Here is a 133,476-nt window from a genome sequence, read left to right as displayed (position 1 = left end):
GGTAGCTGGAGACCAGAGGAGTCAGGTTCACACAGGGACTTACTTCAAACACATTCTCCAGGGATCTGATGAAGATCAAGAACTCCACATTTTGAGAATTCTTCATCATGTAGTGGGAGCTCAAGTCTTGAATTGTAAAGTCGACTTACATTAGATTGTGGAGGGATGAACATACCTTAGATTTTGTTTGTTTGTTTTAGAATCTACCCACGGTTAAGGTTACTGGACAGAACACTAAGGACCATTCTTCCTTTAAAGTGGCTTGTGGTTTGGGGGATGGAATTCCTTGGAGTTAATTAATGATGTGATTACTTAACTGCTTACAAGGTAGATAATGGCGCCAATAAATTGGATAGTTGGCAGCCAATCTTCCACATTGAGGCTTGAACACAGACGGCCCACAGGTAAAGGGTATGTGGGAGATAAATAGCCAGATACTGCAAACCACTGTGTGTGTGTGTGTGTGTGTGTGTGTGTGTGTGTGTGTGTGCGTGCGCGCGCGCGCGCGCTGAGGCTTAAACCCAGGGCTTGGGCACTGGCCCTTCAACTTTTTCACTCGAAGTTAGCACTTTACTGCTTGAGTCACAGGTCCACTTCTAATCTCTTGGTTAGAGATAAGAGTTGTATAAGCTTTCATGCCCAGGTTGGCTTTAAGCCTTTGGAGTAGCTAGGATTATGAGCCACCGGTGCCTGGCTGGACATCTTTCTATTGATGAGAGGTAGCATTACCAGAGTGGTGCACAGTTCAGCACTCATGCTGGCCTTCTCCCTCTACCTAGAGAAGTCACCACTACCCTGTCCCACATGTCTGGGTTTCCTCTGGGACAGGCATGTGATCACTATGAAAGCTGGGGCCTCAAATCAATTGGAACATATTTACATTCTGCCATTTGTCAAGAACTTTTATGACTCTACTAACGTTACCTTAAAAAAATGTCTAAGTAGAAGCCAGGTCCTGGTGGTTCATGCTTGTAATCTTAGCTACTCAGGAGGCTGAAATCTGAAGATCATAGTTCGAAGCCAGCCAGGGCAGGAAAGTCTGTGAGACTCTTATCTCCATTAAAACTACTAAAAAAAAAAAAAAAAAAAAAGCCAGAAGTGGAGCTGTGGCTCAAGTGGTAGAATGTTAGCCTTAAGGCAAAAGAAGTTCAGGGACAGTGCCCAGGCCCTGAATTCAAGCCTCAGATAGGCACAAAAAAATAAATAAATAAAATAAAAAAGAGAAAGAAAAAAGAAAAAAAGTCTGACTAGTATCTATCTATCTATCTATCTATCTATCTATCTATCTATCTATCTATCTACCTACCTACCTACCTACCTATTTTCTATCTAAGTCTGCCTAGCCTTTTAGAACAAACAGAGAATGAATGGGGATGGTTTACCAGAGCATGTACATACTAATATCTCTTTAAATTGTGCTTGTACAGGATTGCGTGCATTGTTGATTCACAGGTTCATTGCTTCAACTGAGCACAAGCTTTTATGATTTTCTGATTTTATTTCACCCAGTTCTAGGTCATGACAACCTGACTTTTGAAGTTTCAAATTAAGGCAATCTCCTTGTATCCTGGGTTGACTATGAAAGGTTTTCTGCTGGAACAAACTGCCATTTGATGAGATTGAGGTTGTCCTATCTTACCCATGGTGCGAGAATCTTCAGCAAGGACTCATTCGGGGGCCAACTGAGGACGCTGGCCCAGTGTGGCTCTTTACAGAGAGGAATTCTATGTTCCAAATTGAGAAAATTGTGCCCAAGCCTTCACAAATCAAGGGTGAGGCAGCAATTGCAAAAGGTCAGACCTGTGTCAAGTCTCAGGCTGGATTAACAACTCTTCCTCCCTTTGCCTTTTCTGGTCACATCTCTGGTCACATCACATGCACTCTTTTGTTTCCTGCTTTAATCCACACCTGATTTTCTGTTGGGGAATCATAACTCTAGATGGATTTAACTATGTTTGGAAAGCACGGTGGCTGTGGGCTTAACAGTTTCTTTTTCACTCTGTCTGCCTTACTATAAAAATGTTTTGAAGAGAGAGAGATCAGAGAACTATTCTATGGCTGGGTTGCAGTTAATTCCTAACTTCCTGTTAGCTAACAAAGGGGGTTCTTGTGTCGCAGTCGGCAGTATAATAAAGGAACCACTAGGGGGTGCCCAAGCCCTCAGAATAGTCCACATCTCTTAAATGATAAAGGTAGCTGAGATGCCTGCCCCTCTGAAGGCGGCCTTTAACTCCACCAGGATCTGGAATGTTCTGCAAGGCTTTCATGGAGTCCATTAATGGTTGGACAGTGGAGTGTTCTGCTGGTGTTTAGAGGGGAAGTTAGGGAAGGGTGTTGATAAGGGAGAGGAAAGAGGAAAGAGAAAAGGAAGGAAGAGAGGAAAATGGAAGGACAGAAGAAAAGAGAAATGGGGGGAAAAAGATGGACAGTGGGAGGGAATGCAAATACAGGATTGGGAAGCCCCACAGATATTGGAAGATGGCATTTCTGTGGACTGTGTGGTATGGCAGGGTGCAGAAAAAGAGCTAAGACTTCTCTAGGCAATGCTGGATTTGGTCCAAGTCCCAGGACATCCTGGGCTTCCCCGGGGGTCTTGGAAGACCCCTCTACCTACTTACAGCCTTTGACTGTTTTGTATTTTAGAGTCACACTTTGCCTGAATAAACATCCTTCTGGAAAACAAAGATCCACTCTAGTGTCAGAGTCTCCCAGTGGAAACATCGACAAAGATACAGAATGTGGGTTTGCTAATCACTTCCGCCCACCTTTAGAATCAACGGGGGCCCCAAGATGATGGGAAAGGAAGAAAGCTTTCCCCATTTTTTTTTTTTTTTTTTTTTTTGCCGGTCATGGGGCCTGAACTCTGGGTCTGGGCGCTGTCTCTCAGCTCTTCAGCTCAAGGCTAGCGCTCTACCACTGGAGCCACAGCACCACTTCTGGCTTTTTCTGTTTGTGTGGTGCTGAGGAATCGAACCCAGGGCCTCATGCTTGCAAGGCATGCACTCTACCGCTGAGCTACCTTCCCAGCCCAAGCTTTCCCCATTTTGGAAATGTGTCAGACTAATAATGGTTGTTAACGTTTACAGAGCTCTCCCTGTGTTTTGGGTATAACTATAAACATCTATAAAGTCAGATATCTAATATGTAAAAGAGGACCCAGATGAAGTAAGAGGATGTGTGGAGAGATGGGGAGAATGAGGAAGGGTGTGCCATCCATCAAGAAGCATTGTACTCACAAATGGACAGAATAGGGCTGGGAAGGTGGCTCAGTGGTAGAGCGCTTGCCTTGCATGCCTGAGGCCCTGGGTTCGATTCCTCAGCACCACATAAGCAAAAAGAAAAAAGCCGGAAGTGGTGCTGTGGCTCAAGTGGTAGAGCGCTAGCCTTGAGCTGAAGAGCTGAGGGACAGTGCCCAGGCCCAGAGTCCAGGCTCCACGACCAGACCCCAAAAAACAAAAACAAAAACAAAAAAACCCCAAATGGACAGAATACGTACTAGGTAAAATTAAGTAATTAATTCATTTTAAAGAGTCAAATATCACTGAAGGCTCAAAGTAATCTGAGGAAGCATTTACCTGAAAGAGACTAGCTCATCCAAAAAGAAATACCAACTGACAAGTGGAAAATCTAGAATATTTTGTTCTTGCAGGGAGGGGACTGTAGCTCAATGGTAGACCACAGGCTTCACTTGTACAAAGGTCCTAGATTTGACCCCCAGCACCATGAAAACAAATACATTTTCTCGCTGTTACTTTAAGATATCTTGGTGATACTTCAACATATGAAAAAGTCCCACCGAGCATTTTCTACTGTCTTAGAAACTAATTTCTTCGATTATTGCTTTCTCCATCTGGTAACAAGTGTGAGGTTTTAGTTTACAAAGAAAAAAGTGTCTCAACTCAGTGAAGACTTCTGCCCACCCACACCTGCCCTCTACTGCTGGCCAGCATTTCCCTTCCCCTGCAGGCTCTCAGGGGCATCTGCAGATGGGTTCCAGTAAGTGAGGAGCAATGGTTAGGGAAAACTATGGGATCAAAATGATATTCTCATGTTAAGGAGAACAGAAGATGGGCTCCAAGGAAATTTCAGGTTCCAGATGGATTCTCATGTCTGGGTCTTGTTTCCTCCCTTGCTTTACAGTGCAACAAAAGCCAGTGCCAGGCTCTGCCAGGGTTTATTTGGCCAATGTCACCTAAGAATGCAGAGGAGTGATTTGTGGTGGGAGGGGTGTGTTAACTGCGCCCAAACTGCTATCCAGTATCTCGAATGTAACCCTCTTCCTGCAGGGTTGAAAAAGGAGCTGGGCCTCTTGGAAAGTTGGCTTTTCCTTTACAGAAGCCTTCCAATTTCTTGGTTGCAGCTGGCCAGGCTCATGAAGCAGGCAGGATGCCCTGGGAAAGAAAAGGGGCTTCCCTGTCAAACAGGCTGATGGATACTGGGAGAGCCAGAGCCTTCCTAGGAAGGCCTCTTCTTCCTGGGCTCCAGGACTTGGGGATAGGGGAGGCCACAGAGCTTCTAGCTATATCCAAGACTACTGAATCCCTGGGGGGACTGAAGTCTCCTGGAAGAGCCTTATTGTGTGGTGTGTGTGTGTGTGTGTGTGTGTGTGTGTGTGTGTGTGTGTGTGTGTGTGTGTGTGCCCATTCACGTGTGCTGGGATTGGAGCCAGGATCTGGTACATGCTAGGCAAGTACTACCACTGAGCTAAACCCTCATCCCTCATCCAACATAAAGAGTGCAAAGTTCTTAAATACTTCATCCTTCCCAACAAGCATCTATTGTGTGGCAGACACAACGCTTTCCACTAAGGATCCAATTGTTTCTTTGGAAGTCATTAGATGGCATAAGGAGCTGTTGGTGCTTACCCACAGTCTCACCGCTCTCCAAAGAGCTTTTGGCTTAGGCTCAGTGCTTGTATGGGGGGGAGGAGGGGAACCTTACTTTTGTGACTTTTAAACCAATGCCTTGAGTTTATAACGGACAGTTTGATTTGTGCTGAATCAATGAAAGTGGAGGTTTGTGAGAAAAGGAACTTGCACTTGGGATGTTTTTCCTCAGTGATTGGGGGATGTGTTCTCATCAGCGAGCGGGAGTCTCAGCAGCTGTGAAAGAAGTTGGACAGGAGGGAGGGGCCAAAGACTGGATCCCAGCACCTTAGCTTCTGGGTGGAGGCTGTCTGAGCCCCAGCAGGGGGATGCTCAGCAGCCGCTGCCTGCCCACAGCCTCCCTTACTGCTACAGATTTATCTCTCCAAACCACGGCCTCTCCATCTGTTCTACCCTCTAATTACAAATGCAAAAAAAAGTGGCTAATTTGCAATGGCACCATAAAAAAGGGAAATAGAAATGATTTAAGGCTGCTTCTTGCTATGCTGGTCATGTTTTATGCACTCCAGTCTGAGGGAAATTTCTCACTCTCTCTGGGCTGAGCAAGTTTCTTTCTATAGTTTCTTCCTATCTCTATCCATGATCTGGACCCACTGAGGGGAGAATTCTAGGAGGATGGCCCAGAGATGATGTCCTCAATATACTTCAGATCTAAAGAAGTCAGCCACTGGTGGTTAGAGGTCAAAGCCAGGGCCTTACATGATCTCTAGATTATTTTAATTCCTTGAAGAAAAAAAAAGGATCTGGACACAGAACCATGATCACAATAAATTTATCTCCTTTTGAAACCATTTTAAAATTAAATTTGTTTTTTAATGGATACATAAAATAAGTGCATATGTATGGAGTATCGTGGAGGTGTTTGAATAGGTGCATGTGTATGGGGTATCGTGGAGGTGTTTGAATATATGTACCCATTGTGGAATGCTTAAAATTAAATGCAACATTTCTTTCTCCTAAAGCATTTATCGTTTTTCTTATGGTTAAGCAAACTTAAAAACCCAGGTGCTGGTGGTTCACACCTGTAATCCTAGTTACTCAGGACGCTGAGATCTGAGGATCTTGGTTTGAAGAAAGCCCTGGCAGGCAAGTCTATAAGACTCATATCTCCAAGTAAGCAGCAAAAAGCAGAACGTGATGGTGTGGCTCAAGTGGTAAAGGATTAGCCTTGAGCAAAAATGCTTAGAAACAGCATCCAGGTCTTGAATTCAAGCCCCATTACAGGCACAAACAAGAAGGAAGGAAGGAAGGAAGGAGGAAAAAAACCCTTTCTTCTAGCTTCCTGCACCTATAGTCTGTTACTGTTATCTGTAGTCAGCTAATTATTCAGTATCATGCCAAGCTTCTTGTTTCTCTCCATAACTTGGTACCCACTCACCAACATCTCCACATCCCTCCCTCCCCTCTAAATTATTTTCTTTTCAACTGTGCCAGTGATGAAATGATGAGAGTTCAAGATGGGCTACCCTGAAATATGGGACACTGGCACATTCAATACTTGAAGCTTAAGGAATCTGAAAAAAATTAACAAGATCAAAGAGTTTTCCTTGACTTTCTCCTACCCATCTTATCTCATAAAATATCGGAAAGATTCTCTGAGCTTCCTCTGAACTTGAGGGTTCTGAGATTTCCACATGAGCTGTGTTTTCCCTATATTGAGAGGAAAGCAGCATCCTGTCTCTGAAGATTAGAACCCAGAGGAGAATTGGGACAAATGGGCCTTGCTATGTCCCCTACCTCACTACTACCTGTGCAGATGCATTTTGACTATTCATTACCCATCAGGTCTAGCATACAAATATACTGGCTGGTCATTTCTTCAGGTTCTTTTCCTATGACATCTTTCATGTCATAAAATTTATGTAGAGTTTTTCCTGCCTTTCTTGTTAATCTGTTGTTACAGGGTCCTCAGCCATGAACCTAGAATGGAGAAGAGTATTTTTCTTGTTACAAATCCTCACAAATAGGCAATGTACATATACCTGAAAGCCAGATTTGTGAATTTGCATCCTACCTTTCCTTTTTCTCCTCATCTGCTTTCCATCTCTAACTATGGTGGACCTTAAAAATCACCTGGAGCAGCAGCATTATGAGATAGAACTAAGACAGACAGCCTTGGGGTCTAGCTCTCTCCAGCTTAGCCACCTTGGGTTTATATCGGTGCGGAGAAAGTTGAAGCCTTCCTGAATTTCACCTCTTTTAGTGTGGGTGAGATTGCCTACCTGGTCACCAAAACTGTCCCTCGGATCCCTATGTCGCAATGGTTAACCAAGCAAGAATTTATTGTAGAATGATCTACTCTCAGATTCAATCTTTATTCTACAGGTGAGGAACCAAGGCCAGACAGGCGACTGGCTCATATCTTGACCAGGTCCGGGCAGTGAGACTTAAGCCTGGCCTCACATCTGGCCTGAGTCATCTTTATATGGAGTAGACCATATGTAATCTCTTGGTATCCAGTACAGCATTGGTTCCAAAGGAAGGCCACACAAAAAATAAAATAGAAAAGAAAGAAAGAAAGAAAGAAAGAAAGAAAGAAAGAAAGAAAGAAAGAAAGAAAGAAAGAAAGAAAGCGAGAGAGAGAAAGAGAGAGAGAGAGAGAGAGAGAAAGAAAAGAAAAGAAAAGAGGAAGACACTTTTCTTGTTTTTGGTGGAGCTGGCTTGGTCCTGATATCCCTTTCCCCAATATTGCCACGCTTGTTTTGTTCTGAATCCACACTGCTAGGAACTTATTGAACACTTTGGCCAATCATTTGCTTCTCTGGGCTTAAATTTTCCCATGGAAAAGAAGGTTGACAAGATGGTCTTTAGTTCTTAAAGCTATATTATTGGTGGTGTGTGTGGGGGTGGGGTGGCGTGTGTGTGTGACACAAGAAAAGAAGGTTTGCCTGGCATGTGCAAGGCCCCAAGTCTCATACCAGCACCACAAAAAATTAATAATTGAAAATTCAATTGCTATAATGTTATTGAATATAATTGGGTTGACAAAGTTCATCTTACTAACTTTAGGCTTGAAACATTCATTAGCTCAGATGATCCATAGCCTTAAAGTGCTCTACTAAATTAATATGTAAAAGTTCTTTCTGAAAAAAATTTGTAAATAAATGGAAAATTCATATGGGTGAGTCCAAATATGCCTTCAGGGGTTGAGCATTAGAAGTAAAACTTACATTTAATGAATCTGTGTGCCTCTTCTCCTGTTATTCTATCTTTGGTCCAGGGATCCCAAACATGAGCCTAACAATGAGAAAGAAACTTGCATTTCTCTTAGTTTTTTTTTTTCTGTCTGGGCACACACACTTCAGGACCCTAGTGAAAAGATCTTCCTAAGCTGTAAGTGACACAGGAAAGAAAATAAGCAGTTTGCTTTTGACGCAGAAAGTCTCAGTCAGAACAACTCCAAGAGCATGTGCTCTGGTTAATCTGATACAACTAATTCAGCTCAAGAGGATTTGAAAAATGACTTTAAAAATAGACTGTATCCCTATTGAAACCATCTTCATTTCCTGTTTCTCTTGCTCTGGGGAGCAAAGCTTTTGGAATTCTGACTTCACATTTTCATAACACCTCAGTGAACTGGAGGAGTGTTTCTGGGTAATTAGCATGCAAATGTGCATTTCAATGCAAGATCATAGACAAGCTTTCAACTCTCCTGCTGAGGAATTGATTTTGTTAGAGGGCCTGAGGAGGTGTGTTTTTTTCATTTAGACATGCTTGTGTGACTATGAACACATAGAATAAATTCTATCTAGGTAGCAATTGATAAGGAACCACACGTGAAATGAGGTATGAGTAGAAATCTCTGAGTCCTCATTGGCCTGTAAAAGCTGGCTGGAAGATAAGGTGTGTCAGAGAATATTAACATGAAACCATTTGGTTTTTTTTACCTAAATGTGTCTGAAGAAGTGTTTCAAAGTTTCAGTGGTTACCCTAAAGATAGCTGAATAAGAGTGGTACAGTGAGTCCTATAAAATTAACTTTATTACTTCAACACATGGCTCACTTAAAAATAAGGTACTAAGCATTTGTTCTTTCTCTTCTAATATTAAAGAAGGGCTTGCTTAAGTAACATTGGGAAGGATGACTTTCTAGTCTCTGCAGTGAATAGTTTTTCTTGGTGCGCCTAAAATTATCTTCAGTTCCCCTAACTTCAGAGGTTTTTTTTTGTTGTTGTTGTTTTTCCCAGTCATGGGGCTTGAACTCAGGGCCTGGGCAATGTCCTTGAGCTCTTTGGCTCAAGGCAAGCACTCTACCACTTTGAACCACAGCTCTAGTTCTGGTTTTCTGGTGGTTGACTGGAGATAAAGAGTCTCACCAGGACTTTTCTGCCCTGGCTAGCTTCCAACTGTGATCCTTAGATCAGCCTTCTGAGTAGTTAGGATTATAGGTGTGAGCCACCAGCGTTGTGCTGATTGTTTCATTTTTATTTCCTTATTTTTGTTGAGATGGTCTTACTATACATTCTAAACTGACCTCAAACAAAACAATCCTCCTGCTTTTGCCTCCCAAGTGCCGTTTTGTAGGTGTGCACCTACAATCCTTTTCTGAGGGATTGGGGTAACATCTTTTGTAGTGTCTGACGAAGCCCCAAGTCGGGAGGCATGTTGGTGAGTTTGAAGCTGTGGGACCACTTTGGGCAAAGAAAAGGAGTTACTTGAAATGCGAGCTGTCTGTCTTTTGGGTAAAGAAAAGCTGCACTGGGAGATGGTGAGTGACTGTGGAGTTTTGGATGTCCATCAAGTGGGTGTCTTGATGGGAGCTTAGGGTAAAAGTGAACCGTTTATCCAGCTCTGCATCCGGGTCTACAGACCCATCATTAAGAACCCTTGAAGGGACCTTATGTTCACAGTGGCAGCCCCCCTTGGCCATGGAGCTAGGGGTGGTTATTAGGTGCTTCTTCATCTATCTGTGTGTATCTGTCTATATATCTTTGGGAGTCCTAAAGCCTCTTTTACTTTTTGAAGTTTGCCATTCTGGAGGTCAGAAGGGAGTGAGGCTCATCCGCAGGAGTGTTCAGGATGGAACTTCCCCTCTTTATGGCTTTCTAGCCCTCCTTTGGGGGTCACCTGCCTTCTGTAGGGGTGCATGAACCCCAGCCAGATGGAATCAGAAGTATCTTCTTCCCAGGAAGGAAGCCTTCCCTTTGGGGTCAGTCTGCTCAGATAGCCACCTCTGTTCCTCATTGCCACGTCCCAGGGCTGTGGTGCCTGCTTTCCCTTCTAGCTGCCCTGGATGGTGGTACCTGTCTTTGGCATGTTGATTTATGGACCTATTTGGTATTGGGTAATTGCTCACCAATATCCTATTCATCATCTGGCTTGTCGTAGGCTGTGGTTACTATTCCACAGAGCCAAGACCTTTGAGAAAGGAGCAGTGACTCCAATCCCCAGAGGAGGGGTACCCATGATGTAAGGCGCCCAAGTTCTTCTCTCAGCAGTCTGCTCTTCCCTTCTCAGCTTTCCTCTGAGGGAATCAGCCAGCAATGGATCATAGTGTGACTACAGGACACACGAGGATCACAGGGGTCCCCAAATACCCTTGCTAAGGGATTGCCTATGTTTTCTCCTCCAGTTAGAATTAAAATCTGCATATTCAATAGGCCATTAACTTTTTTAGAAGTAGAGTGGAACGAAATACATCAAACATACATATTTGGGCCTAAGATTGTACCCCAGTGGTCAAACGCCTGCCTAGCATGGGGGAGGGCCCGTGTTCCATTCCCAGCTCCGCAGCAAAACAAAGACAAGAAGCAACAGAAATCTGTGGTTGATTAAAAAAAATCCTTCCTTCTTTGCTGTATTTTTTGTTTTGTTTTGTTTTTTTTGTTTTTGTTTTTTTTGTCAGTCATGGGGCTTGAACTCTAGGCCTGGGCGCTGTCTCTCAGCTCTTTAGCTCAAGGCTAGCTCTCTACCACTTGAACCATAGTACAACTTCCAGCTGTATTTTTTTGTATTGTCGATAATGAGGATGTATAATGTCTATAATAAAGAGGTTTCATTGTTATTCTAGCTTTGTTTTATTTTTGAGACCATATCTGGCTACATAACCCAGGCTGACCTTGGGCTTGAGATCCTTCCACTTCAGCCTTCTGAGTGCTGATGTTTGCCTCCATGCCCAGGTAATAATAAACGTGCAGCTCTAGTAAACAAAGAACCTGTTTTATATACATTTATTAGTATTGGCTTTGTAATTGGAGAGGAAGTCATTAGGCTTCAAGGTTTTTGTATTTCAAATAGCAGATGGGAGTTTATCCTTCTAAAACAGTGGCCTTGGAGTTGATGGGCAGTGGAGAGTAGGCTTTGATATGTGTGAGGAGGTGTTGGGGTGCAAAGGTTGGGAGAAGAGGCTGAAGGTTGAGTTGGAGAATCAGTTGGAACCCAGCCCATACCAGGGGTTGATTTAGAATGTTCCTGATGGCTACTACAAACCTGAATCTCTTCCCCCAGTAATGCATTAATTCCTAAAATGTCCAGCTGCCGGAGATCAACAAACCCAGGCTCTTCCCAGCACTCCTTTGCCCTGGACTTCCAGGGTTCAGGTCCTGAATTCTACCCCATCAGGCCTTGATCTTGAGAGGAGAAAAGGAAACTAGAGACAGACACTGCTCCTGACACTGAACTATTAGAACTGGTTTTTCTTTCAAGAGCAAAGAACTTTAAAAAAATATATCATACTATCAGAAACTATTTGGGCAGATTTTCCAGCTTTTGTTTTTAAATGCAAATGTTCCAAGTATAGGAAAAAAAAATAAAATATTTTTCTTCTATCAACCTCTCTTAGGATCATTGGCTGAGGTCTTGCTTGTGGAATTTCTTTCCTCTGAGTATGGAAGTCTCCGGCTGTAAATTACTTTCACGTGCCTGCGCTAATTACCATGGACTAACAACTTATATCTGTAATTTATGAGAAGAATGAATGACATTGTCCTTGGCAAGAGAGAGGTATGGAGATTATTCCTTGTGCAAATTGCACATCTATTTCCCAAGAATAAGGTAACATACCTATAAGTACTAGTCCTTAAAGGGACACTATCTTAAGGTATTCAAGGCCTGCAGACTTTAGAGATTTAAATATTCCAATATGATAAGCACATAAAGATGAGGAGGTAGCTAATCAATTCATCTGTCTCCTCTTCAGCAAACTATGAAACAGGAATGATGAACAGTTTAAAGCTGATGGCCTCTTAGAAGGCAGGTCACTCTATATAACATGGCTCTCAACTTCTCCTGTGATGTTTCATTGTCTTTTTGGTAGGAGAAAAACAAAGGAGGAGGCAACAATGCTTGATAAGAAATGTATTACCTTGCTCATGTAACCGTAACCCCTCTGTACAGTATTTTCACAATAAAAAACTTATTAAAAATAAAAATAGAAATAAGCATTTTTTAAAAGGCCAGATTTCAATTTTTTAAATCATCAAAGAGCAACCCCATGTCTAATATAGACGTGAAAACATTAATCCAAGTAGAGAGATTTTGCAAGTAAACCTAACCAGAGGAAATAATTTGAGGCTGACACAATCCAGAATATTCTGTGGTGCCTAGTAATAAATTTGAGTACTTGGTTCCTGAAATCTCTTGTCTGCCTATAAACAGAATTGCCCTCCCCTACCCCAGGAGAACTCAAAAACCCTTCCCCAGGAGCAACCTGGGAAGACTGACTCATCATAAGAGACTACAAAAAAGCTGAGCACGGGGGCCTCACGCTTGTAATCTAAGGAGGCTGAGATCTGAGGATTGCAAAACCATGCCAGGCAGGAAATGGCAGGATACTCTTATCTCTAACTAACCACCAAAAAGCCAGAAGTAAAGCTGTAGCTCAAGTGGTAGAGCGCTAGCCTTGAGTTAGGGATGGCACCCAGTCCCCAAGTTTAAGCCCCAGAATTAGCACACGATTAGCACACATACATGCGTGCACACACATACACTCTAATAAAAAACAAGAGAGCGGGGAGGGAGGGGATAGTAGGAAAAAAACAAAGGTGGGGGTAACAATGCCGGACAAAAAATGTACTCATTACCTTACTGATTTAACTGTAACCTCTCTGTACAGCATCTTTACAAGAAAATAAAATTAATCAACAACAACAAACAACAAGAAGGCTGGGGGTGAGGTTCCCAGTGGCTGCATTGCCCCTACCCACTGACTAGTCCTGCCCATATTTTCAAGAACTGGGAAGAGCATGGAAATAGCTCTCTTATTTTTTTTCTTTTACAACTATGCCAATAATTTGCTGGTGAGTTCAAAGCTAGCCCTCAAAGGTCTCAGATGGTCAGTCTTAAGAGATTTATCCAGGCCTTCCTCATTTCTTGGATTCCTTTTTGTGGGATTTTGGATTTGTGAGTATATTCTCTGAATGCCTCAGGTCGACATCTGAATGAGCGGCTGAGGCTTAGGACACTCATTTTGTAGGGGATTTGAGTGAAAAGGGAATGGCTAGTTATCCTATGCATTCAATGATTTTAATTCATCAGTGTTGGCATAGCTTGTCATGGCTGACGGGTGTGAGGAGGGCTTCGCGGATGCTAACCTGGGGAAGTATTGGTAAAACCAGCTAGCAGGGGCTTCATATCATCACTTCTGAGTGAAGCTCTGAAATCCATTCTTATTCCTTCAGAGCTGGGGGCTCAAACACAGAGCCTTGCATGTGTGAAATGCATGCTGTACCTCTGAGCAACACACCAGCCCTTTTAGCTTTTATTATTGTCTTACTTAGATAAGGACATTACTAACAAAATAAGGAAAGTTTCCCGATCTCATTCAATGGCTAGCTTTTTCCTCTCATCCTAATTCATAAGGGAGTTACTAATTATATAAAAAGGAATACAAACTAGGCTTTCTATCCTGTGAGGGTCTAAGGGACCAGCCTGGTTATCTCTCTGTCCCTTTCTTATTTGTATTAATAAAATGAGACTTTAAAAAACTCCTTTTCTAGAAAGCTAAATAAAGGAAATCACAGAGTTAGAAAATTGTGTGTACAGATAATGACTGACAGTCAAATGAGTCAGGAGATAAATGACTTGATAATACAAATATGAATGCATTTGTCTGGGTTCTTTGGGGTTTTACTAAAAGTAAAAGACGATGAAAACAAAGGGAAAGCTAGGCTATTTCGAAGAAAGGAAGCTATAAATAAACTAATTGGACGATCACTTGATTTGTGTGTCAGATATGTAAGTACTTAGGGAGAGTGCTGTTTGTTTCAGCTGTTCTCATCAGTATGATTAATGACTCCTTAAGAGTGCTTGATTCCATTTGTATGCCAGCTGTTCCTGTGCAAAACCAGCCAGGACTTTCTCAGTCTCATCTGTCTGTCTTCAGGGGTTGGGAGAGCAGCTACCTATGAGCTGTTAATAGGGTGGAGGTAGAGTGTCCCTCACCATCCCATGTGTTCACATTTGACTACCATCTTGGAGTGCTTTGGGGAAGTGATCAACCCTGCAGGAGATAGAGCCTAGTAACAGGAAGTTAGGTCATTGTGATGTGCCTGGAAGAGGCTACTGGGACCCTAGTTTCTCCTTCTTTCCCTTTTTTTTTTTTTTTTTGGTTGGTTGTGGGGCTTGAACTCTGGGCCTGGGCACTGTCCCTCAGCTCTTCAGTTCAAGGCTAGCGCTCTACCACTTGAACCACAGTCCCCCTTCCAGCTTTTTCTGCTTATGTGGTGCTAAGGAATCGAACCCAGGGCCTCATGCATGCAAGGCAAGCACTCTACCACTGAGCTACCTTCCCAGTCCCTCCCTCTTTTCTTTCTTTTTCTTTCTTTCTTTCTTTTCTTTTCTTTTTTGCTGGTCCCGTGGCTTGAACTCAAGGCCTAGACACTAGAACTTTACCACTTAAGTCACAGCTCCACTCGTGGCTTTTTGTAGTTAACTGGAAAGAATCTCATGGATTCTTCTGCCCTGGCTGGCTTTGAACCTCGATCTTCAGATCTCAGCCACCTGAGTAGCCAGGGTTGCGTGTGTGAGCCACTAGTGCTCACCTGCTTTCAGACATTTTAAAGGGAACAACTTTGCTTCACAATGCATGATGTCCTGCCACTGTTCAGGCCCAAAGTGACAGGACCTGCTTATATAGACTGAACCCTCAGAAACTGTGAATCGAAACAAACCTTTCCTCCTAAAAGTTGATGACAATCAGGTATATGGCCATAGTGATAGAAGGCTGGAAAATAAATTGTTGAATCTCATTCTGCTCGTTCCTTTGAGGTCAGACCCAGATACTTGTACTTGTACTACATTGCAGTGTAGCTACTTTGGAGGTTGCTTAGTAGGGGCTTGGAGAAATGGGGCCTGCTCCTTTCTGAGTCCTGGGTAAAAAAAACACCCCAAAAAACAAAAAAAAAATGAAGCCAGGCAGTGGTGGCTTACATCTGTAATGCTAGCTACTCAGAGACTGAGATATGAGAATGGCAGTTTGAAGCTAGCTGGGGAAGGATAGTCCATGAGATTCAGATTTCCAGTAAACTACCAAAAATTCCCAAAATGGAGCTGTGGCTCAAGTGCTAGAGTGCTAGCCTTGACCAAAAGAAGTTCAGGGATAGTGCCCAGGTCCTGAGTTCAAGCCCCAGGACTGGCACACACACAAAATTTCTTAAACTAATACAGATCCCTATTGCTTTGTTGAAAGGTTAACAAGAACATAAGTCATCTTAACAAATAGTACTTTGAAAGAGTGTAGGTGAGTCACAAAACCAAGACAATCTCTACCTACTGAGTAGTAGACTAAATCATAAAACATAGGAAATAATGCTATTCCCTTCCTCCTCTCTTCCTCCCTGGGAATGGAGCTCCAGGGCCTCATGCAGGCTAGAAAATTGCTCTACCACTGAGTTACATCCCCAGTCTCAATTCTACAATTGGGTTATCTATGGAAAGGCAAGGTATTGAACTCATGTATGTGAACTCAAGGTGTGAACTCATGTCCAATGGGAAATAATTTCAAACACAACTTCAGACACAAACTTCCTAATCAGTAAGAATTCCTCGATTTTCACATCAAGTTGAAAAGTAACTGTGCGATCATCCATACCCTCCACCCTTAACAGGAAAGGAAATCAATCAGAGATTAAGTGATTTTCTTTCCCATCAAACTCTTTCTTCCCAAAGTATCCAAGTGGAAACAAAACTAATTAAAACCCCATTTTAGCCCTTAAGATCAGCTAACACTTATAGTCAACAAATACAGTTCAAGTATCCATGCCAGACCGGAAATACTTCCCACTTCCTGGAGGTGAGGGAATTATCAAATAATGAGCAGATGTCAAATGCTAACTATTGGTATTAAAGAAAAATAAAATTGAGACAACAGTTCAACACAAAGGCCAACTGTCCATACACAGTCAGGTAACAAAACAAAACTCATCCTGATTTCCCTAAAACGTTAACCCTAAACATAATGAAACACAAATGTTTTTCTTTTTCTTTATCATCATTGCTCAGGACCATTGGGATAGCTATGGAGACCACTGCTACAGTCTTGCCATGGAAGAGAGAGACTGGGCCCCCCTATGAATACAGCATGAGCTGGCAGAGACTTATATCCAAAGATCAGGCAGAATCCATGGATGAAAAGTTACTAAGCAGAAGCATTATGCTTAGGGGTTTGGGGTAATTGATTAGAGCCCTTGGTGAGGGCAGGCTAGGAGGGGATCCTACATCTATCCTGGGGTGGTGAAGGATGAGGATCACAGATATTGAAGATGTAGATTCATCTCAAAGTGACTTAGTGGTGCTCTTTGCTAAAACTGAACTTTAAAAAGAAAGCACACAGCTGGCAGAAGCAGAAGATCCAGAAGCCTGACTGCAATTTGGCCAAGCAAATAATCTTTGTCATTAGGATTGAATGAAAATAAACCAATCAGCTGCAGGCAAATCAGCTCAATGCAGCTGCTACCCTGTAAAAAGAATATAAGATAGCCAATCATGGGAAATATTAAAAAAATAGTTCCTCCTTCATAAACTGTGTGTGTATGACTGCCATAAAATTGGGATCTTGAGGACTCCCAGTTTTCTTTTTGTTTTGTTTTATGGGTTTTTGTGGCCCTGGAGATTGAACCTGGAGTCTTTAGTGTACTAAGCACATGCTTTACCACTGAGCTACACCTCCAGCTTATCAACTGGTCTCCATTTATGCATGATAAACTCTTAAAATTCTAACTTGATTTGATTGTGGAGACTTGGTTTAGCACTGAATGTGTACTGTCAAATACACTCCAGAGCAAAGTTGTGAAATAACTACTATTATTGCCCACCCATTTTAGAGATGTAACAGTGACACTTTTTCTAAAGAAAAACTAAGAATGACAGAAGCAAGACTCAACTCCACATCTATGTGACTGAAAAGACTTCATGTTCTTAACTGCTATGTAAATGGAAATGTGCATCAAGAAAGTATCAGACTTGGGCTCATACCTATAATCCTTGCTAGTCAGGAGGCTGAGATCTGAGGATCACTGTTTGAGGGTAGAGAGGGCAGAAGAATGAAGTTGACTGACAGTGTAAGGCCCCCAAGGGAAAAAAAATATCAGTTTCAGGCAGTAATCATGAAACATGCCAAACAAGTGCCAAGACATGATTGTAAGCAATCATCAGTAGAGCAGGGGGTACCTAAGAACTAAAGGAAGAAGCTAAGGCTTAATTTGAACTTGGATGCAAACTTGTAGACAAAAAGATTTAGCAGAAAGATACAGTAGGAGGTTATTAAGGATACCCTCCATACTTTCTCCCAAATATGCCTTTGGAAAGTAATCTCAGCTATTTGGGAGGTTGAGACAGGAGGATTGAAATTTCAAGGCCAATTTAGGCAAATGTAATATCAAGATCCTGTCTCAAAACAAAATAAAAGCAAAAGGACTGAAGAAATAACTCAAAGGGTAGACAGCTTGCCTTGCATGCAAGGCTGTGGGTTCAATCCCCAGCATCACAAAATAAAACAACAACAGTGCCTTTGCTAAGCTTAGACTCCTTCTATAATACCACCTTATGCATTTTCAGTGTCTTCCTGGTTCATTTGTCCGAAGGCTACTTGGGACCAGTACGCAGGTTGGGGCTGCTGGCTTTGCTGTGCATCCTGAAGTCCTTTGTCTCCAACTCATGCCAGCAGCCATAAAACTGGAAGTTAGCTTGAAAGTAGCATAACATCTTAGCCCAAGTACCCAGAAGATAGGTCAGGTGTCAAATTCATCATCTTTCTTACTGAACAATAGGGTGTCTGAATTTGGCACCTATTGAAGAAATATCAAGTAGGTCCAACTCACACACAGAGAAGCTATGACAAAATGCCTGGAGCTGGGAGAGAGGGTTGGGACTTCCTTGGTCACTTAGCTGAGATGTCCAGAGACTGAGTTAAGTGAAGTCCTTTGCAGATCCATAACTCCACAATGCACTAAAGAGAGGGCCAATAAATTATGAGCCAAGAGCGGAAGTCGACCCATGTCTGTTTTCCTGATATAGTCTGATTGTCCAGGGGTTAGCTGTGGCTTTGCTGACACTGTCATAGCCAATGGGTAGAATTGCACGTCCACATACTGATCTTACTTCATCCTTGCAGCGCTGTTATGAGACCTACAAGCTGCAGACCAAACCTCTGAAGCTCAGCCAGGTTTTGCCTGAAAATGCCGCCGCTTGCTAGCTGGCTGATAGATAAATGAAAGGACGTAAATTACTAAGCCTCTCTATGCCTCTATCTTCTCTCTTCTTACCTGTGGGTTACATCAGAGGTTCTAGAAAAGTTAGAACTGTACAGAATAGTCTCTGGCAGGCAATATGCAAATGTTTGCTATTATTTATTACCACTTTCTGGAGGCATGAACTGAGGGACAGAAAGGTTAAGCCATTTTTTTTCAAAGTCACACAGCTAGTAAAGAGGAAAAGCAATATTTAAGCTCTGATTCTAATGACTGGGTTTTTTTTTTTTACTATGCTTATTATATTACTTCTCAAGAATAAAGGCTTACTAATTTAGAAATGGAATCACTATAACAAAAGTTAACTTTTCCAATAATATTGTGTGTGTGTGTGTGTGTGTGTGTGTGTAAGTCAGTACTGGGACTTGAATTCAGAGTCTAGGTGCTGAATTTGAACAATGCTTTTACCTTTACAATTGTGATGCATGGTTTAATTATTGGCTGATCTACAGATCTCCTTAGTGTGTGAAATCCTAGGAGCTTTATCTGAATTTGCTTAATTAATATAGTCACATCCGATATTTTGATGATGGTCCTTGGAAGTGAAGTCCACATGTATTATTAAACTAATATCTCTGGCATTAAATTTTAAAAAGCCTAAGCCAGTGATCTATATAATGCTCAAGTAATTTTAAACAAAGAATTATCCCTTTAAATACTAAAAAATACTAAACCCTGAGAAGGTTTAGTATTGGTATACCCTGAATAGCCAAGAATAGCAGTATTTTCCATCCAGACATTAGTAAGTTTTCAGGTGAGTTTTAAAACAAATCCTATGTGGAGTGCAGACTTCTCTGGTTGGTTCTAAAATTTGCCCCCTCCCCCACTGCTGTTCATCCATCCATATCTCTGGCAGGAAGAGTAGGTCAATGTCTTGCTGAGACACAAGTGACAAGAATTTTGCCTCAATAGAAAGAAAAGGTCAATATCCATTTGATTTTACATATTGCTTTGAGCTTCTAGAAAAGCATTTTTCATGGATAACAATGCATTATGAACATTTCTTTGGCAGGGGAATATAACACTTGAAATCGGATGTGTTCTTACCAAACTCCTGGCTCCCTATGCCAAAACCTGCTCAGAGGCTGAAAGCTTGGACAAAGGGCTCTATTTCAGTGTTCATCTCCTGACTTAATGAACAGCTATTTCTGAAGTTATTGATGAAATGTTTTGATCCCAAGTGAAACTCTAGTTTTTTATTCTGGCAGAGCAACAACCAGATAGATAGAGTTATATCATTTTAGTATAAATACTGATATAGTTATGTATATATATATATAGTTATGTAGTTATGTTATATATAGTTATGTAGTTATGGCTGTTTATAGTTATATATAGTCATACATAAATATATATGTATATGTGCATGTATATATATGAAACTATATATATTATATATACATACACACATATACATATCTATATGGTTTCAAAATATCCCAAGGGTTTGAGATTTTAAGCTCCAGTCAGGTCTGTGACTCAAATCTCTGTGTTTCTAGATATGACTCCCATAGTGTATAGATCTAGCCTTAACCAAGTAACATGTTTCTGATGGAAGTGCATGTCCTGAACAGAATCCTCAGAACTTTTCTCTCCTACTGCAATGATCATGGAAGTCTTATATCCAGGAAACACAGCTACAACTTGGAGAGATTTTGTCTTAGTCTGTTCTTGGTGGTATTTAAATTGTTCATAGCATATGATCTGGTGGCTGAAAAGTCTACAAATGGAGAAGGCTTTTGTCATAACATGGTATGTGGTATGGCAGGTATGTGTGTGTGTGTGTGTGTGTGTGTGTGTGAGAGAGAGAGAGAGAGAGAGAGAGAGGGAGGGAGGGAGGGAGGGAGGGAGGGAGGGAGGGAGGGAGGGAGGGAGGGAGAGGGAGAGACACATACACACAGAGACACAGAGACACAGAGAAAAACAGCCACATAGTGAGTGAAGAAGCGAGGGGAGCAGGCCAGACATGTTCTTTAATATTAATCTGTTCTTGGTGAAACCAAACCACTCCTGGGAGATCTGATTGTACCAGGCCAACATTAATGTCTTCATGGGGGTGGGTAATGACTCAATCCACTCCCACTGGACCCCACCTCCTAAAGATTGCACCCCTTCTCAATTCTATTCCATTAGGGACCATGCTTCCTTGCACACAAATATTGTTTTCTTTTTAGTTGGTACCATAAAAGTGATATATAGAAGGAGTTACCATAAAGAGTACGTTTCTTTTTGGACAATGTCATCCCTTCCTTCATTTCCCCCCACCCCCAACTATCCCCTTCTGTCCCCATCCACAAGCTGTACAGTTCATTTTCAATGTAGTTTGTACTACCACTGCTGCATTTGTTCACCTGATGTCCATCCACTTTTGTGCCACCCCTTCCCCCACTAAAAAGATGGGAAAATGAACAAACAATAAAAAAAAAAACAAAAAAAACCCTCTCATTACCATTTACTGGGGTTTATTTTGATAAATATTTTATATGATCTGAGACACAGAGGCATTGTGCCTTTGTGATCCTCCCTAAGAGACTGCACACAAAACTTGGGAGCCATACCATATCCAAGCCATAGCAGGCTTCTAGAAACCTGGGGCCTTGAATAACTGTGTGGAGCAGAGCTCTTTCTCTTGATTTGTGTTTGACATGTCGTATGATAATCTTTTAGCTTACTATGATATGTTACCACTATAGAAATGTATAGGGTAAACTTGCTTAATTCTTAGGTTTATTACATGTGATTTTGACCAAGTGTGATCAAAAATATTTTTTTTAATCAAAGGAAGCTTCAATAACAAAAAACGGTAAATTCCCATGTATGCATTGCATTTCATACACAGTTAACACAGAGAAACAGTCAGCGCTGCATTTATCATCAGCTATGTTTAAATCACTGTGTGACCTGCTGTTTCCCTGCCCTTAATTTTGTGGGAAAAAATTCAGTCTGTTTCTTCCCAAAGCAATAGTTTCCAAAAAAGCAATATAAAAGTTTACTGTAATCTTCTCAAGCCCAAAAGGATGCACAATGTGTTTGCTCAATAGAAGTGAAGAAGGGAATATGTTTGATGTGGCCAGTCTTTAGCAGAAGTTGGGTGATGTCACAGGAAAACTGAATTAAGAACCCTCAGCACAGTGCTGAACTCTATGCATCCTACATATTCGCAGATTTTCTTCAGCTGCAGTCTCCTTGGCACCATATGCCCATGGATATCAAGGGCCTGTTGTAAGTGTTGGTGTCTATTTTCCAAGTAGATTGTCTTTTTCTTAGTGCTTTATATAAGGATATTTTTTTGAAATGAACATTTAGTCTGTTATATTCTTAGTCTTTTTTCCTTCCAATCTTTTCTTTCCAGGGTTACTTTGAACTTATTTTGAACAACGTTATTTAAGAACTTAAGGTTTACCTAGTTAAACTTGCAATCTATGTTCCTTCTTAATTTCTTTTTGGCAGTACTTGGGTTTGAACTCAGGATCATGTGCTTCCTAGGCATGCTATCACTTCTCCAGATATCATATGTGTTCTTTTATGGCTCCCGTTTTGTTTTTTTTTTTCTGTCATTCATGGAAAGTGCCTCCATTGCTAAGATTATTTTTTTCTCCAACACCATTTATTAAGTAGGCAAGCTACTACTTTCCTATTGGACAAAACATCCAGTTTTATAATACTAAGTCCCAGATAGATAAAATAGATTGCAGATGGGTAATAGAACGATATCTAGTCTTAATTTCTCTATTTTTAGGCCTGTACCATACTGTTTTATATTGCTTTTCAATACATAGTCTGAAATATAATAGAGGCATTTATCTACATTATTCCATTTGTATTTTCTGTCTATTTGTAGGTCCAGGATTCTAGTGGAAATTATGCAACTTGTGCATATTAATGTGGACAGACTGGGGAGCTCTGTACTGCTGAATTCACCATCAGAACATGCAGAATCCCTTCAGTTATTGAGACCCTCATTAAAATTTCATTGTTCATGCATACTTTTTGTTAAATTTATTTAAAGTTGTTTCACAGTCTTTAATATGTTCCCTTCTCTTCCTTCTTCTTCTTACCTCCCCCCCACCTTTCTTTCTTTGTCACTGAGCTTTTGTGCTCAAGGCTAGCACTCTGCCACTTGAGCCACAGCTCTACTTCCAGCTTGATAGTTACCTGGAGATAAGAGTCTCACAGACTTTCTTGCCTGGGTTGGCTTTGAACTATAATCCTGAAATCTCAGCCTCCTGCGTAGCTAGGATTACAGGCATGAGCCAACAGCACCCAGCTGTGTTTTCTTTCCTTTTTTTTTTTTTTTTTTGGTCAGTTGTGGGGCTTTAACTCTGGTCCTGGGCACTGTCCTTGAGTTCTTCAATTCAAGGCTAGTGCTCTACTACTTGAGACACAGCCCCACGTCTGGTTTTCTGGTGATTTATTGGAGATAAGAGTCTCATGGGGACTTTCCTGCCCAGGCTGGCTTTGAACCCTAATCCTCAGATCTCAGCCTTTTGAATAACTAGGATTACAGAAGTAAGCCACTGGTGATCAGCACATTTTCTTTTTATAATTAGTTGATTATTAACTTTATGGCTCTACCTTTTTCATTTAATGGCTCTACTCTTTTCCAAAGACCCACCTGCCCATCTGACAATACAATTTAAACTATTCCTCTTAGTAATTATCTAGAGCCCAGCAGGAGAGAGAGAGAGAGAGAGAGAGAGAGAGAGAGAGAGAGAGAGAGAGAGAGAGAGAGAGAGAGAGAGAGAGAGAGAGAGAGAGAGAGAGAGAGAGAGAGAGAGAGAGAGAGAGGAGAGAGAGAGGAGAGAGAGAGAACACGCACAGAATTATCTCCAAAATGCAAAAAATAAGTAAAAAAAGTTTCCACAGCATGCACAGGATTAAAAAATTGGTACCTATCTGGGTGGCTCTGAATGGCACCTCTACATAATTCTTCCTGGATGTTAGACAATTATCCTATGGAAATTCCTGTCAACATTTACCAAAAGGTTGGTTTATTATTTCTTTCTCAATATTACATTTCACTAACTATGAAGAGCCCAAAAGGAATCCTTCTGGTCTTTGATCCTTCTGAGAAACTGCTCTGGGCTTTTATCTAGTGGACCCCAGGATATATTATAGAGCACATAACATTTTTCTCTGAATGAGAGAGTTGACTCCAATGTTCTTTTAATACTGAGCCTTGATCTCCAGGTCTTGTGCTTTCTCTCAGTTTTTCCTGCTCTACCACTGGAGTCATGCCTCTGATTCTCACTCCTCACTATATTAATGGGTGCCTTCTGAATGCTAAATTCATTTCTGACCTTGAACTTTTTTTCCTACATTTACTCTTGTTGTTCATCTCCAGAGTCTCAGAGACTCTAGCTTCAATTAACTAGCAAAAAGCTGGAGGTAGAGACACAGCTTGAGTGGTAAAGCACCAGCAGCAAGCAATAAATTACACCATACACATACACGATACACACACACACACACACACACACACACACACACACACACACACACACACACACACGTTTATTTAACCAAGTGTTCCTGATGAATGACGAACAACAGTGAGAAGTTCACAGTCACCCCGTCCTGGCATCAGTACTGTGTACCTTCAGAGGTAACTCCTAGGTGACAGATGAGCCCCTTAGGGACCAGGGGTCTGTGCTGGCTAGGGCCATAAGAGCATGTGTGAAGGATATCTCAGTATAAGATGCTCTGAAATAGGACCTTGAACTCTTACCTCAATCCTGAAATCAAGCACACACCATTGTCCAATCTGAGTTTCTACACTGAACATTCCCAATACTTTTATTGAAAGAATAAACACAACCAGTGAACGTCTTAGGAAGAAATGTCTACAGCACGATTCTTGTTGGAGCCACTCTTGTGTGGGCTTAGCTAGTTTAAATAAATTGGTAAATATCAGCCTCTCTGCTCTGTTGCTTCATCAATGATCCTGGATGGAACATGAGATCCACAATATACAAGTCTGGGCTGGGGAGGATCCCCGTCACTCCCTTTCGGGACTCATTAAGCAGCTTTACTTCATTCCATGCCCGACCATACTCTCCTCGAACGAGAGAGCAGCCAACACCAATTTTGTCAGCCAGAGCCTGTGGGAGAAACGAGAGATCCACAATTGACAGTCATAATGGAAGAAAGACCCCGGGCTGGATTCTCACCTTGGATGAAGATGAAATACAAATCTCATGCAAAGACCTATTGAGACAGGGTGCTGAAAATGTGGAATACTGTGGGGAACTGATGAAACATGACAAGTCCCTGGTCCCCAAGATGTGTAACCCCAGTCTCTGTGGGGGACCCACCAGGAAGTGACACTTTCTGGGCATATACTCTGTTCTCTGTCAGCCCAAGATGGATCAGGTAGCCAGAGGAAGACTGTTCTTTCTACTTGGTCTCAGCTCCAGTGTGTACATCCATCTTCCCCAGATGAGGACTGTTCTGTGCATGTGCACTGGGATTGGATGAATGGATCAAATGGGAGGGACTTATTTCCAGTTTCTCCCTTCTGTGTCACATAGACCCAGCTGTCGGGCAGGAGAAGCTGAGCTGTGATTGACAACTCCCTCTTGGGCTGCTGGCTGCCACCTCACCAGAGGTTGCTCATGTCCCTTGGATTTGTCTCTTCTAATTATCCTCATTTTTTTTTAATTTGGAGGTTGTTTTATTTTTTTTAATGTATACTTAGAGCAATTTGGATTTCTCTCAGCCATTCCATAGTGAATAACAGAGCTGGGTCAGACTGCCCAGGGTTAAATTTCAGCTCAGATCTGAGAGTCACACATCAGCAGTGACTCCACCTGTCTGGCTTCCCTTCCTTCCTCTGTGACAAATGAGGACCGCAATACCTTTGTCCCTGGTGCTTCTGAGGAGGAAGGGGACTGAGCAAGTACTCATAGTGTCAGCAGGCTAGGATGACTGAGTTAATTTAGTAACCTCGACATTAATTTCTTGATCATTTAATGCAATTCTTGCACAGAACTGTTTGGGGAAGACCCAGGTGATCAAGCATAGCTGTCATTTTCAACATTTTACATTCTAGCTAAGTCAAGTGTGTAGTCAACTCCAACGCAAACACTATTGGCTCTCACAGTCCAGTCTGGACACGGAGACCCACATTTACAATATATAACTAAATACTTCTTTATTATCCATCATTTATTTATATATACATATACATATATAAATGTGTATATATGTGTGTGCATGTGTATACATATATTTATTCAGAAGACATTTTCCAAAATAAAAATGTATTCTCTGTAAAAAGCACTTCAAATAATAGAAACCATAGAGATTTCTTAGTTTATGTTGCAAAGCTGAGATTAGATGCATTTCCAAGGTTATCTGTCTTGAGTCTCAGAGTATAACCTCAGAGTTACCTCAGCGTCTGAGTGTGTAACCTCCTCAGCTAGTGTGAGATCATTGTCTCTGAGAGGAGAGGAACAGAAATAGGGAAAGCTATTGAGGAAAATTGGGAAAAAGGGTCTAGGACACAGAGTAGGAGAACACACATCTTCACCTAAGTCTAGACACCTTGCATCTGCTTCTATGTTCTGCAGCCTGGGTGGGTATAAGAGTGTAAGGTCAGGCAAATGACTGGCCTGGGTTAGTGGCAAGGCAGTGGGGGCTGAAAGATGGGTGAGTGGGCAGGGAGGGAAATTAATAAATCATCAAGACTTTGGACCATTTATCTAAGCTGCCTAGCTCCATCTCTGGCTGACCTTAGGTAAACTATTTTTCCCCAAGTATTGCCTTTCTTGTCTTTAAAGCAATGATAGTTACTTCAATTTTGAAATTCTTCACAATGATGTATATCAGCTGCCTGGCATGTGGCTCAAAATGACAGTTAACACCAGCTGCAAATGGTTCATGCCTATAATCTTGGCTATTCAGGAAGCTGAGATGTGAGGATCATGGGCAAAAAAGTCTGTGAGACTCTTAGCTCTAATTAGCCATCAAGAAGCCAGAAATAGAGCTGTGGCTCAAGTGGTAGGGTGCCAGCCTTGAAAGAAAAAGCTAAAGGACCATGCCCAAGGACTTGAGTTCAAGCCCCAGTACTGAAGCCCCCCACACACATATGCATACACTACAAATGGTTATCACTACTAATGGTTATCATAATTGGAGTCACAATAGTTATTGTAGATATGGCAAAAGACTTCTATTTTCTCTTTATTTATTGCAGACTTAAGCATGTTTAGATTTTGAAAGAGGAGGAAGAATTAAAAACTCCAAGAAATTAGGAAAAGCATTTGGATTATAAATAAAATTGCCTTGGAACTGGAGGTAAGATACACATGGATGCAATGAAGTTTATAGATATTTGGGAGATGGTAGGAATTTCAGACATTCAATCAGTAGGTTACAAAATGGTCTCGCAGCTCCTGTTGTATGCCAGACCTTGGATATAGATGCAAATACACGAATAATGTCTGAGTCTGGAATAAGGGCAGAGTCTGGAAAATCCTCCTGTTCTTCTCATGAAAGTTCTTGTCCTACGCCTGGGTAGCCACCAACTCCCTTTGCTTATGGCTCCTAACTTTCTCTCTCTGTCTTTCTGTCTGGCTTGCTTGCTTGCTCTAACTTCATCCCCTCTTCCATATCTGTGCCTCATGCTATTAGGATTTGGATCTTAGAGGTCCTCTACAGGCTCATGAATTGAGTCTCCAGCTGGTAGTGCTACTTTGGGAAATTCAAGAAACTTTAGGAGGTGGGTGCCTAGCTGGTAGAAGTAGGCTCTGAGGCAGGTCCTTGGGGGTTATATCCTGATAGGCCCCTTCTGTATGCCCTCCCCCTTTCTGCTTCTTGTCTGCCATGGGGGTGAGCAGTTTTGTTCCATCATGCCCTCTGCTGTGATGTGCTGCCTCACTGAGGCCTAGAAACACTGCAGCAAACTGTCCATGGATTATCACCTCTGTCCCTCTTCCCTTAAAGTGGTTTTCTAAGAAGCCAGGCATGGCAGTTCCATGCCTGTAATTCCAGCACTTTGGAGTCTGAGGTAAGAGGATCATGAGTTTGAGGGCAGCCTGAGATACATAGAAAGACTCTGCCTCAGTCCTCCAACCTCCACAGAAAAGCAGGGACATTTTTCTCAGATAGTTTGCTGTAGCTATGAAAATTCTGATGCACCCAGCTTCAGTACAGGTGACATACATTTATTTTTTCTGCAACCACTTCTAATTGGTCTTACCTCTAGTCTTAGCCTTGCTTAAATCGAGTCCCTCTCTTGCCTAAATAGATTTTTTTAAGTCATGTCTATTAGCAATTTTCAGTGGTTCTCTTAGATTTCAGGACAAAGAGCAAACTCACATGGTGTTTGATGGTCAGCTTTAGGCCTCATCTACCTCCCTCCCTCCCCACTTTTGGGATACAGGTAACCAACTCCACATTCCTCCATAAACCACTGACTCTTACATAAAGATATTTGCTATGTTTAGAATGTTTTTGTTTTTCCTCTTTATCAGATATAGTCATGAGTCCAGGCTAACCTTGAACTCTTAAACTTGCTATGTGATCTAGGCTGCCTTGAACAAAAAAAATCCTCTGATCTCAGCTTCCTGACTTCAGTGTTTATAAGCATGTTCTACCATCCCTGGTGACCAGGAATTTCCTTTTCCCTTTCCTGGCATTTTGGAAAATGTCTGGCTTAGGAACCTCCTGAATTTGGGGGCTCTTGTTTTAGTAACTGTAAAATTTCTAGGACTTATAACAGAAGCTTTGGCCTATATTAAGTATGTGACAATTAATCTTGATTGTCAATTGGATTGGATTGAGAGATGCCTAGGAGATTAGTATAGCATATTTCTTGTTGAGTCGCTAAGAACATTTCTGGAGGGAATTAACTACAGGGGTGGGAGGCTCCACCCCATATGTAGGTGGCACCTTCCAAGTTGGGGACCTGATAGACTAACAGGGCAAGGAGGAGGAAGCCAAGAAGCATGGCCATTCCACGGTCATTCTCTTGCTCTCTCTGCTTCCTGGCCACCATGAGGTCAACAGCCTCCACCACACATTTGTACCCTTGTGATGTTCTGCCTCACCTCAGGCTAAAAACTGTGGAGCAAGGAACCATGGATTGAAGACTCTGGAACCAGGAAGAAAAAAATAATCCTTCTTGCATGAAGTTATTGTCTCAGGTATTTGGTCACAAGGTGTATGATAAAAGTTGTAGGTGTGTGTATGTATATAATCTATGTGTATATGTATGTATATATACATACACCCAAATATATGTGTATTTATGTACATGTGTCCATATACGATCACATACAGGTCAAAATATAAGGAAGTCTAAATATTAGGATTGATATTATCCAGTTAAATGTTAGCAACTAGCTCACTTTGATATTGATCTACAAAACATTTTAACCTAATGTCAATCAGACAAAAGAAAAAAGAAAAACCTTAGATACCTTGAAAAGCAAAGCTCGATGGCAGAAGTTTCCTTTTTTGATATATCCAATTGGTAAAACATTGGATTTAAGTTGAAATTTCAGCTCGCTTATGTGAAGTTCCCAGCTGAAATCATGTAGTCTTTCTTTTGGAATCCTACCACCCATTTTCTCTGCCACATACCTGAGTCAATTGTATGGAGATTTAAAAAATCAGTATAAAGTTGCAATAACATTATATGTACAATTATATGCATAAAAGTTAATTATTTGCTTTGCTTTAAAAAATATATTTACAAGGCTCCGCCCGCCCGCCGGCGCATGGCCTTCGCGAGAAGAGGCTCGGTACTTGGGGTTTGACGCTGTTTTTGCAGAGTGCCTTTCCATTATGTTGGCTTTGGCTATGCTGCACTGGTTGCGACTGGTGGCATCGTGGGCTACGCGAAAGCAGGTAGTGTGCCGTCCCTGGTTGCTGGACTCTTCTTTGGGGGCTTAGCAGGCCTTGGTGCTTACCAGTTGTCTCAGGATCCCAGGAATGTGTGGGTTTTTCTAGCTATGTAGCTAGAATGCGATTCTACAACTCCGGGAAATTCATGCCTGCAGGGTTAATCGCAGGTGCCAGTTTGCTGATGGTGGCCAAACTTGGAATTAACATGTTGAGTAAACCCCATCCGTAATAATCACATCCCAGCTTGGTTGGCCTCAGGAAGAATTGAAACTGTCGAAACTTCCACTGTTTTCAATGTACTAGGAGAAGGAAGTGCAGCACACCTATTCTGACATTTTACCTTATAAGCAGAACACAGAAAGAAATTACACTGACCCTAGTGGTGAAGAAGTGGGCATTGACCTCTGCAGCCCTTCATGGGGGCAGGCATCTGAACCCCAAAGTTTGAGGATGCCTCATGAGATTCTTATATGTTTCATCTGTTATGTTGTCCTATTTTCTGTATCAGCAGATAAAAATCTTGGGGTAGAATGAGATGTGTCTGCACACTGGGGGCACTAAAGCAGCACAGGCTGCTCAGGACAAGTGAAAACAAATCTCACGTGAGGTTAATGATGTATATTCTCTTGAGGCTCATCTAGAGCACAGCCCTGCTTTGGTTAAAATAGCAATGGAAATAAAGTTTACCATGACAATGTAAAAAAAATATATTTACAATAAGCACATTAACATTAGGATTACAATCTTCAAACCATTACCTGTACATAAACTGAAATTCTAGCAATTTTATGCAATGCAAAGAAGGAAATGAATATAATCTCCTAATATTTATAACAAGATGTAATTCCATACCACACCAAATGTTCATGGAGTTTTAAATTTTTATCTTAATGTTAATTAAAAAAATTTTTTGTTTGAATTTTTTTGGTGGCATTAGGATTTAGACTCAGAAAACTTGCACTTGCTAAGCTGGTATTATACCATTTGAGTCTTGCTTTCATCTTGGCTTTTCTGCTGGCTATTTTGGAGATAGAATCTCATGGGCTTTTCTGCCTGGGCTAGCTTCTAACCAAGATCCTCCAGATCTCGGCCTCTTGAGTAGCTAGGTTTACAGACATGAACCAGCAGCAGTAGTTTTAACTGTTTTAATTGAGATCCAAGGCATTAAAGTAAAAAAGACAGAAAATTCCCCATTAGACTCATTGACATTTTTTAGTTTTTCTTTGAAAAAAAAGTTTTTAGAGAAAGCTATGAGACCACAAAATTCTGCAATCAGGGTAGAAAAGAAGAGAGGAAGAGACCAAAGGGGAGAATTCATAGCAAATGGGTGATACAATTATGATACTTTGTGATTTTCTTGTAATAGTAAGCATTCTCTGAAGAAAGCAGTGAACACACTTTCAAAACCTCTGTCAACTAAAAACACATCTCCCAAAAAATTCAGTCATCTAAGGCCAGTATATTTTTGAATAAAGGAAAAATTGTGAGCTAAAGGAAGGCATCTCCTTTAGTTTATCATCATTTATCTGCTAGAGGGGGAAGAGTAATGGTAAAGAAACAAAGAGAAAGGGATGAAGGGGAAAGCTCAGAAGTACCATGTAGGACCATGAGCCAACAGGACATTAATGAATGCCAAGAACCAAGGGCCGCAGACTACACGTCTGCACTTGAACTTGTGGGCTCAGGTTAAAAGAAGACCAACTGAGAGCAGTGGAAAGCATTTCCCTTAGGAACAAACGGTGAGGGAAATGTTTGGAGGGGCTGAGTCAGAGTTCTTCCGAGCCATCAAGGACATCAGGGCAACGTGGGGTGCCAAAAATCTGTTCTCTTTCCATCTTGCCTGTCAAGAAGTCAGTGATCTGGCAGTGACACTTATGGTTGTCATATCCAGGTTTGACAACCGCTCCTCACTTCTCCTTGGAGTAGATACAAGCTCCCATGGAGACGGCAGCTGTTGTACAAGCCAGCAGCTCTGCTGGAGGTTAGTGTCAGGACCGACCTCCAGGGATCCCTGACCCCTCACAGTTTCCCAGTCACTGTGGACACTGGGTCAACAGGACAGAGTCCTGTCCTGCCAAAGCACCTGACCCTCAGGATCCTTACCCCCCCCCACTTCAAGACAACAAGCAGAACAAACTATCAGACATACATGTAACAGAAAAGCAGGCGGTGGCTAATTGTATTCAAGATAACATATGTGTTAGTTAGTCTACAGATAATTGATAGTAGGATTCTTTTAGATTCTGGGCACTTCATATACCTAAAGAATGATTCCATTTTCAAACACTGATTCCTGCACAACGTCTTCAAGATCACACCAAAAGGTATTTTTAATGGATTAGCTAAAAATGACAGTGTCCTTTTTGTTTTTGTTTTAGCTTTTTTGCGGGGGGTGGTTGTTGGTCTTGGGGCCTGAACTCTGGGCCTGGGTGCCATCCTTGAGCTCTTCAGCTGAAGGCTAGCATGCTACCACTTGAGCCACAGCACTATTTCCAGCTTTTTTCTGCTTTTGTAGTGCTGAGGAATCAAAACTTGGGCCTCATGCATGCAAGGCAAGCACTCTACCACTGAGCCATCTTCCTAGCCAGTGACAGTGTCCTGTAAGTCACCCCTAGGCTCTACCTTGGATTCTTCACAGAAACTTAACATAGAAATTGAGAATTATTTAAATTCATTTCCACGTCAGAGCTAGCATGCCTTGAACTTCAGTTTTATTTTGGTGGGTTTATTTACATTGGCTACAAGAAAAAGAAAATCCACTGACATCACACCATGGGACATTTAAGCTGTATGTCTACCAAGAGAACTTACTTGGCGAGCACTTCGATCTGTTCTTTAATATTGGTTATGGGCAGGATCGACTTGGTGACCTCGTACACATACACACAGAAGTCAGGGTCATGGGGAGGGTACCATTCTTTTTCAGGGATGCCTTCTCCAGCCAGTTTGGGGACTGCATTAATATCTTCCTCCTCTTTCACTTTCTCCTCTTCTTTTTTCCCTCTGCCTTTCCTTTGAGAGTCAATTACAACAGTTAGAATCACATCGTCTGGGAATCAAATCAACAAATACTAATTGATGCTCTGTGCATCACTGGAATGAAATGTTTTCTGCCTTAAGAACCATACAACACACAGGTTTGAAATGTCCATTTATTGACTGATCATTATACTGGAAAAGTTAATTTGGAAGAGAATATAATGAGATTTACAGCTATTACAAAGAACATGTACTAGACTTCTACATGTTGTATACTAAAGTGGTTGCCACATATAGTAAATATCTACTGAGATGGAAATACAAAAAGAAAAAAGAAAAAAAGAAACCATTTGCCTCCTCACAGAATCTAAGCAGTAGACTTGTTTCCAGTTGGGACCTGAATTTATTCTTCAATGGAATTAATATAGGGTTGAACAAAACCAGGATGGCATATTTCTATACAACAGGAAAGGCTCATCCAAGATTGATTGAAGCATACTTAACAAAGATAGTTATTAACTTAGTCAGAAGTAAAGATATTATTTGTTATGAATTGAAAATTCCAGGCTTTGAGAATTACTAGTCACCATGTGGATATTTGTGTATCAAATATGGAAATAACCTTTATCCAGTGGAAAAGATACGTTCAAAGGTTGCAATTTCTTGTCTGGAAGGATATTACCCAGTTTCCTACATAATTCAGCAATAGTTTCTCAATGTTGCTTCAACAGGATATAAAAATACCTTGAGCCTCAAATGGAACCAATAGTAACATCTCACTGGTTTTCCCTCATCAATTAACGAGTTGAACAACAACAACAAAAAAAAACCCCCAGTAATATGAGTTCTTTATTCCAAGAAATGCACAGTACCCAGGTCTCCTGTTGAGCATGATTATAATACAGGAAACAGGAGAGGAAATGTCTAATAGTTATTTGGGAACCCTGGAAAGTAAATAGCTACAGGAAGATCAGAAGAGACAAAAGCCATGAATTTCTACTGAACTGATAGTTTTTCTTCTACTGTTCCCTGTTCTGGACTGCTCTAAGGGATCCAGTAACTCCATAAATGCAAAGCCCCTGCTCTTTTTTGCCTTTTCTTATTCTTCTCCAGGTTTGTAACAGCAGTGAAATGGGGATCGTGTGACCGAGGAGGCAATGGGGACACCAGGATCCCCTGAAGCTAAGCCTGCTGTTCAAGTCTATCAGCCATCAAGTCGTTTGTCTGTAGACATGACTGCAGCCATGGCAGAGTATAGCAGAGCAAGGTAAATGAAGGTTTTTGGCTATAGGACCCAAAGGAAAGCTCCAAAACCCCACAAGACAAGACAGCAAAGAGCTCAGGAGAACAACTCCACGGAAGTGTTCTCGATTTCCTAGGCATAAGCCAGATCTGTGCATATGTAGTCTGAGCCCTCGCTTCTCAAGCAGCCTACATGGAGACTCTGAGCACTGAACTATGGGACAGATGATCACCCAAGTCTCCAACTGGTTGGTGTGCACTCTGGGCTGATCCAAAGAACACAGCAAGAACTTTAAGAAAATGGAGTCACAGCCCATGGAAGACTGGAGGGAGTTTAAAACTTGAACCCACTAGGCCAATTAGCTGCTAAAACTGGAGGAGGCTGAGGTGCTGGGAGTCCAGGCAATTTGGTGGACTCCAGCATGGGTTGAGAGGCTGCCCTGTGACACACCTATTTTTCTACCCTAGACCTAGTTCCCTAGCTCTTGGGCATGATGGGAGAAGTTTCCAGAACAGGCTAGAATGGGGCTTTAAATGGGTGGAGTTACAAGGTGGCAGCAGGGTTTCTAGGTCCTGAACACGGGCAATGCAGTTCAGCCAGCTTGTGCGGCTTGGTCTCACTTCTATATTTCAATTCTTCCAGCAGAGTTTTGTCACTTTGTATCTAGTGACGTCACAATAAACACAAGTTCACGATGAGAAGAGACTGCCTCCTTGCCCAAATATTAAGCACTTTTTTCTTATACAGATGATCGTCTTGACATTTGACTTTTGGGCGTCAGATATGGTTTACACATTTTGGTTCTGGTCATAAGGTCAGACAAATGCAGGGAATGATGGTGAGGAGATATTTCAGTATGACTCAGAGATGACCCACGCCTGTTTCTGACAGACATTTGGAGTTATTCAAGATTTGGGAGAATAAATGAAAATAACTGAGGTATGGGTAAAAAAGAGACTTTGTGGGGAGCTATTTTTAAAGCGGAAATGTTTTTAGAAGTTCTTTATCGTGGGGATCAAAATTACTGAAAGGCAGAAACATTAAAACATATGTTGTAAGTATCTAAAAGACTTCAGAGATGAGGGGACTGGAAGAAAGATATGAAAAAGGAAGCAAAAATGATATATATTTAAGTGTGTGTGATCAATTCATGTGTAATTGACTTCATATTATAAAAACTAGTCTGAATGCCAAGGACAGCATACACTACATGAATACATCTAGTATGCATTTCTTTTCATCTTTTCTTTTTAGGTCTGAGACTAGAACTGGGTACACCTCACACTTTTGCTCTACCAACTGAGCCATGCCTCCAACCCCTAGTGTGCATTTCTTATAAGAAATTTTGTGGGGGCTGGGAAGGTCGCTCAGTGGTAGAGCGCTTGCCTTGCATGCATGAGGCCCTGGGTTCGATTCCTCAGCACCACATAAGCAAAAAGAAAAAAACTGGACGTGGCGCTGTGGCTCAAGTGGTAGAGCACTAGCCTTGAGCTGAAGAGCTGAGGGACAGTGCCCAGGCCCAGAGTTCAGGCCCCACGACAGGACCCCCCCCCAAAAAAATTCGTGTATATGTATTTGTGTGGATGTGTGTGTGTGCACATGCACGCGCTATAGGGTTTAAACTTAGGGCTTCACACTTGCTGAGCTTGCTTGCTTGACTGACACTCTACCACTTGAACCAGGCCTCTATCCTGCTATTTTGTTGGTTATTTTGAAAATAGAGTTTCCTGGATTTTTCTGCCTGGGCTGGCTTGGAACCTCAATCCTCTGGGTCTCACCATCCTAAGTAGCTAATTACAAGTATAAGCTACCAGCTTCACAACTGGAGAAAAGTCTTTATGAGAAAAAGCTTTAGGAGGAAGTAGACATGCTGGTTTTAGTAATGCCTAAGGAGGTAAGGAACAGGTCAGTGGATCAACAGGAATTAAGTTAATCGACTCTCCCACGTGTCTTCATGAAAAATGAGTTTGACTAGGACTAGAGACATGAGTAACCTATCCAGAGTCAGAAGAAATACCCTGGGTACATTTGAAAGACAGGGACAAAAATAAAGGTACTTTCCAAGACTTCCTGGATATCATGCCTCATTCAGCACAGCAATTTCATAAAACTTGTTCTCTCTTCCACAGAGCTATATCACAACCCACAGCCTGAGAGATAGGCAGTTTTGAACTGGGAAATTTGCCATTTCCCTTGGTAGAACACTTTGCTGAGCTTGTGTGAGGCCCTAGGGCCATTTCCAACACCACCAAACAAAAGCCATCTCTCCTTTTTTACCAGCCCAGCTTGTAGTTAGAACTTGGCATAATTATAAGTAGGAGGAGTCAACATGTCTTACCTCACTCCTTTCTCCTTGCCCCCACTTTTGGAAACAACAGTATTTCGTCCTGAAGGAGGTTCTGACTTCTCTTCTGAGGGAGAGCCAAATCCAGTACTAAAACGAGAACTATGCATATATATTGTCATTTAACAGAAACACTTCCAAACACACAGAAAAACACAACTTGTTACATGGGCAAGTATCATTGATAACACCTTTTATAATTATATTTTTTTATCACTTATCATTTATGACACCTTTTAATTGCCATTAGGATTCGATTCTTTTCAGCCTTCGCAAGCACAAGGAGCGAGGCTTAGCTATGGCCATAGAAACTAAATCTACCCAGAGCACTAAGGCCTCTGGCTTGACATCACTGTACAGTTACAGCACCCAGATTTCCTGTCTCCTCTTCTAGAAGTCCTTGCTACAGCAAGGATTAGTGACAAAATCTAAAAATCTATTTTTTTGTCCCATTCCCAGCTTCGGGGGAAAAGCCATTTGAATATAAAAATTTTTCTTAAAATTTTTTTTACCTGGCCTTTTCTTTACTTGCTCTTCTTAGGGAAGATGAGGAAGAAATACTTCGTCCATAACCGACATCTGATGATTTGTCTTCCATGGATGGAGGGGGAGAGCTAAAATTTTACACATGTGAAATTTTGCACATATAAAATATATCAAAACTGGCTGGATCTTACACATTACTTTCTGAAAGTCATATTTGGATGAGACATTTCAAGTGATATACTTATTCAAACCCAGAAAGGAGAAAGACAAAAGCATTTCATACCAGTCATATGAATGTGTATACATAATATACAGTCATTTTATTTTATTTTATTTTATTTTGGGTCTGGTCGTGGGGCCTGAACTCTGGGCCTGAGCGCTGTCCCTCAGCTCTTCAGCTCAAGGCTAGCGCTCTACCACTTGAGCCACAGCACCACTTTCGGCTTTTTTCTTTTTGCTTATGTGGTGCTGAGGAATCAAACCCAGGGCCTCAGACATGCAAGGCAAGTGCTCTACCACTGAGCCACCTTCCCAGCCCTATACAGTCATTTTAAAGAATGTTGAAGCTTTCATTTTTCTCCGTCTTTGTGCCAGTACTGGGGGGGCTTGAACTCAGGGTTTCATGCTCTTGCTTGGCTTTTTCACTCAAGGCCAGCACTCTACCACTTGAGCCACACCTCCAGTTCCAATTTTTTCCTAGTTAATTGGAGATTAAGAGTCTCTCAGATTTGTCTGCCTGGGCTGGCTTCAAACTGAGATTGTCAAAATCTCTAAGTAGCTAGGATTATAAATATGAGCCAATGACATGATATAAAGCTTTACTTTTTCTCATCTATTTACTTATTTCAAAGAAATGTTGGGTGGGTAATTACATTCTAGCATACCAGGAGATTTGTAAACATAATCCCTCTTGATTTGCTCCTGTCTAGTCAGAAGACAGGACCCCTGACTTTTGAAGCCTGCTGGAAATTGACTGGCAATATGGCATGGAAGGAAAGGGCAGAGAGCTGTTTAGATTATTTGGTGCTGTTCCTTGTTAGGTTCTGTGTTGATGGACCAGAGTTTATCTTTATGGTGGTGGTGAATACAAAAAAAAAAGAAGAATACCAGGTATCTTTACACATTTACACACACAAAAAAGTCCTTTCCTTCATCCCCTTATTCTCACAAAAGACTCACGCATCAGATTTGCTGTTGACTAACAGGACAGCACGTAGGTCATTCGGCTCCTGCATGCACAGCTCCTTCAGTGGCAGAAGTCTTGAGCCAGCATTGCTCTGTAAGATGATTTTGAGAACTGAAAAGTAATTTCTCTGCATGTGTCTTATTTTTTAAAATTATTTTTATTATAAAAATACTGTACAGAGGGGTTACAGTTACTTGAATAAGATAATGAGTACATTTCCTATCGAGTGTTGTTATCTCCTCCTTTGTTTTTCCCTCCCCATAACCTCACCTCCCCCCCCCACCCAAAGTTGTAACGTTTGTTTTCAACATGCTGTCTTGTACATCTCATTGTTACAATGGCTCAACCTGTATCCTTATTTCAGCATTTTGTTATTTCCCTTCCCCTCCCCAAATTAGAAAATTAGTATATACAAGATTCAAGGCACCAGAATCTAATAAGTGAAAACAGGGGTTAAACCATGAGGGAAGAACATACAAAATAAACAAAAAAAATCACATGGTACATTATAAGTACATTAAAAACAATAGCAAGAAAGATAAAACCACTTGTGTCTCTATCTTGGGGGTCATTTTACTTAGCATCATCTTATATGGTCATATGTACCTAGCTTTTGACCTTTTCTGCTTGTCCTAGACATATATTAGTTACTGCAAATAAGGAAAACTATGAGACCTATGTTTCTTTGGGCCTGGCTTACTTCACTTAATATAATTTTTTCCAAGTCTTTCCATTTCCTAGCAAATGGAGCAGTGTCATTCTTTCTGATGAGGCATAGAATTCCATTGTGTGTGTGTGTGTGTGTGTGTGTGTGTGTGTGTGTGTGTGTGTGTGTGTGTGTGTGTGTGTGTATGTATATGTAACTCACATTCATCTACTGAGGGGCATCTGGGTTGGTTCCATATTTTAGCTATGTTGAATAATGCTACCTCATAGTTGTGTTGGTAGCTTTAGTATGGCCTTGTTTGTGATCGTTTGGGTAAATGCTCAAAAGTAGGATTGCTGGGTCATAGGGGAGCTCTATGTGGGGTCTTTTGAGGAACCTCCATACTGCTTTCCAAAGTGGTTGAACAAGTTTATACTCCCACCAACAATGCAGCAGGATTCCCTTTTGGCCACATCCCCTCCAGCATCTGTTGTTATTAAATTTCTTGATTCTAGCCTTTCTGACTGGGGTGAGGTGGAATCTCAATGTTGTATTGATTTGCACTTTTTTTATGGCTAGAGAAGTTGAGCATTTCTTCATGTGTCTATTGGTCATTCTTATTTCCTCTTCAGAGAAGTTTCTCTTTAAGTCTTTAGCCCATTTTTTTATTGGGCAGTTGTTTCTTTGAGGATTTGTTGTTGGGGGATTTAATTTTTTGAGTTCCAAGTATATTTTAGATATGAGACCCTTGTCTGTTGTATGGCTAGTCAAGATCTTCTCTCAGTCCTTGGGCTTTCTATTGGCCTTGCTCGCTATGTCCTTTGCCATACAGAAGCTCTGCAATCCCATTTGCCCAACCGTTCTTTGATTTGTGTTTCTAGGTCTTTATTAAGAAAATTGTGGCCTGTGCCAAGGAGCCCTAGAGTTTCTCCTATTCCTTCCTGTAATGTTTTCAGGGTGTGTGCTTTGACTTCAAGGTCTTTGATCCATTTGGAGGTGATTCTGGTTCAGGGTGATATATAAGGAACTAGCTTTAGTTTTCTATAGGAGTTTAACCAATTTTGCCAACTGCGTGTTTCTTATGTTTAACATAAACTCTGATAGAACATAATTTGATAGAGTGTTTGAAGATTCTTAATTCTCTTGTCTGCCACTTGAACTTTTGGCTTTTTGTGTCATGGATTTTTGCAGCCCAGGCTGGCTTAGAAGTGTGATCTGAGATCTTCAGATCTCAGCCTCCTGAGTAGCTAGGATTGCATGCATGAGCCACCAGTGCCCAGTCAAGTCTTAATTCATTGTGCACACACTATCCATATAATACAAGTGTAAATCTGAAGTTTATGGACATTTTTCCCCTTCAGCAGGATACAACCTCCAGCTCCTATTTACTGCCTCAGCTGTTTCAGACCATGTGTTAATTTACAAACCCATCTGTATACCTCGCTTGACTGTCACAAAGTAACCAAGTAATGAAACCACTGACTAAGAGTTGTGGGTACCTAAAGATAGCTAGACAAAGCTAGCCAAGGAGAAGATGGCTGCCTGGATGAACTTCTGAGATGTCTTTCCCATCAAATGACTAGAGATCCCTTTCTAAGCCAAAACACATGTCTTGCAACATTGAGGACAAGGAAAAGGGAATTCCAGCAGATCTAGGAGATCTGATGGTGCTCTCACAGAGTTACCATCACCAACTCTTTTGTTCTTTGGGATTTTACTTTCCTCTTTTCCCCTGTGCAACTTTCTCCTGACTTAGGGAGCTCTTGGCATTCCTAAAAAACAATTTTTTTATGTTACTAGGATTTGAACTCAGGGCCTTAAGGAGGTGTGGTACCACTTTGACCCCCCACCCCAACCCTCTTGCTTTTCATTTTTCAGATAGGGGCTGGTACTCCAGAACTGGGGCTTCCCATTTGGTCAGCTTTCTTGCTCACCAGATTCTCTACCACTTGAGCCATACCTGCAGCTTTCTGCTAATTGGAGATGAAGTGTCTCAGACTTTTCTGCTCTGGCTAGGTTTGTGTCAAGATCCTTGTATCTCTATTTCTTGAGTAGCTAGGATTATAGTTGTGTGCCACTGGCACCTAGTTACAAGTTGTTTCTTTTGGAGATAGGAATACCCCATTTTTGGGGGTGGGGGCTGGGAGTGACCTCAAACTGCAATCCTACCTCTATCTCAAATTTTAAAGACTGCTAGTTTCCCAGGTTTGCCTAGAATTAGATTTTTGGAGTTTAAACTCCCCCAAATAAAAAAAATTGCTTTTGTTTTCTAATAAAGAATTCCAACTTAAGGAGCTACATCAAACATTCTTAAGGATTTAAAGTGTTTATTTCTGATTTCTCATTTTTCACTTCTTGTTTCAACAACATATTGCCTTGATCAATGAACTAATATTCTTTTAAACCTTAAAATCTAGTATATTTTTCCACATCTTAAAATCCAGTATTATAACTTATTTTAAGCTCTAGAAGGAATAGAGTTCCAAACTTAAACAGCTCCTTTTACGTCTTTGTGTGTTGTGTGTGATGCTGGAAATAAAACCCAGCACCTTGAACATGCCGGGTAGAAACCTACAACTGAGTCACATACAGTATAACCTCTTTCATATTACCTAAAACTTGCAATTGGCGTTTGCAAGTAGACTTTAAGTGCAAGCAAACATAATTCTAGTTAAAACTACAAAAATGTAGAAGTTGACAACCAGAGTTATAGAGACGGCATTTTTTCACATGACTGTCTGTAAAAAATATATATAAATTACACTTGGTGCTTATAAATGGTAATGTAATAGCATCATGATTAAAGGGAAAAAACCATCAAACACAACTGAGCTGCACACAAATGGTGCCACTTACCTGACCACAGTCATAGAACCCATCACCAATTATGTTATTTGATGACAAATGGCCCGTCCGGCTGTATTTCAGAGGAAGGTTGTTGTTAAGCAGTTTGTTATAAGCTGCCTCACTGAATTTATTTTTTCGACTTATTGATAGATTAATTTCTTCAAGGATATCTAAAGCCCTGTCAATAAAAGCAAAAAGCATTATTTCCTTTCTATAAGCAGTCCAACATCAAATTCCCATTTATATACTTAGACTCTTGAATGAAGAATTGAGACAGAAAGCTCTCCCACCCACCCACCCCCCAACCTTTTAGAGAAAAGCAATCCTGACAGAATTATGAAGACAAATCTATCCTTCTTGAGAATGATATGCCAGGCAGTAATTCATATTCAAACAGCGGTGGAGAATACTGCTATGGTTTGGATGAGTGTTCATCAAAGGGCCACGTGTTATAGGCTGGTCCACAGTTTGTAGCACTATTGGGAGGTAAGGGAGCTACCAAAAGGTCTGGCAAAGTGGGAGGAAGCTGCATCATTGGGGAGCATGCTCTTGATGAGACATTGGGACCCCAGCTCCCAATTTCTCTGCTTATTAGCCACTGTATGGTGAGCTTACTCTCATTCCTAGCCAACTGTGGTCTGAAAGCCTAAACCTGTGAGCCCAAATACCCCCTCTTTATGAGTGAATTTAGCAGCAGTGGAAAGCTGACTAATACTGACACTTCTAGGGAAGAAAAAGTCCTTGTCCATTTAAAGCAGTAGTATTGGACCTAGTATTTTAGCTAACAGGATACTATCTCCAAAGCATAAAAAATGCTTGGAATTAATAGAGTGAGCCTGCCTAGGGAACCTTAATACCCTATTTTCTGCTATATTAAAGGCAACTAAACTCATCTGTTGTAAGCAAAGAGGGATTGGATGAGGTTAAATACTGAAGTCTAATGAAAAGGTCTGTGTGGGGGAGAAAAATAGAGGCAATCGTCTTGGCTCACTTATTTTAGCCTTGCATCTGAGAGATGAGGCAGATTGTGCTTGGTGAAAGCAGAGGAAAACAAAAGGAAAACATTTTATCAAGGGAAGAAGCAGAAAAGGCAAAAATTGGTGGTTGCAAAAAGGTCAGGGATGGCGCCCTCAAGTGGTCAAGAAAGGAAGGACACATGACCTCCTGGTGGCTTAGAGCTAACAAAGGTCCTGTGCTGGGAACCCTCAGGGTGCTTGGTAGCTAGTGGGACCCTTCTTGGGCCTGAACACTGTGTCTCTCCACGGTCTTCTCTCTGTCTGAGCCAGAAGCTGGACATCATGCACTCACCCAAGCCTGCATAGCTCAAGAGATATTGGCTCATCGCTGGCACAGACCATCACAGCCCAGCTGGCGTGCTTCCGGACGTCATCTTTCTTAGAGTACAGGAGCTGTACCAAGGGCTCCAAGCCACCAGAATTTCTTAACTAAAAGCAAGAAGCCAAAATGTCATGTATTAATAGCATTCAGTATAGCTAAGTATAGTGGTGCACATGGATAATCCCAGTACTTGAAAAATCAAGGCAGGAGGATTTTGAGTTTGAGGCTATATATATATATATATATATATATATAGAGAGAGAGAGAGAGAGAGAGAGAGAGAGAGAGAGAGTTTGAGGCTATATATATACATATATATGTATATATATATCAGAATATATATATATGTGTATATTAGTATTGCTAAAAGCCCAGGGACTGAGGCTGTAGCTTAATGTTAGGGTGCTGGCCTGGCATGTGTGAGACCCTGGGTTACATCTGTAGCTCCAGGGTGGGGATATCAAAATGAATATTTTAAAAAAGTCTCACTACTTGATATAAGGTTTCAACTATGCAAAAATGTGTTAGATTGACTGTTTATATTTAGATCGGAGTTCAGAGGGAAAACATCGATTGCAGGCAGGAGCCCAGAGTGTCCTTTGAAGTGAAGATGACTTCAGAGAAGAGCCTTCAGAAGCAGCTTGTCAGGATTTCATCATCTGCTTTGAATCTCAGATCTCAAGGCTCATCAATAGCTAGAATTATAGGTGTGAGCCACTGGCACCCACTGAATGACACTTAAAAAAAAAAAAGTCCTGTGTTTCCAATGTCTAGCACAGTGCCTGGAACACAACAGTTGGTGTCTTAGCTATTTGAATGGATGTGTGTCAGTGAACTGTGTCTGTGTAACACGGAAAGGAAGTATAACAGATAAAAGTCATCAGAGACAGAAAGTGGGGGCGGGAGGGGAGGAGAATGGTAGTCTCCAGTCCAGAGCCTAGAGTATTACAATACGCTTTCTGCACAGAGACAGAGCCCTCAGTCTGCCCTAATCTGCCACGAAGCAAACTCTGATTCTATCACCTAATTTCTCGCCAGCTCTCACCAGGATCCGCGCCTCTGCGTCGCAGGCGATGGCAGCCACGGTGAACGCGGCTTTGCTCTGCACCTTCGTGTTGGTGGAGCTCAGCGGGCCCACCATGGCCTGCATGATCGCGTGGCCCTGGATCACCCCGCGCAGGGGCTCTTGCATTGCCAGGTTTGTTAAGACCGTGGCTGCGTTGGCGATGGCGCCGTCTCGTTTGCACGTCAGGATGTTTATTAACGGATCGATAGCGTCGGCTTCTGCAGTAGCACTGAGGAAAATGAACATCATTGATTTGTCTCCGTGCAAGAGATCAACTGAAGACGGTCCATCCACCCTTCCCATGGCATCTCACTTTTTCTTGCTCTGCGGAGAGGGGCCTTCACTGGCCTTTGCTCCCTGCAACTGAGTTCAGACTACGAAGGAGCACAAACGCACCTTGAGCGATGCATTAATCTGTCTACAGGATGAAGCCGGAACTGAATGCTAGTTCTGGGGGGGGGGGGGGGGGTGGATTTCAGGTGCTGAAATTAATTAATTCAGTTAATCTTTTTTTTCTAATAGTTTCGGGTTCTAGAGAAATATTTGACTGCTGCACTCAAGAGGCTTTAACTTTTAAAATTTAACTTTTAAAATTCATTGAGGCATATAAAAGTAGGGAAATTTTAATCAAAGAAAATCTATTATACTATTATTGTTAGGGAAAAACCAAACCTTAAAAAGGAATAAGGGAGCCAGGAGAAATTCGTGTGTTCAGGACAGGGAAAGTATTGAGTATGTAAATTTTGCTTTTACAAACTAAACATCAGAGACAAGATTGATAATTTTGGTAATGCACCTATTCAATCAACTTTTCTCTCTCTCATTATAAAGACTACTGTTATCCATTATCTTAACATGGTTTTCATGGTTAGAATGCCTAAATCTCATTTTCAAAACAAGGCATGTTTCTGATGGTCCTTGTTTTTTACTCATTCATAAAACTTACAAAATAGTTTTAAAAATGTATTTGGATGTGTGAGGATAACTTAATTAGGTTCTTCAATATCTAGTGTTACTTTAAATAGATGTTCAAACGGCAAGAAAAGCTTAAACAAGATCTACCTGGTTTCCTCTAGGAAGATGCTAAATTGTGCTAGCAGTTGTAATCAGGACAATGAAACAACAGATTGCAATCACACAAACGTCTCTTTAAGTTAGTTTTTGACACATTTTCTTTTCATTTAGTATCATAAATAATAACCTAAATGGAAGGGGCCAAGTAAGGCTATTTGATTGCCTAGCCCCTGTCTCCTGAAGCACTTGAGCACTGTCACTTAAGTTTATGACTGTGAAGGGGGACTGGAAGTCAGGACAATTGTCCATCTGGGTAGCCTGGGTGAAAAGAGTTTGGGTCGTGGGCAAACCAGCCCAGAAGGAAACAGAGTAAGAGGGACTGGACAGGGATGACATAAGTGGTGGCAGCTGTGGATGAGGAGTTTGGCAGTGTTAAGCCAGGGTTGGGGCCGGCCCCTGGGTTAAGTAAATCACTCAAGCATTGAATGCATCTTACTGACTACCAAGGCAAAGGCAATGTCCAAGTTCCATTCTTAACTCTTTCTCCAGTACTTGGTGTTCCATTAATCCTTCTCCTGTATCTCCTTTTTTTTTTTTCTGGGCAGATGTTAGAAGGCCCTGAATCCCATTACAAAAGCCAAGAGCTAGCATTTAATGTCCTTTCTTAGGGACAAACATTCAAGAGATAATTTTATGACTAATTCTCTTTCCTGATTAATGTGCTTATTTGGCTTTATAAGAAAGAAAAAATAGAGGTTCTGTTCTGTTTATTAGAAATGTCTCATATTTTTGCTTACATAGTTTTTTTTTAAACAATTGAAACACTGAGTTTTTATAAACAGGATAAAAAGCCTGAAAGATTTTTCTTTTCTGCTTGGGTTGAACCTGCTAGGTTCATGCTTTACTGCTAAATCATATCCATAGTCCCTGGAATTTTAAGCTCTGTATATTTTCTAATTGCTATATACTTAATGTCTTTTGAAAAAAAATTCCCTTGAGTTACTTTTCAGGCACCTAATCCAATCAGTCCATCAAATCAAGGGCTCTCTCTTTATATATATATAGTATCATCATGTATTGGCTAATATGCATGATTCCTTTGAGAACTAGTGTTTTTTTTTAACATCTTGGAGGGTTAGTAAAGAACATACAATGGAGAGATTTCAACTGCATGTATGATAAAAGCCAGAAGTACTTAAATGCATACCAACAAATTCTTAAGGGCTCTATTGAAAATGAAGTAACTAAGAAACTGGGTAGAGACACAGGAACCTTCATGAGGTGTGTCTGAGCCCTTAAGTCTTTCTGCTCTGACTTCGTTTTCTTTCATGAAGGCATATTTTGCACCAGTCCATATATCTTTCCCCTCTGCTTTTTATGGAGAGACTCAAAGGGAAGTACATAAAATTCTAGCTGTTTAAAAAGCTAAGGATTCTAGTCCCACAGTGGAAGATGTCTTTTACTGCGCTGAACATAAAAACCGGTGCAGAAAGACAAAGCATGCACACACAGCTGGGTGAAAAAGCCTGCATTCTACGAACGCATCTCATTTGCTACGTGCAGCTCTCTGCTTAAGTCTAAGAGGAATAATGAAATTAATTCTGGTGGGAAATCTATTCTTATCTGAAAAGAAACGAATTTCATTTATAGAAATGGAGTGCAGGATTTGTACTTAAAAAAAAAAGCTGCATTCATTTTCTTTCAAACCCAAGACATTGTTTTATTTTTTACTGACGTTAAGAACACATGCTGAGAGCTGTCATATTTTTCTAAAAAATTCTGGTTGCCTAACTAGTATGACCTTATCCAAATGAATGGAACAGAAGACAAAAAAACTGCTTTGTTACAAAATCCAGAATTATGGGACCATATTGTCATCATAAAAATTAAAAAATATTTTCTGATATTTGCTATCACTAGCCCCTATACAGTTGGGAGTTTAATGGAGGAAAAGTTTAAACTGAAAAAAAAGCCCAAAGTAAAACACACACACACACACACACACACACACACACACACACACACACACACACACACAGGGATGTCTGCAAATATCTGTTTCTTTCATGTGATGTGTATAAACAAAGGTGATGTCTGACATGTCACATGCATCCAAGCTATTCCAAGTCCCGATTACTTTCCTCCTCCCTTTGTTTCCCAAATCTCTCTCCTGTCTCTAGCATTCTCCAAAGTCCAAGTCAACATGTTCTCTTATGGGTTGACATAAATATAGGTGATTCCTGACTTGCAATTTGAGTTCAGATACCCTCCTCCCCACTAGCTTTGCAATACACATTTAATTAAAAGCCCTATTTGAATATTTGAATTTGGATTTTCTACCAGGCTAGTAATATGCTATGTGTAGGCACAAATGCTCAGTATCAGAGAAAGGTAATGATTTTAAAAGGATCTTACACAGAAGTAGATTTAATACAAGACTCTTTGATCTGTCATGGAACTCCCCAACACCCACATTGAGAGAACGTTCTCAGGATAGGTGTTATGGAGACATCTGATGATACAATTAGTGTCTATTGGTGGCTTGCTGTTACGCACTGGTGTCTGGATGGATGTCCCCTTTGCTCTACCCTCCCCTGTCCATCTTGCCCACCCGCCAGTAGTGGTTCACCTCAGCCACCCCTTCCTCTGTAACATGGGTCCTGACCATCAATGCCAGGGTCACCCAGTCCCTCTTGTGCTGTGTCCACCCCTGATACTTCCTCCTTAGAAGCAACATGGAAGTCTTCCTTAAGCTCCAGTTCTATGAAGATGAGTGAGAAGAGTTTTGCATGTGCTGAAGAGTGAGGAGGGAGAGAATTTCACTCAATTTTCATCTAGGAAAAAGGTTAGTATACAACCAAGTTGAGATCTTTCATCACAAAAGGCCTCTGCTCTTCACATTGGTTCATTTCCCCCACCCCTACCCTCAAGGCTCCTCCAATGCAACCGAGCTAACCATTAGATGGGAATTCAAGAAATGTAATTTGGCACGTAAGACAAAACTCTATGATTCAGGAGGGACATTTCTGATTTGTCTGTAGGAAGCTATTGACTCTGAGGGTATGGTTGGCTGACAGCATTTGGTTCCTCTTGGAACTGGATCTTTTCGATGGTGTGAGGTTCCTATGGAACTCCTCTGTCGAAGCTGGTTATAGGAATCCAGGGTGACCTTGGGAAGTTTGGAAATCTGTTTAGCAGAGCCCACATACAGGGTAATGTGTGGGACCCGATGGAACAGATGGTGATTTTGGCAATAAGAACCTTGTTTGTTAACAAGTGATTACAACCATTCGCACCAGCATGACTTTTCATATGTCTCCCTGAGTCCTGTCATATCGAGGAAGACATATTGGTGGCAGGCACGCCGTGAGTGGGTCAGGGACGGCACATGTGCAGCCTGGACTGAGAGTTGAGGGTGGCAGGGCTAAGCTGTCCGGGCTGATAGGCAGTCTGCCCAGGCGATGGTGGACTCTGGCCATTCTGATGAGCCGGTTATCAAGTTATCTCCTGATTATCCCAACCAGGCTGAGGATGCTGGGAACAGGACTCCTGACTTGTTCCAGCCAGTATTTCAACAAAGGTAATGATCCAAGAAGCAAGTATGTGCATTTAATTGATGAATTTCAGATTCCCAAATAGTGGGCCAATTCTACCCCCCCCCAACCCCCAATCCCTCCACCCTGCACCTGCAGGCCCACAGCTAGAAAATGCTGGAATATTCACACCCAAACTCTGAATAGATAAAAACAAACAAACAAACAAACAAAACCACTAGCCAAGAGAATTTTCTCCCCTTAAATAGTATAAAGGGAGTTTTCATGACACAGGGAGAGAATTTCAGTAGATTGCAGGCAAAAGCTTACAATGAAGGGGTTTAAAGTAAGCATTACAGAAAAAAAGCTAGCCACAGATACAATTTTGCCAAGAGCAAAATAAGCAAACTGAAAACACAAATACTAAGAAAGATGTGAAGCCAAATTGTTTCTATCATGCTTGGTGGTTCTCAGTAGGTATGATTTCTCTAGTGTTCTCTGGAGTTACAGCTGTCCTGACTTTCTCACAAAGAACTACATAATTTCAGAGTCGGGTGTGTGCTAACCCAGCACTTCCACGAACAGTGTGTGTGTGGTGTGTGTGTGTGTGTGTGTGTGTGTGTGTGTGTGTGTGTGTTACTGATGTGGAGGCTGTCAGTCAAATTCTGGGGGACATCAAATGCAATTTTCTCCCATGTTGTGATGCTCAGCCTTCATTGACCTATCTATTCACAGTGTTCCACTTCCCTAAAGCCTGAACTTGAATCTAGAATCTAGAACATCCAACAGTAATTAACTACTTGTCATCCGGAAAGAACAGCTCTCTTCATTTGGCATGGCTACCTTCTCCCTCATAAAAGATAGGCACAGCTCTGGTTCAAGGTGTTAGGATATTTCTATCAACAGTTTTTCTTTTTTTTTTTTTGTTGGTTGTGGAGCTTGAGCTCAGGGCCTGGGTGTGGTCCCTGAGCTTTGTGGCTCAAGGCTAGCGCACTACCACTCTGAGCCACAGCCCTACTTCTGGTTTTCTAGTAGTTAAATAGAGAGAAGAGTCTCATGGCTCTTCCTGCCCAGGCTGGCTTTGAACCATGATCCTCAGGTCTCAGCCTCCTGAGTAGCTAGGATTATAGACACGAGCCATCAGTGCCTGGCCTGGAAGTACCTTCTGCAACTGCCGTGTCACACGGTCTCGCTCACTCCAGTGTAAGCATGCAGACAGACAGCAGCTTCCTGGAACCTTGTTCCCTTCCCTGCTGTGTCCTCCAGACAGCTAGGGCAGAACCTGGCACAGAAAGCAGCCCTCCAATGTGTTGAAATGATTGGAGGAGAACCCCAAGTTCATAGGTGAATGTTGTGACAAAAATGAGAAAAGTCTGCTGGGCACCAGTGGCTCATGCCTGTAATCCTAGCTACTCAGGAAGCTGAGATCTGAGAATCACGGTTCAAAGCCGGCCCAGGTAGGAAAGTCTGTGACACTCTTATCTCCAATTAATCACCAGATAACCAAAAGTGGAGCTGGGTCTCAAAGTAGGAGAGCACTAGCCTTGAGCAAAGAGAGCTCAGGGACAGTATCCGGGGCCCTGAGTTCAAGCCCTATGACTTATATAAAAAAAAAAAAGAGAGAGAGAGAAAGTCATTGCATAGGATCCCCTCCACCCATTGGTAGGAGCTGAGCAAGCGTCTAACATCGTGCAAGGGTAATAATGGAGATATATAAAATAAAGTGGACATTCTAGACTTCTTTCACTGTTTCATAGCTGAGAACATTTTCGACTAAACCTTGCTCATGATGCATGGTACTCTGACATTGAATCCTTCCTCTCTCATACTCATCATTTCTTTTCTTTTGTTAGGTCTGGAACAAGGACTTGAACTTGGTACCTACTGCTTTTGCTCATTGGTTGGTGTTCCACCAACTAAGCCATGCTGTGACCCCTTATCATGTCTTTAGGCATGAAAAAGTGTGACTTGTTTTTAAAAAGCAAATTCCCCCCTCCCAAGTCACAGAGAGCCAGGAGAAGAGGAATGAGAGAAATACAGAAGGGAGCCAGAATCTGGCGGCTCATGCCTATAATCCTAGCAATTTAGGAGTCTGAGATCTGAGATTATGGTTCAGAACCAGTCTAGCCAGAAAACTCTGTGAGACTCTTCAATTTACCAGGCAAAAAGCCAGATGTGTAGCTGTGGTTCAAGTGCTAGAGCACTAGCCTTGAGTGGAAAATGCTCAAGGACAAGCCCAGGCCCTGAGTTCAAGTCCCAGCACTGACTAAAAAGAAGGGAGGTCAAGGGAACAACAAAAAAATGGAGGAGAGAAAAAAAAAAATGGAGGAGAGGAACTGAAGGAAGCACAGGATGTGCCAATGTGCAGCAACCCATGGGGTTCTAAAAGCAGAGGGAAAGTTCTGGAAGGGAAGGTTCTAGGGGGGGAAGGTTAGAGCAGTTTTGGGCCTCGGAAGTACTGAGCAGGAAGTACTGAGCAAGACCTGAGAAGGAATGCCCACCCCAGCAAGCAGCCTGGGGATGTGCAGGGCTGACTGCCCCAGTGTGTGTCCATCCTATTTCTGGGAACCTTGAGTCTGATACAGACTGTGTCTCAGTCTCCTTATGTGAAAAATGGATATGGCAACCATCAGCCATGACCACCTCCCTGGAAAGACGGCTGTAGTATTTAAGAAGATATCATTGCTTGCCCCATAGGTCTCAACATCATGCTTGAAAATTCATGAACCACTAGGTGAGAGATTTTTATCTGGTCATGGGGGAAAATGTATTTCACAATTACATGTACATAGAAGATTTTCATTCTTAGATTACTTTTCAGCTAGACACCAGCAGGGTGGAGCTAGAACATTTCCTCAGGGATGCTATCCAAATCTTTCCATTTACTAGGTAATTAATGAGTACTAAGGATCATTCCTGACCGAAGACAAACCAGAGGAATGATCTGAAATCAAATAGGTGAGAGTCAAAGCCAGGCACTGATGGTTTACTCCTATAATACTACCTGCTTAGGAGACTGAGATCTGAAGATTGGAGTTCAAAGCTAGCCTAGGCAGAAAAGTCCATGAGAATCTTATCTCCAATTAACCACCAGTGGCTCAAGTGGTAGAGTTCCAGTTTTGTTTGAAAGAGCTAAGATATACCACACAGGCCCTGAGTTCAAGCCCTAGTCCAGCAGAAAAAAAAAGGAATAGAAAAGAAAAAAAAAGGATGTATATATATATGAATCAGGCAATATAAAGATATCCAAGCTGTTTGATAATTTCCTCTGACAATCCTCTGATGGATATTAAACCTGAGAGTCCCGGCAACTTTAAAATGGTGTTATGCAAATATCAGCCCCTGTTCTGTAGGTAATAAAAGCAGCATGGATAATTTTCTAATTGAACGTTTTATGAGATTTACTAAGCCTCACAAAACCGGTAGCTAATCAAATTCAAACTGTTTGTCAAGGTCGGCTAGGCATCAGCAGACGCCAAATGGGGATGTGGAATTGAGTGGTTTTATTGCAAAATTCAGCTTTTCATTCTAACCTGTTTTTCAAATCCGGTATGATTTGTATCCAGTCTGATATAATCAATGCAATAACAACTCTGGGCGTGAATCTGGTCCGAGGAGCATGGATTGAAAAGTATCCAGTGAACAAACTTGAGCAGCCAGAATGCAAGAGTCACTCAGAAGTTTGGCATGAAGACATTTATTACATTGCTAGGACTCTTTTTTTTTTTTTCATTTTCCTTCCTTCCTTTCTTCCACCCTCTCCCTCCCGACCTTCCTCCCTCACTTTCTTCTCTCTTCTCCCTCTCTCTCTCTCCCTCTCCCACTCTGTCTCTTTGTCTCTGTTTCTCTCTCTGTCTCTCTGTCTCTGTCTGTCTGTCTGTCTCTCTGTCTCTGTCTGTCTGTCTCTCTCTCTGCCAGTCCTAGGGCTTGAATTCAGGGCCGCTAGGCACTGTCCTTGAGCTTTGTTGCTCCAGGCTAGTGCTCTACTACTTGAGCCACAGCACCACTTGTGGCTTTTTCTGAGTGGTTTATTGGAGGTAAGAGTCTGTCTCATGGACTTTTCTGTCCCAGTTGGCTTTGAACCACAAAATCTCCAGATTTCCGCCTCCTGAGTGGTTAGGATGGCAGCTATGAGCCCACCAGTGCACTTAAAGTGTATAATAACGCTAATTTCTTTGATAGATCTTTAATAAGAAATTAACAGGGTTGGACTCAGTCTTCATACCAAACCGAGCCTTCTAAAATGAGTCCAGCTAATATTGCAAGAGCCGCTCCTGGTCTGCATGCTGATGGGGAGGACCTAGACGTTTGTAACAATGTTCCATACAAAAGAATCGGAAGACAGGACGATCCCCTTCTGGAACACAGAAGAATGTGGGGCAAAATGTATATCTCGAGCAGCTGCTAGCGCTGAGATTTCCTGGGAGTGTACGCTGCTCTTGTATGTTCTATTGATCCCATGTGGCGACCCAGCAAGGTGACAAGTCGCCACTGGCTCAACCCAGGGGCGGCACTACCAAAGGGGACAACACATGTACACCTCGGTTACACGCCTGCTGTTTGCGGGCAGAACAGGCATCTCTTTTAAAGCATCACAAAGGAAAGCCTTCCCAGATCGCCATAGTTGGCTAATGTTTCAAAACTGTGATTTTAGGCTCACCGGAGCGTGGGTTTAGTTAAACGTATGCTTTCCGTGAAAATGCACCGCTTTTTTTTTTTTTGCCCCTCCCCCAAGGCCCTTTTCCTGAATGGCCACTAGGGGTCAGTATAAAGACACGGTTCCCTTACTGTGGGCCAAGGGGAATGGCAACTCCGAAAATGGTTTATTATTATTTTTTCCTTATGAACAAAACAAAACAAAAGAAAAGAAAGCGAAGGAAAAACAACCGTGACAAAGACAATAACAATACAGCTTTACACTGGGACCGAACTACACCTCAAGTTAAGTGAGTCTGCATCTTCCATTGATTATGTCTATGGCCAATGTTTCCTTAAATAAGTGATCTTGTGATTTAGAATACATATTCGAAGTACATCTGCGTGCATTGGCCAGCAAGGAGAATGTAGGTAGGACAGGGGGTTAGGGTTTATTTTTTCAAAGGATGGAGAGAGCACATGTCTAATCTCCACTTGTAACTAGCACTGTCTTGTGCAAAGGGATGTTCTGGTAACTTTGAGATATTTTGTGGGTTCTCCTTGCCTTCAAAATGACCATCATTATGGTCACTACAAAGGGGAAATGCCAAAGATATTGTAATTAGTCTAAGACCTAAAAATTAAAATGTTGAAGCAAATAAATATACAAGAATATGACCTGCTTTCCCCCTTGCTTTATTTAGGGGAGTGAAAATGTACATAGTGATATAAGGCAAGCACTCGTCTACTTAAGCAAGGCCACTGTCACGCAACACAGTATTGGCTGTTCTATATTGGAGCACTAGGTAAGGCAGTGACTTTTGAAATATGACATAAGATGGTGTATGTGCGATACAATTTTTTTTCTCTATAAACACTATGGCTTTCTTAGGCATATTATTCCAAGATTAATCCTAGACATCAAAAAGCATTTAGTTGGTTCTTCCTTTTTGTAATAATAAGGAGAACTTTAATATGATGGGTCATCCATAGATGCTGAGGACACTCATACAATTAAAAGATATTCAGAGGTACCCCAGGCGCTGAAATGCACATAGAACTTTAGGGGTTCCTTTGCGGTGTACTCCTTACTCATCATTTCCTTTGTGTGGCCCCACCACAGGTCACACAATAGCAGGACTGTCCCTGGAGAAGAGTTCTTTGTCTCTGCTATTGTGGAGGCTTGGCAGTGGCCCAGCAATCGATCAATTACTTTTATTTTGAAGTAACCACTATGTATGCTACTGTGGAGAATGGTCTTAGGTCACTACTGTTGTGGGCAGTCAAGAAGAAATAAAATAAATAAGTAATTAATTAGAAAAACAACAAGAAAATGGAGCTAAAAGGTTCTTAAATATTGAGAAATTGCCCCATCCTGCATGGAGTGAGCATGAAGAACCAGGGTTAGGCCAAGTAACCCATGGCATTATGCAGAGAGTAGGTCTTGATTATGTATTTATGATAGCAAAACCATTGCATTTTTGAGTTACTTTATCTATAGGTTATTAATTTGATTGGAGTTACTAGTCTTTATATTTTTATTTCATTGCATTACTTATTTGCTAAAATACTTTTTATTTCCTTATCTTGTCAGTAGTTTACCAATGGCCAAATTGAGTTAGTATTGGTAAAGGAAAAGGAAACATATTGAATTCTTTTCATTCTGGGGATAACTTTAATTCTGGTCAGAACCAACAGATGGCAGTGAAGTTATAAATTAACCATTTCCAATAGTCTCATTCTGTGCAGGTCAGCCATCAGCAATTCTTAGTATTTGCATAAAAATGTAAAAATTTTTGATACGGTTCATAAAACATGAAATTTGGTAGAAAATAGTCTGTTTCAAAAACAAACAGCTTCTTGCCTCAAAAAACTATTTAGAGACTATGAATTTTCAAACAAAGTAGCAGTATACCCAGGAAAGGGTACCTGTCCCAATTAACTAACTCAATTTTCACATCTAAAATTTGCTATTGCTTCTTGTTTTCTATTGTTACCTCTTTTTGTAGCTGGAGCTGTTTTAGCCTCCTCATTTATCTCAGTAACAATATTCTCTCCTTTCACCACAATCTAAGCTGTTCTTGCTCTTTCCTCTGCTGCCTTCAAAAAGGTCTTTTATTCTTATTCATTGCTGTTTGTGTTTTTACCCACGTACCCTTATTCTGAGGATAAAGAATAGAAAGAATGAATAGAAGGCTCTTACAGGTGAGCCACTGTGCATCCCACTGTTGGCTTCTACTATCTAAGTTATGCAAAATAAACAAAACAACACTGATGATTGTTTTAAGTTAGGTGGCAGAGGGTTTAGGCTTTGCTTGAAGTAGACTTCCTATAAGCTTGCTTTCTCTCAGATGCCTGCCGTGGTTTCCATACCAACAGAAATGGTTGATTCCTTCAGGGGTGCTGGTGGTGGAGATGGACAATAATAATAACCAATGTGGCAGGTGAGTTATGTAGTATATTAGAAAATAAGGGCAGCGAGGAGAATTGGAACCGTGTGTGTGTGTGTGTGTGTGTGTGTGTGTGTTGCAATCTGAAACACTGTGGTCAAGGTAGGACTCTTTGAGGGCAGTGAATATAAAAGACCTTAGACCTCAAGTACAAAATACTGCTGGCAGTTGAATGTAATTGCCGAACATTCTCAGCAGAACATTCTCTGTGGCCTATTTTTATTTTCATCTCATTTTCCTCCACAATATTAGCTTATTTGTTAGCAAAAAGAGTTGCTGGGTGTTAGTAATTGTGTGAACTACAATCTCCTATACTACAATCACATATGCATACAACCCAGACACCTGGGACTTGCCCATATCCAGAGCACACACTCGGGGGCGGGGTGGCCGAGGAGGAGCTAAAAGAAGGGATTGGACCAGAACTTTCCAAGGTAGGGAGTTACAAGCTCAGGCAACCACACCCACAAGAAATAGCAAAAGTTCACGACTGGCAGCCTGCCCACGGGGGCCCACAAAACTGATTGCAAGCCCCAAGGGACTGCTCCCCACAAAATGTACTCAGTGAGTGAAGGAGAAGTGGCCCCAAGTTTTCTAGGGGGCTAAAAACATCACTACATGTGGAGTGACAGCCACAGTCCACCTCTGCAGAGATTAACAGCAGGATGTATGGTCAACCAGAGGACTGGGGGTGGGTGGGCGGGGGGGGGGGGGGGGGGAGGAGGATTTTGAAAGATTTTCGTTCAGATTCATTACCAATCATTAATCATTGAAGGAGATCAAATCTCAGGAGAGAGGCCGGAATCTCTGGAGCACTGAGTCAAGGCTCACAGATTGTTAAAGACAAGCTGGGGAGAAACCATTTTTCCATTAGATAAACAGGTTATATATAGGCTTTGCTGTGATTTTTCTGTGTTGTTTTGCTTTAGGAATGAATGCAATAAGGCTGGCAGGAAGATAGACAATGTGGCTCTGCTGGGTTCAGGTTAGAGAATCTTTTCAACCTTGCTTTTCAGCATTTGGTGTGCACATAGCACCTAGAACGCTACCAATTTCTTTCTGGTCTCAAAAACAAAAGCAAAATAGAAGAGCTGGAAGCCTGTATCAAGTGGTAGTAAGCTCAAGGCCCTGTGTTCAACCCTTCACCCCTTCAACAGAAACCAAGTATCCTTTACTTAATATTTTAATTTTAAATATTTGTAGCTCTAAAAATTGAAAGTCAAAACTATATAGATCTCAAGGACATGGAGAAAGAACCTCTTACTGAATACAAATGAGATAAAAAGAAAAGGTTTAAGAAGAATGCATACTATAAAGTCAATAAGAGGTTTGAAAACCTGCTATTAACATTTTACAATAAAGGTAAATGATAAAAAGTAAAGTGGGTTGTGGGAGAGATCTAGTCCTAATTCTATGTTGATTCAATGCAGATTACTGTAAACTTGTTAATTCAATTGAAACAGAAAAATCTGAAGGCAGCCCCTTTAGAAATTATTTACCATTTTCTAATAGTCTGATTTTTATACAAAACTGTGAAGTGAGGGTAGCCAGATAACACACATCAAATCAAGACAACTATAGACTCTGATAGTCTAGGAAGTATTTTAGATGATGTGGTAATCTAAATGCATTAGAAACAGAAGTTCTTTTGTTAAGAGTTTTTTCCCCCCCTGTGGTATGACTTTGCTGAGAGGAAAAAAAAATCACTGCAAATGCTATTTTAAAATTGCTACTTCCTCTGTCTCCATATTCTAGAAGTTGTGTGCTTTTCTTAATTTAGGAAATTAATGCATCAAAGATTGTAGCTGATGCAGGAACACAGTTTTGTTTTAATACTTCAGCATCTCTGCTATGTTTTCATTAGGCATTGTTAGATTTTTAGTCATTCCACTGAGGTCTCATAAAATATTTGTGTGGGAGTAGAAAGAGGGAAAGAAAGGTTGGGAACAGATTAAGTATGTGAAGGGGAGAAGAGGAGGGTTCAAATTAGAAAAGGGTAGTTTAGCCACAGTAACTCAAAACAACAAAAAATAAGTTAACTCACATACCAAGTGAGATGTGGGAAAGGCCTGGAATGATTATAGTCAAAACTTGACTTCAAGAATTTCTTGTTTTGTAAAACAACCTATATTCCGTTGGAGGACAGAACACGGTTGCTGTCTGACAGACATAGAACTGTCATTCTCCTATCTCTGTCTCCTGAGGAGTGATAGGCATGTGTCATTGTAGGGTCCACTTTAGCTATTTAATAGATGAATGCACCCCAAAAAGTTAGGTACATTTGCAAAGTCTTGGCTTCATTTGTTGGAAGACTGTTTGAATGATTTATTTTAAGTAGCTGTACAAAGGGGTTTCAAGTCAGATTATGAGTTCAATACATCCTGATATCGGCCCTTCCAAAGATTTTTTTTTTAAGTAGGTTTGATTCACATGAGGAAGGAAGTGGTTATAAACATGAAAGTCAGGTGTGTGCCCAGCTTTTTTCTGCATGATCTTTGCCTAGTTCTTTTAGCTGAATCTTTTTTAAAAGTTTCGATATTTTTCCAATGTTTACATTTTTCAAAATGGATCATTTCATTTTTTCTAGATTTGTGAAATGCTTCTATAATGTCTGTAATAATATTTCCAGCATGATCCACTTTTCCCTGTACTAGCAACTCCTATAAAAAATTAGCCTGAGCCAGGTACACTGGTGGCTGTCATGCCTGTAATAAATCCTGGCTACTTGGGAGGCTGAGATCTGAGGATTGAGATTTGAAGTCAACACAGGCAGCAAAGTCAGGGAGACTCTTATCTCCAATTAATCATACAAAGAGCTGGAAGTAGTGCTGTGGCTCAAGTGATAGAGTGCTATCCTTGAGCAAAAGGAGCTCGAGGACAGTACCTAGGGCCAGAGTTCAAGCCCCAGCACCCTGGGGGGAAGGTAGCCTGAATCACATGGCTTAACTATTTCCTCAACAAACTGAGAAACAGTGACAGATTTTGTAATATCATCAGGAAACCTAGTGGTTCTAACCTCATAAGAGATCCTAAAAATAAACCAAGAGAGTTTCCTATTTTTTTTCCACAGTCCATCCTAAAAGCCAAACATAACACAGTCAGTGGGTGTCTGTTGGCCTGTGCACGTCCCAGGACAGGCTAGACTGCACTTACTTGGCATTGGCAGGATGATTAGTCGTCAAGTTTGCCAGGGCCAGGGCTGCCGCCTCCCTCACTTCCTCATTGTCACTCTTGAGCAACTGAACTAATTGTGGAATCCCTAGAGACAAAAGGAAAAAAAGATGAAGGTGAAGATGCCTGGGCACTCTGGAAAACGGCCAATCCTTCACCCCCCTTACCCTCACCCATATGTAATTCTCAAAACCTCCTTGGTAGCTTGCGTACCCTGAGTACTGAAAAAGTCCTTGCTGCTGGAATTCTCGCTCATGGCTGAAATGGCTTGAGAGGCAGCGATTTTAGTTCCATCACTTTCCGAGCCTAGAAGGGTTACCAGGCTCTTCTCAACTTCTTGTTCATGAAAAAGTTTTCTATTTTCAGCTTTCATAAACCAAAAAGGGAAAACAAAAAACAAACAAACAAAAAACAACAACTTCAGAATCTGGCTGTAAAAACGGCATTACAAATTCTTCCTGACCCATCCAAAGTATGACAGGAATACAGACTATCCGGTTAGTGCTGAAGTATGAACTAAACAGCAGGCGTAGTATGTAACCTTTAGAAGACAGAGATAATACAAAATGAGTCATAGATGTTGCAATTCTCTTCTCCCCTTATGGGAGGTTATTTTGATACTATGCGGAAGAAAATTCCATATGAAAGAAGAGGCAAATTTTCAGATTTCTTCTGCAAGAAACACCATTTAACACTAGACATATGCAGACCCAATGCACTGTGTCCATACAGGGTCTCCACTCACAAAAAAACTAAAACCTGTTGACTTGATGGTAAAGGTGAATACAAAACCAGGCGTTGAAGCCTACTGTGGCCCAGCTTCAGGACTTCAACAATTCTGGAGAGGATCTGGGAGAAGAAAGTAGGAATGGATTATGGAGTTACATCTATCCATCTATCTACTATCTATCTACTATCATCTATCTATCTATCTGTCTATCTGACTATCTATCTTACAATCATAACAAAAATGATGACAATCACAAGAAATTGCCATAATTGATCTATTAAAAAACTAAATTAGGATTCTGTTTATATCATGATATTCACGAAATTCTATCACTAAAACTACCTTGTAAGACACTACATTTGAAACTATAGTGGTTTTTTTTGTTGTTGTTGTTTTCTTTTTGCTGGTCATGGAGCCTGGCGCTGTCTCTCAGCTCTTCAGCTCAAGGCTAGTGCTCTACCACTTGAGCCACAGCACCACTTCTGACTCTTTCTGCTTATGTGGTACTGAGGAATCGAACCCAGGGCCCCATGCATGTAAGGCAAGCACTCTACCACTGAGCCACCTTCCCAGCCCCTACAGTGGGTTTGTTTTTGTTGTTGTTGATTGGTTATGTTTCTGTGATGCCAAGGATCAAGTCCAGGGCTAGGCAAACACTCTTCTACCACTGAGCTCCACCCCTAGCTTGAAAGCAAACATTTCAAATGTTCTGTCTCCTTAGCATTTTTTCTCCTCTTGATTTAGTTGTTTTTAAACGACAATCTCATTGCTACACTAAAGTAAATGTTTAAATTACAGCACCAAAACCTATTTTTTGTCTGAACTCTAAATTTTAAAAACTTGTGTCCTAGTTAATTCGAAATATTTCTAACTTTTATGTTTGTAAATAAGTTTATACCAAATTTAGTTTTAACATCAAAAAAGGTACCACACACCAGTGTGAGAACTAACAGCATTATACATTGGTTATTTTCAGATCCTTCAAAATACTGTCAGATCTGATTCTCCACTAACTGCCTTTGTAAATTTTATAACTTAACCTTGATAAAGTCAATTTTCATGGTTAAAATAGCATTGCAGCAGGGTGGGTATTCTGAGGATGGTGATCATAATTTAGATTACAACTTCAACTGTGGAGCCAAGTGATTGCTTATTCATGTTTTAATCAAGTTAATTTCTTCCAGAAATATTTTTGCAGAAACTAACAGCAACTAAGTTGCTATTTTAAATGTCACAAGACCCATTGCAACAATGAGATGTACAAGTCGTTATGTCGAAAACGAACTTTACAACTTTGGGGGGAGGGGGAGTGGGGAGGATTCGGGGGGGGGCAGGGGGAGGATGGGAAGGGATGGGAAGGGGAAACAAAGGAGGAGGCTACAATGCTTGATAAGAAATGTACTCATTATCTTGCCCATGTAATTGTAACCCCTCTGTACAATATTTTCACAATAAAAAAATTCAAAAAAAAATCAACCATACAGTGAAAAAAAAAATGTCACAAGAATTCTTGTGGCCCAGCAAAGTGTCTTTCTCCTATAAGCAGTCTATTCTGAGATCTGAGGATCAAGGATCAAGAAACTCTTTATTTCTAGTGAACTATCAAAAAGCCAGACATAGAGGTATGGCTCAAGTGGTTAGAGCCTCAGCCTTAAGTGGTAAGGCTAGACAAAAGCTTAAGGACCTGAGTGTAAGCCATAGTACTAGCCTGAAAAAAAATTCTCTTTAATAATTCTCCAAAAGCCATTCTTTTTTTTTTGTCTGTGGAACTTAAACTTGGGGCCTACATGCTGTCCCTGAGCTTTTGTGCTAGCACTCTATGACTTTGAGTCACAGCTCCACTTCTGGTTTGTGTGTGTGTGTGTGTGTGTGTGTGTGTGTGTGTGTGTGTGTGTGTGTGTGTGTGATTGGAGTCTTGTGGACTTTCTGGCCTGGGCTGGCTTCAAACTGTGATCCTCAGATCTCAGCCTTGTGAGTAGCTAGGATTACAGGTGTGAGCCATCAGCACCTGGCAAGCTCTTCCTTTTTACAGAGCAGTGTGGCAGTCAGATGATGCCAGATTTATAAATACTTGCTGGCCTTTGTTCATGGGTTACAGACATGTCCTCCCCAGGCTATAACCAACAATGGCTAAGCTCCTATCATTGCTGTTGATCTCCCTGTGACTTGTGAGCCCATCCTTCTAGTCCCTGGCATGGTGATGACTTCCAAATTAAAACTCATGCAGGTTAGAAGTGTATTTGACAATGATAAAGCTGCAGTTAACACACAAATCTTTAGCATGTAGCTCCTAGCATGTCTTAAAGAAGATGTAATGAAGCTGTAATCCTTACTAGTTTTCACCAAAAAAAATTTTTCACAAAATTTCCTAGAGCCTAAAAAATATTCAAGAGCCTTGATGTTTGCACAGAATATCTCAATAGCGCATGCTTAGCGTGGATTTTTGTTGTTGGGGTGGAGGGAGGCAGGAAATATGGGCCAAGAAGCAATAGTAATTAATTTGAAAAGACTGACATTGGAGTATGTAATTGTTGCAGTAACAGTATACGTGCAATTATTGGAAAGATTTTTTTAAAAAATAAATAAATACTGTGGGCAATTAGTTTCTCAACCCTGCTGGGAGTGTTCTCAAAATCCAGCTGTGTTCACCAGCCTTCAAGAGTGCTGACTGCAGCGGGGCTATAACAGATTTAAGAGATGAATTAACATCTTAACCAAGTACTTTTTACATGGAGAAGTAAAGTATTTGTGCTTTAATTATGCAGATAATAAAGATGCTGTTGATTGAGGAATGGCCTTTAACAATAGCACTCACTCAGTCTCATGAAAGGGGGAAAAAACAACCGTGAGGTTTTGCTGCTGCTAGGAGTAAATCCATGTGTAATCATGCTTTTCTTTGCCCATTTTCAGAGGTAGCTATTGTGCCACCTTTGCTCCTGCTGAGATGTTAATGCCAGTTCATAAACCACCCTGCAACGTGGTAATTAACACCTTCCTCCTACTGGTACCCTGTCAAAAACATCCTGATCCTGACTCTCCAGGCAGGGATGAGATGGGAGGCTGTTAAAATGTTCTTCGCTACAAACCAAACCTTAAGAAATGCAGAAAAGTGTGTGTGTGTGTGTGTGTGTGTGTGTGTGTGTGTGTGTGTGTGTGTGTGTGTGTGTGTGTGTGTGTGTTTCAGCAGTGTTTTGGACATATAATGACAATGCCAACCCTCTTGCTCAAAAAATTCTTCTAATAGAAAGTAAGAAGAATTTTGTAAATATTTGTCCTGACCTCCTTATGGGGTTTTCTAAACTTTGTGGGAAAAAAAAATTTGCTTGAAATTTGTACTCATTTACTTCCAAAACAGAAAAAAAAATTAAGTGATAACACTGTTAATCCTTGTTAAGTGTTCAGGATTACCATCCCAACTCATATAAAATGTCTTATGTCTAGTTAGCTGGCAGATACAAGTCAAGATGGGCCAAAAATGAACATGAAAACACAGACAAGAAATACAGGCAGAATCTGGAAAGAAGACAGTCTAGAACCAGGCAGGAGGAAGAGGTGACTTGTAGATTCTAAACAGAGTAAGCCAGTAAACCCTAGAAAAGAAGAAGAGCAAAAGAGAAAGTTATGTCATCTCCAGTGCTAGCTTCTGGGTACCAGCTCTGCCCCAATACTGTTTTGTTGTTCTGTCTTGTGGGCAGTTCTGCCACAAAAGTTAAGGCTAATGTGAGAAACTTGAAACGAAGAACACTTTGCATAACTTCCCATCTCAAGTGGGTTCATTCATTTAGGACTTAGGCAGGTATGTGTACAGAGAGAATGCTTGAATATTTATAAAAATCATTTATCTTTCTAGAGGCTTCTAGAATCAAGCTCGTGGTAATTTTGCTTATATGCAGAATCTCAATGGAGACTGTTGGGGAAAGGGGGAAAGAAGATGGTAACATATGTATGTGTGCTTGTAAATATTATAGCAGTACACCGTAAATATGTATTCTATGCCTAAATACATAAAACATATATGCAGCATGTGTGAAAACAGCACTATGAAATGCACCAAAAACAAAGAGGGGCTAGTGGGGAGGTGGTTAAGAAAGAACAATATTGAAGGGGTAAATTTGATCAAAGTACATTAAATGCATGTTGTAAATGTCACAGTGTACCCCCTTTGTACCATTAATTTATGCTAATAAAAATCAGGTTTGCAGATCAGATACCACGTGAGCACCCAGTGAATTTGAGGATCCATCTGACATAGGCTTCCAGTGTTTTTACAGCCAGTAAAGGTGGACTCCATTTAGGAAGGAAGCAGACTAAACTAGAAAGAATGTAGGAAGGTTATAAAAGGATGGAGGAAGCTCAAAAAAATGTAGGCCTTTGGCTGGGAAAAAAACTCAATGGTAGAACACTCATCTGACACCCTGATTCACACACACACACACACACACAATTTTTTTTTAAAAAGATTTTAAGTGATAGTTAAAACCTGAAAGACAATGGTAAAGGAGTTATATAGGCAGGTAGCTGATTGAGAAATCTCCTTGGTAATGGAGTTTTGATTAGACCATGGAAGAAGTTCACTTCTGTGCTGGGTTTTCTGGGTGTCCCATAGTGACAGAGTCCCTGCACAAGTCTTTTGTTGAATTATAGTAGGAATTGATGATGGCCTGGTAGGAAACTGGTGGCATATATAAAGCAGAATAGGCTGTGCTATGTTAAACCATGTAAAATTATATTTGAATTGCTATGGGCCAGAAAGTTATTGATACCTTGATACATAATGGAATTAAAACTTTTGATTTGTTTCCCACCCTCTTTAAGTTGAAGACCATGGATATTAATAGGATAAACTAGGATGTTCAAAATCTGAATCTAGACTATACAGAAAAAAATAAATATAAGATTGTAGTGTAGCATAAATGATATGCTCCAGAGCACAAGGGAGACTGAGCAAGAACAAATAGCTAACACCAATAGTTGTATGATTGTTTGAAACAAAAGAATTTCTAATGCCAAGTGAGGCAATCTGGATTTGATCCTGTTTGTTCTAGAGTCTAAGTTCTTTGGAGACAAATGGATCCAGGAGATGAATGGGCTTCGGGACATCCATAAGCCTCTCAAGATTACACATGTAAATTTGGGCAAGACAAGACTCTCAAATTCAAAACTCCCCAAAAGTAGAGCTTGGGTAATGGCGTTGGAGGTGCTTGGAAAATGTCAGAGATAACAGGCAGAAATTCCTAAAACATGTTCAAATTAGATAAAGATTGGATATTTGTGAGCAGATAAGCAAGCGAGAGGAGAATTAGTCATAAGTGAGATTTCCTAGGAAGATTTTAAAAAGATGGATGACAGAAAGATAAGTGTAAAATGGAAATGAAAAGCAAAGAAGAGGAAGTTGGTAAGGATGAGGGGTTGGTTTGACAATTAGAAGAAAGGGAAAAGAGAATCATGTAATTGAAATAAAAAAGCGATAATTTTTTTCTTTCCATTATATAAAATCTCTTCTCTCCCTTTTCCTTCCCCTTCCCTCCCCTCCCTTCTCCTCTCCTCTTCTCTCCTCCCCTCTCCCTCCTCTCCTCTCCTCTCCTCTCCTCTCATCTCCTCTCCTCTCCTCTCCTCTCCTCTCCTCTCCTCTCCTCTCTTCTCTTCTCTTCTCTTCTCTTCTCTTCTCTTCTCTTCTCTTCTCTTCTCTTCTCTTTTTAATTTTGGTGATACTGAGAGTTGAACTTAGGGACTCAAACTTTTGAGCCATTCCCCTAGCCCTTTGTGCTTTAGTTATTTTTCAAATAGAGCTGGCCTGGACCATGATACTCATATTCACATTTCCCATGTAGCTGCCATGATAGATATATGCCACTTTGCCCAGATTTTTCTTGGCAGAGATAGGAGCTCATGAGCTTTTGCCAAGGCTGGCCTCATGGGATTATGAGTAGCTAGGATTTTAAATTTGAACCACTGCACCTGGCTCCAGTCTCTATTTTAAAAATACAGTTTATGATACTTATCCACACATTTCAAGAGAGTATTTTAGATAAAAGAAAGTCTTGAAGAGGTAGGAGAGGATGAACAAACAAGGATCCTGGAGTCTGGCAAAGTCCTGGTGAAAGGGAGCATGATATGCTGACAAACGGCACAGATGAACTCAATGCAGATTTTGTCATTAGGTTCTAAAATATAGACGGAGGAGACACGACTTAAAACTGGAATGCAGTTATTTTAGAACATGAAGAAGTGGAGTCAGAAAGTAGTGAGTGCCAGAAAGAGCTACAAGTTGCTCTGCTTGAATTACTTTGTGCTACAAATTGAAAGTGGGTTTCCAACAAATGATGCTGGGGAAATTAGAAAATTAGAGATCTCTGTGCGAAAGCATGAAGGTATACATTTCCCTCAGATCATATGCACAAGTTAACTCAAAGTAGATCAAAGACCTGCATGCAAGAGGGGGAAGCGTAAAAGCCTTTGGATAGGAGAAAGACCTTGTCACCCTGGATTTGGTAATGAGTTCTCAGATATAAAACCAAAAGCACAGGCAATAAAATAAGAGAAATGAATGAGCCAGCCACTCTGGCAGAATCTACTCAGTGCCGTCCATGTCTATCCATTACACCTTTCTTCAGCTCTCAGTTAGCTAGGAATACTGGGTTCTTGGGGGAGGGGGGCTGACCAGTTCCATTTGGCAGATTACTATATAGACACTTTTTCCAGTACTAAAATCCTCCCAGTAGTTCTACCTGTTATCCTAGCTACTTAGGAGGATGAGATCTGAGGATCACGGTTCAAAGCCAGCCTGGGTAGGAAAGTCTGTGAGATGCTTATCTCCTATTGAACAGCAAAAATCCAGAAGCAGAGCTATGGTTCAAGTGGGAGGGTGCCAACCTTGAGTTAAAAAAAAAAAAGCTTAGGGACAGTGCCTAGGCCCTGATTTGAAGCACCAAGTACACACACACACATACACACGCACACACACACACACACACACACACACACACACACACACACACACACACACACACACACAAATAAAATCTTAACTTCACAGCCTGTCCATAGATTGGCACTGATAATCTAACTCATGAGGTGCCCTGCTGCTGACCTCATTAAAATGTAGTCTTGAAGAAATCCAGTATGGCTGGAAGAAATGTCTCCTACAACTTACCCACAGACAAATGTACAGACGTGAGAAGGTATGTTTAGACTATACATCACTTAAAAGAGTCAAAGATGTCATCATTTCTAAGAGTAGTATGCAGAAGGGGAAAAATAAAATCACATTTTTCATTAAATAAAATACTCCAAATATACATAAATTAAAACTGTGATTACAGCCCAAGTACTGAGGATGAAATTAATCTCCTCTATTTTACAGATTTATGTCAACCTGGCTTGTCACTGAAACAAAAACCACATTATGTATATACTATGAGCAAATTATTTTTCCTAGATCTATTACATAGTACTCCCAGACTCCAGCTGCAACTTGAAATTACCTTATACATGTCAGTTTATAAGGCTTGCTGGAGACAGTGTTTTCAGGATCACAACAATATCATCCCGAAGCCAGGAGGAGTACCCATCTTTAAATCTAATTTAGGAGGGAACTGTTTGAAAACTGCGAGATGATAATAAGATAATGGGGCATTTACTGTATCTCTCCATCTCTAACTCCTCACCAGTGAGATGTGTTTTGGTTTGCCATCGTGGGTCTCCTGCTAGGCTCTAATGGTGACCGAGAAGCATTATCAGTATTAAAGATGAAGTCTAGTGAGGGGAGAATAGCAGGGGTTCTATAAAGTTGAGACGTACAATCGTAAGCTGCTTTGGTGATAGCTTTGGCTGCATTCTTCTGAATGTCGGGAATGGTGGAGCTTTCTGCAAATGACAGGAGTTTTCTCAGCATCCCGGTCTGGTGCAAGAGCAGCATCGTGTCCATATCCTCCAGGCAGTTGGCAATGACTGCCAGGGCTTCTACATGAAGGTCGCTCCATTCCTGACAACAACGAAGACACACTCTGCCTTAAAAAGTGATATGAAAACAAAGGAACTCGTCCTGAACTTCATTACCGGAGGAAGTGAGGTCTAAACAGAATTTTGTTACAAGGCACAGGTGGCTCAAGCCTGTGAGCCTAGCTTAGGAGGCTGAGATCTGAGGATCACCATTCAAAGCCAGCCTGGGCAGCCATGAAACTCCTATCTCCAATTAGCCACCAAAAGGTTGGAAGTGGAGCTGTGGCTTAAGTGGCAGAGTGCTAGCCTTGAGCACAAAAGCTCAGGGTCAATGTATAGGCTCCATTCAAGCCTGAGAACCTACATGTACATGCTTTCTCTCTGTCTCTCTCTCTGTCTCTCTCTGTTTCTCTGTCTCTCTCTCTCTCACACACAAACACACAGGACAAGACAAAACAAAACAATATCATGCAAGAAAACATGGCCATATATAGAAAACGTGAATTTACAAATCTGATGATTAATGGATCCCAGGCAGGACACACAGGTTCTGCTGCTTCTATGCAGAGCAGATATACAGAAAGCTAAAGATAACAAGCAGATTTCAAAGGGAGCCCAAGGGAAACACTGCATTCTGGGAAGCAATGTCCTAATTAGTGGCTGAAATGTTACCAAACATAATGTCATTCAGAACAAGAAGCAACATGCTAAACGGAAATACATACATACATACATATACACGCACATCTATTAATCAGTAGTTTTGTTATTAAGCGAATATATGGTTTCCAAATTTAAAGCAAAAGGAGATTCTTCCAGAAAAGTTAAAAATGTGAGAATTTATGCCAGCATATTAAGTGAAATGCTTCTAGTTGAAGGGAAATGACTCAGTGGACCATGTAGATGTACAGGAAGGAACAAATGTGTGAACAGATATAAAAAAAACTCTGACACATAGACACTACACACAGAGATATGTAAATTTTTTTGTCCTTGTTTTTTTTGTTTTGTTTTGTTTTTGACAGTGCTGGGGTTTGAACTAAAAGCCATCTGCCATTGCTCAGCAGGTAGTCTACCCCTTGAGCCACACCTCCGGCCATTTTTGCTCTAGTTATTTTTGAGATAGTGTCTTGCTTTTTTGCCTCGGTGGCCTGGACAGTGATCCTGCTATTAATGCTTTCCATCTAGCTAGGATAACAGACACTGAAACCATTCTTTTTCTGTCTGATGGATGCTCAAGAATTTTTTGGCCTGGGCTTGCCTCAAACCACCATCTACATCCTGCGTAGCTAGAATTACAAGTGTGAGCAACTGTCATCTGGCTTCTGGTTTTCTTTAAAAGATAGATGATATAGGACTGTTAAAAGTCATCGTTACATGGTGCTGTTGGATGTATAATGAACAACAGCAACACTTAGAATGGGAAAAGTAAGTAAAACATATTGTTACAAGTATCCAGTGTTTTACTTGCAGTCATTCACTGTTATTCTAAGTAGATCTAATTATTTGTCTTAATTATGGTATGTTTAAGTAAGTTTAAGCAACCACCAGAGCAACAACTAAGTAGGAAGAGACACAGAAAGGAAGCCCAATGGAGAAATACAATGTTAAAACAAATCAACATGACAGAAGGCCAGAAGGAACCATGTAATAAAACCACACAAGCTGAAACACAGTAACAAATGGCCCACCAAAACACAAACAAATCAATAAGTCATTATATGAAAATCAAGGGGAAACTCTAACTCAGTAGGCAACTGGATATTATATGTTCCACAGGTAAAACTGAGCAAAAAATCGTGTTCTGTACCAAAGGCAAACTTTGTTAAAGTTAACTATTTGTATTCATGCACTGAAAATTGTATTTATGTTGCTTTTTAGTTGTTCATTACTATTATCTAGAAACAAAATCTTTTTTTCTGTATTGGAATTGCATCCTGTGACCTGGATAGATCTACTTACCAGTTCTAATAGACTTTTTGGATTTTCTGTATACACAGTCAAATAATCTGTGAATACATGTGGCTTCATTTACTCCTTGTTTATTTTTTATTATTTTTGAGACAAAATTTTGCCACATAGACCAGGCTATCCTTGGATTCTCCAGTCTTCCTGCCCCAGTTTATGAGTGCTGGGATTACAGGCATGCACTGCCGTGCTCAGACTGTTGGTCTTTTATACTTTTCTTTGTCCTGACCTTGTTGCCCTGGTAATGATCTCTAGACACTGAAGAGTTGATGGTCGCAAATCTGTAGGTTTTGTGCCCCATCTTAGGTGAGGGTAGTGAAAGACCCTTTTATACTTCACTATTATTTGAAATTTTTCAACTAAAATGCATGTATGAACTTTGAAAAATATACTTTTTACATATTTCCTGGCTCTGTAACATAGTAATATTTTTTAATCGGTTAGTCTCATTTTTCTCATGTATAAAATGGGGTCAGTATGCAATAATTTTATGTGGTATGTGTGAGGTTATAATTATTCTCCTTTTATAGGAAAAAAATCAGCAAACTCCTTATTTATTTATTTATTTTTGTTGGTCATGGGGCTTGAACTCTGGGCCTGGGCACTGTCCCTCAGCTCTTCAGCTCGAGGCTAGCACTTTACCACTTGAGCCACAGTGCCACTTCTGACCAAACTCTTAAGAGTCAGAAACTTAATGCAAAACATGCAGGTAATTCCCATCACAAAATGGATGCTGTTCCTTTTTATTTTTTTTAAAAAAAATTGGCACTGAAGTTTGAAAACCCAGGATCTTATGTTTGCTAGACAGGAATTCTGCCACTTAAGCCACACCCAACAGCTTTTTGCTTTTAGTTAATTTTTCAGATAGGGTTTCATGCTTTTTGCCCTGAACTGGACTTAGCTGGGATAGGTGGGATAGCAGGTATGCAGCACACTGGTTTACTTGTTGAGAGAAAGTCTCATTAACTTTTTGCCTGAGCTAGTCTCAAATTTTGATCTTCCTGATCTCCACCTCCTGAGTAGCAGGCCTTCTAGGCAGGAGCCACTGTACCTGGTCAGATTTAATCTCAGTTAGTAACTATTAGAATGGAAGCAGTGGATATGTGTTCTATGTATTGGCATGTCACTCTGGAGGGAGGGCAGGGGACAGTCAAAAGCTATCCGAATCATTCTAGAACCATTCTGTGCTATTCAGGAAGTGCTAGGTTGATTTTCCAAGTGGGAAATACGAGGAGAAGGCATACAGATTCTTGAAATGTGAAACTGATTCCTAAACAACGTAGGAGGAAATTTAGCTCTAATATTTCTCAAAATGTTTAGAAAGGAAATTACTCTGTTTATCTCATCCTAGGGAAAATAATGACAGAGAAAGATTAAAAAATTAATTCTAGGTGCTTCAGGAAATCTAGAATGTTCTAATCCAGGAAGTTGTTGTTATTATTATTATTATTAATTTAAAATGACCTCTATAGTTAGCTTGATTTAATCAAATTAGTACATTTTATGAAACACTAAATGAATGATATGGTTATTCTTTATAATAAAAATTTATTCATACTCTGCCAATTTAGGAGATGTATTTCTTAGAGAGGCTTGAATGAACACCCAAGTACCTTCGTTTCTAGGATCTTGAGAAGATGATCGAACACTTGATTTTCTCTGAGCATTACCCGGGATTCTTTATCATTTGTAATAACACCAAAGGTTTTGAGAGCCAACAGCTGAATGACTGGATACTCTGATTTCAGGAGTTCCATCATAGGAGGGATGGCATTTAGTTCCTGCAGTAGAGTTCGACATTGAAAATCCTGCCACAAAATACACATGATCACATCAGTAAGTTCTGTAGCAAAATACAGGCTCATGAACTGAGAAGTTCTATTTGGGGAGGGGGGGGCAATGGGCACAGAACATTGTAAGTCATGATTTTCTCATCTTTTATCCCTGATTTTCTTGTCTTTCAAATAAAGGGAAGTGTACTCTGAATTGACGACACCAAAATACTCTGTCAACAACAGGAAACAAACAAGATCAATGACTTTTATGGTATCTATTGCTTATTATTCAGTAAATTGTTATTCTAAACAGCATCACCATAAAATCTATGCATAATAAAATTCTTTTCACATTCAAATGTACTGTTTCCAATAGTAATTGATAAGGCATGGATGCTAGCATTGCATTTTGTCTTCAAATGGACTGTCTATGAGATTTTTGTGTGTCTAAGCAGTGTTTATGCTGTGTGGCCAATTTGTAGCAGGGCTAGCCCAGGTGTGTGGCCTTTGCTGAAGATATCTGTCTTCATGTATGGGTCACTACATTCTGGACAAGTTGTTTTATATATGAAAACAGCATTTGTGAGAGGTAGCAGCTCTAGTGAACAGAAGGGAAAACAGAAAAGCCATGAAAAGCCACCCCAATTCCGACTATTAAATTATATTTTTCATCAAAATCTGATCAATATAACAGTGGTAAAGGCAGAAAAGCTCCCACTATTAGCTCCACCTTCCCCCCCCCACGCCAACATTTCTCCTTCAACTGGCCTTGAATATTTAGTTTAACAACTGGAGATAACTTTATGAGCTGAATTTTATGCCCCATACTTCAGAATATGGCCTTATTTAGAAACAGTCAACAATCATTACAAATGTAATGAAGTAAGGCAAGATCAGTCTGGTCTAGCCTTTAATGACATCCTTATAAGCCTGATGTTTTTATAAAAGATGACAAAGAGGGAGGTTGGAGTGTTCCACCTATAAGCCAAGGACCTCCAAGAATTGCTAGTCACCATGGGTAAAGATGAGAAGTTCTATCTACTCTGGGAAAAGAGTATGACCCTACTAATACCTTGATTTTGAACCTCCTCCCCTCCCCTCACCCCACCCTTAACAGTAGTACTAATGATCTTGTTCCTTGCTAGTTGTTCTGTTAGTAAGAATTGTGGAGGTCTTGCTTTTCATTTCAGCTTGGTTTATAAATAGGACAGTAAAGCTGAAAAGAATCTTGAAATAAAAAACAAAAGCACATGTATAGGAATCAAATTTAAAGCTGTTCCATGAGGTAAAGACTCATCCAGAGAAAGCAGAAAGGAGCTGAGCTTCTTCTTCAGAATGGCTCTTTAAGCCCAGCCAAGATGCATTCTAATATATTCTGTGGTGGTTAGTTCTGAGTGTCAATTTGACTGGATTGAAAAGCACCCAGGAGCTTAGTAAAGCAAGCTGCAGGGTGTGTCTGTGAAGCTTTTCTACAGATTAACTAAGTGGGAGAGATCTACCTTAAGTACAGTGATACACTCTGTGGCTAAATAAAAGGGGAATAGAAGAAAGCCCTGAGCACAAGTATTCACTTTCTCTCTGTTTCCTGGCTGCCATGATATGAGCTGCTCTCCTCCACCATGCTGTACCTGCCATGACCGGCTGTACCTCCTCAGAAACCAGGAGCCAAAATAAATCCTTCCTTCCTTCCTTAGTCGTTCTGCCAGACATTTTGTCACAGCAACAAAACGTCTAACACTGGCAAGGAAGCTTGTGAGCCTATCTGTGCCCCTGTCTAGATACCTGGACTCTCAATTAACCCTCTTCCTCTCCCTCACTTTTTGCTTTAATAGCTCTCTTCCATTTTTTTACTGAAAGCTATTTAAAATGACATTTTGTGTTTTCAGTTGATGCAAAGCTTATGAAATGTTGTGATCATTGTTGAGGGTGTGATCAGGAAATCAGTAGAGAAGGCAATTAAAATGTCAGGACACTGACCTGGGAGGGATGGAGCTGTGGGTGTCAGGGGAGGTGAGGGAGGGAAAGGAAAACAGCCCAGTGGGGTAGCATCTCACTATGGGGAACAATGCATTCTGTCTGGCACACTCAGCTTACTAGGTTTTCACCAGCAGTAAATGCAGTCCGAAGCCTTGGTGTATAGAACAAGTCACATATTCTCTTCAATGCACTTAGATTAGCAGGGTTAGATCAACAGGTCACTTCCTAGGTTTGACATCCATCTTAGATTTCTATTTCTCGAAGCATACTGTATCTTGACTAATCCCACTTGAATCTGCATACCACCTTATTCTTTTAAAATAGATATGTATTCCTTAAATAATTCTTTTGTGAGAAATAATTACTTAATATTTGAAGATTGAAAGGTATCTAAATTATATTATTATTATTGGTGATAAGTATTTAGAGTACTGAGAAGTGATGATACAAAACTGTTGAGTTAATTTTTGTGTGTGTGTGCCAGTCTTGGTGCTTGAACTCAAGGCCTGAACACTGTCCCTGAGCTTTTATGCTCAAAGCTAGCACTCTACCATTTAAGCCTCAGCTCTACTTAAGAGCTTTTTGGTGGTTAACTGAAGATGAGAGTCTTATGGCCTTTCCTACCCAAACTGGTTCTGAAGTGCCATCCTCAGGTACCAGCCTCCTGAGTAGCCAGGATTACAGGCATAAAGCACAAGTGTCTGGCTCTTACTTTTAAATGGAAAAAAAATTTTTTTCTGGTGTGAATCTTGGATGCTCAGGGTCTGGGTGCTGTTCCTGAGCTTCTTTTGCTCATTGTTAGCAGTCTACCACTTGAGCCACAGCATCACTTCCATCTTTTTCTGAGTAGTTTTTGGAGATAATTGCCACACAGCCTTTCCTGACAAAGCTGGCTTTGAATCAAACCGTGATTCTCAGATCTCAGCCTACTAAGTAGGCATGAGCCACCAGTGCCTGGCAAAACAAGTAAATTCTGTGACTAGAATTTTCAGTGTTGAGGACTGAGACCAGGGCCTCCTAAGCTAAGCAAGCATTCTACTGTTAAGCTACATCGCTAGTAATTAAACACTTTTTAGAAGCCAGTCTTACCTGTATCAAGTTGTAAATGCATTCAATAGAATTCTTCTTCACATCAGGGTCTGGGCTACTCAGCAGTCTAATGAGTGGTTCTAAGCCACCATTTTCAAAAATTTGTGCTTTACCTGTATACTCTACAGACATGTTTGCTAGACAGAGGCTAGCAAACTCATGGATAACAATTTCTTCTGTACATAAAAACATAAATACCAATATGTTAGATGCATATTCAACTTATTCAAATCTTGCTTATAGCCTACCTTTTCTTTTTTGTTTTTGGTGCCAGTCCTGAGGCTTGATCTAAGGGTGTGGTCCCTGAGCTTTTGTGACCAAGGCTAGCACCCTACCAATTGTGCCACAGCTCCACTTTTGGCTTTTTAGTACTTGCTTGGAGATAAGAGTCTCACAGACTTTCCTGCCCAGGCTGGCTTTGAGCTGTAATCCTCAGATTCTCATAGTTAGCATTATTAATGTGAGCCACCAATGACCGGCTAGCTCACCTTTTTTTCATATGTCAATATGTAGCTGTGGTTTGCAAGACTTTAATGACAGTTCACAATTGGTAACTCATAAACTTTTCAATATGTACTTTAAGAAGTGTACAAAGTAACCATTTGCATTTTTGAAATTGAGGTTAGGATGTAAAGTTACCTTCTGGAGCAAGCTGGGCAATGACAGAATTCATGATATCTAACTCCCTTAACAGTTTCTTGATGTCACCTATAAAGGAAGAAACAGAATACTGATGTTCAATCAAAATAATAATGATGTGAGACCCTGTCTTAAAATAACAACAACAATAAAAACTAAAGCAAAAAAAAAGGAGGGGTGGGAAATTTCATTTAAGTGGTAGTAAGTACAAAGCCTTGAGTTTAAATCCCAGCACTACAAAAAAAAATACACTCTCTACTGATTAAGAAACAATATTCAGGGCCTTTCAAAGGTTCTGGTGAATTGAACAACACACATCCTCTGGAAGTGAGTGTTTTTCTAATGTGAATCCAGGCTGCGTTACTCAGAACAATTTTTGTGATAACTATAGCCAGGTTTTTTTTTTATAGGCTTGTTAAAAACTCTTATATGCACATTCCCTATCTGCTGTACACTCTCCACTCTCACATCCTTCAGATCTCCACTGAGGGGAATAATACTTGGGCTCTGTGAATTGGGATCCTGCTGTCTCCCTGACTGATCGCTGCCACAGTTAGAGGCCACACCTTATCTACTGTGGTCAAGTGATACCATGTCTTGGGCAGCCAAACAAGCCTAAGGATTGCAGAGGATTTCGGGTTGTGAAATTTTCTTCTCATTGTCAATTTTGCCCAAATGGCAAGTGATATTTGCGAACACCCTTCACTAGGTCTCTCCTCTCCTCTGAACCATATCCTTACAGCTGAATGGATGATTCCAGTTCACTGGCAACTCTGTAAACTGGTGACCCAATTGATTGGTTTGTTCTTCTACTTTTTGACACCAGATTGTTCATAGAAGCTTTCTTTTCTTAAGGTTAAATCAGCAAAACAGAACAAGCAAACTGCTGTTTTCACCACTTTCAAGACAGTATTGATCTCTGTCCCCTCTTTTTACATTCTTTGCAGTGGCAACTGAATTGGAACTCTGACTTATTGAACCAGAGAGCCAGAATTTCATTTCCTGAATGATATCCCCATCATCTGTTTTAATTGCATTCTTATTCGCAAGTTTTGGTGCATAATTCTGACTTGTCTAATTTATTCTTGACCTTGAATATATGCTTCCATTCCAATTTTTGCTAACATATAATACTCTTCAGATACCTGGAGGAACATAATATGGGCTTCTTCCAAAACTACCTTTCATGTGGGTTTTGACATGGGTCCCTTATATGTTGTTTCATTGAACTAAATACCCACTGGCAGGAGGAAGATGTCAATATAGTTTCATTTTGGTTAAAAAAAAAAAGTAGATTTAACAAAGCAACTTAAATGCCTCTCCTGAAAGACCTCAGCTTGACACAGTCATATAGATCATTCTAGAGGGGGGCGGGGAGTGTAGGAAGAAAAAACAAGAGTATCTGCAATGGTAAAAGGGAGAGATGCCTCTCCTAGGAATTCTTGTAGCACCTGGCATGCTATTGGAACCACCACGAACAAAGTGGTTTCCTTGACTACATGAAAACCACGTGAAGATTTGAATTTCTGAAGAAGCATCAAGTTATTGGGGGGGAGGGGGGAGAGGAGGCTGCTCAGCAATGATGAATTAATTATGCAGCTGCCAGAGGTGCCTTCATTTGCATGTTAGTCTGGAGACACAACTTTTCATTTCCATCCAATGACCAATTGCTCATTTTCATCCTGAGTTTTCACGGACATGTATGCAAAGTGGAGTTGTAGCTGTTAATGTGTTGACTCTATTAAGAAGCGGAGAACTTCCCAAGCAATTAGGATCCACATCAGCAAATACTCCCAATAGAAAGCAGTCAAGTTAAATAATGGTTTGATGTTTTCATTCAATTCGTGGAATCAAAAGAAAGCCTTTCATCATAGCATCACCATTCATCATCCCACATGTATTCACCATGTCATACCACCATTAATCATACCGGAGAGCCATGTAGCCATTGAAGATTCAAAGGCAGCAGCGCTCTCCCCATTGGTTAAGCTTTGCAGATGCAGATGTGGCTCCTCCTCAGAGCACTGATCAAACCCAGCCAATCAGGATGGCATGGGGCAGATGGGTAGATGGATGGATGGATACAGATTAAATGAACAAACACAGATAAGAAAAAAAGTCATGGAGCCTACATTACATTAGAACATGTGCATCACGCAGCATGCAGAGAAAATGAGAAAGGTAGGGAAGCAGGGGAAAGAATCTCTGCTTGTGGTTTGCTGAGACTACGGTCAGAAGGGGAAAATTATGAGGATTTTAGCCACATACCCTGACAGGCTGAGTTTCATGGACTGAATTCAGTCAACAGTTGTCATTTAAGTTTTTATTACGTTACAGAGGCTTTTGATGGGCTGGCTCACAAACTACCATTATGACACAGGAAATGATTTACACCTGTCAAAATGCATCCTGTTCACAAGTCAGAAACAACCTTTATTGGAGTGCATGGTTTTAGCCAAACAGATATTCTAATAGATGTGATAACATATTTTAACTAATATTATCACACCATACTATCAAATATATAAAAACCATTGAAGCAAGTAAGGAGTAACTATGTACATTTAAAATTTATCTTTTACAGGCAATAGTTTGTAGTTTCAAAAAATCCATTTATCAAAGTTTGGCACCTTTGGCTCGGCCTGTGACCCTAGTTGCTTGGGAGATGGGAAAGAGAGAGGGGCTGGACATAGTGGCCTGCACTGAAACCCCACAATGACTGCAAGCCTGCATAGGCATGTTGGGCTCAGCCATGGGCCTCAAAAGGGATCACAACACCACCCTAAACATAACTAGTGAAAACCAAGGGTACAGATATGGCTCAATAGTATCACTCCACCCTAACAGCCCTGAAACTCTGTGTTCAAACCCCAGTGCTGCCCACCAAAAAATCTTCCAGAACTCTGGTCTTTACTATGAAATATATGTGATGGATATTTTACATGTAGGCAGGTAAATTACATCATAGTAATTTATAATGTAATTATACTGTAGAAAAAATTAAGTTTAAGGGATAATGACTGCTCTCCCAGTTGGAGGAGCTTTAAAAAAATACATTTGACTTCAACAACTTTGGGAGGTATTTGTATGTGTATTAACACATATTTTTGAATTTAAAAAATCCTTAAAAAGGAAATTATAAAGCCGGGCACTGGTGGTTCACACCTGTAATCCTAGCTACTCAGGAGGCTAAGGTCTGAGGATCGTGGTTCAAAGCCAGCACAGGAAGGGAAAGTCAGTGAGACTCATTGCCAATTAATAACAGAAAAAAACAGAAGTGGTGCTGAGAGAGAGAGAGAGAGAGAGAGAGAGAGAGAGAGAGAGAGAGAGAGAGAGAGAGAGAGAGAGAGAGAGAAAGAAAGAAAAAAAGAAAGAAAGAAAGGAAAGGAAGGAAGGAAAGGAAGGAAGGAAGGAAGGAAGGAAGGAAGGAAGGAAGGAAGGAAGGAAGGAAGGAAGAGAAAGAAAGGAAGGAAGGGAGAGAAAGAAAGGAAGGAAGGGAGAGAGAGAGAAAGAGAGAAAGGAAGGAAGAAGGAAGGAAGGAAGGAAAGAAGGAAGGAAGGGAGAGAGAGAAAGAAAGGAAGGAAGGGAGAGAGAGAAAGAGAGAAAGAAAGAAAAAGAAAGAGAAAGAGAGAAAGAAAGAGAAAGAAAGAAAGGAAGGAAGGAAGGAAGGAAGGAAGGAAGGAAGGAAAGAAGGAAAGGAAGGAAAGAAGGAAGAAAGAAAGAAAAGGAAATTATGATTTGTTGCATTTAACTTTTTGTGTTAGTATCAGTTTAAATAAATCCCTTAAAGTTAAATTTACAGGGGTAAAGCATTTATTTTATTGTTGTTGTTGTTTTTGTTGTTAAAGTGGTACTTACTGTTCGAAGCTAAGATTCCAAATATCATGGTAGCATTTCTTCTCACAATTTTGTCCTCATGGGTGAGGAGTTTGGTTAAGGGTTCCACAGCTCCAAGTTCAAGAAGGGCGGCTTTATTCTCCTCACCTGACATCACAGATAAAACCACACACACATACCATCAATGCCGTGAGCAATGTTCTTGGTACCATTCCAATTTCTATTGGCCATTTGCTCTCCTTTTATTTTTTTTTTGAATGAGCATAGAAGTTCATTAGCATCAATCCTTAAAAGCAACACACTAGAAACCAAATGTAATTGTTTTGCCTTACTAGTTTACTTTTCTGTAATAATATTAGGATGATTTTTCTGTAATATATTAGGAAGAATTTTCTGTAATAATATTAGGAATAAAAATAATCGCATAAGGAAATGCACTGAAGTGATTAATTGTGGAGACAAGTATTTCCAAAGGTCTGAATCTCCAGACAACTGGTGGGGAGGGCATGTACTTGCTTCCTTCCTCAGAGTGCACATGCCCAGGGCTCTGAAGCCTCTCCTTGGCAAGCTCTGGGTGATGATACTGTACTCAAGCCATGATGAGAAGTTCCCTCCTAACCATTTGTTTCAATGCTCATGACCACTGTGCAAATTAGCATTACTTACCCTCTTCCCAAAGGCAAAGAAAGGGAGGCCTAAAAAGGCAAGACAGCCCAAGGTGTGCCATCAGAAATCTATTGTCACAGATGGGGAAATTCACACCCTATTAATATCTGCAACTCATGTGCCGGTGGATATGCCGATAGCAGGGTCTGGCAGTTGGGAGGATAATCTTCTGTTGGCTTTGTCTTGCAGGCAGAGATATATCTCTCCTGGTGTGGAGGGGAGCAGATGGTGGGGAGAATGATGGTAATGGTGCACGTGGAGTCAGCCATGATCCATAGCAGCTGATTTGCTTGATCCACTCATCTGTTGTAGGCTATCATGAATAGTGCCTGGGTGTGCAAGTACCTTTACTGTCCTGACTTGTAAGTGGCATTGCAGGATTGATTGTAGGGTAGTTCTATGTGGAGATTTTGAAGAATCTCCAAACTGCCTCCTAGAGTGATTGAACTAGTTCACATTCCTACCAGCATGTAAAAGGGTTCCTTTCCCCCTACATCCCCACCCAGATTGGTTGTTCATATTCTTGATACAGGCCAATCTTAGTGGGATCTTAAGCATTTTCTCATGTGTTTATTATCCAACCTTGCATCTACTGAGAAGTCTCTTATTTAGTTCCTTTGTGCATTATTAATTTGGGTTATTTTTAAGGGGTGTTAGTTTCTTGAGTACCTTAGGCTGGGCTTCTGAGAATGGTTGAGTCGTTTGAGTTCCGTGCATCCAGCTTTTTCTGGAAGTTTCCCCTGTTATATTTTGTTCTTTCAAGACTGGGATTAGTGCTGTGTGTGGTGATCCATGCCTGTAATCCCAGCACTCAGGGGGCAGAAGTAGGAGCATGAGAGTTCAAGGTTACCTTGTGCTACAAGGTGAGACCAGATTCAGGCGTTTCACTTCTTAGTCACTTGGTTCTGTGGCTTTGGGCCTATGTTGGCACACAACGTGGCAAGAATATTTGGTAATGAAGAACTGTTCACTTCAAGGCACCCAAGAAAGTGGGGAGGAGAGAGAAAGAAGGAAAGGGGAAAGAGAGAGAGAAGGGAAAAGGACAGGGAAAGAGAAAATTTTTTCCCTCCTTGTTCCTCTGCTTCTACTCATTTTCTCTTAGGATGAACCAGAGGGCTGAGGTATTGGTATATGTGCTGTTCCAGGGTTTTCCCTGATGCTTGCAAAGTCAGCTTAATTTCATGTTCAGTTTGCACCAACTCAGCCTTCCAATCCCCCTTTGTAATCTTGTCACCATACCCAGGTCTGTTTTAGGTCTCTACAAGTAAGACTGAATCTAGTTGTATTTTAGAAACAGGTCGTCTGTCTCTGAAGAGTGTTGTATCAAGCCGCAGAGTCTACAATAATGATCAGATCCTGAAGCTGTCACCAGACTATGAAAACATAGACTGCAGATCAAAATTAAAGTACAAAAGTTTAACTCATGTAACATTCAAGCATCTGTACTTTAAGGAATGGGTCATATTCTGAAAAGGTGGTTCTTAAAACAAGATCATACATCTTCAACCTGGAGTTTTCTTTGAGAATATGAAAACTAGCTATTTTAATTTTCATAACAGATATAGAGCAGGATATTCATCTTTTCTTGAATGACTTTGGGAATTAGAAATGAGTTGGTATAGTTCAACTAAGTTGTAAAATTTGTTGAGATTCAATTTGTTCTTGATAGGTATGTTATACCTGTTTTAAAATCCTGTAGGTTCCATAGTGTTGTTGCTACTTCCCCCCACCACCCCCTTTTTTTTTTTGCTGGTCGTGGGGCCTGAACTCTAGGCCTAGGCTCTGCCCCTCAGCTCTTCAGCTGAAGGCTAGCACTCTACCACTTGAGCCACAGTGCCACTTCTGGCTTAGGTGGTGCTGAGGAATTGAACCCAGGGCGTCATGCATGCAAGGCAAGCACTCTACCACTGAGCCACCTTCCCATCCTGCTACTCTCATTCTTAATGTTAATAATTTGTCTTCTCTTTTGTATGTGTTTTAATTTTTAATTGTTATTTTTCTTTTGATTTCTTCTCTACCTATCATTTAAAATGTTATTTACTTCATCGTTATTTAGTGGTTATCCCTGAATACTGTGTTATTGATTTGTAATTCAGTTCCACTGTGCTATAAGAATATATTTTTAAATTATTTGGCATCTTTAATGTTTACTTAGGCTTGTTTTATGGTGTAGAATATACTCTATTTTAAGTAAATATTCTGGATGCCCTTGAAAAAGATTGTGTACTATACTTCCTGGAATGTTTTACAAAAGTTGGTTAGGTTAAACCCATTGATATCAATGGTCAAGTCTTTTATATTCTTAAAGATTTATTGTCTACTTATGCTTTTATTTTGGAAAGAAGAGTACTGAAATCCCCAGCTCTAATTGTGAACATGTATTTCTCCTTTCATTACCAGCTTTATTTATTTTGACAGTATGATATTAGATTAATAGTTATATTGAGAATTTAAACAACCTCTTGATACAATGACCTTTTTTATCTCTGTTTACTATTCTGCTATTACCATATATACTCCAGATTTATTTTGGTTATTGTTTACAAAGCTTTCTTCACTCTTTTTTATTTTTGTTTTTGTATTCTGTGTGCATTTTTTGAAGACAGAATATAGTTTGGTCTTGCTTATTATCTACTGTAACAGTTTCTCCTTGTCGACTGAAGGACACAGAGCATTAAAATTATTATTTTTTAATTTTAATTTTTTTTCCAGTCCTGGAGCTTGAACTCAGAGTCTGGGTGCTGTTCTTGAGCCTTTTTGTGCTCAAGGCCAGTGCTTTACCACTTGAACTACAGTGCCACTTAGGACTTTTTCTGAATAGTTTGCTGGAGATAAGAGTCTCATGGACCTTCCTGCACAGACTGGCTTTGAACCACAATCCTCAGATTTCAGCCTCCTGAGTAGCTAGGATTACAGGCATGAGTCACTGGCTCTCGGCTTGCTAATTTATTTTATATGTCTCAGTCTTTATTTTCTTTTGCATCTTTGCCTTTTGGATAAATTGAATATTATTTCCTTTGTTATTTTAATTGGCATTATTCTTATTTTTCTTCTAATTCTATTGGATGCATTAAGGTATATATACAGCTTAATTGATCAATCTACTTTCAAGTAGGCTTATACCACTTTACATATAATCCAAGAACCTGTAGTGGTGTGGTTGCATTTTTACCTCTCTACTTTGTAACCCATTCATTTTGCTTAGATGTATTCTTCACAGTTTACAATATATGATTATTATTTTCATTTAAAATAACAAATTTGCTCTTCAAGTGACTGGAACAACAAGAACAATTGTATATGCTATCATTTCTGGCAGTCTATATCCTTTGGTGTATATTCACATTTCCTTCTATGGAAGGACTTCTTTTATCATAACTAGAGTTGTGGATCTGCTGATAAATCACTTCAGCTTTGTATATCTGAAAAAAAAATCTTATTTCACCTACTTTTTTTTGGTGCCAGTTCTGTGGCTTGAACTCAGAGCCTGGGAGCTCCAGAATTTATTATTATTATTATTATTGTTATTGTTATTGTTATTATTTTATTGTGAAAATACCATACGGAGGGGTTACAATTACATGGCAAGGTAATGAGTACATTTCTTATCAAGCATTGTTGCCTCTTCCTTTGTTTCCCCTTCCCATCCCTTCCCATCTTCCCTCCACCCAGCACCACCCTCCCTCCCAGAATATTTTTGCTCAGGGCTAGTGTTATACTCTTTGAGAAGCTCCATTTCTTTTTTCAAAGTTCATTGTAGATAGGAATCTCATAAACTTTACTGCCTGGGCTGGCTTTGAACCGTGGTCTTAATATCTCAGCCTCCTGAGTAGCTAAGATTACAGGCGTGAGCCACCAGTGCTTACGTTGAAATTTAAAATTTTTAAAATGATGTTCCCATGACTTTTTTGCTTGTCTTGTTTCTGATGACAAATCACCTTGCTTACCATTTGCTTTATGTTGAGATTTTTCCCTTGTTTTCCTATTTCCACTGCTGCTTTTAGTGTTTTCTCTTTATCCCAGTGTTCAGCAATTAAATTATCATATACCTTGGTTTGATTTATGTCATATTCTTTATGTCTTGGGTTTTTATAAACTTCTTAGAACTATACATCTCTAGAGATTTTATCCGATTTGGGGAAGTCTTGGCTATTATTTTGGGGGGGAGTGTGTATACTCGAACTCAGGGCCTCATATTGTCCCTTGGCTTTTATATTCATGGCTGGCACTCAACCACTTAAGCCATGCTTCCAGTCTGGCATTTTCCTGGTAAATTAGAGATGCAGTCTTGCTGATTTTTCTGCTTAAATTGGCTTAAGGAGATCTTCCAGTTTGATCTTCCAGTTCTCAGCCTGCTGAACAGGTAGGATGACAACTGTGAGCCACCAACATCTAGCTTGAATACTTTTTCCTTATCTCTCTTTTTCAGAGATGCCAGTTACATATATGTGGGATATCTGTTCAAATCTGTTTTCACCCTGTGCTTCATTTTGGATAGGTACTTATCCTCTTCCTCTTCCTCCTTCCCCCCCCCCCCTCCTCTTTTTCCTTCCTTGCATTGCTGAGGTTTGAACACAAGGCCTCACATTCTGCTAGGCAGATGTTCTACCACCTTAGTCATATCCTCATTCTTTTTGTGTTATTATTTTTATTGTAAATAAGGTCTGAATTTTTGTTGGGTAACCTGGACTGAAATCTTCCTATTTATGCTTCTGTGTAGCTGGGATGATAGGCATGTGCCACCATGTCCAGCTTGGAGAGTTTTTCTATAGTCCAACTCATTACTAGGTCCTTCTGCAATGTGTAACCTGCAGCTAATCCATTCTCCAAGTGCTCTGTGTCTTAGACACTGAAGTCTTCATCTCCAGTAATCTATGTCTTTTACTTACTCTTTGAACATATGGAATACAGCTGTAGTTAATCTCATAATGTCTTTTTCTGGTGGTTTTAATATCTGGGTTGGTTCTGATTTAATGATTAATGTATGTTTTTATTGTGGGCTATTTTTAAAAGTTCCTGCCACTTTTCAAACTCAGTAATGTATTGGATATAAGATATTGTGAATGTTATGTTTTTAGTAATAGATATTTCTGTATTCTCAAAATTTAGGAGCATGATTAAGTTACTTGGGAACAATGTGATCCTTTCAGATTTTGTAGTCCCAGAATGGTTCTCAATCTAGGACTCAAATTTGCTAAAACTAATGCAAGAGAGATTGTTCTGTATATTCTACGCAATTCTCCATGACTGATGAGTGTGGCTGATGGGAACAGGTGTTACTTCTCGTTCTGCATGAGCACCAGGCCCTGTTACCTCTCATTCTTCATAGACAACTCTGTCTAAGTAGTTTTCTCCTGAGTACTTGCTGCTCCATAGAATGAGATCCTTTATAGACTTCCTGAGTTCTCTCTGCATTCAGCTCATTCCCCTCCTTTTCTACCCATGGAAAATTCTAGTTGTTTTTGTTTCCTTGGACTCTCAGTTCTGTCTCCCCAATTTGAAAACTCTACCAGGTTACTCTTTTCTCTCTTGGGGCCTGGAAACTGGGGGCAATCACAGGGATTTCTTTTATTTCCCGTCTCTCAGTGACACCATCTTTCATAGTCTGCTATTCAGTATCTTGCCAGCTGTTGTATATTTTGTCTGCTTTTTTGGTTGATTCATACAGTAGAGTAAATAAATCTGGTCCTTCATTCCATCTTGACCAGAAGGAAAAGTTCTGTAACTCGACTATTATTTTTTTTTTACAAAATACTGTTAGCAAAAAAATCCATTTTTGTTTTGATTGCACATGAAATGAAAACCTTTTTAGGGCTTCATGTCACAAGAGGAGATGACACACGATTCAGTCCTCAGGACAGCTGGGCAGCAGATGATGGCTCACTTAGGCTGAGTTGGACGCATGCTGCCACAGATGTGTAACCCAACACCCCCTTGACATTTGACCCAGAATGGTACACACCCCACTCATGAACCACACCTTCCAGAACCCCTCAAGTTTTTATGTGAATTCCCAATGATGACCAGGGTCAGCGGTCAGCCCTGACAGATGAGAACTGCAGTAAGGTGTGATCTCTTCTTTTCCAAGTTCCAAAACAAGGCTTTAAGTATAATTTCTTTAAAAATCAAATTATGCTCAGGTTAGTCTCATGAATTTTGTTAAAAAATACTGTTGCATTAAACTCTTCAAATAGTCTCAGTTAAAATATCATACATACAAAGTCCAATTTCATCACCATTTGGGATGAATTGAAATATAACCATCTAAGCTGGGCACCAGTGACTCAGGCCTGTTATCCTAGCTAGTCCTCAGATCTGAGGATTGCGGTTTGAAGCCAGCCTGAGAAGAAACAGCATCCAGGCCCTGAGTTCAAGCTCCATAACCAACTAAAAATAAAAAATAACCATCTAGTATGTTTGTAATATTTCTATGAATTAGCATTTCAGTAGAATCGGATGTATATTTATAATTTTAAAACAGCCTTATTTTTTATGATAACTACTGTGTTTAGAAAATTTAAAGAGATAATGCAGAAAGTTTCCACATACTCCAGACCCAATAACCCATTAATATGGTACATTCTTAATTGTCTGGTATGGGTACATTATTATTAGCTAAAGACCGTCCTTACTTAGGTTTCTTTGGTTTTTACCTAATTTCATCTTTCTGTTCCAGATTCCTAGCTGGTTCCCATACCAGTTAATTGTTGTGTCTCCTTAGCAATTCTTGATGGCCACAACACTTGTAAGAAAGTATATGTCCCTTATTTTTAAAAATCATGATGAAACTAGGGTTATAACATTTTTGGAGGGGAGGAATGACAGCAATATTTTTGTGCCACCACATCAAGGACACATATCATCAGTCTGATTTGTCCTGTTGATGTTGTCTTTGATCTCTTATCTGGGGTAATGTGTGTCATGCTTTGTCATGTTGAGACAGTTACAAAGTGCAGTCTACACCTAGAAAGTTATAGCTCAGCTATCTGAAGCAGAGTATTTGCATAAAGTACATGGAGTACTTCTCTGTGGAAAGATGTGGCTTTTCTCTTTCACTCACTTATTTAGTCACTTACTTACACTGATACTGTATGGGCTCATAGATATTATTTTGATGTTCAAATTGTTCCAACTTTGACCACTGGGGGATTTTTTTTTAACTCCTGTGACATCTGCCAGTTTTAAAAGTACAATGATGTGTTCCAAATGGCTATTCTGCCCAGTGATTAACTGACTCTTTAGGTGCATAGGGAGACACATTATGTTCAGGTGATGAATTAGATGATATTCTGTTTGTCTGAAAGAATTTATCTGATCAAAAGTAAGTTAAATACTGGTAAGAAGAGTACACAGTGTGTAGTTAATATTTTAAGGAACCTGGTGAAATAGAAAGATAAATAGAAGGATTCCAAACCTTTTAAAGCAAACTTATAAATGGCTTCACATGCTTTAGCCAAAATTTCTTCTTCTGGAGAATTAAGCATTAACACTACAGTTGCTGCTTTTTTGCTTTCAATTGTTAATGGATCAAACTGAAATGCAAAAAGAAAAATATCAGGTTCACATATGAACTTGCACAATCCTATCAAAGTAGACGGTATTTGACAACTCAAAGAGATCATCATCTTGCAAAGATGATGTGGCTAATAAGAGCTGGTAATAGGCATGCTGTAAAGTGCCTGTTTGTAAAAAAGAAAATCACCGATAGCCAAATGATCATCATGGAGTCTTAGAATTCATGGGGTTAGATGGGGAGAGAAAAATGTGCTTGAATCAGACAGATCTAGTTTCTCAATGTAGTCATGTTGTTACTTAAGTTCCTAGGGTTCCAATATCCTTTTCTGTGTTATGGGGATAACAAAGATGAATTAGAGAGTATCATATAAAGCCCTTAATACCTGGACATCACAGATGCTTAGTCACCTCACCAGAATCCTTGAGCACCTATTTACATGTGATGTTCTGACAATCTCAATAAACACTGTTTCCATTCCAACCACTAGATTCATGGGGTTACATATATGAAACAACAAAAACACAGTAAAAACAGGCATATAACAAAATGTGAAATTGGGTGAAATCTGGGACAGAGAAAATGGTACTACAAGCATAATGAAAATGTGTAGGACTAGAATATGACTGGTGTTCTACCATGAGTCTGGGGGAATTCACGTGTAGCTGAAATGAACAGTAACGAACTCACAACTCCTAGGTATTTATTGTGTTCAAGGAGAAAATAGATTATTACACTATTTCCTTTCATTACCAGAGACTCATGGAGGAATGAACTCTGCTTATATTAAATGGATTCTGGGTTGGAAATGTGGCTTAGTGGTACAGTGTTAGTCTAACATGCATGCAGCCCTGGATTCCATTCCTCAGTGACACATAAACAGAAAAAGCCAGAAGTAGAGCTGTGGCTTAAGTAATAAAGTGCTAGCCTTGAGCAAAAGAAGCTCAGGGACAGTGCCCAGGCCTTGAGTTCAAGCCCCACTAGCAAAAAAAAATTTTTTTAATAAAATAATTAGATTCTAAAGTTTTAGCTGATTCTTTGTTTTAGCTTTTCTATGTACATCTTATTTTACTTGGGGATATGGAAATTAATATTTAGTGTTATGCTGGAGATGGAAAGATAGATGACTCTGAATAAGGAAACAATAACCTGAGATTGGAAAAATGAAAAGGAAAGGTGACAGCAGTAAATAATGATCTAAAAGGACACTTCCAGAATAAATACTCAACATAGAGGAGACATGGAGGCTGGATTTCAGGACACCATCTTCCAACATTGTTAAGGATCTACTGTCAGTCGTCTGTACGAGAACTCGTAAGAGTTAGGAAAGTCATGCTTGCCCTTCAGCCTCTCAAAACTCTTTTGAGAGAGACATATCTGCACTAAGTCTGTCATACACTCTGGGCTGGTGGTACTCATGCATCTCCAGTGGCACCGGCCAGTGAGAAACCCAGCGCATAGCAGGACCAGGAGCAATGGCGGGTGTTGGCTGCTACACCTACCAGAAGAGCCTGAGTTGTGGGGATCCACAGAATTTGAATTGGAGAACTCCCAGAAGTACTTGGGGCTTAAGAACCGTCTTATTTAGGTATTAAAAGATAGCGTCAGAACGTCCAAGAACCTCACATAATCAGTTATACATGTGGCTCGCCGAGTACAGCTTTTCATCTGACACATGAATGAATTTGATTATATGATCTCTTCCAGATAGGAAGTTCTTAGATCTTATGAAGTGCAAAACCCATATGGCAGAGACAATGAATTCTGTGACAAACAGGGGGCAGTTAATTTGAGCCAGGTTAAAGGGAGAAAAGTCCATAACAGTGGTGGGATTTTTAGATATGATGGGAGAGTGGATAAAATGGTGTTTGTAGAGAGAAAGGAGGATATTGAATCAAGTTAAAACACAAGGAAGGGCTTGAATGGGAATAAACACTGTACTCACATTAAATAAAATACTGGTTGGACTAAACAGAAAATATACTATAGGAAACAGAACAATTGTGAATAAGGAAAAGAGGCGGTCTTAGCCAAAAGTCAATCATCCTCTGCTACTAATTCTTCATTGAAGCTAAGCAGAAGGTCCAGAGAAAAAGAATTATTGTTCTCTAAGTTTATATCTGGCAAGATTACAAAGATATGTTCACACACATATTTAAAAGTTTATCAACCATACATCCAGGCAAATTTTCCAGCAATTAGGGAAAACCTAATTTTGATCAATGTAATTGACCAATAAGTATAATAAAAATGTAAAATTTGGGGCTGGGAAGGTGGCTCAGTGGTAGAGCACTTGCCTTGCATGAATGAGGCCCTGGGTTCGATTCCTCAGCACCACATAAGCAGGAAAAAAAAGCTGGAAGTGGTGCTGTGGCTCAAGTGGTAGAGTGCTAGCCTTGAGCTGAAGAGCTGAGGGACAGTGCCCAAGCCCAGAGTTCAGGCCCCACAACTGGACTCCCCCCACTCCAAAAATGTAAAATTTAACAAATTTTGAAGATGTGCCAGTAATAGGGCTTGAACTCAAGGCCTGGGCACTGACTGACCATTAGCTTGTTTGTGTTGGTGCTCTACCACTTGAGCCATGCCTCTACTTCTGACTTTATGGTGGTTAATTGGGCTGGTTTCAATTCATGATTTTCAAATCTCAGCCTCCTGAGTAGCTAGGATTATAGGCATAAGCCACATGCCTGCCTCATAATATTCTTTAGAAAGGATTCCTGAAATAATGTTGGCATGCTGTAAGGGGGGAAAACCCTAATAATGACCGGTGCCGGTCATTCTTTAATTCTAGCTGTAGAGGAGGCTGAAATCTGAGGATCATGGTTCAAAGCCAGCCAGGGCAGGAAAGGCTGTGAAACTCTTATACCCAATTAAACACCAAAAAGCCAGAAGGAGAGATGTGGCTCAAGTGATAGAATGCTAGCCTTGAGCACAAAAACACAGGTACAGAACCCAGGCCCTGAATTCAAGTGGAAAAAAAAAAAAAAAAACCATCAAAACCCCACCCCCCACAAAGCCCCTAATAATTAATTGGAAACAAAATTCTAGATTTTTCCTCCAATGATATAAAGAGGACATACTTTTGGTTTAAAAGAAATATTATCTATCTTTTACTTTATATAGAAAAATGCAGGTTAAAATATTTGTCTCTAGTAGGCTACAGGTAATTAATAAAGCTTCAGATTATAGAAGAAAAGTTAACTAAGGATATTGCTCAATTTTGAAAAAATAAAATAGAAAAGAAATAAAACATGAAAGTATGGCAAAATGTCTCAAAAAATTTAAATGATAGAAAAAATGTTAATGATCAAAATAAACATCAAAGGGATAGCTAAATCTTATAAAGATATCAGATTGGATTAACAGGCAAAATTTACTGTTTTTGTGTTGTTAAATATCTCTTTCTAGAATATTGATTCAAATTTTTCTGAGATGGATGACATATCCAATATATCTAAAGATTTCTTCAAACTCTTTCCCCGAACCTCCTCACCCCCCTCCATGAAGAGTAATCATTACTGTGACTTTTTAAATTATCAATTAATTTTTCTTGTTCTTGGGTTCCTTATAACAGCATTTGACTCTTTCCTGTCTGGCTTATCTCAGCACAATGCTTTTGATACTCATTCACAGCTTTGTTCGTAAAACTAAATCATGTTTTTATGCATTCATATTCCATTGCAGCTTGGGTTTTTGCTTTTGCCAGTTCAACTCAATCAGGAATAAAACTACAAAGAATATTCTTGCATGTGACTTTTTGTGGATGTAAACATTTACTTCTTTTGGCTATATTCCTTAGAATGGAGTTATGATTTACAGGGCTAAATATTTATTTGCCTTTCAGAGATATTGTAGAACACTTTTCTAAAAAATTTTAAAAATCAATTTACACCAACTAAAAGGAGAGGTGCAGTGGATCTACAGCTTCACCAAGATGTGGTGTCTTTTTGGATAATATTTAAAAGTACTTCACAGTCATTGTAGTTACAGAAATGACCAGCTACTGATGGTTACTACCACCTCCTAGTCAGAGCAGAAGTGTTGTTATTACTTTGAAAGTTCCTTCTACCTCTTTCTCTAATTCTTGAATCAATAGGGCCCATTGATCATTCATTGCAGATGGAAACTCCGATAATTGCCAATTCACAGACTCAAATCGAACCACATTTGCACATTTTCCTTTTATCATTTCAGAGAAAATGTTCTTCCTATCGGCTACTGTCTAGGATTTGTAACTTGTTTAAAATTTTTGGATTTTTAATCTGTTCACTTAAACTCATTTCATTCCATGAACAATTATTCAACCCTTAATATGTGCTAAACAGTAATACTAGCATTATTAGACAAGATAATAGTCTCCTATTCTCACACAATGTGTACATTCTCCATTTATTACTTTATGTACACTATTGATCATTTCTTTGGCTCATAAGAATGTCCACCTTTCCCTCTATGAACCAAATTCTTTTCATTATTTCTTTATAATCCATTTTCTGAAGGACCAATTTAGATTTAGTACAATGCACCTAATTTAAGTGCATGTTTGATGGGATTTGAAAAGCACATACTTCTATATAACTAAACACTATATATAACTATATAACTAAACGATGCATGGAATGTTCCATTGACCTAAAACATTTCCTCTGGCCTACTTGTAGTTGATTCTCCAACTTGTGTCTGGTCCCAGGCAGCTACTGATTGGATCTTTTCACAATACTTTTACCTCCCTAGAATTAAGCATTTGTAAAAATTATTTGCATATGGCCTTTTCCCTCCATTTGGCAGACTGTTTCTCAGATTCACCTATGTGGTTCCACCTGTCAGTGGAGTGGTTTTTCCTATTGTATGCTGCATCTCAATTTGCTTCTCCATTCCACTGTCTCTGGGTCTTGTTTTAGTTCAGGACCAGTATAAATCAATCTACAATACATTTTGATACAAGCTTTCTTGTAGTCAAATATTTTCATTTCATTTGAATAAATATGTAGGCATTGGCTTTCTAGCATATTTGGTAAGTGTACAAATTCCTTTTCACAGTAAGTATTGGTTCACTGTAGCACAATGGGAAAGAAGGTAGAGGGTATGATCGTGGTATAATGATCTTATTATTTATTTTATTTTATTTATTTATTTATTTTTGTCAGTCCTGGGGCCTGAACTCTGAGCCTGAGCACTGTCCCCCAGCTTTTTAGCTCAAGGCTAGCACTCTACCACTTGAGCCACAGGGCCACTTCTGGCTTTTTCTGCTTATGTGGTGCTGAGGAATCAAACCCAGGACCTCATTCATGCAAGGCAAGCACTCTACCACTGAGCCACCTTCCCAGCCCTGGATCTTATTTTTTAACCTTTTTTGTTGTTGTTGTTGTTGGTCATGGGGCCTGAACTCTGGGCCTGGGCACTGTCCCTCAGCTCTTCAGCTCAAGGCTAGCACTCCACCACTTGAGCTAAGCACCACTTCCTGGATCGTATTTTTTAAGACATAAATCTGATGTCACTACTCATCTCCTTGCCAGCTTCCAATGGATTCCTCCTTTTTGTACACTAGGAAAAAAAAAAAATTGAGCATAGCCCAAAGGCCCTAACTTCATAACCTTCCTCCTGGTTCCTTATTTCCGACTCTGCAGCCACGCCAGCATTTTTTACATTCCTGCAACACACAGAGTAAGGCCTGTTTCTGTGTTTAGGTAGGGTGCTTCCCTCAGGTATGTGCATAGCGTACTCCTCCTTTCATTTAAGTCTTTTTAAAATGAACCCCTCGCCCATGTGTGAGGTCTCTCTTGACCTAGATCCTGTCCACTGTAGCTCTATTGCTCTCCATTTCTATATCCTGTCTTATTTTTCTTCATTACTTTTCTCACTAACTTGAATTACATTATTTGTGAACTGTGTTCCTCATCGTAAGACATGTTGCCTTGGAGCTTGAACTTGTCTCTGTGTTGAGGCTCAGGATGTTGAACAATTGCATATGCTATGCACTCAATACTTGACCTAGTAGTGAATGAATTTCTTAAGTTAAAGGACCCTGAAATTACTTTTCTATCATCACTATCTAGAACAGTACCCGAAATTTAGAAGTACTCCATAAATATACAGGGGTGTCTTACTTTTTAATTTATGTTGCTAGGAATACAGAACCTCACTCTTTTTAGACACAGACTCTACCACTTCAACCATGTTGTATGAGAATTCAGTCATGAGAAGCAGGCCACATTTTGAGAGGTGTAATTGGGAGTCTTTATTAGAAAGCTGGTGACTGCAGGTGGCGTCCTGTCACAAAGACCTGCAGCCCCTGGAATAAAACTGAGCCATGACAGTAGTAAAGCAAATAAGAGCAGAAAAACAATACCAACAAACCAGATCAACTCCAATGGAGAGCTGAAGTAGGACACCATAGCGATTGCAGGAGAGCCAGGAGACAGGAGACAGGAGACAAGAGGTCTGGCGTCCTGGCACCTGAGCTAGTCTGGGCCTAAATAGCATCAGGGGCAGCGGGGAGGGCCACAGAGAGTCTCACAAGTTGGAAGCACAGGACGGACAAGTCCAGTAATCTATCTTCCAAATGGCCACCCCTGCCTCTAGGAATTCAGGCACGCCCATCACCTGGGGGTGGAATTTCCCTGCCTCTACTAGGAAGATAAAATAATACCAGTTAAACCCAACTCCCTATTATCCACATAGCCAAGATGGTGCGGGTTAGACCCAGTATGCTTATTTCAGCCACACATCCATCCCTTTAAAGGAATATCTTAAAGTACCCTAGAAATTTTTTTTTTTTAATGCTTGTGAACTTAAAAGAACCGTAACTGTACTGTCAGAAAAGCTAAATCTGAAATTCACAGAGCTTCAAAAGGCATATTCTCCTGTTGAAATTATGCACAAAAAAATCTAGGGTCCATATGTGTGGAGAAAGAAACTACATTTTCCATGCTACCTTCATAAGGCCCCCTGACTGCACAAGATCCCCTGAGATTGGTAGGAAGTCTCTTAATTGGTTCAGGCAGTTTTCTAACATTCTAGCTGGATACCTTCTCCAGCTACCACATATATATTATATATATATGTTATATATATAATATATATAATATATATGTACTTGAGTATATATCTACATATATACATAGATAATCTATATATTAGATATTTAAATATATTTTAGATATCTACATACATTATAAATATAATTATTCTATACAAATACATTATATGAATACATTTAGATATAGTTTATATACATTATTCTAAACAAATACACTATATGAATACATTTAGATATAGTTTATATACATTACGATTTCCACAATTCTCAAAGGAATAAAGAACATAAAATACATTTAAACAAAAACTATAGTACGTATCATTTAAGTCTTAATGGTTTAGAAAATGCTCTGGTCCTTTGCCACATTTTTCAGGCATCATGATGGCAAAGAAAATACAGGCTATGAGAAGCAGAAAGGGAAGTTACAACCTAAAGAGTTGTATTCCTGTAAAAATACCAATGTTTGGCAAAGAGTGGAGACACTTGGCATGACATTTGTTTCTCCTACTGTGCCTACAGCATTATAGTAATTTTTTATTTAAAAAGGCACTGAGAATGAAATGATAGCTATAACAGAATGCCACCTGACTAAATAAATAATGCTGTGCTGTAATTACATATCCCTTCTGCTTCTCTATGAGGAAGTTGCGGTTACCAGCAAGCTTGTTGCGATATGATAATTTCACACTCTGTACAAAAATAAATGACGACCTGAAATTAGTTATAAAAAAATAATTTGACAGAAAGGAAAGGCATTTTGGCAAAGCCCTGACTTTTATGCCTGGACAGTTGGAGAGACTTATAGAGATATTTTTATATCTCTGTTCAGGAAATAAGACTGTCAAGACTGGTGCTCTGTCCAGTAAAATTCAATGGTGGACATGTTCTGATTCTGTGCTGTCAAATCTGGCATTCACAGGCCACATGTAGCTCTTGAGCACTTAAAATATACCAGATGTGGAGGAACTGAAGGATGTGTGTGTGTGTGTGTGTGTGTGTGTGTGTGTGTGTGTGTGTGTGTGTGTGTGTGTGTGTGTGTGTGTGTGTGTGTGTGTGTGTGTGTGTGTGTGTGTGTGTGTGTGTGTGTGTGTGTACTAGCGCTGCGGCTCGGACTCGGGGCCTAGGCTTTGTCCCTTAGTTTTTCACTCTACCACTTGAGCCACATATTCACTTCTAGCATTTTGGTGGTTGGTTGGAGATAAAGAGTCTGATGGACTTTCCTGCCCAGTCTGGGTTTAAACCAGGATCTTCAGACCTCAGCCTTCTGATTAGCTAGGGTTATGGGTCGAAGCTCCAGTGCCCTGTGGTATTGAGTTTTTAATCTCCTTTTAGTTGTGAATTTTAACTGTAATAAATTAAACTTAAATAGCCATGCATGGCTAATAGCTACTGTACTCAAACGCCAGATCTAAAAAGTATTCAGTTGAGCTCAGTGAAAACAGATAAATCAGGAGAGTGACTTTTATAGTGGTACTAAGCATAATAAAAGGCGCTTTTGATTTCTATTGGAATGTGTTTACCACATCAGTGCTCTCAGATCATGAGGATCCAATTATGCAACAAAGAGAGACAAACAGGAGAAAGGGGACTGTATTTCTCTAATATGAAACTTTGGTGGAGAATGCTTATAGATATATGTCTGCTAACCTGCTTAAAGGTTAAAATGAATGTAGCTAATCTGTCTTGTCGCTACAGCCTGAATCAGAGTAGTGTACTTATAGGGCAAAGTAGAGCAGCTTGGTAACAACCATACAGCTTTATATATTATTTGTGAAATGATACACTCCTTTGTGTTACTAATTCATGATGATTTTATTTGTGATGAGGGAGAAAGAGGGAAAAATGAGTCCCTCTGATCATTGGTGTGAGTGTGTGTGTGTGTGTATGTGATGTATTTTGTTTTTGTTTTAAAATAGCACTGCTATCTGTCACAAATTATGGAGATGTGGGGAAAACAAGCACCAGAAGACATCTCACACAGAAAGGAAGTAGACTAGAATCCACAGAAGGTACACATTCCACTATTTCCTGTTGCTCTGATTCAATTATCACCATGCTTAGTTGCCAGAACAATTCCATGGGAGGATGAAGTGCTGAGCGCTATTCACCTAAGTGTTATATCACCTGAGATTTGGGGACCAGGTCAGAGATGTGGAAAATTCAGATGCTGTAAATTTAGCCAGCAAAGCACAACAGCCACAAAAACATTAACAAGACAGTTGCCATGCTTGCAAACTCACAGGCCTGATCAAATCATGGTGGTTGTTCTCCAGGCCTCTGGAGCTTTTGGTTTCTAGCTGGTCTCCTACAGCTGATATTATGGCCTTCTTGGACAGTTCATCCAAACTCCTTCAAGTCTGTAGAATGATAAACAGCTCCCGCAACTAACTATAGCCGTGTGTGTGTGTGTGTGTGTGTGTGTGTGTGTGTGTGTGTGTGTGTGTGTGTGTGTGTGTGTGTGTGTGCCAAAACCAGAGCTCAAAGTCAGGGCCTTGTGCTCTCACTTGGCTTTTTCTACTCACTACACCTCTGCTTCAGCTTTTTGGTGGTTAATTGGAGATAAGAGTCTCTCAGACTTTTCTGATTAGGGCAGCTTTGGAGATCCTCAGATCTCAGCTTCCTAAATAGCTAGGATTACAAATGTGAGTCATCAGCACATGGCTAACTATATCCTTAATGTCATCATTTGCCATATTTTTTACCGAGTGCTAGGCACTATCGTTAAAGATCTTACTCATATCTCTTACTCACTTAATTCCAATTTTAGTCTGCATATGTTTGTTGCCAAGTACTATATTCATGAGTTCACTTTTTGCTAAGAAGATTCCAACAGTTTTTTTTGGTCAGGAAAATTTTTTTAAAAAATGGATCAATGCAAAGCTAGGATATGCTGATTAAAGAAGAGGATTCGCCACCCTGTAGGAGTATGATCCAAGAAAAGAAGCTAGAATAATGAAATAGCATTCCCAAACCACCATGGCTACATCTGTGAGGCCTTCCTAGAGGAGGGCAGACAGGTGCTCCTGTAGCTTCTCTACTAAAGTACCATATGTCTGTGTGGTATTCAGGGTGTGTGTGTGTGTGTGTGTGTGTGTGTGTGTGTGTGCATGAAGCAGAGTTCACAGGATTCCCACACTATTAGATCTTACTTATCCAGTGAGTGCTGAGTGCTAGCCCCTGAGAACTTCATGTTAATTCGAGTTTTGTTCATACAACAATCCAAATGTTCTAGTACAACTCCCATGTAAGAGATAAAGAAAAACCAAAATAATTTGGCTAAGTTTGGCAACTTGGCCAAAGTAACCTAGTTCATGAGTGGATTTGTGGACAAAGCTTTTGGTCTTAACCACTGCACCCTATTTTGCAGGGGAAGTTTCTACAGTAAAGGCAAAAATCCTGCAAACATTAAAATGCTTTAAGTTTGTGTACCATGGATTATTTTCTGCTCGCATTCTAGCTGAAGGAAGTCACATTAGAATATGTTTCAGAGTGTTTCTAAATGGAAAGTTGTCCAAGGTCATTTTTCACCTTTAACATAATTATTTTTTTCAGTAATTGCTTAAAGACAACAGATGCGTGTAATCCTAGCTAGGCAGAAGACACAGGAAGGCAGATTGAGATCCCAGGTCTGCCAAGGCAAAAAGGGAGAATCTATTCGAGAAATAACCTAAAATAAAGAAAAAGAGCTGGAGGCCTGGCTCCAGTGGTACAGTGCCTTCCTTGTAAGTGTGCGGCCCTGAGTAAAGCTTTAGTATATAAAGTGAGAGAGAGACAGAGAGAGACAGACAGACAGAGAGAGAGAGAGAGAGAGAGAGAGAGAGAGAGAGAGAGAGAGAGAGAGAGAGAGAGAGAATGGGAAATACCTTACTTAGCTTTGGAATAGAAAGATCCAGTAACCTCAGGCTTCCATTCATAAAACAGGAAAATACAGGACTTCTTACATCCAAGGTCACCATCAGATACTCCGGACACATGTCTCAGAGCATTACTTCTTGTTACTTTGGAAAATTCGCTTTGTTGAATCCCATTATGAGAGACTGGCGAATGTAGATGCGAAGTATTTAAAAAGAACAAATCCAAACTATTTACTCATTAACTTGGCTACACACGTGCCATACACATACTGGAAAAGCTAATCATTACATTCTAATTGTGCTAATTACATAATGACAGTGTTGTACATGTTTGTTTATATCCTGTTAGATTTCTCTGACTAATCTTATCATTAGTCACACTTTGGACTTCTGCCACCCTGTGTTCTTGCATATACTGGTACATGCCAAACCCTTTGAACAATTTATTTTTCAAACTGATGAAGTGCCACTAGTATTCAAATCAGAAACTTACCACATCCTTAGGGGGTGGATCTACTTCCTTTTTTATCTTTTTACCCATCCTGAAAAAAAAAACATGCAAAAAATGAATAGAGTCATGTCTACCTTCTAACTGTGTATATATCTGTTATTTAAGTTCTTGTGATGAGGTCTCTTTTCTCATTTGCATTTTTTACCTAATAAAAGAGAATGTAACACATGCAGAAATAATTGCAGGTACAGAAGAATTTTAACATCTGTTTCATATTCTACAACTTTAAAGGAAAACTATTGATCATAGAATATTAATGTTTTGATTTCCAGTTTAAAATGTACTTGTGATATGACTTCTGCTTACATAATTCAAAAATTGTTTGCCACAAAAGGCTGAAACAAGGACAAAGGAAGACCAAATGCAACAATGATACTCACAAGACACTATGCTGGAAATGAACTTTACAACTTGGGGGGAGGAGGGGTAGTGGGAGTAAACAAAGAAGTAGGTAACAATGCTTGGCAAGAAATGTATTCATTGTCTTACTCATGTAACTATAACCCTTCAGTACAGCATCTTTACAATAAAATAAAAATGTTTAAAAAGAATAAATACAACTATCCACATAAGGAATCAGAATATATAAGTGGTTCAAACAAAATATCATTAATATTATCTTCCTTTTCAAATAGTTTTTAAGATTCAGGAAAGCATGAGAAAAGGAAAAAATTGTTTGCCATCTTTATAACTCACCTATGCTGGAGTTGAGAGATTCAGTCCTAGCTACTTTTGTGATTTGTGTGTGTGTCTATTATCTTTCACTTATCTTTCTGATAGACCTACAAGAGTATCTCATACATAGTAAGTGTTCAATATTTACAATATTGTTAGCTCTATTTTTTTCCTGATTTTATGAATGGTGCTAAGGATCTACCAAATCTGAATCAAAATTTGTGTCATTTTTCTAGATATCAAAAAGGTTATTAACATATGCCATAGGTCAATAATAAAGCAAACTGGGAAGAGATGCATTTTACAGAAACTTAGACCATGGCCCTTCCCCACCTGCTCTTCAATGTCCAAGACTGTGTGGGGAAAAAAAAAAAATCAAAGGAATAATAGGTACCTAATTGCTATACCACAGAGGAGTAACTCAACCAGGTACAAAGAACTTTCCAAGATATCAGTGCCTATTAGAATAACCCAAGAAATTTGTCTAGTTTTCTCCAATGAGATTTGTGGAATTGTCTGGTTTTAGAACAATTTTAGTATAATCTATTCTCAAGGAACTTGGATGATAATCTCAAGAGAAACCTTGGGAAAGTAGAAAATCTTTGGAGAGTACCTTAGGCTAGGGCACATTTGAACTGTTTGTCAAAAGTCAAAAGCAAATGGATGGACCTAGAACAAATCATGTTAAGTGAGGTATGCCAAGCTCAGAGAGACAAAAGGTATATATATATGGAAGATAAATCTCAAATACACCCAGACATGCTAAATTATACAGAACTCTAGTCACTCTCACATAGAGATGACAAAGGAGGATACTCTTAGCAGAGGAACACCAAGGCACAAAGACTATGTGCATCTGATCATACAAAATATTCATTGAAATAAACTCCGAGACATGGAAACAAGAGGTTTTTTCTTTGCTGTGCTTTTCATTTTCTCTTCTTTTTGTCTTGTCTTTTTATTGTTTATATGTCTTTGGGAGGGCAAGGGGAGGCACAGAAATGGTAGGACAATGGGTAAGCAAATGCAGCCAGTGGTACTCACTAGACACTGTTGAAAATGAACTATACAACACGTGAGTGAGGATGGGAGGGAAAAGCTGGAGAGATTGAGGGAAGGGTGACATTGTGGAAAAAGAAATGTACTCTTTGCCTGACTTTTGTAACTGTAACCCCTCTGCACATCAACTTTATAATAAGAAGAAATAAAAGCGGAGTAAAAAGAAAAAAGTCAAAAAACAGCTGCAACACCGAGTAGAACAGAGTAGACTTTAACACACACACACACACACACACACACACACACACACACACACACACACACGTGCGCGCGCGTGCGAGCACATGTGCAGATTGTTGCTCATGGGGCTTGAACTGTCCCTCAGCTCTTCAGCTCAAGGTGAGTGCTCTACCACTTGAGCCACAGCACCACTTCCACACATACATTTTTAAAGTCTACATATTCATAAGAATTCATAGAAGTCTCTGAAAGACTTTTATTTCAACTCACTAGCTTCAGTCCACATAAATGGTGAAAGAGTGGAAAAGCTTATTTTGTAATGAACTATATCCAATATATTAACATGCTACTATATTAATGTCTTACAATATACCCACATCCCCTATTGTAATTACCATCATAAAGTTTTGCTTTAGAATAATTCGGCCATTAGCATGGATTCTTGAACATTCTAATGAAATATGAAAATTGTGTTCAAAATGTAATGAAATTTGATATTAATAAAAGGTTTAATATTTTTCATTTTCTTCCATGTACTAGAATCAACTCATTTTTCCATCTCAAATATCCTTTGTAGCTACTTAAGCCTTGTGTTTCTAACATTGTAGGCACACACACACACACACACACACACACACACACACACACACACACACAAACTATTCTGGACCAACGAGAAGTATCATCAGTTAATCTCTAGGGAAAAAATGAGCTCATAGTTCTTCATAAACAGGTCCAACATCTAGCAGGCTCTAATTTATATAAGAATGAGAATATAATAGGGAAAGCGTAAACAGCTGCTATAGGCCAGGGACAACAAGTTATCAAGATGACATTTTTTATTTATTCACTTTTGTCAATCATGGGTCTTCAACTCAGGGCCTGGGCAGTGTCCCTGAGCTTTTCTGCTCAAGGCTAGGGCTCTACCACTTTGAGCCACAGCTCTATTTCAGGCTTTCTGGTCATTAATTGAAGAGTCTCATGGTCTTTTCCTGTCCAGTCTGGCTTTGAATGGTGATCCTCAAATCTCAGCCTCCTGACTAGCTAGGATTACAGGTGTGAACCACCAGCACCTGGCTTGACTTTTTTTTCCTTACAAAGGTCATACATTTTATTGCAGGGATTTTGGAAAACATACAATGGGACAATGAATAAAACAAATGTCTGCCAAAGAGAAGCTCAAGAAGATTAGTATTATTTTGATAGTTTACTGTGTAATTTATTTCAAATTTTATTGCAAAGGTGATGCACAGAGAGGTTACAGCTACATAAGTAAGGTTATGAGTACATTTCTTTTTGAACAGTGTTACTCTCTCCCTCATTTTCTCCCCTCACCCCAACCCCCTTTGTAATTTCATCTTCTAGTCTCTTCCCTTTCTTCAGACCATTTTCCTAAATTTCTAAATTAACAAGCAAATTAAGACAATTTCTACGCCCATTTATTTCACCAATGGTTTCCAGTGAATCATAATAACATGTCATTTAAATAATATTTTTAAAACCATTATTTAGCCACTACCTTAGGTTCAATTTTCTGATATTATGGACCGGGCTGCAATGAATATTGTTGAACATAAAAATGTTACACTTCCCCAACTGTTTCTTTAGAATCAGTCTTCAGCAGTTAAACAGCTGTGTGAAAAGTTACCAAGTTAGAGATGTTGAGATAAAATCAATTGCTCCGTGTGAATTTGCATCTTCTGATTTGGAGCCATAGTTCCCCCTGCCCCCAACAAGTTTTATTGATCATTGGAATTTCTTCTCTGAATGCTTCTAACTACATCTTAAATGTCTCCTATGGGGGACATGTTTTCTAAGGATTTGTTTCTGGTTTTGTTTTAAGGGAAAGTGAAGGACTAGAGCCAGTTAAGCCCTACTTCCTGAGCCCGTCACAGTCAATCTTAGACCCCTACAATTCCTCCTAGGACTTCAGCTCTGCCACCTGTTAAAGGCAAGGTGGTGACCCCTCACTTGTCCGCAGTCCCCACCCGCGCACCACCTTCTCCTCCTCCCCAGGCTTGCTTAGGCCCCTCCTTTGGGGATCTCCAACCCGCAGCGACGGTCGTGCATGTTCGGGGCTTGGATTTACCTGCAAGGAGGTCCAGAGAAGCACCGGCTCCGCAAGCCTTACAAAATGCACCAGCCGTTGTGGGCCCGCCCCTCCGGGTCCACTGTTGTCTCTAGTTGCTAGGCAACACCGGCTGCTTCCGCAGAGGCGCGCGCAGAGCTGCAGAGCGCCGGTTGGGTTGCTACACCTTCCATTGTCCAGTTCCCCCAACCAAACTCTTCAAAACTTCCTCTTCCTCCCTTCCTCCTTTCCCATTCTTCCCAGTCATCCCAAATTAAAAAAAAAAAAAAAAAAAGACACTGCTCATCTTCCCCCCCTTCCTTTGTTCCCCAAACTCAATCATCAAATAAACCATCAATTACGTGTCACAGAGATCATCATTATGGCTTCCCTACTCAGAAGTCATCAGCTTCTTCACATAAACTTTAAACACATTCCGATAGTCAAGAAAATTCCTATTCTAATGGTTCAGTCTTTCCCCCAGTCTCTCTCTAGCAACCACTCAAGCCCCAGCAGAACTCATTCCCTCAACGTTCCTATACTTTGCTCCTTGAAAGTGTTAGATGTTTCTCTCTATTACTACTTTCATATATTCTCATCTTTTCACCTCACCTTTTAAATCATGTGACAAATACGTAACCCTTTATACTGAATTTTCCAGTTGCATATCTTGTGTGATTTCTGTCTTCTGGTTGGACCTTGACTGATAGTCTCTTGTATATTCAGTATTTTCCCCTTTCAGCTCCCCCACCCCAACCTATCTTTATATAAACATAGTCAAGTCTCCTGTGCCTGACAAAACAAAACCAACAACGCCAAAAAAAAAAAAAAATCCCCAAACTCCCTCAATTTCTGTTTCTCAGCTTTCAGTTCACCATCCCAGATACAATTGTTTCTTCAGAGAATACATTTACTTTGTCTCATGATTTAGTAGGTTCCAGTCCAAGATTGAGTGGTTCTATTCTTTGGGTCCCTGGCCAGGGAAGACATCATGGTGGGAGCATGCAGTAAAAAAAAAAAAAAAAAACAACCAAAAACACTTACCATGAATGAGTTAGAGAAGAGCCTGGGAAAAGGCACTGGCTCAACACAATCCTTTTTGAAGGCCTACACCAATGACAGAAGACTTCTCACTAGATTCTACCTCCCCAAAGTTCAACAGCATCTCCCATTAGTACCACCCTGGGGACCAAACTACTAACATATGAATCTTTGGGAAACATGTCTCCAGATCATAATAAATTTGATGTCTCAAGTCTTCTAGCTTTCATTCTTTCTCTTTCTTCTCCTGGACATTACTTTCCAAAAACAAAAGTAATCTGAGTTATGTACTTCCACATTTTAAATTTCCCATTCATGTTTTAGATCTAGTTTTGTCCCTACCCAAAAACATTTGGTGTTTCTTAGTCCTTGTCTTCCTTGATATTTCTGGGCAGGTAATATGTTTGATGACAAACTCTTTCTTGAAGCTCCTTCCTTGATTTCTGGGATACCATATTCTCTTGATCCTCTTCTGATTTTCATGATCATTATTTAAGGTCTTCTTTATAGAGTCTTACATGTTGTTATATTCCAGGATCTTATTCCTGGTTCCCTTCTACACTCTGCATTTTCCTGGGGTAGTATTATTTATGTCTGTAAATTCAACTGCCATATATATATATATATATATATATATATATGCATTTATATATGTGTGTATGTGTATATGAGATTTTGACACTGAACTGTAGATTTGTATATTCTTTCACAACAGAGTCTACAGGGGTCTTGAACAGAAATACTTAATTTTCCTAGTATTAACATGCTTTCTGTTTATCAAGAAGTACCACCTCCACTGAACTCCCCAAACTTGAAGTCTGCCACTCATTCTCCTTCATACACAATTATTGGATTCTAAAAGTCTCTTAGATTCATACTTACCTTTTCATTCCCATAACCTAAGCTGAGAATATTACTACTCCTTCTGGATAGGTCTTTGATCTTCTGGCTTCGTGCTAGCTTTGATCCATCTTCTCCATGATGATCAAATAATTTTTTTTTAAGATGCAAGTCTAATATGTCTCTCTCCTTGCGGGCTCTAATTCCTCTGTCACAACATGAGAAACAACAAGATTCTGAAATTGGCATTCAAGTCCTTTCTGGTTCTGATTCCCTTCTGTAATAGCTTCTCTCTTAAAAAAAAAAAAAAAAAAGGAGAATTGATCATCATTATTCAAGTATACCATGAGATTTTATACCCTTCACTCTCCTGATCAAAAAGTACTTTTTTTTTTTTTTTTTTTTTTTTTTGTCAGTTGTGGGGCCTGAACTCTGGGCCTGGGTGCTGTCCCCCAGCTCTTCAGCTGTAGACCAGCAGTCTACCACTTGAGCCTCAGCCCCACTTCCGGCTTTTTCTGCTTATGTGGTGTTAAGGAATCGAACCCAGGGCCTCATGCATGCAAGGCAAGCACTCTACCACTGAGCCACCTTCCTAGCCCCTACTTACTTGTTTTTTATATCTTAGTCTTGATTTATTCCAGAATGTCTTTATTGGTTTCTCTACACATCACAAATCATTTCCCATGTTATGCTATTATTATACTTTACACTTGTTTTATTTCTATTATTTTCATGTGTATTATAACTTATGCATTTATATATATATATATGTGTATATATATAAATGGATGTCTTCTCATATAGGCTATTTTGGGGTGTTCTTCAAGTGACTAATGTTTGGTGGATAATTTATTATGAACCAGGAAGTTAGAAAGTGTTTAAAAGAAATCAGTGAATATTCTCTATAATTATATGAGGTATGGTTGACATAATTTGCAGAAAGCTCTGCAATGGCAGAGTTTTAATTGAGTGAGGCCTGACTTTTATTGCCATGTTCTGAACTAATACATACATCTTATCATTACATTCTGAAGATACAGTATTGTCAAGTTGTACAGTCTTCCTGCCTGCCTTTTTTCCTTCCCTTCTTCCTTCCCTCTCTCTTTCTCTCTTTCTCTCTTCCTCTCTCTTCTTCTTTCTCTTCCTCTTTCTCTCTCTTTCTCTTTCCTTCCTTCCTTCCTTCCTTCCTTCCTTCCTTCCTTCCTTCCTTCCTTCCTTCCTTTCTTTCTTTTCTTCTTTCTTTCTCTTCCATTCTTTCTCTTTCTTTCTTTCTTTCTTTCTTTCTTTCTTTCTTTCTTTCTTTCTTTCTTTCTTTCTTTCTTTCTTTCTTTCTTTCTTTCTTTCTTTCTTTCTTTCTGTTGTTGGGGGTTGTAGGGTTTGAACTCAGGGCCTGTGTGCTTTCCCTAAACTCTTTTGCTCAAGGCTATCACTCTACCACTTTGAGCCACAGCTCCACTCCTGGTTGTGTTTGTTTGTTTTGCTTTTTGTTTTTGAGTAGTTAGTTGGAGATAAGAGTCTCGTGTGGACTTTTCTGTCCTAGCTGGCTTTGAGCTGAGATCCTCAGAGCCTCCTGAGTAGCTGGAATAACAGATGTGAGCCACTGGCACCTGGACATTGTACAGTTTTTTAATGAAATAATTTGATACTTTTTTCATTTTGGGTCATGCCTATTTTAACATACACATTCAGTGAGCTATTGACAATGGCTTATAGTGTGCATCCATCATCATAATAGAAACAGAACCTTGCCATCTTCCCATCTTCCTAAATTTCCCTCATGTCTCTAACCTACTTTGTTGGGAATAACTGATTTGTTTTCTCTCCCCATAATTTTTTTTTCTGGAATGCCTTTCATGGCTGATTCCTTTCATTTAGAATCCTTTTGATATTTGTCAATAGTCTTGTGTTTACCAGTAGTTTCTCTCTCTCTCTCTTTCTCTCTCTCTCTCTCTCTCTCTCTCTCTCTCTCTCTCTCTCTCTCTCTCTCTCTCTCTCTCTCTCTCTCTCTCTCTCTCTCTCTCTCTCTCGTGTTAGTACCATGGCTTGAATTCAGGGCCTTGTGCTCTCCTCTTGACTGCTTTTACTTATGGTGCTCTACCACTTGACTCATGCCTCCAGTTGAGCTTTCTGCTGGTTAATTGGAGATACAGTCTTAAGGACTTTTCTGACCAAGCTGCTTTGGACTGTGATCCTCAGATCTCAGCCTCCTGAGGAGCTAGCATGACAAGCGTGAGCCACTTGCACTTGGCTTCTTCCTCTTCTGTGTCAAATATAATTGCACCACAGGAGGTTCATCCATTTACTGGCTATTGGGCATCTGAGTTCTTTGCAACTCTGAACTCCCCAAAACAAATCTGACCTAAACATTTGTATACATGTTTTTGCGAGAACATGTTTTTACTTCCTGGGGAAAATGCTCAGGCATTGAATTTGGGAGTTTTATGTGCATGTTTAATGTTATGAGAACCTGCCAAACTGCTTCCCACAGGAACTTTACCATATTTGCATTTAAAACCACCAGTGAATGAGCTTCTATTGCATATATACTCTACAGCGCATGATATTGTAAGTTCTTTTAATTTTAGCCAGTCCAGTAGGCATGAATTGGTGTCTTTTGCTTCTAATTTACATTTCCTTCATGACTAATAATGATGATCTTATTGCATGTGCTTGTTAGATATTACTCTACTTTATGTTAATAAACTATCTGTTCAGATAGTTTTTGTTTTGGTTGGATTGTTGAGTTTATTACTATTAAGAATGAGCCATTGGTTCAGGCCTGAAATTCTACTTACTTAGAAGGTGGAGATGTGGAGGATTGAGGTTTGCAGCCATGTAAAGATATAAAGCCTATAAGACTCCATTTCTATTAACCAGCAAAATGGCATAATACATGCATGGTTTAAGTGGTAGAGTGCTAGCTATGATCAAGGAAGCTGAGTGAGAATGCAGAGCCTTGAGTTCAAGCCCTGATACAGGCAAAAACATTCTCCATATATCCAGGTTCTGCTCATATATCAGATTTATTTATGTTCTACCATTGTATGGTGCTGGGGATTGAATCCAGGGCTTGTGTGCATACCAGGGAATGCTCTACCATTGAACTGCATCCTTAATCCTTTAGTTTTTTTTAACACAGATTCTTGCTATATAAGCCAGTCTGGCTCTGAGCTCACTATTTTCTCGCTTCCAGCTTCTAAGCATGAAGATTACAGGTATATACTGCTGTACCTGGCGATCTTTTCATCTCTCAAAAATATCTTACAAGGAAGTAGATGTGTGGTTCAAGAGGTAAAACTTCCACCTTGAGTGAAAAGGTCAAGCAAGAGAACAAGGCCCTGAGTTCAAGTCATAGTACTGGCACACCAAAGAAAGATAAATGTCTTTCAAATGTCAGAAACTTCATATTTTGTAAAAATACTGTTCATCTTTTTAAAAATTTAGTTTTCATTGTTATTGTTCTGCTTTGTTTTGTTTTGCCCTATCCAAGAACACTTTACCTAACCCTAAGCAGGGAAAACAGTGTTTCTTTTTCTTGTAGAAGTCTTATGGTTTAGATTGTTAATTTAATTTTTGTGTATATTGTGAGCTGACATGATTTAAGGATTATGGTACACAGACATGTCAAATTGTTCTAGTACCACATGAAGAAAACAGTACTCTTTACATATGAAATTACCTTGGTATCTTTGTAAAAAATTATTTATGCTTGATAGGTAGGCCTGCTTCAGTGACTTTTCCCTTCCTTGAATCAACATATCTGTCCTTACATTCCTATGACTACAATATCTTCATGTTTGTAGTTTTATAGTAACTCTTGCGAAAGAAAAATCTGAATTGTTTTGGGTAATCTAAGTTCTTTTGCATTTTCTACACATTTTAAATATAGTTTGTCAATTTTTATAAGAAACTTGCTGGGATTTAGAATAAAATTACATTAAATCTAAGCTAAATTTAGAAAGAATTAACAGCTTAATAAGTGAGTTTTCTAATTCATATGTCCCCCCATTTATCTGCATATTTAAAAATACCTCTCTGCGTATATAAGCCTCACCTTTGTGTTTATTTAAACTTGCATTTAAGTATTTTGTGGGGCTTTATACAATTAGAAGGATTATTTTTTTAAATTTCAGTTTTTGAAAGCTAGGCCCAGTGCTCATGGATATAATCCCAGCTACCTGGAAGACTGAGACAGGAAGACCATGATTCAAGGCCAGGCCAGGCATTAAATATTTAGCAAGGTCCAATCCCAAAGAACAAGCTCTGAGTGTAGTAGGTCATGTCTGTAACCTCAGCTCTCTTAGAGGTAGAAGAGAGAGGATAGTGGTCCAATGCCAGCCTGGAAATAAAAGGTAGAAGACCCAATCTGAAAAATTACTAAAGCAAGAAAGGTTGGAATGCTCTTTTTCCTACCAAATGTAGGGCTCTGAGTTCAAACCTCAACACCACCAAAAATAACTCCCCTCATTTTCTAGTTTAAAAGCACACAATTTTTTCACATTGATCTTGCATATTATATGAACTTGTTGAGCTCCCTTATTAATTCTATTAAGTTTGTTTGTAAACTTGTTAGGATTTTAATCTACAAATAAGCACATTTGAACTTAATCTGTTGTAATTTAGATTCATTTCCTCCGTTCTTCCCTTTCTCCTTCTCTTCTCCCTTTTTCCTTCCTTCCTTTCTTCTACAATCAATCTGGCTATCACTTAACTGTAAATCCACCCCCTATGGCAAAGCTGTTTGTTTTTTTTTTAATATCTTATTTCCCAATATCTCTAGAGATAAGATTTAGGTTTTGTTTTAAATGTCCATATAAACTTGTGGATTTCTAAAATATTACACAGATTTGTTTTAAATGTCAGAAGGAATCTGTGAATGAATGAATGAATGAATAGGACATATTTACATTGCAGTTGATATTCTATTTGGTTTCCAAAGTGTTCTATCTGACTAATGGACACTCTTTTACCTTGGGCCTTGTGTCCTTTTGATATGACCAAAGGATTTTCTTTTCTTTTCTTTTCTTTTCTTTTTTAATTGGTCGTGGGGCTTGGGCGCTGTCCCTGCACTCTTCAGCTCAAGGCGAGCGCTCTACCACTTGAGCCACAGCACCATTTCCGGTTTTCTAGTGGTTTATTGGCGATAAGAGTCTCACAGACTTTTCTGCCCAGGCTGGCTTTGAACCTCGATCCTCAGATCTCAGCCTCCTGAGTAGCTAGGATTACAGGCGTGAGCCACCGATGCCTGGCGACCAAAGGATTTTCTAGAGTTCCCCTGTTCCTTAGGATGAAACATTCTTCCAGCTCATGTTGTCTATTTTCTGTTTGAAACCTGGCTGGGTTCATTGTATTGGAAAATGACAATTAGGAAACAATCTGGATGCTAGATTGGTTATTCATTACCACTGGGTTAGTAGCCATTTCCTGGTCTTTTGGGGAAGCTAATGAAGCTTTGGATAGGTGCAGATTGTAAATCAGAAGTTTACAGATCTATACTACACTAGCTGGCTGGAGTCTTTCTTCTCTACCTGGATAAGAGTCATAGGCAAGGGAGGAGCTGCTCCTCCAGACTCTTGGCTGGAATTTGTTAGCTGCAGTGATGGATGGTAGTGGTTCAGAGCAGGCTGTGGCCTCTCTGGTCAAATCTCCTGTGCCTTGGGGATCAGGGACTTACTTGAACAGCCTTTGAGGGGGTGTTATAGTTCTTACGTTCCAGGTTTTAAGGATGGAGGCAAGTGTGACAGCCCTTTGTTTTCTCAATTTAAGAAACATGTCACTTGATGAGCACCATGCATCTTGGACAGCTTGTGTGACAGCTCTGTGCTCTGGGCTTCCGGTGTTGGAGTGGATGACCATCCTGGGGTGAGGCAGAGGAGTGTTAATGTGTCAGTGCTCCACCAGGGTTTGTAATTTCTTCTTTCAGGCTCTTTCCAGTCTTCTGATATTCTTCAGCCTCAGCTCACTGCTTTCCAGCTTTCTCTACTTCCACTTCATCTCTCTTCTGTCTCTCTTAGTCTGGCTGTTGTCACGGCTGCCATGACTGCCACCTATCTGTCACCACCACTGCCGCAGGGCCTGCCAGCCTCTGACATCAGCTCTGAGCAGGCTCGGGGGTAGCTGTCAGCCTTTTGCCATTCAGCCTTCTGGTCCCTGTGTATGGAAGCCACCTGACAGCTTTGCTGATATGCCTACCTGAATGGTTCCCGCTGCTCCACTGCTGTTACCACCCTGCTACTGCTTCTTCTCACCACTTCTTGTTTCTTTGTGGTACTAGTTCAACCAACAACTCCATTAGTGATTAAAATCAAAAGTAGGTGAGAAAGACCACTGCAGAGGAGTCTTTCTTGGACCTGCTGTTTGAATGCCAGGGACAACACAGAAGGATATTTTTTGGCAGATGTGACTGTGTTTGTCGCAGTCACAGGTCTTTGCTAGGTCCCCAGTGGAAGGGAGTACACTCGCACTCTGACCTGAGTAGAAGCAGCTACAGTCTTCTAGAATTTTTAAAGGCTTGTGCCAGTAAAATGTCCAGGGCAAGTTGTAAGCTAGGGGCAGTGCCTCCAGAGCTGGAATTGGGCTTTGAGTTCAAAGCAGCCATTCCTAGCAAGAGGGAGATCTAGCTGTCGGATTGGAAGACCTTCTACTCAAAACAGCCAGGGCTCAGACAGTTGTATAATAACTGTCATTTAAAGGGTCAACTTCCTCATTCCCCAACATCTTGACATTTTAAAGAAAAACCATGAAATGATTATAGTAAAGGTTTACCACTGACGTGAACAGTGGTGTATTCATTCAGATTTAACAGTGTTCTAACCATGCTGCAATGCTTCTGTGCTTCAGGAAGAGAGGTTTCGATCTACACTGTGGATATAAGAGATAATATATCTCTTATAATATATCTTATAATATATCTCTTATAATATATCTCTTGTAGCAGTGGTAGGAACTCTCTGGTTTTCTAACCATGACCACTACTAGCAATCTAAAATTTGAAACATATCTTTTCCTCTCTCAGAACTACCAAATAAAACAGAAGTAACCTTCCCTTTCTCCCATGTCTCTTGGAATTCTTTTGTTCACAATATTTTCCTAAGAAACTAGCTACCTGATCTGTCAAAACTGTCTACAGCTCTGGTGGCTCACACCTGTAACCCTAGCTACTCTGGAGGGTGAGATCTGAGGATTGTGGTTTGAAGCCAGCCTGGGCAGGAAAATCTGTGAGACTTTTATCTCCAATAAAATACTCAGAAAAAGCTGGCCATGGAGCTATGGTAGAGCACTAGCCTTGAGCAAAAGAAGCTCAGGATGTGAATATCTAGAGTACTATATAATTTATCATGTGTTTGCTTGTATATTTATAGGCACATTGTAGTTACCAAAAATGAGGGAAATCATGCAACCTATGTTTCTTTGGCTCTGGCTACTTTGTTTAATGTAATTTTTTCCAAGCCTTTCCATTGATTTAATATCATTCTTTCTGACAGATGAATAGAATTCCATTGTGTATATATACCACGTTTTCTTGATCCATTCATCTACTGAGGCCAAAGGATGCTATACATAGGAGTGGTTGGCAAGGGCTAAATAGCTATGTGCATGTGATCATATAAAATCATAGTCTAGGGGCTGGGAAGGTGGCTCAGTGGTAGGGTGCTTGCCTTGCATGCATGAGGCCCTGGGTTCGATTCCTCAGCACCACGTAAGCAAAAAGAAAAAGGCCAGAAGTGGCGCTGTGACTCAAGTGGTAGAGCACTAGCCTTGAGCTGAAGAGCTGAGGGACAGCACCCAGGCCCAGAGTTCAGGCCCCTCGACCGGACCCCCCAAAAAAAAGAGTCTCATAAAATCATAGTCTATGACATGAACTCCAAGAAGAGAAAACAAGACATCTTTTAGTTGCCATTGTTGCTGTTTTTGTTCTCTTTTCCTTTTGTCTTGTTAGTTTGTATTTGGGAAGATAAAGGAGGGCACAGAAAAGGTGGAATCAGGGTAAACAAATACTATAGTGGTACTCACTAGACACTATATGGAATATGAACTGTACTTCTTGTGGGTAGAGATGGGAGGGAGAGAATGAGGGAAGGGAGTCATGGTTCAAAAAGAGTTGTACTCATTATTTATTACCTGATTGATGTAAATGTATATGACCCCTTTACATATCAACTGTATAATAACAATAGGAGGTGGAGGAGGAGGTGGAGGAGGAGGAGGAGGAGGAGGAGGAGGAAGCAACAGCAGCAACAGCGGCAGCAGAGGCAGCAATGGCAGCAGCGGCAGCAATAGTTGCTCAGGGACAGTGCTCAGGCCCAGAGTTCAAGCCCTAAGACCAGAAAAAATGAAAACAAACAAACAAACAAACAAAAAACCAGAGTTGGGCTGGGAAGGTGGCTCAGTGGTAGAGCGCTTGCCTTGCATGCCTGAGACTCTGGGTTCAATTCCTCAGCACCACATAAGCAAAAAGAAAAAAGCTGGAAGTGGTGCTGTGGCTCAAGTGGTAGAGTGCTAGCCTTGAGCTGAAGAGCTGAGGGACAGCACCCAGGCCCAGAGTTCAGGCTCCACAACCGACCCAAAAAAACAAAAATAACAACAACAAAAAAAAACAGATTTTTTCCCCCTGGGACCACAGGTGAGTCCCAATAAGACATTCTCTTATTTTATTTATTTTTTGTTTATATGTACCAAGGAATTGAACTCAGGGTCTCATGCATACTGGCAAGCACTCTATCACTAAGCCACATTTCCAGCCCTTCTCTTTTTTTTTTTGGGTCCGGTCATGGGGCCTGAACTCTGGGTGCTGTCCCTCAGCTCTTCAGCTCAAGGCTAGTGCTCTACCACTTGAGCCACAGCGCCACTTCCAGCTTTTCTCTTTTTGCTTATGTGGTGCTGAGGAATCGAACCCAGGGCCTCAGGCATGCAAGGCAAGAGCTCTACCACTGAGCCAACTTCCCAGCCCCCAACCCTTCTCTTAAAGTAAACATGTCGTCACTGTTTGAGAATCCTACCACCAAAACAGCCAGCCCCAGATTCGCATCACAGAGCTGCTAAGGTCAAGGCTGCTTCCCATCCTAAGTATAGTACCATCTGCTGTTCCTTTGCCATAAACAAGATCCATTCTAGCTACCAAGACATGAGAGATTCATTGTATAGTAGTTACCGAGGTGGGAGGAAGAGGTTCTAGGCTCATCTTTCAGAGAAGGCTTAAAACAAATTTGCAGAAATGGCTAACTAAGAAAGCCAAGGAATTGGGAAGCTTAATTAATGAACATATGCATCTCTTTAAGTGGAGAGAATATTTAGAGTGTACACTTGTAATTATTTTGAACTTTGCAATACATTATTAGTTAATAACTAATAATAGTAGCAACCCTATTGTGCAGTAGATGTCCCAAATTTATTACCCTTCTATGGCACCTTTATCATTTGGAATCATGATTCTCCTGATCTCGGTCTCCCAAGTACCTAAGATTTATAGGCATGAAGGGGAAGGGGAAAAACAAGTCGTTTAAATAAGAATACAGGTGGACCCGTTGCAACAATGAGAAGTACAAGTTGTCATGTTGAAAACGAACTTTACAACTTTGGTGGGGGGGGTGGGGAAGATTGGGGGGGCGGGGGGGGGAGACTGGGAAGGGATGGGAAGGGGAAACAAAGGAGGAGGCTACAATGCTTGATAAGAAATGTACTCATCTTGCCCATGTAATTGTAACCCCTCTGTACAGTATTTTCACAATAAAAAATAAATAAAAATTAAAAAAAAAAAAAGAAATTTTACCATCTCAGCCGGGTGCCAGTGGCTCATGCCTGTAATCCTAGCTACTCAGGAGACTGAGATCTGAGGTTCTCGGTTCAAAGCCAGCTCAGGCAGGAAAGCCCATGAGACTCTTATCTCTAATAAACCACTAGAAAACCAGAAGCAGCATTGTGGCTCAAGTGGTAGAGTGCTCTCCTTGAGCTGAAGAGCACAGGGACAGTGCCCAGGCCCAGAGTTCAAGCCTCATGACCGACCAAATAAAAAAAAAAAATTCACCATCTCTTAGCCCCTCAGTAGATGAATGGATCAAGAAAATGTGGTGTGTGTGTGTGTGTGTATGTGTGTGTGTGTAATGGAATTCTAGGACTCATCAGAAGGAATGACCCTGCCCCATTTATTAGGAAATGGAAAGACTTAGAAAAAGTTATATTAAGTGAAGTAAGCCAGACCTAAAGAAGCATAGGTCCCTTGGTTTACCTTATTTGCAATAACTAGTATATGTCTAGTATAATCTTATGAGACAAGCAGAAAAGGTCAAAAGCTATGTACCTATGACCATATAAGACGATGCTAAGTGAAATGAACCCCAAGATATGGACACAAGAGTTTTTATCTTTGTTGCTGTTGTTTTTAATGTACTTATAATGTACTATGTAATTTTTTTTGTTTCTTTCCTATGTTCTACCCCCATAGTATAACCCATGTTTTCAGTATATTTGAATCTGATGCCCTGCATCATGTATATACAGTTTTCTAATTTGGGGAGGGGAAGGGAAATAACAAAATACTGAAACAAGGATATAGGTTGACCCATTGTAACAGTGAGATGTACAAGACACTATGTGGAAAATGAACTTTACAACTTCGGGGGCAGGGAAGGGAGGAGTTAGGGAGGTGAGGAAGGGAAGGATGGTAGGGGAAAAACAAAGGAGGGGGTAACAATGCTCGATAGGAAATGTACTCATTACCTTACTCATGTAACTGTGCCCCCTCTGTACAGTATCTTTTCAATAAAAAATTAAAAAAAAGATTTATAGGCATGAACCACCATGCCCAGTTATTCTATTTTTAAATCCATGCCCTTAGTTATGACAACCTTCACATACCACCCATGAACATTCTGTCCTATTAGTGTTGGAAACTAATTAAATCACATAATTGTATCAACTCTCCTGAATCAATTTGCTCTAAGTTTAGCATTATAAACATCATTTGATTCAGTAGACATGCTCCCAGAAAGTGTTTTTTGAAAAGAATTCTTGAAATCTAATTATACCTTAAGATCATTAAGAAAATTCACTATTCAGAGAAATCCAAGAGTAAATCACTTTTGGTAGAAAAGGATTCATGCTATAGATTGAATGTTTGTGTTCCCTCACCCCCAAATTCCTATCAGAAACCTTAATCTCCATAGTGGTTATGATAAAAGATGCTTATGATGTGATTAATGCTCATAAAAAGAAGGGGTTCCCATCTATCAAGACGCATTGTACTTACAAACTGATTTGTTGAATGGTAACTCCTTTGTACAACTACTTAAAGATAATAAAAATAGTTTTTTAAAGAGAGGTAAGCCAGGTATTGGTGACTCACACTCAGGAGGCAGAGATCTGTGGCTCTAGGTTTGAACCCAGCTCTGGCAGGAAAGTCTACGAGATTCTTATTTCCAATTAGTCAACAAAAAGCCAGGAGTGGAGCTGTGACTTAGTGATAGAGTGACAGCCTTGAGCAGAAATGCTAAGGGACAGTGCCCAGGACCTGACTTCAAGGCCCAGTATGGGCGCAGAAAGCAAAAATCGAAATGAAGAGATAATTTTCCTTCCCTCTCCTTTCTTTTCTCTCTCTCTCTCTCTCTCTGTCCTATCCTTTTTTCCCTCACCTCTGTTTTCCCATCTCTTCTCCTCTCCTCTTGTTCCATATCTAACTCTCTGTCTACCCTCTGTATGTGTCTCTATCTCTGTCTCTATGTTTCTGACTGTCTCTATGTCTCTGTCTGTCTCTCTCTCATACACACATGCACACACATGCACACACACACACACACACACACACACGGACTCAGTCAGAAGGTGGCCTTTTGCAAATCATTTTGTGCACTGACCAGACATCAAACATGCCAGAACTTTGATCTTGAATATCCAGCCTCCGAAACTTAGAGGGGGAGGGGGCGGGGGAAAGCATGGTTTATACCATTTAAGTTGTGCTATTGGTTGCAGCAACCCAAACTATGACAAATTCTTCAGTCAAGAAAACAATTACCCATTGTATATATATTTTATGCACCTAAATTTGCTTCAACTCTGAAGACACACTTCTATGATGCTAGGTAATTTATCATAACCTCTTCCTTTTTCAATGTAGCCTCTGAGTTAATTTTCATCCCAACTGAATTAGTCCCAGAGTCAAGTTCCATAAATCGGTTGAAATTAGAACAATAATAAACACATAAGACTTCTATTTCCTGTACTGTTCACCCTGGTGTCAGGAAAGTGGACAGGACAACATTTCACCCTTTCCAGTGCTTAAGCAAGCACAGCTTGCCAACATGTACTGTCAGTAGTTGCTATTTCTCTCGACAGTGCATTGCCACAAGGCAGTTTTTTCCACCACATTGTGTTATTTAAAAGTTAGCTGCTTTTTTGGCAGCCATTCAAGGGAGTTCTACGCTTGTAAATCCTCTTCGTCTCATGCGATGGATGAAGTGAAATCTTGGCACCATTTCAGTGCAGTTTGTCTTCTTGAACCAGGGGAGAAAAAAAATTAAAGGCTCCTAAGACTGACACTGTGGTGCAAATGGTCATGAAACAGTGGGAAATCCTGTTGGCTATTCAAAAGGGTAATCTGCTAAGCATGCACAGGGTAAAATAAGATCCCTCACATACAGGAGAGTCAGCCCCCTCTGTTAAAAAAAAAAAAAAAAAAAAAAAAAAAAGATCATTTAAAGCCTGAATGATAGAGTTCCAGAGAAGATAATGCTCATTGTGTACTTGACTCCAAGCCTTTAAAATCAGCTTAACTTAATAGATGAGGTCCATGCGGAGCAGTTACTTAAGTCTCTAGACTAGCTTGTGCATCCTGTTGGCTTTGAATTGGGTTTCTATGATTTGCGTGATGGAGATGTCTGGGTTTTTTTTTAACTAGAGGTTAAACAGTGTGAAAGAAAATTGTGTAATTCCCACTCACAGGCAAAGAGTGATAACAGATGTCTGAGGCACTATATCACTTTCAGATAACATCTCCTCCTGTGAAGGAGACCCCAGAGAGACTTCTTACCACTGACAACCCCCTGAGTGGAATGGGTAACCCATGCTGGTGGATAAACAGTAGGAACTTCTGTCACAGCAGAAGTGAAGTGCTTCCCCGAGTTTATCTTTGGTTACTTAGTGTGTCATTAAAAAGAAGTGGAAGCCAGGCATGTACTGCACCCCTATAATCCCAAGTACTTGAGAGGCAGAAATAAAAAGATCCTGGTCAAAGGTCAGCCCTAGGCAAAAGCATGAGCCCCTCTCTGACAAAACAGACTGAAAGCACAAAGACTGGAGGTGTAGCTTGACTTAGCAAAGTGCTTGTGTTTGTAAGCATGAGGCCTTGAGTTCAGTCTCTAATATTGTAAAAGAAAACAAAAGGAAAGGAAAGAAAGGGAAAGGAAAGGAAAGGGGGGAAGGGAAAGAAAAGAGAAAGCTGAATCATTGTGCAGTTAAGTATTAACTGCATTGATTAGAACCACCAAAAGGAAAGGTGCTATGTGTAATGTGGTTGTGTGTATTGCCTTCACAGTAAATAGAATGATCCTGTGAGTTCTTCTCTTGGTTGGTAATGCTATGTAGGAAGATAATCCAAATGGAATGACCTAACCCAGGATTCTGAGTCTGATCTCTCTTGGGCTTCCTTAACCAAATTGGCCCAGAGACTGTGGCTGGATTATGATTGGCACGAGTACCACTAGGAAAGGAAGTGTGGCCTGAAGGCTTTCTGGTGGCATGTTGATCACTGTGATCTGTGAAGGTACACTGAGCACCCTCCCTAGCAGGAGGGAGAGTCCACCCTGAACACAGCTAAGTTATATTAAATTTAGTATCAACACATTATTGGAGTTTGGGGTTCAGTTTGGAAATGAATATAAAGTTGGAGTATGTTATAAATATTTGAAAGTAAAGACTATCATTAGGGCATGCTAAGAACTGTTGGATAAGCAAAATTATTTATTACAAAATCACAATACAAATTTCCAATGGTCAAAACATATTTCTAAAAATACATGTTAAACATTTTCTGAGTAAGAATTTCAGGTGTCCTATTAATGTCTTCAGCTTATTGGATATAATTCAGGAGAAACGGATTACTGGCCCCTTTATTCTGTATTCCTAAGGCCTGGTACTACTGGATCTGAAAAAAAGGGTGGGGGAGAGGAGAGGAATACTTTAAGACCATAGAGTGTAAAAGCAATACAGAGTCATCCCCAAATGCTTTTCTCTTTTTATCCACACACGTCTTTTCCCCTACATATTATAGAAGCAGTGGTCCTTTTTTAAGGGCCTGAATCTGTCATTTGGAAGATTTTTACCACCCAGTTTCTGCTGTTTATATTGTGAATGCTGATGTCTTTTTTTCTGTTTTTAATATTGTTTTTAAAGAAGTGCCCTGACAAATCTTGCTTGCAAGGATTAGATTTACCTACTTAATAATTTTAGTCTAACATTTTAAAGAAAACTATGAATTGTTTTGGTAGATACAGAATAGATATTAAACTCATTACTTCTGTTTAAAAACCCTTTTCAGAGTAATCCTTGGGCATCTCTAGGAAACATTGTGTGCAGAAGAGGTGCTGGGAGCATTTATTGTTCTTAAGACCCCAACTTTGACAAAGAATGCATTACTCAGAACGTGTCCTTGCTATACTACATATGTCTGTATTTTCACATGATGGTGGAAGATGCTTATATACACATACTTATGATTTTAATGCATTCTTTTTAAATTGATCCTTTCATCATTAGGAAATGTCCATCCTCTCCTCTTTACTTTTTAATTTAGTTTTAATAGGTGATTGCATGACAGACATTATTTTTAACCTTTAAAGTTAATTGTTTTTGCTTCCAACCTTTTAGTCACCTTACATTTGCAGGAACACCTTCAAATAACACATGGTTGCATTTTCTATTTTGTTGTTTTTTTTCACCCAATCTGATAACCTTTGTCTTTTTTAACTCATGTTTGAAGTAACTTTATAATACCCCAAACTGTCAAAAATAGTTCAGAGAGTTCCTATAGACCCTCGACCCAGTTCTGTTTCTATTACACCTTTATATAATCATACTCAGATGATTACACCAGGCAATTAACATCGACAACATACTATTGACCACCCAGAATTATTTAATTTTTAGTAGTTTTATAACTAATGTATTTTTTTCTGATCTGGGATTTCATGTGGGCTTACTTATCAAATGTCTTCAGTCTGCTCTGATCTGAAACTGTCTCTCAGCTTCCTTTGTCTTCCCTGACCTTCACATTAGCCCATCTCCTAGTATTACTCTATGTCCCCTCGAGCCCTAGATTAAACCACATTGAACTGGGACAGAGGTGAAAACAATCTTTGCAAAAATTAAAAATGTGCCAGGTGCCGGTGGCTCACACCTATAATCCTAACTATTCAAAAGGCTGAGATCTGAGGAATGAGGTTTGATGTCAGCCTGGGAAAGAAAGTCCACGAGACTCTTACCTCCAATTAATCCCAGAAAAATACAGAAATGGTGCTATGTATCAAGTGGTAGTGTGCTAGCCGTGAGCAAAAGCAACTGAGGGACATAGTCCAGGCCCAGAGTTCAAGGCCCACGACCGACAAAAAACAAACAAACAAATAAATAGATAAATAAATAAAAATTTTAAATGAACATGTCATTACTCCCCTATTCCAGTAAGCATCCAAAGTATCACATTAACATAAATCTGTTGTTTGAGATTTGGGAACTAAAAATCTCTTTATAGGACCAAATTAAGGCGATATTGGTTGTCCCACAACATGAGAGTTTTGTTTTTGTTTTTACTTCTGTTCGTCATGGGGCTTGAACTCTGGGCTTGGGCACTGTCCCTATGCTCTTCAGCTCAAGGTGAGCGCTCTACTTGAACCACAGCACCACTTCCAGTTTTCTGGTGGTTAATTGGAGATCAAGAGTCTCATGGACTGGCTTTGAACCGTGATCTCCTGAGTAGCTAGGATTACAGGCGTGAGCTACCGGCACCCGGCTACATAAGAGAGCTTTAGCTCCAGGCCCTTTCTAGATGTTGCAAAAATCTGCCAACTCAGATCTCACTTGGGTGGTTCATGAGTTTTCCTCTGCTCAGTTGTGGCCTAGCTCTGGAAGCATGAGAAGAGACTCTGGTTTCTTGAGTAATGAGCCAAGATGGTTCTGGTTTGAATGTGAGGTCCTCCCCATGGGCTACTGTGTTGAACCCTTGATTTCCAGCAGATGGCGCTGCTTTGGGAAGTGGTGGAAAGGAGCAGCTAGAAGTTAGCTGGAGGAAGCAGGTCACTACGGGCGGCCCTAAAAAGCTGTACTTTCTCCTTGGACCTTCCATACCTTTCTTTCTGCATCCCACCTGCCACAAGGTGAACGGCTTCTGCTATGTGTTCCCGCCATCATGTTATTCTGCCTCGGCTCAGGCCCAAATCAGGCCCAAAGCAATGGATCCGGCTGACCTACGTTATTGCTCTCCTATATTCATCACAGTGACCAAAGACTGACTCATAGAAAGGCCATTATGATTCTCTGTCTCCCCATAGATGGACTGCAGCCAGCTTCCCAGGATACCACTAGGATTCATATTCTTCTAAAGACCATAGGATAACATTTCTTTCTATGAAGATGACTCAGACCATCTGATAGCTTATCATCAAGTAATGCCACTTTGGCCTCTTACCTGGACCTGTTTTCATTAAAATTCGATCTCAATCAATTTAAATGATATCTTCCTCAATTCACTTCACTCTTACAATCCATCAGTGAGTGAGGAGAACAAAAGAGGAATCCACAGGCTGGTGTGTGTGTGTGTGTGTGTGTGTATGTGTGTGTGTGTGTGTGTGTGTGTGTGTGTGTGTGTGTGTTGTTTTGTTTTTCGCAGGAAGCAGTTGTAGTGGAAGAATTCGAGATATTTATTTTTTTATTGCGGAATAAAAGTTACAAGAGGAAAAGGAAGAAAAGACTGGGCAGGAGAGCCCTAAGATCAAGGTATAGATAGGATGTGTTCACCTTCCAGACAAAGTAGAGGGGAAAAAATTGTATTTAGAAGGGTCCTGTTCTGGAGATATCAGAATGGTGTGATGCAGGTCAGAAGGCCAAGGTAGTTCCCTCTGGCTGGCACCAGGGGGCAGCCGTTCCAGAGATTGTCCCAGAGCCATGATGAACTTCAGAATCCCTATTTGCTGCTGTTAGCCACTGAGATCCAAGCATCTTGGATATTTGGATTTGTGGGGTTTGTCAACTTTGGAAAATTTTTATCCATATTTCTCCAAAAATTTTGCTAGTACCCCTCCTTCTCTGGCTTCTCTTGAACCTAGAACAGTGCCTGGTGGTTAAGTTCCTCCCCTGACCACTACTAGATACTCCTCAGGACCCAGGAGTTCTGAAGTATTATTATTACCCTAATGTTGTGTCTTTCCTATGTACATCCACTGTTGTGTATATCAAGCTGTGTATTAGATCCTTGGGCTATTATGACAAAGTACGATGAACTGGTTGGCTAGAAACAAAAACAATCTACTGTTTCACAGTTCTGAAGGCTAGAAGTCCAAAGTCAAAATGTTGGCAGTCAAGTTTTCTTGAAGGTTCTAGAGAAAATTTCTGTCTTTGCCTCTTCCTAGCTTCTGGTGGTTTCTGGCCATGCCTGGTACTCTTGGCATGTGGATATTTCACTCCCATCTCTGTCTACATGTTCAAGATTACTTTCCCCTGTGCTTCTCTATGTTTCTGTTCTTACAAGGTGCCCTCTCTGTACCTGCAGTCCACCCTTCTATAAAGATTTCAGTCATTGGATGAGGGCCTGCTCTCATTTGGCATGACTTATCTTCATTTGATTATTTTGCCCCTCCTTTGAATAAAATCATCTCCCCAGTTACCAGAAGGTAGTACCAGAAGGTACCAGAGATCTCTTTGAAGACCTGATTTAACCCACAATAAGTTGCAGTGTGTGTGTCTTCATTTGTAGGTGGATTTCTGTTAGTAAGCACTAGTTAGTGGAGACAAGGCAGTTTGCTCTCTTACAGTATCTGAATTACATTTAGGCACTCAATAAATGTGTGCAGAAGGCAACAACTCAATTACAACAATGTTTGCACTGCTAATTGATGTTGCTCAATATCAGTTTTGGGGGGAAATGTAGGAGAAATATTAAAATACCAAGTAAGGCTTTCCATTTGGAGCTGTCATTTAAGTTTTTGTATTATCTGTCACTTAGGACACATATCTTGGTGGTAGACAGCAGAAAAATACAATGGATGCCATTTTAAAATACAAAAGAAATTTATTGGCTCATGCATCCAGTTCCAGAAGTAGGTCATTTCTCATGTGATTGAGTGACAATGCAACCAAGAGAAAGGGCAAATTTCTTCTCCTTTCAGCCATGACATAAATCCCTGGTGCGGAAATACCCATACATAATTGGAAAATTGGACAAAATATTGGAAACTACAGGTTTTAGACACTGGAAAAATAGTCAAGACAGTGATTGCAGAAGGAAATGAAATCAGTATGATGAGATGGACAACCACCATTGTTTCAGCCTGATACATTCGCTGGGTTGGAGTGCAGGCAAAGGGGAGCCAAAGGCACCATGGGAGGGTTGGAGAGTGGGAATGCCATGGTAAGTGGAATTTGCAAATCAGAATACTAAGGGGAGAATTGTACAGGCACAGCACTTTAGGATTGTGTGTCCACACCACACAAGGGTCATATTTCAGTCTGTTTTCTGTTTTGGTAACAAAATACTGAGAGAAGGTCATTTATAAATGATAGAAGTTTGTGCAGTTCACATTCCAATAGGACAGGAAGCTCAAGAACTTGGCACCAACATCTACTAGGCATCTGTTAAAGCCTTATGTTGCATCATAACATGGCTGGAGGAGATCACTGACATCCCACGGAGAGACAGAGCAAGGGGGTCAGCTCAGGGCTCCTCTCTTCTTACAAAACCACTAATGTCCTAGTGATAGTCCCATCTTTCTGAGGATCTTATCTAATCCCAACCAACCTCCTGGAATCCTTTTCTCCCAAGTGTCATCAGCTTAAGAGTCGGGGATTTTCCACATGAGGTTCAGTGGTGGTATTCAAACCATGGCAGGTCGGTTGAGTTTTCAGCTAGATAATGAAGTGTCATATATATAGCACAATGACTCTATAGAGCTCTGAAAAGGAACTGTAGGCTGAAAAACTTCCAGAGCTCATACAGGACTGGGAGATACTTGCTGAGTTTCTTTTTCTTTCTTTCATTTTTAACTAGGGAAAATGAAGAGACCATAGTAAAAACCTGGAACTTTCAATAGAGATTTAAAAAAAGTGGGGGGGGGGTTATCAACTTAATAGCACTAACTAAAGTAGCATAGATTAAAGGCAACTGTAGACCTCCCTTCCAAAGCATTGGAGCTTGGGCCACAAAAATCTGGCCTATCAGTTGAAAGCCAACACTCTTTAAAGGAAGTTTTAAGACAGATTCAGACACTGGTTAGGGCTCAGGATATGAGACCCCCCCCAAAATATGCCACTTTGGACTTAAAACAGAGTGCCTGAGAAATGGCAAAGGTCAGACAGGAGAGGAAGACTTTTTCTCTGAAGCTCCCTTCTGTGACTGAAAAAAATGCAGCTGCCTTAAGATCCCTCCTTACAGTCTCATCAGTGGGAAGATTAGATTCCAAAGGAAGAAAGCTACAGCTGACACATATCCAGAATGCAGACATCTCTGTCCCCTGCTATTATCTGTTCTATATAACTGTTCATCTCTCCAGAAAATAGTTTATTTTTCTTCTAAAAATTACCTGGACTTCCACTTCCCTCTCCTCTCAAACTTCTAAACACCAAATTATTGGACTCATTTTCCTGTGATCAACTAATGCTCATAATAACCATATAGGCTATTTCTCTTATTAGTCTACCTGTTGTTATTTTATGGAAGAAAGTTCCCTTCATCCCCATGCATTCAACCATATCATATTCCTAACATCCAGCATTCAGTACAAAGCTAGTAAAAATGCCAAAGAGCCTGACACTGTGACTAATATCTAAGAGGAGGGGAAAGGTGCTGGTGTTTCATGCCAGTAATCCTTACTACTCAGAGGCTGAGATCTGAGGATCATAGTTTTAAGCCAACCCAACCAAGAAAGTCCAAGAGGCTGTTATCTCCAGTTAACTAACAAAAACAAACAAACAAAAAAAAACTAGAAGTAGAACTGTGCCTCAAGTGGTAGAGCCACCTAAGCCCTGCACTAAAAAAGAGAAAAGAAAAGAAAAGAAAGAAGGAAGGAAAGTAGGAAGGAAGGAAGGAGGGAGGAAAGGAAGGAAGGAAGGAAGGAAGGAAGGAAGGAAGGAAGGAAAAAAATGTGTCAAGGGGAATAACCCAACTAGAAAGAAATAAAAGTATATCTAAGGAACATCTAGTGATGAAAACAGACAAAATCTGAAATCAAACTCTACCAGATGGAATTAAGAACTGATTTAACTCTGTGAAAGGAAAGATCAGTGAATAGAAGACACAGCAAATATAAACCCTAACATGAAACATGGAGGAAAAATGGCTGGAAAAGTAATGAAAGACAGTAATCTGAGACACTCACCAGGTGTAATCCCAAGAGGTTAGAGAGAATAGAAAAAATATTTGGAGAAATAATGCTCAATTTTTTTAAATTTCACAACAAATACCTGAAATATGAAAAAGATCTAAGAGTCTTAACAAATCACAATGAGGATAAAAGCAAACACCAAAATACATAAAAATCAAACCAATAGTCTATAACAAATACAAAATTGCAAAAGCAACTGGGGGAGGAAGGCACATTGTATAGACACAGAAACAAATATAATACATAGACATAAAAAAGGTTTTACACACTTATGATAGAATTTCTACTCATTTCATGGGGAGATGGGCATATTGTTCAGCTTTTCATCTCTATAAATATCTGATACAGGCCAGTTATGAAGAGGTCAATTTATTCCATAGCTTTGAAGGGTAGAAATTCAAACCACCTAGCCTGGCATCTGGTGAGTGCCCTGTACAACCAAATGCCCAGTAGTGAGTGATTTGGTGGAGACCTCAGCCACACAGCGATCACACCAAAAACAAGGAAGCACAGAAGAGAGGGAACAACTTCTCACAAGAACTACCAAGAGATTTCCTGAGAAAACACTCCTATCCTTTTGAAGTCAGACCTCCCAATAACCCAAAGACCTGTACTAGGCCCCGCCTCTTTTGAGGTGGCAGTATTGGCGTTTGAACTCAGGGCCTTACATTGGCCAAGCAGGCGCTCTCTCACTTGAGATACATTTCCAACTTTTATTACTTCAGTTATCTTTGAGAGTGTCTGGTTCAATCCTGGGTGGGCCTGTATACTTCCTTGATAGCTGGGACGACAAATGTCTGTCACCATGTTCAACTTTTTAATTGGTGAGGGGGAGTCTCTTGAATTTTTTTCCCCAAGTTGTCCTCAAATTGTGATCCCCCTAATGTCTACCTCCCAAGTAGCTAGGATTGCAGGAGTAAGCCACTGTGCTCAGATTAGGTATCCTCTGTTACAGATTACATATTACCTCCCAATACTGCCCACAGTGGACTGTTGATGGCTACTCAAACCATAGTAATGTATAAAAAATATTCTGTTCACATGGGAAATGACTTCCTTCTGAGAAGACAATTTTGTCTGTTTCATCTTAATTTTTCACGTCACACTGTTTGATTTTAGAGGGAAAAACCAACCCTCACAACCTTACTGTCTATCAAAATTTGAACTTTCAAATTCCTTAAATATCTTGAAATATATTAACAGAGCTTTGTCACACTGCAGATTTCCTAGATAGATCTTAATTAGCATATCAATTATTATGTAAATGATGCTTCTGGTATGCTAGGCAAGTGAATTCTAGGACAATTTAATTCTTAAATAAAAGAAATTGAATAATCTCTTTGCTCTGTTAATTGTCACTCATGTTTTGAATTATTTATACTCTTTTACACTAAAACTTTAACCATATAAAGTTCTTCATAAACTATAATTTCTTAAAAAGAAAGGTAAGGCTGAATGATTGCAATCTCAATCTGTGATGTCATTAAGCTCTACTATAGAATTTACTGTTTAGAAACTTTTATCTGTGTACCTAATAATATTAAATGTTCCTTCTTACATTCTTAGTGGACGATTATACAATGAGTTTAAAGACAGAAAATGCATGCAGATGACATCTAAAGGTTAAAAATTCTCCATACTGCAACTCGCTTTTTCTTGGCTGCTGGCATTACATGTACAGTTGGGAGAGTCTAAGGGCAATAGAAACCTTCTCCTTCCCACCTTGACCCTCTGTGAGTTTCTTAGGCTGACCATGCCGTGTGTGTGTGTGTGTGTGTGTGTGTGTGTGTGTGTGTGTGTGTGTGTGTGTGTGTATGTGTGTGTGTGTGTGTCTTCATGATCAGTGATTCAAAGCCAGCAGGGAGAGGAGAAGTCCACAAGACTCTTTTTCCAAAATAATAATCAACAGTCCAGGCTAGAGGTGTGGCTCAAGTTGTAGAGCACCAGTCAAGTAAGTGCACAAGCTAGCAAGTGCAAAACTGGCAAAAAAGAAAACAATAGAGGGGGTGATATAATGTAATAGACTGGGTAAAAGCAGCCTGTCTGTTCAGTCTTCTTGGCCTGTCTCTGCAACAGCCCTTCTTCCTAGGAGGAAAGAGAAAGAAAGGGGTGAGCTTTCTAGGTTGTATAGTATGTGTCAGAAGAAGAGATCTGGTTTCTATGACCCTCCTTTGGAAGGAGGAATTCTGGTTTCTGTGACTAGATTTGGGGGAGAAAGAGTAGTAGGTGACAGGAATGGCCAGGAAAAGGTCAGGGAGCCTTTGCTTCTGAGGCTCTTCCAGTGTTCTTCAGCTTCAAATGCTCAACATGCCAATGTGCCATACTTTGGGGTATCACACTCCAAGTTCCACAGCATTAACAACTGAGAAAACTGTTCTTGTGACTGCTCGAGAACAGAGAAGAAGTTATGTAGAGATAACATAACTATGCTGGGCATGAAGGTACTTGCCTATAATCCCAGCTGCTTGGAAGGTAGAGACAAAGGATCTTAAGTTTAAGCCAGCTTTGGCAAATTTAGTGAAACCTTATCTCAAAAACAAACAAACAAACACAAACAAACAAACTGAGGGTATGGCTCAAGTGGAAAAGTGATTGTATAGCACGCATGAAACCCAGTATTAAAAAACAAAGAGAGAAGAAGAGCAGGAGGAAGAAAGAAAAAGAAAAAGCCACACAAACAGTAAGATCCATGTGGAGAGGCCCTAATTGAGTCCTAGGAGTCAGAGAAGCCTTCTTAGAAGTAGAAGAGCAGTCTAGAAAGAGGTGTCAGAACACTGGATGCAGCTACAGCACTGAGCAGTGGAGAGTGGACTAAGTGACCGTGACAGAAGACAGCTCTCCTTAAATAGAGCCTGGGACTGGCCAGTAAGGATTTTGAAGTGTGTTTTAGAGAAGTAGGGAGATTGGGGAAGACTTACCTGGTGGCAGATCTGTGGTTTTGATAGTTACTGGCTTCAAACCATGATCCTCAGATCTCAGCTTCCTGAGTAGCCAGGATTACAGACGTGAGACACTGGCGCCCAGCGATTGTTGGTTTCATTTACTTATCATATAGTCACTATGTTCCCCTTCATTTCATCCTTTTCATTTGTTCCTCAAGTGAAAGAAGAATTAATTTGACTGTTCTAATGTAATTACTCAATCAAGCAACAATCCCCAAAAGTTTCATGGGGAAAGGAATAATCCCATCGAATACTGAGACTTTTACGTGAATGGTTAAATTATATACTATTAAAACAACAAATAAACATAGGATATGCAGCCCCTTTCCCTTTATACCAGTATTGTAAAATGATTTCACTCTTTTCAAAATAGGATATGTCAAAATAGTCCCGATGCTATGGAAAGGCTGGATTTTAGCCAATATCATCTTCTATCTTTAACCACCTAAATAGCTATGTGGCAGACTAGCCCTTCATTCCTTAAGAGATTGAAAATAGCTCAGACACTTTTAGCCCCCAAGAAAAGTCATCCTCATGGGAAGGCTGGCGGGGGATGGAGAGAGATTCACAGCAGTAATAAGGGATTCTGTTGGCCTTTCAGGATTTGTGCCATCATTGATGGACTATTTTCTGTGAAGGGTCCTTAAGGCATTCACCTCACTCCTGGCCCTACCCAGCAGGAGGTACTAAAGGAAATAGCAGAGATGTGTGCAATTGGATCTCTAGCAATGTTGCTTTCCTGCCTTCATGCTTACTCCCTCTCCGTGACCCCCTCTTCCTGGTTCTAGAAACACATTGCGTCCATAAACCTCAGAGTTAGCTCTCCAAATAGTATCCTCAGAAAATTACACTAATGTTTGCTTTGCTTCTCACTCTCCCAGCAATAGATAGATAGATAGATAGATAGATAGATAGATAGATAGATAGATAGATAGATATACACATTATATGCAGTTCTTCTTATATTTCTTATATATATATATATATACACACATATACATATGTAAGTATTTATACACACACATTATATGCCAACAGAAAACTTGCCTGATTAAAAACATTTCCAGTGTTCACATCCCAGGGAAATAGATAGAACTGAAAACTGGTTTTTCTTCTCATCATTCTACTCATTTAATAATAGTGAAGAAAGAAAGCAGATGAAGTCCAAGCCACACTATATTTTGAAACTAGATGAAACCTGACATACAGAAATACCCATTGTATATGTGTGTGCATGTGTGCATGTGTGTTCTTGGAATTGAGCTCAAGTACTTTGTATATGCCCACATTTTTACATAGTCTGCTATGTCCTCCTTTCTTTGTGTGGTCTCATGAGGGCTTTGTATTCACGAGGATTCACAAATTAGGTTCAGGTTCATGACTAGAATACTCAGGATTGGTTTTCAACATGTCAGCAACATCCTCTTCGTAATTATAATGTGGGTCTACTTTGGAAATTTGTCTGCACAGAAAGCAACATTGTAGCCTATATGATTTCATTAGAAAAATCTACAGGGAGCAAGAAGGACTACTTGGGTTGTCTTAATGTTCTAGCTCATGATCTGAGTTCTATTTAAAACAATGATGTTCTTCAAAACTCATCAAAATGTGCTTAGGATCTGAGTATTTTTCTGAGTGCTTTTTATGCATCAATAAAAAATTTACATTAAAAACCCACTTACCTATTGTCCTCAAATCTGAGAAGCAGATGGTCTAGTCTTTGGGAGATTTACCTAGTTTTACTGTCCAAATCATGATATCCACTAACCCTCTGAGGGTACTGAGCACTTGAAATATGACTAGTCTAAATCAAGGTATGCTATTAACATAACATACACACTGGATTTCAAAGACACAGAATAGACAAATTGCATAAAATAAATTACTAATAATTTTATATTGATTATGTGTTTTAACTGTGTTAAAACATCATTTTCATCTCAAGTCTGTCTTTTTGCCTTTGCTATCATGATGATTCAAAAAGTTGGTGTGGTTCTCCCTGTAAAATCTCTTGAATAATATGATTCTATCTTCTCTGAGATTAGTGTCATGCCAATCCTGGTTCATGAATTTATGCATATTTTCAATTCTCTATATTCTAGAATGAACAAAGGAATAATTATTTACTGTATTTTAGAACCTTGGCTTACACACACACACATACACACACACACACACACACACATTATACATGACCTCTTTATAATGAATACTGTATTAACTTTCGTTGCTGTGATAGGAAATCATTCATTTGTAAGAAGGAAAGATTTATTTTAGCTTATGGTTTTAAAGGGGTTTCAGTTCATGGTTGCTAGGTCCTGTGGCAGCAGAGTATATTGTGGCAAAAGCATGTGGAAGAAGGTCTATTCTTCTCATGACAGCTGGGAAGCAAAAGACAGAGGTTAGTGGGACTGGGGTTACAATACTGCCTTCAAGGCCAAGCCCCAGTGACCTAACTTCTACCTACTAGGCCCCTCATCCTAAAGGTCCCATCACTTGCCTATAGCACCACAGGCTGGAGACTAAGCCTATAATATGTGGGCCTCTGTGAAACATTTCAGAGCTAAATTACAGCAAATATTTCTCCACAACTGAATTAATGACAGGACACAATATAAAATGTTCCAAGTTAAAAACAGCAAAAGTAACACTTCTAAAATGGACAGATTCACTTCAATTATTCATCCCACACCATAACTTAGAGAGATAATATAGCCTTTCTTGGGTTTATATTCTTCCCTTTCACCTGATATTTCTGCTTTCTGTTGAATTTTTTTTTTTGCAGGATTAGGCTGTAAAACAAAACAAAACAAAAAGCTTCTTCCATCAGCAGAATCTGCTGCTCCAATAGACCCTTCAGAAAGCAGGGCTGGCATTTCTAAAATTCATTCGGGATTTGGTAAGTGGTTTGCAGCTGAGATGCCAGATGAACTGACTTTCCACTGTATACATTCTGTAAACACTCAGAGGCACACAGTTCCTTGAAAATTATGATATTCTGAGGGCCATATAATTAGCATATTATCAAAATATATGCCCTTTTGAATATTATAGTAATTCTAAATTGCTAATTATATAATAACACACTTGCAAAAACAGAATTACAGATAAGTACTATTTGATGTCTATTCCACTTATTGACAAACACAGAAACTAGTTATAGAAAAAAATTTAAATCCCCAAAGTGTTATATTCAGGCAAAGTTTGAAGTGCTTAAGTCAACCTAGGAAAATTACTATTTTCTTCCAAGTTTGAGAAAATTAGATCCAATAAGCAAAGATGAAGGAGGATCACTGCAATTAGCTTGCAGAAGTTCTAACTTCGTCCCCCTTCAAACAGATTTTTTCCTAACAAAGATACTTTTTCTTTTTATATATGACACCTTTTTAATATATTTAATACTCATGGGAAAAGAGTAAAAAGTCAGCATCTCTATAACTAACTTACTCTTTGAAAATAGCAACATAAAATCTGTCAAAGCAAACGCCCCCCCATAAACAGGCTGGAGTTGCAATCCTAATATTAGATAAAATATACATCAAATTAAAATTACTGAGAAGAGACAAAGAAAGTCATTACATATTAATAAAGGATCTCTCCTACAGGAGGATATAACTATCCTGAATATATACTAAATGGCTGGTGCACCTAGCTTCATCAAGCAAACACTATTTTCACTAAAAACACATATAGATCCACATTGATTGTTGGTGACTTTAACATATCACTGTCACCTCTGGGTAGATCACACAGCAAAAACTCAACAGAGAAACTTCAGAACTTAACAGACATCTACAGAATATTCCACCCAGACTTAACAGACATCTACAGAATATTCCACCCAGTAACACTAGAATATACATTCTTCTCAGCAGCACATGGATCATTCTCCAAAATAGATCACATTATACAAGGCAAATCTGTGAAAATTCAGAAATATTGAAATTATTCCCTGCATTTTCTCAGTCCACAACAGAATAAAATTAGAGCTCAACATCAAAAGCCACCATAGAAAATTCTGTAACTCATGGAGACTGAACAACACATTGCTGAATCACCAGTGTGTCATTGAAGAGATCAGAATGGAAATTCAAATGGTTATGGTATTTAACAAAAATGAGCATTCAAAATACCAACTTCTCTGGGAGACAGCAAAGGCAGTACTTAGAGGAAAATTTATAGTTCTGAGTGTCTACATCAATAAATTGGAGAAATCTCAAACCAACAATTTAATGATGCACCTTAAGCTACTTGAAAAAGAGCAATAAGCCAAACAGCAATCCAATAGATGGAAACAAATAATTAAAATTAAATCAGAATTAAATGAATTAGAGTCCAAATAAAAAAACCATAGAAAGAATCACCAAAGCAAAAAGATGGTTCTTTAAAAAAATTAGCAAAATTGATAGACCCTTAGCAAAACTTATCAAAAAAAAGAAGAGAACACACCCAAATAAAATCAGAGAGATTCAGAACATTAAGGGAATACTTCACAAACCTTTATGCTAACAGATTTGAAAATCTGGAAGAAATGGAAGAATTTCTAGCAAATATTGATATACCCAAACTAAACCAAGAAGATTTAAACCAACTAAATAGACCCATATCAAGTAATAGAAACAACAATAAGAGGCCTCCCATCCAAGAAAAGCCCAAGACCAGATGGATTCACAGCTGAATTCTATAAGGCCTTCAAAGGAGAACTCAATACTTGTCAAACTCTTCAGTGAAATTGAAAGTGAAAGTTCACTACCAAACTCATTCTATGAAGCCACCATAACCTTCATCCCAAAACCAGAGGGGGACTCATAAAAGAAAGTGAACTATAGGCCCATATCTATGATGAACATTGATGCAAAACTTCTCAACAAAATCTGGCCAATAGACTTCAACAACTCAGCAAAAAATAAATAAATAAATAAAACACTATGATCAAATAGGATTCCTTCCAGGGATGCAAAGCTGGTTTAATATATGCAAGTCAATTAATGTAATTCATCACATCAAGAGAAGCAAGAACAGGAATTACACAATCATCTCAATAGATGCAGAAAAAGCATTTGACAAGATCCAGCACCCCTTTATGATGAAAGCTCTGGAGAAACATTGAACAGTCCTCAATATAATAAAGGCTATGTATGACAAAACTACAGCTAGCATTATACTTAATGGTGAAAAGTTAAAACCATTTCCTCTAAAATCAGGGATGAGATAAGGATGTCCACTGTCTTCACTCTTCTCTCCATACTAAAGCTACCAGAACAACCATGTTCATTGCAGCATTATTTACCATAACTAAGATATGAAACCAACCCAGATGCCGCTCCATAGATGAATGGATCAAGAAAATGTGGTATCTGTGCACCATGGAATTCTATGCTTTCATCAGAAAGAATGACACAACCCCATTTGTAAGGAAATGGAAAGATTTGGAAAAAAATAATATTAAGTGAACTAAGCCAGACCCAAAGGAACATAGGCTCCTTAGTTTCCCTCAGTTGAAATAATTAGTATATGCCTAGAATAGTCCTAGAAGAGGCTCAGAATAGCTCATAGCTATGTATATATGGCCATATAAGATGATGCTAATAGAAATGAACTCCAAGATATGGAAAAAAGAGATTTTTCTTTGTTGTGTTTTTAATGTACATTAAAGTTATTTCTTTTTTCTTTCATTTTCCCCCCTTTGTTTTATCCCTTGTTGTCACTATATTTGATTTTGATACCCTGTGTCTTGTATATATGTTTATCTGATTTGGGGAAGGGAAGGGGAACAACAAAATGGTGAGACAAAGGATAAAGGGTGAACCAATGCAGTAGAGATACTTACAAGACAATGTGTTGGAAATGAACTTTACAACCTGGGGGAGAGGGAGTTTGGGGGAGGGAAAGTGGGAGAAAAATGATGGGGATAACAATATTTGACAAGAAATGTACTCATTACCTTACCTATGGAACTGTAACTGCACTGTACATCACCTTGACAAAGAAATTACATTTTTTTTGGGGGGGGGGTCTGGTCGTGGGCCTGAACTCTGGGCCTGGAAGCTGTCCCTCAGCTCTTCAGCTTAAGGCTAGCGCTCTACCACTTGAGCCACAGCGCCACTTCCAGCTTTTTTCTTTTTGCTGATGTGGTGCTGAGGAATCGAACTCAGGGCCTCAGGCATGCAAGGCAAGTGCTCTACCACTGAGCCACC

General features: G+C 40.0%; 1 protein-coding gene and 1 pseudogene across 6 annotated transcripts; one reads left to right on the top strand and one right to left on the bottom strand.

The window, feature by feature from the left end:
- Positions 1-24,347: 24,347 nt before the first annotated feature.
- Positions 24,348-120,193, bottom strand: Armc3 (armadillo repeat containing 3). 6 transcript variants are annotated; one of them, XM_069990507.1, is made up of 20 exons: positions 120,091-120,192; positions 103,804-104,054; positions 97,881-97,929; positions 86,396-86,513; positions 78,337-78,462; positions 74,479-74,547; positions 73,840-74,015; positions 70,612-70,806; positions 66,890-67,073; positions 58,573-58,725; positions 58,342-58,447; positions 43,536-43,785; positions 42,461-42,597; positions 41,162-41,330; positions 37,653-37,750; positions 36,500-36,601; positions 35,982-36,077; positions 32,233-32,433; positions 28,995-29,157; positions 24,348-24,671 (listed from the first exon to the last, which is right to left on the bottom strand). In XM_069990507.1, the coding sequence occupies exons 2-20, from the start codon at positions 103,815-103,817 to the stop codon at positions 24,462-24,464; spliced, it is 2,616 nt and encodes an 871-aa protein (XP_069846608.1). In that variant the 5' UTR covers positions 103,818-104,054; positions 120,091-120,192; the 3' UTR covers positions 24,348-24,461. The 6 variants fall into 6 exon arrangements, with proteins under 6 accessions (XP_069846608.1, XP_069846606.1, XP_069846610.1 ...); XM_069990505.1 differs by having other exon boundaries at positions 35,982-36,089; positions 120,091-120,191; XM_069990509.1 differs by having other exon boundaries at positions 35,982-36,089; positions 70,612-70,779; positions 120,091-120,190.
- Positions 29,340-30,127, top strand: LOC138806201 (transmembrane protein 14C pseudogene; annotated as a pseudogene).
- Positions 120,194-133,476: the final 13,283 nt, after the last annotated feature.

Source organism: Dipodomys merriami, unplaced genomic scaffold (genome assembly GCF_024711535.1).
Source record: "Dipodomys merriami isolate MVZ:Mamm:240054 unplaced genomic scaffold, mDipMer1.0.p SCAF_4, whole genome shotgun sequence".
NCBI lineage: Eukaryota > Metazoa > Chordata > Mammalia > Rodentia > Heteromyidae > Dipodomys > Dipodomys merriami.
Note: the sequence above shows the minus strand (reverse complement) of the source record. Positions and strands in the feature narration are given on the sequence as shown.

What these genes read in the sequence shown, in the direction of transcription:
- Armc3 (XM_069990505.1), bottom strand. An exon ending in TTATAAGTTTGCTTTAAAAG is followed by an intron (nt 78,463 to 86,395) that starts GTTTGGAATCCT and finishes CTGTGATGTCAG; the next exon opens with GTGAGGAGAATAAAGCCGCC. An exon ending in CACCAAAGCAGCTTACGATT is followed by an intron (nt 58,726 to 66,889) that starts GTACGTCTCAAC and finishes GGTTTATGAAAG; the next exon opens with CTGAAAATAGAAAACTTTTT.